Source organism: Mesoplodon mirus (assembly GCF_964341445.2).
Source record: "Mesoplodon mirus genome assembly, chromosome: 2".
Classification (NCBI taxonomy): domain Eukaryota; kingdom Metazoa; phylum Chordata; class Mammalia; order Artiodactyla; family Ziphiidae; genus Mesoplodon; species Mesoplodon mirus.
The window spans coordinates 43382237-43526415 of NC_138977.1; the positions used below are offsets into that span (position 1 = coordinate 43382237).

At 36.7% G+C, this 144179-nt stretch overlaps 1 protein-coding gene across 1 annotated transcript; it reads left to right on the forward strand.

Annotated features, from left to right (window-relative positions):
• Positions 1-120535: 120535 nt before the first annotated feature.
• On the forward strand, positions 120536-122197 carry GK2 (glycerol kinase 2; the record flags this gene model as incomplete). The annotated part of the gene is made up of 1 exon (XM_082641956.1): positions 120536-122197. One exon carries the CDS (start codon positions 120536-120538, stop codon positions 122195-122197), a length of 1662 nt encoding a protein of 553 aa, XP_082498082.1.
• Positions 122198-144179: the final 21982 nt, after the last annotated feature.

Sequence of the window (144179 nt, forward strand, 5' to 3'; positions counted from 1 at the left end):
AGGTCCATCTACCTCACTACAAATAACTCAATTTCATTTCTTTTTATGGCTGAGTAATATTCCATTGTATATACGTGCCACATCTTCTTTATCCATTCATCTGTCAATGGATACTTAGGTTGCTTCCACGTCCTGGTTATTGTAATTAGTGCGGCAATGAACATTGTGCTACATGACTCTATTTTGAATTATGTTTTTTTTCAGTGTATATGCCCAGCAGTGGGATTGCTGGGTCATATAGTAGTTCTATTTTTAGGTTTTTTAGGAAGCTCCATGCTGTTCTCCATACTGGCTGTATCAATTTACATTCCCACCAACAGTGCAAGAGGGTTCCCTTTTCGTCACACTCTCTCCATCATTTATTGTTTGTAGATTTTTTGATGATGGCCATTCTGACCGGTGCGAGGTGATACCTCACTGTGGTTTTGATTTGCATTTCTCTAATGATTAGTGATGTTGAGCATCCTTTCATGTGTTTGTTGGCACTCTATATATCTTCTTTGGAGAAATGTCTATTTAAGTCTTCTGCCCATTTTTCGATTGGGTTGTTTGTGTTTTTGACATTGAGCTGCATGAGTTGCTTTTATATTTTGGAGATTAAACCTTTGTCAGTTGCTTCATATGCAAATCTTTTCTCCCATTCTGAGGGTTGTCTTTTCGTCTTGTTTATGGTTTCCATTGCTGTGCAAAAGCTTTTAAGTTTCATTAGGTCCCATTTGTTTATTTTTCCTTTTATTTCTGTTATTCTAGGAGGTGGGTCAAAACGGACCTTGCTGTGATTTATGTCTTAGAGTGTTCTCCCTGTTTTCTCTCTAAGAGTTTTATAGTGTCTGGCTTACATTTAGGTCTTTAATCCATTTTGAGTTTATTTTTGTGTATGGTGTTAGGAAGTGTTCTAACATGTAGCTGTCCAGTTTTCCCAGTACCATTTATTGAAGAGGCTGCATTTTTTCCATTGTATATTCTTGCCTCTTTTATCAAAGATAAGTTGACCATATGTGCATGGGTTTATCTCTGGGCTTTCTATCTTGTTCCATTGCTCTGTATTTCCAGTTTTCTGTCAGTACCATACTGTCTTGATTTGTAGCTTTGTAGTATAATCTGAAATCAGGGAGCCTGATTCTTCCACCTCCATTTTTCTTTCTCAAGACTGCTTTGGCTGTTTGGGGTCTTCTGTGTTTCCATATAAATTATGAATTTTTTTGTTCTAGTTCTATGAAAAATGCCAGTGGTAGTTTGATAGGGATTGCATTGAATCTGTACATTGCTTTGGGTAGTATAGTCATTTGAACAATGTTGATTCTTCCAATCCAGGAACATGTCTCTCCACCTCTTTAATCAGCTTTAATTTCTTTCATCCGTGTCTTATGTTTTCTGCATACAGGTCTTTTGTCTCCTAAGGTAGGTTTATTCCTAGGTATTTTATTCTTTTTGTTACAATGGTAAATGGGAGTGTTTCCTTAATTTCTCCTTCAGATTTTTCATCATTAGTATATAGGAATGCAAGAGATTTCTGTGCATTAATTTTGTATCCTGCTACTTTACCAAATTCATTGATTAGCTCTAGCAGTTTCCTGGTAGCACCTTTAGGATTCTCTATGTATAGTATCATGTCATCTGCACACAGTGACAGTTTTACTTTTTCTTTTCTGATTTGGATTCATTTTATTTCTTTTTTTTTCTCTGATTGCTGTGGCCAAAACTTCCAAAACTATATTGAATAATAGTGGTGAGAGTGGGCAACATGGTCTTGTTCCTGATTTTAGAGGAAATGATTTCAGTTTTTCACCATTGAAAATGATGTTCGCTGTGGGTTTGTCATATATGGCCTTTATTATGTTGAGGTAGGTTCCTTCTATGCCTACTTTCTGAAGGTTTTTACCATAAATGGGTGTTGAATTTTTTCAAAAGGTTTTTCTGAACCTATTCAGATGATCATATGGTTTTTCTCCGTCAATTTGTTAATATGCTTTATCACATTTATTGATTTGCATATATTGAAGAATCCATGGATTCCTGGGATAAACCCCACTTGATCATGGTGTATGATCCTTTTACTGTGCTGTTGGATCCTCTTTGTTAGCATTTTGTTGAGGATTTTTGCATCTATATTCATCAGTGATATTAGCCTGTAGCTTTCTTTCTCTTTTTTTTTTCTTTTTTTTTTTCAGTACGCAGGACTCTCACTGTTGTGGCCTCTCCCGTTGGGGAGCACAGGCTGCGGAGGTGCAGGCTCAGTGGCCATGGTTCACAGGCCTAGTCACTCCGCGGCATGTGGGATCTTCCCAGACCAGGGCACGAACCCATGTCCCCTGCAACGGCAGGTGGACTCTCAACAACTGCGCCACCAGGGAAGCCCTGTAGTTTTCTTTTATTCTGACATCTTTGTCTGATTTTGGTATCAGGGTGATGGTGATCTCGTAGAATGCATTAGGGAGTGTTCCTCCCTCTGCTATATTTTGGAAGAGTATGAGAAGGATAGGTGTTAGCTCTTCTCTAAATGTTTGATAGAATTCACCTGTGAAGCCATTTGGTCCTGGGCTTTGGTTTTTTAGAAGACTTTTAAACACAGTTTCAATTTCAATGCCTGTGATTTGTCTATTTATATTTTCTATTTCTGTCTGGTTTAGTCTCGGAAGGTTGTGCTTTTCTAAGAATTTGTCCATTTCTTCCAGGTTGCCATTTTATTGGCATAGAGCTGCTTGTAGTAATCTCTCATGATCCTTTGCACTTCTGCAGTGTCAGTTGTTACTTCTACTTTTTCATTTCTAATTCTATTGATTTGAAGTCTCCCATTTTTTGTTGAGTCTGACTAATGGTTTATCAATTTTGTTTATCTTCTCAAAGAACCAGCTTCTATTTTTATTGATCTTTGCTATCATTTCCTTTATTTCATTTTCATTTATTTCTGATCTGATCTTTATGATTTCTTTGCTTCTGTTAACTTTGGGTTTTTTTGTTGTTGTTCTTCTTCTTTCTCTAATTGCTTTAGGTGTAAGGTTAGGTTGTTTATGTGAGATGTTTCTTGTTTCTTGAGGTAGGATCATATTGCTATAAACTTCCCTCTTAGAACTGCTTTTGCTGCATCCCACAGGTTTTGGATCATCATGTTTTCATTGTCATTTGTTTCTAGGTATTTTTTGATTTCCTCTTTGATTTCTTCAGTGATCTCTTGGTTATTTAGTAGTGTATTGTTTAGCCTCCACGTGTTTGTATTTTTTACAGATTTTTTTCTGTAATTGATATCTAGTCTCATAGTGTTGTGGTTGGAAAATACACTTGCTAGGATTTCAATTTTCTTAAATTTACCAAGACTTGATTTGTGACCCAAGATATGATGTATCCTGGAGAATGTTCCATGAATACTTGAGAAGAAAGTATATTCTGTTGTTTTGGGATGGAATGTCTTATAAATATCAACTAAGTCCATCTTGTTTAATGTATCATTTAAAGCTTGTGTTTCCTTATTTATTTTCATTTTGGATTATCTGTCCATTGGTGAAAGTGGGGGTTTAAATTCCCCTACTATGATTTGTTACTGTCAATTTCCTCTTTTATGGCTGTTAGCATTTGCCTTATGCATTGAGGTGATCCTGTGTTGGGTGGATAAATATTTACAATTGTTATATCTTCTTCATGGATTGATCCCTTGATCATTATGTACTGTCCTTCTTTGTCTTCTGTAATAGTTTTTAATTTAAAGTCTATTTTGTCTGATATGAGAATCCTTACTCCAGCTTTCTTCTGATTTCCATTTGCATGGAATATCTTTTTCCACTCTTCACTTTCAGTCTGTATGTATCCCTAGGTCTGAAGTGGGTCTCTTGTAGAGAGCATATATACGGGTCTTGTTTTGGTATCCATTCTGCCAGTGTATGTCTCTTGGTTACACCATTTACAATAAAGGTAGATATCAATATGTATGTTCCTATTATGATTTTATTAATTTGGGGGTGTTGTTATTGTAGGTGTTTTACTTCTCTTGTTTTTCCTCCATAGAGTAGTTCCTTTAGCATTTGTTGCAAAGCTGGTTTGGTGGTGCTGAATTCTCTTAACTTTTGCTTATCTGTAAAGGTTTTAATTTCTCCAACGAATCTGAGTGAGATCCTTGCTGGGTAGAGTAAGCTTATTGTAGGTTTTTCCCTTTCATCACTTTAATTATCTCCTGCCACTCCCTTCTGGCTTGCAGAATTTCTGCTGAAAGACCAGCTGTTAACCTTATGGGGATTCCCTTGTATGTTATTTGTTGCTTTTCCCTTGCTGTTTTTAATATTTTTTCTTTGTAATTAATTTTTGATGGTTTGATTAATATGTGTCTTGGCATGTTTCTCCTTGGATTTATCCTGTATGGGACTCTCTGCATTTCCTGGACTTGACTATTTCCTTTCCCATATTAGTGAAGTTTTCAACTATAATCTCTTCAAGTATTTTCTCAGTCCCTTTCTTTTTCTCTTCTTCTGGGAGCCCTATAATTCGAATGTTGGTGTGTTTAATGTTGTCCCAGAGGTCTCTGAGAGTGTCCTCAATTATTTTCATTCTTTTTGCTTTATTCTGCTCTCCAGTAGTTATTTCCAGTATTTTATCTTCCAGGTCACTTTCCTTTCTTCTGTCTCAGATATTCTGCTACTGATTCCTTCTACAGAATTTTCAATTTCATTTATTGTGTTTTTTATCATTGTTTCCTGTTTAGTTCTTCTAGATCCTTGTTAAACCTTTCTTGTATTTTCTCCATTCTATTTTCAAGATTTTAGATCATCCTTACTATCATTACTCTGACTTCTTTTTCAGGTAGACTGCCTATTTTCTCTCCATTTGTTTCGTCTGGTGGGTTTTTACCTTGCTCCTTCATTGGCTGTGTATTTCTCTGTCTTCTCATTTTGCTTAACTTACTGTGTTTGGGGTCTCCTTTTTGCAGGTTGCAGGTTCGGGGTTCCCATTGTTTTTGGTGTCTGCCTCCATTGGCTAAGGTTGGTTCAGTGTTTTGTGTAGGCTTCCTGGTGGAGGGGACTGGTACCTGTGTTCTGGTGGATGAGGCTGGATCTTGTCTTTCTGGTGGGCAGGGCTGCATCTGGTGGTGTGTTTTTGGGTGTCTGTGACCTTATTATGATGATTTTAGGCAGCCTCTCTGCTAATGGGTGGGGTTGTTTTCCTGTCTTGCTAGTTGTTTGGCATAGGGTGTCCAGCACTGTAGCTTGCTGGTCCTTGAGTGGAGCTGGGTCTTACCATTGAGATGGAGATCTGGGTGAGCTTTTGCTGTTTAATATTAAATGGAGTTCCTGGGTCTCTGTTGGACCAGTGTCCTGAATCGCCTCTCCCACTGCAGAGGCAGAAGCCTGATACCTGGCCAGAGCACCGAAACCCTGTCAGCCACACAGCTCAGAAGAAAAGGGAGAAAAAAGAAAGAAGGAAAGAAAATAAATAAATAAAATAGTTATTAAAGTAAAAAGTAATTATTAAAAATTAAAAAGTAATTGAAAAAAAGAAAGAAAGAAGAGAGCCACCAAACCAAAAAACAAATCCACCAATGATAACAAGTGCTAAAAACTATACTAAAAAAAAAAATAATGGACAGACGGAACCCTAGGACAAATGGTAAAAGCAAAGCTATACAGACAGACTTATACAAAGAAGCATACACATACACACTCACAAAAAGAGAAAAAGGAAAAAAATATATAGATCATTGCTCCCAAAGTCCACCACCTCAATTTGGGATGATTCTTTGTCTACTCAGCTATTCCACAGATGCAGGGAACATCAAGTTGAATGTGGAGATGTAATCCGTAGTTCTTGAGGCTGCTGGGAGAAAGTGTCCTTTCTCTTCTTTGTTCGCACAGCTCCTGGGGTTCAGCTTTGGATTTGGCCCTGCCTCTGCATGTAGGTCACCTGAGGGCGTCTGTTCTTCACTCATACAGGACGGGGTTAAAGGAGCAGCTGATTCGGGGGCTCTGGCTCACTCAGGCCGGGAGGAGGGACTTGTGCGGAATGTGGGGCGAGCCTGTGGCGGCAGAGGTCAGCGTGACATTGCACCAGGCTGAGGTGTGCCATGTGTTCTCCAGTGGAAGTTGTCCCTGGATCATGGGACCCTGGCAGTGGCAGGTTGCACTGGCTCCCGGGAGGGGAGGTGTGGATAGTGACCTGTGCATGCACACAGGTTTCTTGGTGCCTGCAACAGCAGCCTTAGCATTTCATGTCCATCTCTGGTGTCCGCCCTGATTGCCGTGGCTCACACCTTTCTGTAGAGACCATTTAGGTGGTTATCTTAATCCCCTCTTCTCGCGCACCCTGAAATAATGGTCTCTTGCCTCTTAGGCAGCTCCAGACTTTTTCCCAGACTCCCTCCCGGCTAGCTGTGGCACACTAGCTAATGGGTGGTGTTGTGTTCCTGTCTTGCTAGTTGTTTGGCATAGGGTGTCCAGCACTGTAGCTTGCTGGTGGTTGAGTGGAGCTGGGTCTTAGCGTTGAGATGGAGAACCTGGAAGAGCTTGGGCCATTTGATATTACGTGGAGCCAGGAGGTCTCTGGTGGTCCAATGTCCTGAACTGGGCTCTCCCACCTCAGAGCCTCAGTCCTGACACCTGGCTGGAGCACTCAGACCCTGTCAGCCACATGATGCAGAAGTAAAGGGAGAAAAGAAGAGAAAGAAAGAAAGAAAGAGAGTGAGAGAGGAAGGAAGGAAGAAAGAAAAAGAAAGAAAGAAAGAAAGAAAGAAAGAGTAAAATAACATAAAGTTATTAAAATAAAAAATTTTAAAAATTATTAAAAGTAAAAAAAAATTAAAAAGTAATTAAAAAAAAAAAGAAAGAAGAGAGCAACCAAACCAGAAAACAAATGCACCAATCCACACAGGCTAAAAACTATACTAAAAAAAAAACAATGGACAGACAGAACCCTAGGACAAATGGTAAAAGTAAAGCTACACTGACAAAAATCACAAAAAGAAGTATACACATACACACTCACTAAAAGAGAAAAAGGAGAAATATATATATATATATATAAAGGAAGAGAGCAACCAAGTCAATAAACAAATCTACCAATGATAATAAGCTTTAAATACTAAACTAAGATAAACATAAACCCAGGAACAAATCAGATGCAGAAAGCAAATCCTAAGTCTATAGTTGCTCCCAAAGTCCACTGCCTCAATTTTTTTTAACATTTTTTATTGGAGTATAATTGCTTTACAATGGTGTGTTATTTTCTGCTTTATAACAAAGTGAATCAGTAATACATATACATATATCCCCATATCTGTTCCCTCTTGTGTCTCCCTCCCTCCCACCCTCCCTATCCCACCCTTCTAGCTGGTCACAAAGCACCGAGCTGATCTCACTGTGCTATGCGATTGCTTCCCACTAGCTATCTATTTTACATTTGGTAGTGTATATATGTCCATATACACACTACCACTCTCTCACTTTGTCCCATCTTACCCTTCCCCTCCCCGTGTCCTCAAGTCCATTCTCTAGTAGGTCTGCGTCTTTATTCCTGTCTTGTACTGCCTCAATTTTGGGATTATTCATTGTCTACTCAGGTATTCCACAGATGCAGGGTACATCAAGTTGATGTGTAGATTTAATCCACTGCTCCAGAGGCTGCTGGGAGAAATTTCCCTTTCTTTTCTTTGTTCACAAAGCTCCTGAGGTTCAGCTTTGGATTTTGCCCTGCCTCTGTGTGTAGGCTGCTGAAGGCGTCTGTTCCCCACCCAGACAGGACAGGGTTAAAGTAGCAGCTGATTAGGGGCCTCTGGCTCACTCAGGCCAGGAGGAATGAGGGGTACAGAATGCAGGGCAAGCCTGCGGTGGCAGAGGCCAGCGTGACGTTGCAACAGCCTGAGATGCACCATGTGTTTCTCCTGGGGAAGCTGTCCCTGGATCCCGGGACCCTGTCAGTGGCGGGCTGCACCGGCTCCCGGGAGGGGAGGTGTGGATAGTGACCTGTGCTTGCACACAGGCTTCTTGGTGGCTGCAGCAGCAGCCTTAGCATTTCATGTCCATCTCTGTAGTCCACGCTGATAGTCACGGCTCATGCCTGTCTCTGGAGCTCGATTAGCTGGTGCTCTGAATCCCCTCTCCTTTCACATGCCAAAACAACAGTCTCTTGCCTCTTAGGCAGTTCCAGCCATTCTCCCAGACTCCCTCCTGGCTAGCTGTGGTGCACTAGCCCCCTTCAGGCTGTGTTCACACAGCCAACCCCAGTCCTCTCCCTGGGATCCGACCAAAGCTGGAGCCTCAGCTCCCAGCCCCTGCCCACCCCGGTGGGTGAGCAGACAAGCCTCTCGGGCTGGTGAGTACTGGTCGGCACCAATCCTCTATGCGGGAATCTCTCCGCTTTGCCCTCCACACCCCTGTTGCTGTGTTCTCCTCCGTGGCTCTGAAGCTTCCCCCCCCGCCACTCCCCATCTCCAGCAGTGAAGGGGCTTCTAGTGTGTAGAAACCTTTCCTCCTTCACAGCTCCCTCCCACTGGTGTAGGTCCCGTCCCTATACTTTGTCTCTGTTTTTTCGTTTTTCTCTTGCCCTACCCAGGTACGTGGGGAGTTCTTGCCTTTTGGGAAGTCTGAGGTCTTCTGCCAGCATTCAGTAGGTGTTCTGTAGGAATTGTTCCACATGTAGATGTATTTTTGATTTATTTGTAGAGAGGAAGGTTATCTCCATGTCTTACTCCTCTGCCATCTTGAAGGTCCCCAGCTCATTCACTTTTTCACAAACATTTTCCAAGTGCTGATTATGCTAGAGGACATTTATCAAAGTCTTTAGTGGTCAATTTAAACTTATTCTTGCACAATAGACCTATAAACACTTCTTTTACACTCTATTTAAAACTAATGTGATTTCTGAATTTGTTTATGCTATAATTCAGATATTGTTTAGTGAATATCTTTCTGGCAGTGAGTTCTCATTAAAAACTCTGTTACAAAGGAAATTCAGGGAAGAAAGGACAGTCTTTTTGCCAAGTGGTATTGATACAGTTAGACATCCATATGCAAAAGAAAAAAAAAACCTTCAAACTGTACCTCATACCACACACACAAATTAACTAAAAACAAATCACAGACTTAAATGTAAATCTGCAAGTGATAAAACTTTGAGAAGAAAACTTAAGTGAAAAACCTTTGTGCCTTTGGGGTGAGCAAAGTTTTTTCAATATGATGCAGAAAGAATGATCCATAAAAATTAAATTGAGTGCCCTGGTCCGGGAGGATCCCACATGCCATGGAGATGCTGGGCCTGTGAGCCATGGCCGCTGAGCCTGCGTGTCCAGAGCCTGTGCTCCGCCACGGGAGAGGCCACAACAGTGAGAGGCCCGCATACCGGAAAAAAAAAATTGATATATTGGGCTTCACAATTAACAACTTCTGTTCTTCAGAAGATAACTTTAAGAGAACAAAAAGCAAGCCAGAGAATGAAATATTCGCAAAGCATATATCTGATAAAGGATGTGTCCAGAATATATACAGAACTCTGAAAACTCAACAAAAGAAAACAACCCAATTTAAAACTGGGCAACAGATTTAACAGCCATATTACTAAAGAAAATATTAGAATGTCAAATAAGAACATGAAAAGATGTTCAACACGATTAATCGGTAGGAAAATACAAGTTACAGAAACACTGAACTACTACCACACACCAATTAAAATGGCTAAAATTTTAAAAACTAATCATACTAAGTCTTGGAGAAGATATGGAGGAATTAGAATTTCCATACACTGCTGATGGGAATGAAAAATGGTAAAAACCACTTTGGAAAACAGTTTGTCAGTTTCTTAAAAAGTTAAAAGTATAACTATTGTACAATCCAATCATTCCACTTCTATTTTCCCAAGAGAACAGAAAGCACACATCAATAGAAAGAATTGTACATGAATGCTCATAGTAGTTTTATTTTTTAAAGCCCCAAACGGGAAACTACTGAAATATCCATTGACAGATGAATAGATGGACAAACTATAGTATTTCTGTACAATGAAATGTTACTCAGTAAAAAGGAATGAGCAATAATACACACAGCAAAATGGATAAATATCAAAATAATTCTGTTGACTGAGAGAATCCAGACAAGAAAAGAGTGTCCACTGTATGGTACTGTTTATATAAAACTCTAGAAATGACAAACTAATCTATAGTGATAAAGGTTTCCTCAGTGGCTTCCTGGTGAGAGGGAGTGAAAAGAATGGGAAGAAAGGATTTGAAAGAGACACCAGGAGAAATTTTGAGGGTGATGAAATGTTCTTTCTTGATTTTAGTGATTATTTCACAGGTGTAAACATTTGTCAAAACTTTTTAAATTGTACATTTAAAATATGGGCAATTTCATAAAAAGAAACGAAACTGAGCTATTTGTAATGAGGTGGATAGACTTAGAGTCTGTCATACAGAGTGAACTAAGTCAGAAAGAGAAAGACAAATACTGTATGCTAACACATATATATGGAATTTAAGAAGAAAAAAAATGTCATGAAGAAACTAGGGGTAAGACAGGAATAAAGACACAGACCTACTAGAGGATGGACTTGAGGATATGGGGAGGGGGAAGGGTAAGCTGTGACAAAGCAAAAGAGAGGCATGGACATATATACACTACCAAACGTAAGGTAGATAGCTAGTGGGAAGCAGCCGCATAGCACAGGGAGATCAGCTTGGTGCTTTGTGACCACCTAGAGGGGTGGGATAGGGAGGGTGGGAGGGAGACACAAGAGGGCGGGGACATGGGAACATATGTATATGTATAACTGATTCACTTTGTTATAAAGCAGAAACTAACACACCATTGTTAAGCAATTATACTCGAATAAAGATGTAAAAAATAATAAAAAATAAAAATAAATAAACAAAATAAATAAATAAATAAAATAGGGGCAATTTATTGCATGTTAGTCATACGTCAATAAAGCTGTTAAAAAAAAACAACTCTGTCCTGGTCTAGGTTATGTCAAACACATATGAATATTAATGACCTTACTAGTCATAAAACTATTGACAAGGCTAAGCTGAGAAAATCTGGTTGTGACTTGAGTCTGTCTGCAGGGCTGAAAAAAGTATGCCCTGAGAAGGGGATATTGAATGACACAGTTAAAAGAAACCCAAAGATAGAAGATAATAGTGGACTAGAGATGACAGAATAGGTAGGAAGCCCCAAGGAAAAATAAAATCTAGGGCTTCCCTGGTGGCACAGTGGTTGAGAGTCCGCCTGCCGAGGCAGGTGACACGGGCTCATGCCCCAGTCGGGGAAGATCCCACATGCTGCGGAGCGGCTAGGCCCGTGAGCCATGGCCGCTGGGCCTGCGTGTCCGGAGCCTGTGCTCCTCAACAGGAGAGGCCACAACAGTGAGAGGCCCACGTACTGCAAAATAAATAAATAAATAAAATAATAATAATAATAATATCTATCAGAAACACAAAGAGATTGGCTCCTGTCCTGACATTTAAAATTATGCTCTGTGCCCTCTTTGACTGCTGTCTCCTGCCCTGCATTGCTGCTATCGAAATGGTAAATATTGCCATTTCAAGAGAACAGTTGTTCTGGTTTTTTCCCAATGTACAAAGGAATATAGTGGCAATATGAAAATGCCTAGATTTGCAGAAAATGACTTCTTTGTTTTAGAATTTGAAATGGGATTTGGTGAATAAACGTGTAAATGTTCAGGGAACTTTATCCCTGAGATGATTCTAAACACCACATTTGATAGCTCAGCTGTCAGATTGGGTACGTCATGTCTATTTTCCAAACCAGTAAGGTAAACCTATTTGAATGATTTACTGAAACATTGTGGTCAGTGGTTGCCTCCCGAGAGAGTGTTCATTTAACATAGGGCTGTAAAACTTTAAAACCAATCCATGCTTCTTCCTGACATATAGCTTCAACACCTATTTCTCTTTTAGCTAAAGCTCTTTCTTCAATTTAATCCTCCTTCAGACTCTTTTAAACAGTGTTATACCACATTTTGCTGTTAAATCATGAAAAATAATAGAATCTCTACCCTTTTTCAAGAGTCATTGTCAGATTATACCCTCCAATAGGTAATAAACCACTTGAGTCAGTAATTTCAACTATTTGTATGCATTTCAGGTTTGCCAATTACCCTTCCAAGCTGTAAATTGCCTATTTTGAGAGCATAATTTGATTTTGAATGTTTGTCTTAACAGCCTTATTTGTTTTGTATTTTGATTTGTTTCACATTTTAGTAATTAATTTTGAGCTGACAATGTCTCTTCTAAAAGGAAGGTGGGGAATGAAAACCGTTTATAGCTACAGCAGTTTGATACTAATGTAAATTTCTGTCTAGTGCCATAGACCTTAAGCAAAAAATGTCAGGCTCCCTCTTCTTTTCTTTGGAAAGGAGTCATCACTTCTTTTACAGGAGATATGCTAGCTTGAATTTCAAATACACAATGCATAAAACCCAAGTTTAAGCACATATGAATAAGCAAAATTGGCCATAAGAATTATATTCAAAACAGAAGTGATATTTTTCAAATCACCAGTCTAAAACTAAATACCAAAATGTGTCTTGGGGTTACGTAAATGTATTTGGCCTCAGACGTTCTCTGATATTCATTCTCCATCTTTAGCCTACTGGCATAAACTGTATGGAGAAAGCAAATCTCTCATTCTGAGAGACATCTTGTAAAACTTCTCCTTAAAATTACTTGGGAAACAGCACTTCTGACTTAGATCTATGACCTTTAATGCCCTTAGGGGCATTCTGAGTTGTTTCTGTGGGATCCGACAAGTCTTTTCCTTTGACATATTTTTGAGAAAAAAGAATATTAATGAAGATAAATTAAGAAGGGTAAAAGTACAAGAAAGAGAAGGAAATAGTACTTGAGAGGAAAGGGTGAAATAAGGCATACTCAGGAATAGAACTGGAAAGAAAATTGAATAGTAAAACTTTCCATTATTTGTAAAACATGTGAGGGAAATCTCCCCAAATTATTTAATAATTCCCTAATGAAACCAAATTACCAAACTTTGAAAAAGTTGGAATTCTGCTCTAATTTTTTGCTGGAGCATAGAAAAGCTTATATCTTTTAACTGGCAGGCAAAAGAGGATTTGAATTGGTGCTTTTAAAAACATTCATTATCAATTTAGTACATAATACATGTGAGAAAAACATGTAGAATTTCATCCTGTTTACAATACAAAAAATATGCATAAATCACAAAGAGAGAGTGAGGTCTGAATGTAATGGGTGTTCCAGAGGCTGAGCATTTTTAAAATTTCAAGTATTATTTAGAAGTATTGGACAATGTAGATAGAACAGAAGAGCAATGGTTAATGAACAGTCTAGAACACAAATGTTCTCTGAGAACTATTTGTTGGATATTTAACACTTTACTTCAATTTACCAATGCAAACATCTCATAGAAAAAGTGCTTGTGTTTTAGGAGTGGAGAGTGAACTTGAGATCTGTTGGAAACTAGCTTTTTGTTTTAACTAAATTTTTTATTTTGAAATAATTATAGTTTCACATGCAGTTCTAAGAAATAATTTAGAGAAATTGCATTTACCTTTCCCCAGGTTTTCCCAAAGTTAATATCTTGAAAAACTAAAATATCACAACCAGGATATTGACATTGATCCAGTCAAGATACTACAGAAACTTTCATCACCACAGGATTCCTCATGTTGCCCTTTCATACCCACACTCACTTCTCTGCCACCAGACCCCCTCTTTAATCCCTGGTAACCACTAATCTGCTCTATATTTCTCTAACTGTATCATTTCAACAGTATTACATAACTGGTGTCATAAAATAAGTAACATTTTGGAATTGGCTTTCTTTTCACTCATCATAATTCTCTGGAGAGGTGTCAAGGCTGTTGTTGTAATGTCATTGCTGAGTCATATGCCATGGTATGGATATGCCACAGTTTATTTAACCATTCATCCATTGAAGGGTATCTGGGTTATTTCTGGTTTTACGGTATCATGAATCAAGCTGTTATAAACATCAGTGTACAGATTTTTATCTTAGTTTATATTTCTCTGGAATAGATGCCCAAGAGTATAATTGCCAGGTTTCATGGCAATTGCATGTTTAGTTTTTAAGAAACTTTCAAACTGTTTTCCAGAGTGGCTCTACCATTTTACATTTACACAAGTAAATATGAGTGATCTACTTTGTCCACAACTCTGCCAGCATTTAGTGTTGTCACAATTTTTTATTTTAACCATTCTAATTGGTTTGCAGGGATATCTCCTTGTGGTTTTGATTTGCATTTCCCTAACAGCTAATGAAGTTGAATATATTTTCATGTACTTATTTGTCAATAGTATATCCTCTTCAGGGAAATGACTGTTCATGTCTTTTTCCTGTTTTTCTATAAATTACCCATTTTCTGACTTTTGAGTTTTGAGAATTCTTTATATGCTTTAGATGCAACTCCTTTGTGAGATACGTGGCTTTCAAATATTTCTCCTAGTCTATTGTTTGTATTTTTATCCTCTTAACAGGGTCTTTCACAGAGCAAAAGTTCATAATTTTGAGGAAGTTCAATTTATCATTTTTTCCTTTTAGGAATCATGATTTTGGTGTCAATCTAAGGATTTTTTGCCTAGCCCCGGATCTAAAAGATTTTCTCCTTTTCTTTTCTTTTTTTTTAAGCTTTATAGTTTTATATTTTACATTTAAATCCATGATCTATTTTGAGTTAAGTGGCAGTTTAGGTATGAGGTTTAGTTACCAGTAAAGTTTATTTTTTTGTCTTAGGATGTTCAATTGCTGCTGTACTATTTGTTGAGAGTTTATCTTTCTTCCATTGAATTGTGCTATAGAATGAAGGTCTGTGTCCCCCCAAAATTCATTTGTTGAGACGTAATCTTGAATGTGATCATATTTGGAGATGGGTCTTTGGGAGGTGATTAAGTCGTGAGTGCAGAACACTCCTGCATGGCATTAATGCTCTTATAAAAAAGGCCCCAAGGAACTACTTTTCCTCTTCTGCCAAGTGAAGACACAGAAGACACCTGTCTATGAACCAATAAGTTAGTCTCACCAGACACTGAGTCTCCTGGCACCTTGAACTTGAACTTCACAGCCTCCAGAACTGTGAGAAACAAATATTTATTAAGTCACTCAGTCCATGGTATTTTTTTTTTTTTTTTTTTTTTTTTTTTTTTTTTTTTTGCGGTATGCGGGCCTCTCACTGTTGTGGCCTCTCCCGTTGTGGAGCACAGGCTCCGGATGCGCAGGCCCAGCGGCCATGGCTCACGGGCCCAGCCGCTCCGCGGCATATGGGATCCTCCCAGACCGGGGCACGAACCCGTATCCCCTGCATCGGCAGGCGGACTCTCAACGACTGCGCCACCAGGGAGGCCCAGTCCATGGTATTTTTGATATAGCAGCCCAAATGGATGAAGATGGAAATTGGTGGGGTACTGCTGTAACAAATAGCCAAAAATGTGGAAGCAGTTTTGGAACTGGGTAAAGGCTGGAAGAGTTTGGAGGTGCATACCAGAAAAAGCCTACACTCCTGTGGATGGACCTTTAAAAGCGATTCTGGTGAGAGCTCAGAAAGAAAACAGGAGAGTTGTGGAAAGTCTCAGTCTTCTGAAAGAACACCTAAGTAATCATGAGAAGAATACTGGTAGAAATACGAAAGGTAAAGGCCATTCTGATGAGGTCTCAGATGGAAATGAAGAACATATTATTGGAAAATAGAGGAAAGCTGATCCTTTTCATAAAGTGGCAAAGAACTTGACTGAGTTGTGTTCGTGTTTTAGTGTTTTTCAGAAGGTAGAACTTGGGAGCACCGAAATTGGGCATTTAGCTAAAGCTATTTCTAAGCAAAGTGTTGAAGGTACAGCTTGGATCCTCCCGATTCCCTATAGTTAAATGCAAGAAGAGAGAAATGTTTCAAAGATGGAATTGTTTAAAAAAGAAAGCAGGCATGAGGATTTAGAAAATTCTCAGCCTATCCATATCTCAAAAAATGAGAACACCAAGGGTATGGCCAAGTAACTGTTTGATAAGATTAGAATGAATCGGCCATCTCAACAGAAGCCAAGAGTTATTCTCCAAAATGATGGAAGAATGATCCTGAGAGTGATTCAGACATAATCAGAGCTGCCACTGTCATCACAGGCCCAGAGTGCAAGGGCCCAGGGGCCAACAAGTGAGACCTCAGCAGGTGCTGCCTCACATCATGGGCTCTGCTCCTTCACCCCAGTTCCTCAGTTGCCCAGGTGTGGCTCTAGCAGGCCTCACTGCAGAGGAGGTCATGGTGGCCACTCCTGCGAAGAACACAGAGAGCAACCTTTGGCAGCATCCTCAGGGCACTATTTCTACCAGCATATACAGGGCATGGACTTGAGGGGCATAGTTGCCTCCACCTAGGTGGAGGGGTGAGATCCCATCAAAGAGCCACTGCAGGGCTGGGGCACAGGTACAGAGCCACTACGTGGCTACCCTGCAAAGCTATTGGTGTGGCATTGTCACCTGAGTGGGTCTGGAAGGCAGAGCATCAAGCCAAGGAGGACCATTTTCAAGGCTTAAGGCTTAATGTTGCTTGCCCTGTTAGATTTTGAACTTATTTAGGGCCCGTTACCCATTTCTTCTTTCCTATTTTTTTCCTTTTGGGAAATGTCCGTCCAGTGCCTGACCCACACCACTGCATTTTGGAAGCGTGTAACTTGTTTGGTTTTACAGGTGCACAGCTGGAGAGGAATTTGCCTCAGCATGAACACTTTGAATCTTGCATTCTCTTTACCTTAGATAAAATGAGACAGATAATAATAATAACAATAACCAAAACAATAACTGCTACAAAAACAATGGTCTGCCTGCCTTATAAGCTTTGGTTCTCAATTTCTAGTCAGTGGGCCACTTTTAAGAGCACTCCATAGGTAGTTCTCATTTGTTAGATGTTTCTAAAACAGCATCTTGATCCTTAAAAAAAAGTCTCATAAAAGCATTGTCATTAATACATTGTTAATTCATATTCTTGGTTACAACAGTTGGATATCCTGTCTTCAAATAGCTGGATCTCCATTTTTCCTTCCTTGTGCATTCCTACCCTCATTTTCATAAGGTAAACACATTCTTTGTTTCTCAGAATGATCCTTGTGCCTCTTCTCCTTGTAAACAAAGAGCTCTTGGAAGATAATTGCTAGGAATTGAATGTTTGTGCTCCTACCCCCACCAAATTTACATGTTGAAACCTAATCCCCATTGTGATGGTACGTGGAGGTGGGACCTCTGGGAGGTGATTAAGTCATGAGGGTGGAGCCCTCATGAATAGGATTAGTGCCCTTATAAAAGCCACTCCAGAGAAATCTCTCCCTGCTTCCTCCGTGTGAGGTTACAGTGTCTAGGGAGCAGTTCTTCACCAGACACTGAATCTGCCAATGTTATGATCTTGGACTTCCCGTCCTCCAGAACTGTGAGAAATAAATGTTACTTGTGTATAAGCCACCCAGTCTATGGTATTTTGTTATAGCAGCCCAAATGGACTAAGACAATAATAGACACTGGAGAAATGTTTGTTAAATTGAACTAAATCAGGGTCCACAGTAGTATAAGATGGTATTATGAGTATATCAAAATGACTAAGTTAAACACAAAATAAACTACAAAACTTCCCTTATGACTAAATCTATTTTCCTTTTCACTCATCCCTCCTTCTCACAAAAATATTTTGAGAATGAGAAAAATCAGAAATCTAAAACAAATTATTTACCTATTTTTTTTATTTTCCTATCATTATGGAGAAATTAAGTCAAAGCAAATAACTGGCAGCATTTTTTAACTTGCTACCTCCTAAATGCTTTGTTATTTCTGTATGTCTCTATTTAGAAATTTATTAAATTCCTGTATTTTAAGAGAAAAAAGATATGTCATGATTCAACCTAGCAGTGTTGTAGAGGTCAAGATGTCCCCAAACTTAACACTCATTGATTATTCTAAGCATGTCAGTGATTGTATCTATATGGCCTTGTGGACTCACAATACTTGGATTCAATAAAATAACATAAGGATTCAGTCTCGGTGTTTGTTTTTAGCCTGTATTTCCTAAGTATGGGAAGAAAAAATCATCTTTTTTAGCTCTGAGTGAATTCATTTTCTTTCTTTCTTTGACATTTTGTTACAAAAAGGGATTTCAACTCAACAGAGGAAAATTCTTACCACTGATATTATGCCTAGTTAATCATTCCTTTAGAACACAATGAACTGTGTATCCAAGTCTCCTCAAACTTTCAAGCTTATTTCAATGTGTGTCACTATAAGATAAGAGAGCCTGTCAACATTAACTTCTTCCTCCTAAACAGGAACACTAGGATACTCATTTCTGGTTGAAAATTTGGGTTTCTGGGCTGTCTTCCTTCAACCCCCACCCTCCAACACAGAACATGCCTGACATGAGACCTTTACTCCTGAGTCTTTTCCCACCTCATTCACCTGACAGCCTTCTCCACAACAGACATCTTATCAGACGTGACTGATTGCTGTAATCTGTACTCTGGGCAGCCATTAAGCAAATTACCTGAATCATTGCAAGGATTAGTCTCATTAACACATGATTAGCATCAAATTAAAATAATGAGTGTTTAACTTCTGATGTCTTCCAGTTGTTTGAACAGCTTGATCAGCCACACCAGGCTGGCAGGGAGGTGGAGGTGTCAAAGAGCCACAGACAAAAAGGGAGGCTACACTGTACAAGACACAGTACAGCTAGCCATCAGAAGCAAGAAGATCAGACTCAAACTGTTTGGTTGAAAGGTTTCCTCCAAACAGCAAAAATGCTGGGTCCAAAAGGTTTTTTCCCTCTCTTTCTCACTGACACTGCCAGCCATTTATCTGGAGCAAGGCTTTACATACTAATGATGCACTACCTTACCCCTTCCACAACCTGGATATCATTTCTGTAGGGCTTCCCTTTCCCAGAAAGTATAAAATGCAGCTTCTCTTCTTCCTTTCCCAAATTTTATCAGACTTAAAAATAAGACCCCCAAAGTGCTAGAATTACAGTAGACTGAGGATCTGAGCACAGTTCCCACAATTTTTTCCTTGGAAAAAACTAAACAAATATCAGAACAAGAGAAAGCTTGCATCATCTCTGGAAACTATGAAGAGCACCACTCTCATGTAGAGAATTAAAAGCATCTCTGCTAGATCTTATACTCACATGGAAGTTTTGTTGGAAGCCTAGAGAACCAACTCACTGTTTTCCTCCCCATAAAAGATCAGCATTTGAGAAAAGCAGTGGACAGGTTACAGTGGCCCTTCAACTCCAAGACTAATGGCAAATTATCTGTCAGGTACGTAGGCAAGACAACCAGAGAGTCTGCATGGTCATCAGGCTTCCTGCATGAGTAGGTGAATGAAATAAGTAAAGAGCTGCTGTGATAAATTTCTTAACATGAGAAAGACAATATTATGAAAGGCACTGAAGAAATCCAGAATGTTACCCCAAAACATACTTCTTTGACATAAAAATTATTTTAAGTTGAAGGCAATTAAGATATGGCAAATGCAGGAAAAGCTCTCTTTACCCTCCCTTTTTTATTGCCTAAAGACAGGATATAAATTTTCCTTTACTGGGCAGGCCTTGACTGTAAGCGCAGAGATGACACCAGAGAAATCTGCAAACAAATCTTACTCCTTTAGTTTCCTCACATACAGTTACCTTCCCATAACTTGCCACCCTTAGAAGCCTGGAACCACTTTCCGTTGTCCTGTCATTTCTCTACAAATTTATTGTTCTTTGTTGAAGATTCTATATAAGCCAGAATTCTAAGTCACCTCTTTGAGTTACTCATCTCTGTGTACTCTCATGTGTCACAGGCATGATACACATTAATAAACTTGTTTTTCTCTTGTTAATTTGTCTTTGTTACATGGACTGTATGATAAGTAGAGGAAAATTTCTTCCTCCTCTACAGAATAATCTAAGATCAGGAAAAAGTATGAAAATTACTACTGCTAATGTAAACATCTGCAGTTAGGTATACATTTCTCAGTCATATGGCCCCATAACCCCATGAACCATAAAGAGACAAAAAGCAGAATGAATTCAGATTAGGCTTTTTCTTTCCAAAATTAAACGCTAAGAAAATTGCTTACAGTTTTGAGGGGTAAAGACTGAGATTCAAGGCTCATATGCCCATAAAAGTTGTTTTCAGATATGTTAGAATCACAGGCAATGTCACTCAAAATTCTTTGTGGAAAAAAAATTATTTAACTATATACTTAAATCAACTAAGAAATAAACACCAATAAAAAAGTCATTATTTATAATTTAAACATAGTACTATCAAAATAAAATACATAATATTGAATTAATAATTAAAAAACTAGACCTGAAATCTGAGATATATAAGCAAAACCATAATGTGAGGGATAAATAGAAACCAGAAAAGCATGCTAAATGTATCATCTGAGCTGGAGGGGTGTGAATGATAATAGTTACTGTTTTACTCTTTTCACTGATGATAAGAGAAAAATGGATTCAAGTAAGTTTTAAAACACTTAGAATTTAGGAAACTATGCTTTCTGTGCATGCTTCACCAATCCCTATAGAAAAAATAAATTTAAATGCAGTATATACAATAGACAACAGGTGGAAAGGAAATAGAAACAGATTATTTTCTGTCTCTAAGAAATAATAAAACAGATTATTTTCTAGGAAAAATATAAAACAAAATTAATTCAGGGGAACAAAAATATGGAAATCAATAGGTAGAGAAAAAAACTGGAAAACTTATTCAAAAATTCACCAAATACTCAAACTTACTAACAATTAAAGAAGGTCAAGTAAAAGCATGTTATATTATTTTCACCCATAAAATGTCACAGTTTTTTTGTTTTTAATTGTTAATGTCCAGTAATTATGAGCAGCAAATACAGAAAGTGATCCCTACCTTCCTGGAGCATCTTACTGATTTAACAGATGATGAAAATAGATAAATGATAAGTAGACAGATAGATAATAGACACATACAGGGACATACAGATGTGGAGTATATACAGAAGAATATCATCTCCGATGAATTATCTCAGAAATTCTTTCCCAATAACTTTTGATGTCTCCACATTATAACTCCCACATAGAAGCTGAGACAGCTATGGCTTCATTTGAAAGCAAAGACATAGCAGAGAGAAAAAACTCATTGCTAAACCTTGGCTTTCCGAACATGTTTGTAAAAAACATTAGTCCTGAAAACCAGATTTCCAATAGCAAGCACCTCCCGCACCTAAGGAATCAATGGTTTTTATTGTTAGTTCCTCCAATTCTCATTTAATATTGGAATATGAAATAAAGATGTAATGAGCTAAAGCAAAAAAAAACTACAATAAATACGAAGGCAAGTTTTCACCAGAAGTAAAATGATACCAGACAGAAACTGGACTCCTAAGAATGAATGAAGAGCATAAGAATGAGACAGTTAACATACATATGATTCTATTTCCACAAAAAGATGAGAGAGATTGGGGCATGATAATTATTTGAGGGAAAAATGTCCATATATTTTCAAGATTTGGTTATTTAAAAAACAAAAAAACAGCACATATCCAAGAAGCTCAGTGAATTGCAAGTGGGAGAGATGCAAAGAAAACCATACCAAGGAATAGCATAATCAAAGTGATAAGCAAGAATAAGAGAAAAGTATTAAAAGCAATCAGATAAAATATATTACCACAATAATACAAAAAGCATATGGAAATAAGTACAGTTAAAATCTATCATTTAAAAAATATTGGACTTCCAGTCTCCAGTTCCACATGTAAGAAACTTGGAAGTTGCCACTCCATCCTAACAACAAGTAAAAAGCTGAACAGACTGAAAAGTCAACGACTGTTTTTGGATCCATAAGAGAGGTAAGGACACAGTGAAACACTGTGAATACAGAGTCAAGGCTTACAAGAACAGAGATTCATATGTGGAAATTATAAGGGAACTACTGCTACAGCAGGAAAATCTGAACTGTAATTGATGAATTACTGGAGGCTAAGTTTGGACAACTCTGAGAATTAAAAACTCTACGAGGATAAGGTCATAGGAGGTTTCCCACAATTTTCTGAGTTTTACCTCCAGAAGCTCAACAGGTTTTCACAGTAAATATTGGGGGAAAAAAATCCCTTGGGGCTTCTGGCAGGAGGGAGGGGAAGAAAAAGCATTTTGAAATATATCAGAACAGTCTGTTCTTCTTAAAAAGTCCTGCCCTCAGGAGAAACTAGTTAACCAGCCAGAGCCTAACTTGCTGTAGTATTATCAGAGCACAACTGACCTGGGGAAAAGGAAATACCCAACTCTAGTTAGTTCTACTCTTCCACATGGGAGAATGAAAATATTCAACTTCAGCCCATGTGAGACATCCTGTCCCACCTAAAGAGGGCAAAAATCCCCTGAAAAACACTTGTGAAGTTACCAGTTCAGAAGAGACTCACTAAAGGACTAAGACTTAATCATAGGATTATAGAATGCCTCCCCCCCACACACCTCCCATACCCTACCACCACATCACTGTAAGGAGTTTCTTCTACCTGATACATCACATCTGACTATCAGGAAAAAAACTATGATTATATATCAGTAAAATAAATGACAGAAATGATAGAAGGGATAAAAGAGAAGAATTAGGATTATTTCCTCATGATAAGGTACTCATACTACCTATGAAGAGGTTCAGTGTTATGTAAAAGTGGACTTGGGTTAGTTGCAAGTATATATTGCAAACTCCAGGGCAACCACAATCAAAAGTGAGAAAAGAAGTATAATTGATATGCTAAGAAAGGAGAGAAAATGGAATCATATAAAATGCTCAATTAAAACCACAAAAGGCAGAAAAGAATGGAAAACAAAAGAGCAACCAAGAAGAGGGGCAACAACAACAAAAACTGGTAGTAAATATGGTAAACATTAATCCAACTATATCAACAGTCACTATGAATATCAGTGGTCTAAATGCACCAATTAAAAGACAGAGACTGTGAGAGTGAATCAAAATATGACCCAACTATATGTTGTCTCTAAGAAACCCACTTTAAATATAAAGACACATATAGATGAAAAGTAAATGGATGGAGAAAAATGTGTCATGATAACACTATTCAAAAGAAAGAAGGAGTAGCTATGCTAATTTCAGACAAAGGTGACTTCAATGCAAGGAAAGTTATTCCTATTTATCTAATACAATTCTGACATTAATTCCAGTGTGTGTTTTTTTCCACATCACCAAGCAATTCTGTGACACCAGCTGGGAGTCCCACAATTCAAATCAATTCTGACACTATCTACCTGGAATAGCATCAGTTCCACAGTTTAAGGGTTTAGTCCTACATGACTGCCTCCCACCCTAATTCAGACACCAATCACCAGTCCCGGTTGTCACCTGGGCTTCTGACCAACTGGCTATAGATTGGAGGCTCACATGACCTCCTTGGGTTTGATTAATTTGCTAGAGTAGCTCACAGAACTCAGAGAAACATTTTACTTACTAGATTACCAGTTTATTATGAAAGGACAGAACTCAAAAACAACAAAGTATATGGGAAGGGGCATGGAGCATCTATGCTGTCTCTGAGCATACCACTCTCCCATCACCTCCATGTGTTCACTAGCCTGGACGCTCTCCAAACCCTGTCATTTGGGGGTTTTATGGAGGCTTCAGTACAGAGACATGATTGATTAAATCACTGGTCATTGGTGACTAACTCAATCTCCAGCCCCTCTTCTCCTCCTGGAGGTCTGGGGGTGGGACTGAAATATCCAACTCTCTAATCACAAGGTTGGTTCCTCTGGTGAACAGCTCCCATCTTTAGGTGACCCATCTTTTCAAAAGTCACCTCATTAACATAATAAAAGACACCTTTATTTCATCACTTAGAAATGATGGAATTCAAAGGGTGTAAGAACTCTTGTGCCAGGAACAGTGACAAAAACCAAATATATATTTATTATTATAAATTATAATATCACACATAAAATATCCAGAACAGTCAAATCCATAGAGATAGAGAGTAGACAGGGGTTTCCAGGGACTGGGGTGGGAGGAGAATATGAGGAGTGATTTGTAATGGGTAGAGTTTTGGGGGTGATGAAAATGTTCTAAAATTAGATAATGGTGATGTTTGCACAAGATTGTGAACATACTAAAAATCACTGAAGTTATGCAACTTTAGAGGTAGACCGTATGTTATGTAAATTATATCTCAATAAGGCTATTATAATAAATATAAATAAGTAGAGGTATGCATCATAATCATGGGTTAGATGACTATTTTAAAGATGTCAGTGTTCCCAAATTAACTTATAGATTCAATGAAATCAAAATCCAAGACTTTAGTGAGAATGGATGAGCTAATTCTAAAATTTATAAGAAATTGCAAAGTATCAAGAATAGCCTTGACAATCTTAAGATGAATAAAGTGAATGAATTACATTACCAGATATCAAGATTTATTAAGAATTCACAGTAAGTAAGACAGTGTGGCATATAGGTATAAACAAAGAGATCAATAAAATTGAATAGAAAGTCAAGAAACAGACCTACATATGTGTAGTTACTGGATTTATGGCAAATGTAAAACTGCAGTGCAGTAGGGAAATAATAATGTTTTGTCAATAAATGGGTCAATCAGATATTTATATAAACAAATTTTGACCCTACTTTACATATACATAAAATCTATTCCATATGGACTCTACATCTAACTTTGAAAGTATGACAATTTTAAAATCTATGGGAAAAAACACAGAATAATTTCTTGATCTTAGGGTATGCAAAGTTTCCCTAAACTGGGAACTAAGCACAAAAGGAAACAGAAAAATAACATTAATCACAAGTGAAAAAAAAGTTTCCATTGGGATGCATTGAAACTAAGAACTTTTGCTCATCAAAAGACAACAGAACAAAAATACCAGCCACAGAATGAAAGAGTATTTTTAATAAATCTGACAACAAGTATGCATAAGAATGTATAAACATTTCTATGGATCAGTGATGCAGGCAACCTAACAGAAAACAATAAATGGCAAAGGACTTGAACAGGCACTTTACAAAATAGGACATAAAAATGGCAAATAAACATATGAAAATGTACTTAATTTCATTAGTCATGAGGAAAATGCAAATTAAAACTACCATGAGAAATTTTCACTTCTGGTATGGAAAAATGAGAATCTAATAAGCTGATCCTTCTACAAATATTATCAACAAACTTCTGGACAATATAAAAAAGATAAAACACTAACTGAAGGCCCTGGAGACTAAACACAAGCAATCAGATTTTAGAAATTATAACTGAGAGTAAGTGTCCAGCATAGAGTCAGTTAAAATTTATTGTAACTTTTCCCTGAGAGAAGCTGAAGTTGAAGTGGGGCATACAGGAAGGCCAAAATGGCCATAAAAAGCCTGTAGTCTTTCTGGCTAGAATAAGGTACCTTCCCTGGCAATCAGAGCCACCAACAGGTGAGAGGGAGCCATGGGGAAGAAAAAAATATCAGAGAAAAGGAACTCCAAGATATGTGTTTAAACTCAGCCCCAGTCTCTGGCTGATCTCTAAACTATGTATGCATAGGGTAAACAAAAAGCAGCTTGCAGTTAAGACCCAAAGAACTGAACTGTGAGAGCTGAACTGCTGCCCCCACAGTCATTACACTGTATAGTTAATTAGTACTAAAACAAAAATGTCAACAGTCTTTAGAGCAATACAACAAAACCCAGAGTCTTCACAGTATAATATTCAAAATGCTCAGGATACAATCCAAAATTACTCAACATAGTACGAGCAGGAAAATATGTCCCCGTCTCAAAGGAAACAACTGTCAATAGACAGAAAGTCTACTGTACAAATGTTGGAATTATCAGACAAAATCTTTGAAGAAACTATATAATTATGCTCAGTGAGGTAGGAGAAAATATCATAAATTAAAACAGAAGAAAACTCAGAAATAGAACATATAAACATAGAGAACTGAATGAAAATTTCAGATCTGAAAAATATAAAATCTCAAGGGCTGAAAAATACACCAGATTGGCTTAAGAGTAAATTGGACATGACAGGTGAAAGTTAGTAAACTTGAAGCAAAATCAACAGAAATTAGACTTTTAAAAATAGGATAATTTCAAAGATAAAATATACAGTCAAGTGTATCCCAAAAGGAGAGGAGTGGGAAAATGACCCATAATATTTTTTTGAGGAAATACTAGTAGACTCCCCAAATTTGGTGAAAGATATGAATGAACAGAATCAAGAAGCTCAAAAAATACCCCTCAAAAAATGCCAATCAGAATATAGTGTTAAGAAATTTATTCCTAGATGCAAAATAAACCTAATTTGTAAAATCCGAAGAAAGAGAAAATCTGGAAAGTATATAGGGGAAAAAAAGGATACACTATATGCAAGGGAACAACAATTGAAAAATTGTAGACTTACCATCATAAAAAATAGAACAACACCTTCAAGTTTTTGATACTAAACAAAACAAAACAAAAATACAATGCCAACCTAGAATTTTATATGCAACAAAATATAAATGAAATAAAGATGTAATGAGCTAAAGCAAAAAAAAAAAAAAAAAAAAAAAACACTACAATAAATACGAAGGCAAGTTTTCACCAGAAGTAAAATGATACCAGACAGAAACTGGACTCCTAAGAATGAATGAAGAACATAAGAATATATGAATATGGGCATAAAGGATAGTGAGGCATGTGTGGGGTTAAGGGCCAATATAGTTGATATGTTTCTAAATTTTATATAAAGTGGTACAAAATCTAATTTAACATGACTGTAAAAACATAGGCATTTATATTGTAATCCCTAAAGCAATCAATAAAAATATAATGCAAAAAAATAGCTAAAAAAACAAATTTAAATGGAATTCTGAAAAATATTTAAATAACCAAAAGCAAGCAGGAAATGTATAAGGAAAAAAAACCAAAAGAGAGAAATAGAAAAATAACAATAATGAAATTATAAACCAAAACTCATATCAATAATTACATTAAGTTTAATGGACTAAATATTTTAGTCAAGAGATGGAGAATGTCAAAATGGATAAAACAGCAAAACCAGCTATATGCAATAAAAAGATGACTTTTAAAATTAAGATAAGGATATAAAGAGTGCAAATGGATGGGAAAAAATGTTATGTGGTAAGCACAGGAAGGACGCCCACATTAATATGGTGCAAAATGTCCCAGTTCAGTTTCACCCCACCCAGACCAGCAAAGCTGAGATGTATAGACACAGCTAGGAACAAAGAAGAAAAGCTGGAGCTATTAATAGCAGACACAGAGCAGGAGCGATCAAGGTCCACAGAGATCTGCTCTGAAGGTAAACTCAGCAGATTTTGCCACTAAAGAAGGAACCAAGGGCCAGCACAGCCACCGTGGACCCCTACATACTTCACCAGCTTTCGCCCCATGGGTATTCATATTAGTGGACACCTGAGTCTCTCTGTTCCCTCCCCTTCCACTCCTGCCAGAGCGTTGGAATCACACCAGCAGCCATCTCAGGCCTCTGTGTTTGCATGAATGCAGGACACCAACCTAGACAACTCCAGCTGACACTCACTGCTGTGCACAGGCTCCGGGTTAGCCACTCCCGCTGTACACCTGCATGCCACCAGTGTGATGCCTGTCATCAGCTCCCACTGCAGGGCACCCTGTCAGGAGATAAGTGAGCCACCACAGGAAAGCACGCTGATAGCCAGAGCCTCTGCAGCTGCCAGTGAGCCTGTAGTTGGCCCTGGCCCTTGATGTCTGCCCTGGATGCCTAAGTGTGTTTCTGCAACCATCACTTGCCATTACATAGGCCCATGCAGTGGTCCCCACATCTGAATGTGTGCACACCACCAGCTCTGCCCACCACTGAGGCCTGCCCTTGTCCCTTGTTACTGGAGCCAGAGGCACTGCTGAAGACCCTAACAGCCCTTGCAGTCACCGTGGACCACCTGCAGTTCTCACCAAGGACCTCACAGTTGTCCAGTGGCCTGAGCAGACAAGATATCATGTCCCCTTGGAACCAGTACTGTCGCATGTCGCCATATTTGGCACCCTGCACTGGTAGACCCAGGGTTACAGCATGCTCAGCATGCCCCTCATCTGTGTTGAAAGTCTTCCCTTACAGAAGTTGGTCTATAAAGTCTGGAAGAGATAACTGCTTCTTCCAGTGTGCAGACACCTACATAAGGCAATAGGGAAAAAAAAGAATCAGGGGAAACATGACTCTATCAAAGGGATAAAGTAAACCTGCTGTCACTGTCCCCAAAGAAATGGAGATCCAGAAATTACAAGACCAAGAATTCAAAATAAGTGTTCTAATGATGCCCAGAGAGCTACAAGAGAACACAGATAAACAATTTAATGGTATCAGGAAAACAATACAATAAAATGAGGAGTTAAACAAAGATATAGAAAACATAGAGAAGAAACAAACAGAAATTTTGGAGCTGAAAAAAAAAATGATAGAACTAAAGAATTCAGTAGAGACATCCAATATCAGGCTTGACCACACAGAAGAAAAGAAAGCAGTGCACTAGAAGACAGACCAATACAACTATTCAATCAGAGGAGCAAAAAGAAAAAATAATGAAAGGAATGAAAAAAGCCTACAGTGGAATTTTAAGGAAAGAAATCTTGTCACATGTTACCACATGGATGAACACTGAGGTCATCAAGAGAAATAATGCATGATCATTGGAGTCCCAGAAGAAGAGAAGAGAAGGGTTAGAAAGCTTATCTAAATAATGGCTGAGACCTTCCTGAACCTGGCGGGGCGGGGGGTGGGGGGGACTGGACATAAAGTTCATGAAGCTAATACTTACTACTAAATAGTGCACTTAAAAATGATTACGATGGTTGATTTTATGTTACGTGTTTTTTACCACAATAAAAAAAATGCAAAAAAACAATCTGTGGTAATTAATCACATGCGTTTGCTTTGGGAATTAGGAATGCCTGTGAGGAGGGCCCCACGGGTGCTGACATTGTTGTATATCTTCATGGAGGTGTTGGTTACACAAAGAACACATTAACATTTTAATTTCTTATTTGTGCACTTTTCTGTGTATATTAAAATTCAGTAAAATTCAATAGAAAACTAAAAGACAAAAGTTTGCTTAAAATAAAATATGTAAGAAATGGACTTATTTGAACCAGTGCATCATATTAATAGATTTGCCTGTTTTCCATTTTTCCCTCTATGACAAAAGACAACATGAAGCTATACAATTACCCACTGGTTAAAACATCACTGAATAACAAAAGTTTCATTTTTATTTAAACGAATGCCTCATATCCCTCATGCCTAGATCCTTTCTGATTCAGTTTCTCCAGAAAACATATCATCTGTGTCCACAGAGGTGGGTGAAGGTTAACTGCCTGACTACTTGGCTGGGGAGAGAAGGAAGGAGTAAGGAGCAAAAACCTAGATATCTTATTACTTCTTAGATGGACTTTCAAGTAGTATCTTTAATTTTATCTCTTTTCTCCACTCTTGCCTCCCCTGGTATCACGTTCTTCCAATATCTGAGCTTATTCTGGCCTAATTCTGGGAAAATTACTTGCATTTTGGCAAGTGCCTCACAGGTGACAGGCACTGAGGATGGATGTTCCCCAGTTCTGCTCAGTTATCACTCTTCCAATCTTCTTGGGTTACAAATGCCCCTCATTTCTGTATATTGTTTTCCTTGTGGTTTTAGACAAGTTTCAAGAGAAGAGGATATAAAATTACTTTCAAAATGGAAGTTTCCTATTATATCATTTAAAAAATGAATCTCTAAAGCATTGAAACAGAGATTCGGTTTATCAAAACTCAATTTAAAAACAGTTTTCAGAACATATATGATATCTTTCCTGGAAGTGATCAAGATGGCAATGTTTCAGGAATACTTGTGGTTCAGATTTTTAAGAATTTTTTTTTCTTAATACCAACAGGGGGTGGAAATCAAAGCATAGTATTAGACGTCTCCAAAATCATATGATTTGGGGCGCTGTTAGCTGTGAATAAAGGTGACAGCTATACATAGGCTGGTTACTAATTCATAGTCTAAATGGCTTTTTACAATTTAGCCATTATCTGTTATAGATCATAATTTGTTTTGTCTTCATGAGAATCAAAAAAAAAAAAAGCCTGAGTAAATAATACACAGGTGTTTTGTAAAACCCCTTCATCCTAAAACATATTTAAGTTAGCCAAGCAAATTATTCTAAATCTCTTGTCCATAAATTGTGTTAAGATAAAGATTCCATTTTGCTGAAAGGAGAAAGTGGTGGGGCCAATATGATGACAGTAAATTGCTTATCATGTTAATTTTTTCTGATTTCTCTCACTTTCCTCTTTCTTTGGGAGTACTGATATCCAGTTGGTCAGATTTTTAAAACTATAAGTTTCTGCTAGGCTAACATTCATTGTCATTCTACTTTTCTATTCAAAAGCAAGTCTAATCAGACCATTTGAGATGAACAGAAATTGTGTGAATAATTTGATGATTTGGGTATTCCCTAAAATTGGAAAAATAGCAAAGTTCTCTTTCAAATATGGACAAAGATAGTCATAGCCAAAATGTTTTATGAACAGAATTGTAGTCACGTGGGCACGTGTAGGCAAATCATTTAAATCACCATAACATACCAGTCACATTAAATAATGACCAGAAACAATCTCCAAATCATAGGTAAAATATTTTTAAGTAATAGAGATTGCTGTTCTATTAAATTTTCATTGGCATGAACACAAAAATATTTTAATGTAAGAACATATAAAAGTAACTGAAAACAAACTAACAGTGAACACTCTCTCTCCATCTCAAAAAGATACAGTGGTTCATTGGTCCTTAAACATATTCAAATTCAATGAATATTTATTGAGTTGGTTTTATGTGCCAGGCATAGTGCTAAACACTAGATATCCAAAGATTAGGAACCTAAACTTGATCTAGAGAATTATGTAAACTGTAGGATAAAGTATTAAGCCTTGGGAATGCTTTGCTCAGTCATGGGGAGCCAGAAAACTTCCTGGATAAAATGATCCAAATCATTCAAACTTCTTAAGGATGAGTGTTAGCCAAATAAAGAAATAATGAAAAGAAATTCAAGAAAAAAGAAATTATGAACAAAACTATAAAAGCATATAGCAATGAGAAGTGTGTGGAACAAGGGTATTTGATAATATTACCTATTGTATTTTTTTCATTGAACTAGTACATTTATTTGCTTACTGTGTGCCAGATCCTGTACTAGGCAGTGAGAATCTGACAGTGAATAGGATAAACATCTTCCTACCCTCATGGGGCTTCCTATCTACCTAACTTAGGACATCTTATTTTAAGTAATTTTCGTTTCTTGATTACTTTAACATTCACAAGTCCACTCTTTCAGGTATAAGTTGACATTTGTTTAATAAGTTAACATATTGAGGAGAGGATATAATTATCATCACATAAAATTGGAAATATGATTTAATTAGAGTTGTCACTTCAATTTTTAAAAATTGATCTAATGAAAGGGTTGGCCCTGAGTAGAGAAGAATCAGGAAACTTTGGAAGAATTGTTTTGTTTTCAATGAAATATCACATTTTCTCAGCTCTAACTCCAAAACAAATCAACATAAGGTATTTAGTATTATTTATAATTAATTAATATAAATAACTCTCTATTAGGACTGAAGAAATTCCTATATTGGACAATCTCCTTAATTATGATTGTGTCTTATTACCACATTTAATTCTGTTATAACCAATTTGGCAAAACAATGTGATTATGAATAGTTGAAATCAAATGGTAATTAAAATTGTAGTCACTGCTTTTGAGACAAACAGAAAAATTGACAAGGTTGACAGACATTTTATTAATGCATATTTACAAATCACATATTGATATGCACGAATCAGTACAGAGCTTGTCACTTTACATTTGTGAGTTTTAATTTCAAAACGTTTCTGTGGAGCAAATGTATATAGCTTTTATTTACAACAACTATACCAAACATCCTTAGGAGTTTTGTTTGACTAAGCCAAATCTGGTCTCTAGAATCAGGTTTAAATGCTATATGGTAGAGATGAGAGAAATGATTGTATGAATTGTAACATACTTATGTTAATATAGATACCTTAGGTAAAAGAAGTATATCAGATTAGAAAGAGATCGCTATTAAAAGTTAAACTGATTTCAGATTTAAATTGAGTTAGTAAAAGGGAACAACAAATTTTAAAAGTCAAAAAATGTTCTTATAAAAGTAAAAAGTTACTCCTCATCTCAGCCTAATTAAAAGCAGCATTTATTGAGGCACATAGATGCTTTAAGCCACAAAACAGTAAGCCTCATAACAGAAAAATGTATGAACGTTTAACTATGATGGCATGTACAGCAAATGATTGCAATAAGCAGGGAGAAGTGTTCTGTGTGATGCTACTGTGATAAATATTCACGGAATGGAAGATACTAAAACCACAGCAGTAAACTCTCTTGTCACCACTTGAGTTTTGATCTGTCTCCATTGTCTAGAAATGTACATGCTGCAAAATTCAGGGAACTGTGTTTAAAAAAGAAATGTGGTTCTGTCATCTGTCCACCCTCTGTCTTCCCCATTACAGCATATATTACCACATCATTTGCTTATCAGTTCTTCTCATCTTCTCTTCATTATTTCTTTTGAATACAAATGTCATATATTATGTGCCTATATTAAATTTCAACCTGAAAAAAATTTCAGTGTTTATCAGACTGCAGGTAAATGAGACTTCTGTGCTTTAGTTAAAGAAGGGATGTGATGTCATTACATAAATTGCAATCTGAAGTTACTTATGGACGGCGCTTTTTTTACTATTATTATTGTTCCTGATTTACTGACTCTGTAAAACATACTAACATATTTATCACCCAGAGGAAAGTGCCCTTGCTGATTAGAAAACTGCAGAAACACTGTATAAAAAAAATCAATCCCTCAGATAACAGAAAGTACATTTAAAATTTTGTTTTGCTCTCAAGAGTTCTGTAAAGAGTTTTGAGAAGAGACTGATATGAGTCAACATAAAACTTGCTCAAAAGGGCTCAAGAACCTTTGGTTAATCGTGATGCCAAAATGTGGTATAACTAGTTAACCATCACTAAGACAGATGAGCAATCTCAAAGATCCAACACGGATGCATTTCTCTACTGTGCAAAGTCACTTAATGTCCCCTAATATAAGATAAATATTATCTTTATCTATACAGTTGTGAAACAGATGTTCCCTTCACCAAGAATCACTTCCAACTAGGGATTAGTAACAGAGGTTGAGAAAATAAATCTAAAAATCCTGTTAAGAATACACCCATTTTATAGATGGAGAAACTGAGGTTAAACAGAACTATAAAATTTAAGAGATAAGAGGGAGTTTAGGGATAAGTTAGTGCAAGCTCCTCATTTAACTAAATGAAAATAATATTTTCATTTAGTTATGACCAGGGAAGTTAAGCATTTCGTCCAAACACATGTGCTAACTAAACTGAAATTAATCAGAAGAGGACTAATAAAAGCCTTTGGCAACTTAGTATATTAATAAATTCCACATAATTATAGGCATACCTTGGAGACATTGTGGATTTGGTTCCAGACCATTGCAATAAAGCAAGTCAAAAATTGTTTTTGGTTTCCCAGGGCATATAAAAGTAATGTTTACACCATACTGCAGTCTTCAGTATGCAATAGCATTATGTCTAAGATTACGTCTTATTTTAAAAATACTTTATTGGTAAAAAATGCTAACCATCTTCTGAACCTTTAGTGAGTTAGAATAGTAATACCAAAGGTCACTGATCACAGGTCACCATAATAAATATAATAATAATTAAAAAGTTGAAATATTGTGAGAATTACCAAAATGTGACACAAAGACGTGAAGTGAGCAAATGCTGTTGGAAAAATGATGCTAAAACACTTGTTCAACACAGGGTTGCCACAAGCCTTGAATCTGTAAAAAACGCAGTATCTTGCTAAGGACAATAAAGTGAAGCACAATAAAGTGAAGTGCAAAAAAACAACGTATGCCTGTATCTAGTTTTCCTGAATATTTCGACCTATGTATGAGATCCTTTACTAGCTTAGGACCATTTTCTCAAATACTAAAAATATGGTTAAATCAACTATTAGGTGGTGAGGTCACAAATCAAACAGGCAAGTTAAGAGTTTAATTCCAGAATCAAGGCTCCATCCAGCTCAGTAGGACACATGGATCTACTGAAAACATTTGACACCCTGAACACACTTTCTGTGCTTCATTTCATTTAGTCTAGAACTTTCCTCCTTCTGGCTCTGATTAGAGAAAGCATGTAGAGGGGCATCTGGAGAGTTCAGTTCAGAAATGAAAAACATAATTCTCATTCTCCACTAATTTCATTTTTAATGTTAGATCAAATTAAGTTTCAATTGTGAGTACAAGGAGGATTCAGTAAATAACTACACTACAGATTTTTTATTCTTTTTTGACACAAATTTCTCTATTATCATAGAAGAAAACAAGTAATGCCTAACGAAGCATGGTCTTCTCCCTTTGTTTCATATCTCAATTTTATTTGTCAACCTTGACAAGTTGTGGTAGTGATTCCAGAAGCTACTTAAAAGGCACCAAATCATTTCACAAAAGAATGGAACCCCTTGTGTGTTTTGCCTTCTTGTTCCTTTCTTCACTAAAAGACAGAGAATTGCTTCATTCAGATTTCCATGCCCTATTTTCTTGGGATTTCCTCTTTCTCCACCACTCACTTCCAACTGTTCCCCAAGTCTTGAGTACATCATAACCTGACCAAAAGCTATGTCAATCTTCAGAGATGTATTTCTATCCACTGGGAAGTAAAGGGTTTTTGTTCTGACCCAAAAATTCATTTATGAAAATTTTACTTTAAACATCTCATTGTACAAACACATGTGCTATATTCATGCCCCACACGTTAAGGTTAGGCCCTGAGAAGAGCAAGAAACTTGCTGAATGGAACCTTACAAAGACGATTAGAAAAAAAATCTTTAAAAATAATTTTAAGGGGAATAAAGAGAATTAGGAAAGCTCAGTCAGTTTCTGGCATTGATCTTTTTATATAATTTGTACATGATGGAGCCCAGATGTTAAGTTACAACAGTCTAAGTGCTAAGTGCTAATATCACTTGGGCTGTTCAAATACTCGATTTGCATTTTAAAAAAATCTCTGAAACTAAATCTGGTGCTTATTGGTGATATTATCTAAAATCCATTTGAATAACTTAAACTTATTCCTACCAAACCTGTACAATTCTGTATGTTTTATTAACTAGAGTACTAATTCTTTTAAAAATAGAGTGTGTTTAGTATGGCAATGCTCTTACCCCAACATTATTTAGAATAGCCAAACTTTGGATACAACCCAAATCCCGTTGATGGATGAATAGATAAACAAAATGTGGTATACACATACAATGGAAATTATTTTCTTAAAGAAATGAAATTCTGATCCATGCTACAGTATGGATAGACCTTGAAGACATTGTGCCAAGTGAAATAAGCCAGAAACCAAAGGACAAATACGGTTTGATTCCACTTAAATGAGGTATCTAGAGTGGTCAAACTCATAGAGACTAAAAGTAGAATGGTGGTTGCTGGGGATAGGGGAGGGAGAAATGAGAAGTTACTGTTTAATGGGGACAGAGTTCCAGTTCAGAAAGATGGAAAAGTTCTAGAAATGGATGTGGTGATGGTTGCACAACAATGTGAATAAATTTAATGCCACTGGACTGGACACTTAAAAATTGTTAAAATGGTAAATTTTATGTTATGTATACTTTGCCACCATTTTTAAAAGTGTGTTTAATTATTAATAGAGCTTTGTATTTTAAAACTCACTGATTCTAATAATGACAGCTGTAGTTACATGTCACCCTTGAGCAAGGTAGATAGTATAAGTTATCTTATCTTCACAGATTGGGGAAATGAGATGCAGGATAATAAGATCCATAAAACCTCAGAGGTCATTAGAGTCTAGATTAGAACACAGTTCTCTGATCCCTTTTTTCTTCCCAGCATAAGAAATTATGTTCATAACCCAAAATATGACTCATTTTTTGTGAAATTGAAGTTCTTTCTTGACTCTTCCCTCTGGGCTACAGCCCTACCTCTAATGACTAATCCCTTATAATTCATGCATTACCTCAAAGACAGGGCCCATTCCAACTTCTTCCCCATGCTCAGCCCAGTGTCCTGAAAATTCATCCACACCCTCTCCAACACTAGGGTGAACCATGGATCACTCCTGATCTCTCACTCAATACTGGCCATACTCTTCAAGCCAAATTAGCCTGGCTTTCTTCTGCCTAGATTAACCTAATAAATTAAACTGGGTTCAATTATGAATGAATGACATGACAATACAGTGATTCCTTCCAGAAAATGTATTTATTATTTTTCTAGGTTTCTCAATTCTTTGATCAAAGAGTCAGTTAATTTGGGGATCCCCACATTGAGTCAATCCTTTGTAGGTATAACTTTTTGTGCATAAACAGCATTTGGCATCACCTTTCAATTCCACTAAACCTTAGGCTCAAAGTCCAGTTTACACACTGATCTCTTACTCTTTAATGATCTCTTGTAGTTCATTCAGTATCATTATTGAGGACCCATAAAGATAAAGGGGGGCCCATGCTGGGTAATGTGGAAGCTTCTCTGACTCCTAGAATCCTACAACTGTAAGAGACAGGACACGTGCATTAGAAATGAGAACTATCAGAAGAAGGATGCAGATAGAGTGTAAACAGAAAGGAGGGTAGTTTTATATTATAAATCCAGAAAGAATTTATGAAGTAGGTGACTCTAAGATACCCTGTAGTCTCAAAATGACTTTGTGTTTTATATGTACTAAGGTAATTGTCTTAGTCCATTTGGGCTGATATAAAAAAAATACCATAAACTGGATTATAAACAACAAATGTTTATTTCTCATAGTTCTGGAGGCTAGGAAGTTCAAGATCAAAGCAGCAGTAGATTCAGTGTCTGGTAAGAATCTGTTTCGTGGTTCATAGATGACTATCTGTTCCCTGTGTCCTCACATGGCAGAAGAGGCAAGGGAGCTTTCTGGGGTCTCTTTTATAAGGGCACTAATCCCATTCCTGAGGGCTTCATCCTCATGACCTAATCACCTCCTCAAAGCCCCAGCTCCTAATACCAACACATTGAGGATTAGATTTCAACATAACTTTGGGGGGATATGAAAGTCAGCCTAACAGCAGTACTTTATGTCAAGAAAACTTTTGCAAAATGAAATAACATTTTTTTCTTCTTTTTAAATATATTCATTGCTTAAAGATACACAGTTGACACTTGATATTTAAAATGGCATCTCCCTAATAGTTTATTGTGCATTTCTTTAGTCACAAGTAACACAGAGCATCTTTTTATAATTGATAAGCCATTTGTACTTCCTTTTTTTTGTGAACTATCCAATCAAGTCCTTTTCTAAGTTTTTTTTTAAGAGAAAAGAGAATCTAGAAGCTGCAGGAAACTCATCAAAAATCTAATTGACATCTGTTTAGTGAATGTCCCAGCTTGATGATACATATCTAAGAAATAATTCATCTTTAAGAAATTCCAAAACAAAAATCTGTAGAATTTTGCATCTACTTATTCATCCATTTGGAGATGAGAATTCTTGTTATGAAGCAGGGCTCTGAGAGGAAGGAATGAGTCTTTGGGGAAGAAGAAGGAAAGGGTAATAGAGAAGGGGATCAGAGAAGTGAAGAAGGAGTGAGGAAAATATGAAAGAGAAGGAAGAGGATGGGATAAAAAGAAGAGGAGGATGGGGAGAAAGGACAGGTTCATGGAGAAGACAAGGGAAGGAAGAAAAGTATACCTCTGTCTGAACTAATTTCTGCCCCACCAGAGTAGTGATGTTAATAATGTATAAAATTATTTTATGTATAGTTTTCCTGAATTTTGCTTTTCAGGCTATAGGTAGAAATATCGGGAGTTTTAGTATATACTCAAAACATGTATATCCTTTCTTCTAAGGTTAATATCTACAAGCTTATAGTTTTCTGGGATGTTTAATTATTATCTCTTTCTTATTTGCATAGAATCATGAATAAGCAAATACAATTTAGATCTCCTAAGGTAAGTAATTTTAATGCTCTTCACCAGATTCCTTCTGTGTTCTTGTACTCAAATCCTTATGGATGGGGTTAAAGGACAACTCATATTGCGCTCTGGCCAAGAACAAAGAATGTGCTAAAAAAAAGTCCAGTGCATTATTATCATTAGTGTGAGCATACTTTGAATTAAAGCAGGAATTTAGTCATTTTTATATAACTCACAAAGCTTACTAAGTTTTATAAACTTCTGATAATTTTAATTATTCATCTTTATTTGATGGGTTTTTTTTCTAATTGCTGTATTTAGTGTTTCTCTTTAAGTGCAGTGACAGAAGCAGCAGCAGCATGAGGTCCACACTTTATCCACCTGTGCTTTGCAAAAACCCATGACTATTCCAAGAACAATCCATTTCTGAAAGAACAAGATTAACCGGTTATTAGGCTGTAACTGCAAAAGAGAAGATAATTAGAGTCCTTGAGAAAGAAAAGTTCATAAATTAAGAAGAAAAATATTAATTGGCAAAAATAAAAGTATTTAAGGGTTTTGAAATAATTATTTTTAGAGAAAACACCCAAGGAATTAAATTATCAACCTGTACAAAACAGAGGCAAGGAAATGTAACAATTTTTGTGTGTGATAAATAAATGTTGGTAAGATTTATGAAAGTATGAAGTGACTTAGAAGCCTCATTGAAAGAACTGAGAAATCATGATCATATTAAAGATGACAAAGGCAGGTGATCTGTGCAGTTACGTATTTTATTTTTCAGATATCATTTTAATATTTTGTAAGTAGAGTATTGTATTGATGCACAAAGACTGTTGGTGGTAAGTTCACACATCAGTGTTTTAGTTGACTGTTCTGCCTTGATGAAATATAAAGGTTTTTTTGTTTTACCTGGAAATGAAAAGCTAAATGATTTTCCTTGCCTTCTTTTCTAATGAACACCCACTGGCCTACCTCCAGCATTCTGTGTACTATAGAAAGGTCATATGGAACTGCTCCAGCCTACAAACCTGTCAATATGTGTCAAACACTTGTTCCTGCAAATGAGATGATTGAGACGGCATTGCTCTTCGAGCAGATGTTTGTATTTAAGAATATAATAGAACTGTATTATTACAGATTCAGTTGAAAGGGGAAAAGCACAAAAAAGAGAAGTATTTTAAAGGCATTTTATTATTTATATATTTATGGCACCTTAATTTCCTTTAACTTTTTAGAAAAGCCTTACGTATATATTATTTAAACCAAGTCTTTCATGACTCATCTCATAAAAATAAATCATCTCCTTAAAAAATAATTCATCTCGTTTTTTCGTGAAAAGCTGCTTATTTAAGCTCTATTTTATGACAAAAAATAATTTGAAATGAGCATGGTAGATGTGTCATCTAAAAGGAAACGCATGACTTGATACTGACTTCTGAATTTCAAAGAGATTTAACCCAAACAACTAATTTAGATTAGTATACATTTATCAAAAGATATTGTTTATTAGAATGTTTGTTTGAGAGATCAATTCTTAGTGTGGAAGAGCAAGATAGCAGGGATGAAACTCAAACTTTGTTGTTATGCATTTTGTAGCTGTCACTAAGTAGATACGTGGCCCTGTGAAGATCATTTTGCCTTCCAGGGCTTTAGTTACTTCATCTGTAAACTACAGTAATTGAACAAATATTGTTTTCCAAATGAGTTCCATGCAGGGCTCTGTGGATGAATGTTTGATAAAGTAGCCCTCTTTATGATATACAATATATGGTAACATTAATGATTCAGAAAAATCATTCAGAAAAGTGACATGCAGAACTTTGCTTAACAATAAAATTCTCTTCAAGAAAAGGCTACAAGCATCCTAAAAAATATGTTTTGATAAAAACACAGAGAAAGGTAACTTCCAGTATTTTTTACCTCTAAAATTTATAATTTAGTAGTTACACAACTGAAATATCAAATTCCTGATGTGTAAATTACTGTGTGTAAAGTCCAAATAAGTTATATCAAAATTAACTCTAATTATACATCCCCAGTTTTGATAATTCAAACTTGGAGGGTTTTGACATAATGTGTTCCTAGAATTGCTCAGTAATGACCTGAGCTAGACATTAACACACATCTACTTAAAACGAGTAATTTTTGAATGATCAAGTGCATTTTATTGTTCTGCTTTTCAAAGCAACAAAATGAAGACATTTTTCATGTAGTCCCAAAGTCAGACATTACATTTTATATAATAATAATAAAAGAGATTTTCTTAAAGAAAAACTCACTAGATATTCAAAATCTCAAATCCTTTCTTAAATGCTGATAACTTGCCCTTTGTGATTGTGTTGTTGGTACATGAATCAAAAATCTCTATTAGACATTTATACTACTGGATCTTAATTACAGAGCACAAATTCCACTGAGAAGAGATCTCTGGGTGCTAAAAGCTAATCAGATAATCTCAGAAAGTCCCTCTGACTGCCATTTAACGCTTAATCATGCGTTAACCATAAATTAAGCATTCAATCTCTGGCAGCCTTAGGGAAGTTTGGAGGTGCAGGCTTGCTATTTACAATTTTGACCTGCCATCAAGCAGTCCAGCCCACTTACAGAAAATGAAAGCTTAAACGGTTGATACTTAAATGTAGGCTAATGCAAATTTAAATTAGTCTTGCAGATACCTATGGATTGTAAATTTCTCTATATTTTCACTTAGCATCTTTCAAGGATCCTAACCTTCTTCCTAATCTATTAAAAATCAAAATGACCCTACTCATGTTCCATTCTTATTGTGTCCTGGACTAGGCTAGAACATTCAACCACGCTTAAGTGATAATGGGCAAAGGGGTTTCATAATGAGTTGAACTCTTAGTTCACAGGTGTCATGGCAGGCTGGTTGGCCCTCTTAGAGCATCATTCAGGAAATATTCAATTTTCCCCTTACCCTGAGACAGTCTCACATTTAAGGACATTCGGGTAACCTGATTTTTATGATACCTGCACATTCCAAAAAAAATCCCTTACTTATTGGTGAATGAACATTCTCTTGAATTGCAGTTTGTGTGTACTTTTTGCTTTATTAGAGTAACAGTTGATTGAGGTAGCAGAATAAGACAGCTGAAGGATGTCAGGATCTCTAAAATCAACAGTTACTTGTTTAGAGACATAAAGCTCAGCTTTTAGGCACTGACTACTTATCATTCCAATCTATCAACATATACCTCCTCCTTCTCATCCTCATACTATTCTCATGATCATCTATCTCATTCCAGTGTTATAATGACATTTTTTGTTTAACCATCCCTTTCTTAACCCTCCCATCTGGGTTTGGAAACTTACTGCTTCCTGCCTGAATTACAGCCACAGGTGCCTCAGCATTCTTCATAAGGCCATGGTCTCCCATCTCTAACTCAACTATTTACAGCATGGCCAAGTTATTCTTTAAGTGGTTTTTTCATCATGCCATTCTCATAATCAAAAAGGTTAAAGGCTTATTGACTATTACACATTACAGATAGCTTATACATAGGAAACATACTCAGATGTAATTAGGTACCACCTTCAGTTATTCCTACCTTCTCCCATCCAGCTCACCTGCTATTCTTTTTTGTTATTATTTATGTTGGGGGCTGCTTTGGGTCTTCGTTGCAGGTGGGTTTTCTCTAGTTGTGGTGAGCGGGGGCTACTCTTCATTGCAGTGCACGGGCTTATTGCAGTGGCTTCTCTTGTTGCAGAGCACGGGCTCTAGGTGCACGGGTTTCAGTAGTTGCAGCACATGGGCTCAGTAGTTGCAGTGTGCGGGTCAGTAGTTGTGGCTCACAAGCTTAGTTGCTCCGTGGCATGTGGGATCTTCCCAGACCAGGGATCAAACCCATGTCCCCTGCATTGGTAGACGGATTCTTAACCACTGGAGCACCAGGGAAGCCCTCAGCTGCTATTCTTAACTGTTATGCTCCTCAACTCTATGCTTGCCTCTGAGCCTTAGACCAAAACAGATTATTTCTCACCTCTCTTCCCACCTCAGCAGGAAACTTGAAGTTACCAGGTGTGAGTTAGGTCAAAGTTCTCCCCTTACAAACTTACCTACATTGACTACAATTATTTTCCTGTTTTCTATCATTGAAGAAAAGATGCTCTTCTACCTGTTTATTGCTAACCCTTCTCTTTTTCTGAGCTGTGAGTCATATCCTGCACTCTCTCTCAAGTCATGTGCTCTCTCAGTTATCCCCTCAATCGTCTCTTGTTTCTTCTCCTCCTCTTTCTAATGGTTCCTTCTCCTCACCTAATAGACCCATTCAATTCTCTTTCATCCTTAGAAAGCCTTTCCTTGTTCCAATCTCCTGACTTTCTCCCTGCTTTCTCAGTCAGGCTTCTTAAGACAGGTGTCTCACAAAACTCCACTTGACATTTGTTTCTCAACCATTGGGATCTGGTTTCTGCCTCTAGTATTCCACTGAAACTCTTCTAAACACTGTCCTGGAAAAGGTCACCAACTGTGGTAAACAGATTTGTAAGATGCCCCACCCCCAGTGATCCCCACCTCTGGTAATCATGCCCTTGTGTGATCTCCTCCCCCATGGGTGACATTGTTCTACCCAATAGGTTACTGCAAAGGTAATAGGATGTCACTTCCAAAATTAAGATTCAAAAAACTGTGCCTTCTGTCTTGCTAGCAAACTCTCTGTATTGCTTTTTTGGCTTCCATGATTTGATGAAACAAGCAGCAATGCAGCGAGGAACTGAGAGCAGTTTCTGGCTAACAGTCAAAAACGAACTGGGGTCCTCATTCCAATAACCCATGAGGAGCTAAATCCTGCCAACAACCATGTGCAGTTGGAAGTAAATTCTTCCCCAGTTGAGCTTTCATATGAAGCCCCGTCCTGGCTGACACCTTGACAGCAACCGTGTTAGCCCCTATGAAGAAGATCCAGATAAGCCAAGCTCATATTCCTGAACCACAAAAACTGTGAGAAAATAATTGGGCTATTTTGAGTTGATTTTTCACTGTCATTCTTTATGCTTCTCTTTCTTCATCTCCAAACATCCTCAACTTCCTCCACTAGATTCCCTTCTGTATACACAATAAATTGAGACAACATTTAGTTAAGAGTTTGTCTTCTGCTCTCTTTTCCTCTTCTCTATGTCTTCTCTACTTAGAATCTCAGACTCTTATTATTTGAACTGACATTTTCATTCTGAATACAAAACTCGGGTATCTAATTGCTTACTAGACATCTCTGCTTCAAACTCAACATGTGCAAAATGAAATGCATTATCCCTGACAATTTCTCTTCTTTAAGAACCATAACTGACTAGTCATCAAAGCCTTGACAATTCTGTCTCTTGGATCCAAACTCTGTCCATCATTCTATTGTCTCTGTCCTAGTTATAGCCCACATTACCTCTTGCCTGAATTATTTCAATACCTCCTGACCAAATTCCTACTTCCATAATTACCCTCCTAATGTCATTCTTCAGGAAAGTGAATTATCCAAAAGACAAATCTGATCATGTTACAGCACTGCCTAAAAGTTTTCAATGACTCCTAGCACTTATAGGTTTAAAAAAAAATAGCCTTCTTAAAAGAAAGACACTCCTTGTATACTCTCCAGTTTTGTCTCTTCCAATTATCTTCCTCCCTCTACTCCTGCCCCATGCCCTTGACACTATCAAATTATTTATGGTGGCCTGAACACAGTTTGTTATTTCAGGACCAACAGTTCTCTCTGCTATAAGTTCCATTCTCCCCAAACCCAACTGAAAAGCTCCTTGACTATCCATTTTGCTACCATTTCTATTCAGTTTAGTAAATATGTGTGGATCAATTTCCTTAGGCCAGGCACGGAACTTTGTCCTGGAGGAATTAATAATCTAATGGAGTATTGTAAATCCAAAAATTCCGTGGCAGCACCATTACCAGAATTCTGCGAGAAGGGCCATTAGCCCAGATAAAGGATTCAAGGAAGATGTTCTGGAAGCGGTTTGTCAAAAGTAATACATGAATGAGTGAGATGATTTACATACCATAAGAAGTTTAAATCTTTTCTCCCTACATGTCTCTCTCTTCAATCTTCCAAAAATTACTTGAACACTTGTTATATACCACATCCTCCTCCTTTAACACGCTTCCATTGTTGCATTTTGTACTGCCAAGTGGTTACCTTTCATATGAATTACTATATTCTTTATTTGATGGTGAGTTTTTGAAAATTGGGACTAAATCCGAGTCATCACTCTAGCTCCAGTGACCAGCATGATTTTGATCATTTTATAGATGCTCAATTGCTTCTTCTCTTATTTAAAGTCAGGTTATTGAGGTATAATTTATATATAGTAAAATGAAATTTGCATACAGTAAAATGCATGTAAATTAACTGTACAATTCAATGAGTTTAATAGTTGCTCCTTGATTAAATTAATTTTGTAAGCTTTTGTCATCTATGATTTTATAGATAATATTCTATGCATCAAAGAGTAAGTCCAAATCACTCATATAGTTTTTTATACATTGTAGGGGTTCAATACATAGTTTTTAAATAAATAAATAAGCCCACAAAAATCTTTCCATGCTGTCACTTCATTGTTAACAAAAGAAGAGAAATAATAAAACTTCTTTACATCTGAAGTAAAAATTGCAGCATTGTTACAGTATACTGGAAACACCTTAAATACTCAAAAATAGTTTTCCTATGTCCCAGATCAAAAATATTTTAAAATTAAAATTAAACTCATTGGCATTTTAATTTTATGTAGTAATTCGTAAGCTGCTTCAGAATCAAAATATTACTTACCTTCTGCTAACCACAATTTTAAAAATTATTCACAAGTAGACAATTACCTGTGCCAAAAATCACCTACAAAAACTTGGGCTGGGTTTTTGCCAATCAGTATGCCAATTAATTACCCCACAAAGACTGGCTGGCCCTGGATCAAGTAAAGCCTCATTGATATGCAAGGCCACTCCTATCAGAGAGAAGACAGGAAATAAAACAATAAGACACTTAGATCAAAGAAAGCTGGTGGGAAAAGAAAATCTACTTCTTTAATGTTTCTTAGAATCTTAAAAATGTCTGAAGAGTCTAGTCCCACCTGAATAATCAGAATTGGCACACAGACTCATCTTGCAGATGGATCAGGCTAACATCATCTGAAAGGAAACCAGAGACCGTAGCTGTCACACAGGTGTTTGGTACTGGGTTTGCCCTCAAACAGAAGGTAGTCTTGGGTGATGGTAGTAGAAGGAAAAAAATGAACTAGGGGCATAAATCATAATTTTTCAAAGTGATATATGTGTCAATTTCCCATTCAAGATAAACGAATACTGGGAACTGTTATACTCTGGGGTTGATCACTCTTTGATTTTGCAATTCATTTTTGTTACAATGGAAGTTTTGAGAAAAAATGGTGCAGCATTTTGATTTTATGTAGTGTGTTTTTTGGGGAAAAAATCTAAGTGGTTCATTTTGCCTGTTTCTCTTGCTGTATCAAGTTCTCTCATTCTTGGAGAGCAGTATTGTTGACTTGCACTGTTCATGTTTATGACCCATTTTTACCAGAGCCTCAACATCTAAGCATTCCCTTGGTATTTTGTAAAGGCATTTCATTTTAATATAGTCATTGGAAACCAGAAATAATTCAGCAACCCTGGCCTTTAAATCCAAGTTATTCCAGGATAAGAACTAGAAAGAATATTTAAATGGGTACAATTATATAGATAACTATTATATCCTACCCATTATAATTACATAGAAATCAATATAAGGAGGATTTTTTATGCATGGCATAACTTATTTTTAAGAAACAAGAATATGTAATTTTCTAATATCAGCTACTGATTCTAAAAAAGTAGCTTTTAGGAATGTTATAGACTCCTCCACTAGACTGAAAGCTTCTCAAAAGAAGAGAAATTGTGTCCCCAGTAATTTCACCATGGCTGTCACATAATACATGCTAAAAAATGTGAAAGAATGAATGCTCTATAAGTGAGTATTAAAACAAAAAGCAGTTTGTGCTTCATTGTACATGAGAAGGTGAAACTGATAATATGCCACATGAATCAAAGACAAATTGAACAAAGTTCAATATTTTTTCTGAAAAGTATATTTTATCACCTGAAGATGTTCTCTGCTTTATATTTGCATGACTAAATGTCCTGTACAGGTGCTTTTCTCAAAACGCACAGACATACACACACACGCACACACACACACACACACTGCCCCCAAATTATATTCAAGTCACCTATCTCTCACAACACAGACACTTGTTTGAAAGTTAGGAAAAAATACATTTCTTAGCTTCTACTATTAACATAAAGGTTTCAAAGATTTGGGAGCCAGAGTTCATCAAGGTGCCAGCTCAAATTTCCATAGGTTTCCTTATATCTTTTTCTTCTGCTTGAAGGAAACTTCTCCCAAACATATGACCCAAGAATAGGAATTCCACCCTGAGATGGTGACTGCAGTCTATATCCATTTCACATCTTGCTCTAGGGATAATCTGCCTTTTCACTTTTTATATTAGTTTTTAGAGTACACAAAATTGTGTAGAATACACAAAATATTATATACTCTAAAGGAGGCATGTAGTAAAAACTTAGGTGAGAATTTATGAAAACATATCCATAAAGCACAGTGATATATGAATTAGTCAGTGTCATATAAAGACAGAATTATCAGGCAATTAGAGAAGGAAGAACACTCAGGATTAATTCTTTCACACAGCTCAGGAGAACAAGAGCCAAAATCAAGCCACCTGTTATTAGGAGTTTGAGATTAACAGATACACACCACAACATATAAAATAGATAAACAACAAAGGCCTATAGCACAGGGAACTATATTCAATATCTTGTAATAACCTATAATGGAAAAGAATCTGAAAAATATATATATGTATGTATAACTGAATCACTTTGCTGTACAACTGAAACTAACACAACATTGTAAATCAACTACATGTCGATAAAAAAATAAAATAAAATAATAAGAAAAAAACTAAGTGGGCAAGTCAGTCCAAAGACATGCAAGAGTGAGGATGAGAGAAATCAGAAGCTCATAAAGTAAGGCACACACACAACAACCAAAATGCTCTTAATATCATGTGGCAGAGCAATGAGGGAAATCACAGATTCAAGTAATATCAGAGCAGGGAAAAGCAAGAACCCAGATTAAGGCACTGGTAAGAAAATTCAGTCCAAGAGTCTTTATTTACTTCTGTAAGGAAAGTAGCTAGCTTGAATCACAAATGTAAGTGGAAGACCACAGCTAGCATGAGAATGAGCCAGTGACTACAGAGACAATGTAAAAGAAGCAGGATGGCACAGGGAGATCAGCTCGGTGTTTTGTGACCACCTAGAGGGGTGGGATAGGGAGGGTGGGAGGGAGGGAGATGCAAGAGGGAAGAGATATGGGAACATATGTATATGTATAACTGATTCACTTTGTTGTAAAGCAGAAACTAACACACCATTGTAAAGCAATTATACTTCCAATAAAGATGTTAAAAAAAAAAAACTGATCTTCAAAAAAAAAAGAAGAAGCAGGAACTGACAGGCTGGAGCAGAAAACACTAACTCTGTTAACCAGGGAAGAAAAGGTGGCATAGGCTCAGAAAAACACCCTGCCCAAGGTGACACAAGAGCTGAGAGGAGATTTTTCAGCATTCTGTCCAGAGATCACACCATCTTATTTGAATAATCCTTTCCCAATAAAGACTCTTCTTTTTTTTTTTTTAATTTTAGGAAAAGTTGAAAGTCAGATTTCAATGAGAATTTCTTCATGACTAAGGACAACTGCCCTCCTTTGTCATAAATAGAAATGTGCATTTAGCTGAAATGGGACTGAGAATTTATTTGATGGCAGTTTTAAGCACCATTTCTTGAAATTGTTATTATCTTCTGATGTAGTCTGAGAAAGATATATTGAAGCTATAAGCTCTGACACTTGGGTGATTAGCAGCCATTACAGGCTGTTTTGGAGCATTCATAGGGGATCTTATTTCACACAAAACAATCTGCAAACAAAATCACTAATAAGGATGATCTATTACTGAATATCTGACAAAAAATAGCCTCATGCTGACATTTCCATTCAATGATTTATTTTAAAAGTTTCAAGAGCCTTTAAAACCTATTTCTTTTATATTTTAAAACATGAAATACCACTGGAAGGAATAGACTCCATAAAAAAAAAGTCTGACTTTGAAATTAAATAATTTTATTTGGAATTTCCACTCTGCAGCAAAATAAACTCAGTAAAATTTAGTAACAAATGAACAAACCTCACCCCTATGTGTTTCTTGTATAGTCTGACCGAGTAAGCAATAGTGCTATTGAAAATAATATTATTCCAGTCCTGTAAAGTGAGGTGGATGAACCTAGAGTCTGTCATACAGAGTGAAGTAAGTAAGAAAGAGAAAAACAAATACCATATGCTAACATATATATATATATATATATATATATATATATATATATATATATATATATATATGGAATCTAAAAAAGAAAATGGTTCTGAAGAACTTAGGGACAGGGCAGAATGAAGACACAGACGTAGAGAATGGACTTACGGACACGGGGAGGGGGAAGGGTAAGCTGGGACGAGGTAAAAGAGTGGCACTGACATATATACACTACCAAATATAAAATAGATAGCTAATGGGAAGCAGCCGCATAGCACAGGGAGATCAGCTCGGTGCTTTGTGACCACCTAGAAGGGAGGGATAGGGAGGGTGAAAGGGAGATGCCAGAGGGAGGGGATATGGGGATATATGTTATGTAAAGCTGATTCACTTTGTTATTCAGCAGAAACTAACACACAGTTGTAAAGCAATTATACTCCAATAAAGATGTTTTAAAAAATGATAAAAAAGAGAAAATAATATTATTCCAGTCCTGTAAGGTAAATGGAAGGGATTGGGGTGTGACAATTTTTAAATAATTTAATTTTAAAATATTTTATTTAAAAGTAAAAATGAACATATTATTTTTTTTTATTTCTAGATTGCACTCTTGGTAACATTAAGGTGCCTCCCAAATGAGGCCATTTCCCCCAGCTCTCTCTCATCTTTTCTTTTTTTTATCTATAAGGGCCATCAAATATCTACATCTATAAAGTATACATATCGATAAAGTCTGGCAAATATCATCAGCAACCCACCCTCAGGTTTTCTGTCTGAGGGTACTCTGCTGTCTTCTAAGAAACAATATCTGCATCTGCAATTCTAAATGCTTTTTCCCAGAATGATAGAAAGCCTCGATGCCCATGTGCATAGCAGATTGAAAGTGTCAAGGAATTAACACTCCAACCAGCAACCTTCAACTAAAGACTCTTGGGAGTTGGTATGAAACTACCACAACTCCCTTGTCCATGGGTGGACTAATTTTGAGGCATGGGTTTTATAGTTTTCCAAAGGCTGCCTGTGGGATTAAGCTTCAAATGCTGACTGTGTTAGTTGGCTTAATAATGCATCTTTTATTTTATACATTTCCTTCTCTACTGGTGTAACACGTACTTCCTAAATAGGATCTGAGCACTCAGTGCTAGTCTCAGGGTCTGCTTCTGGGAAAATCCAAACTTTAAGGCAATCAGTTTGGGGGACATAGTGATTATAAGGAATATGTGTGTGGGCTACTGCTTTTGCTGACACTGAATGTCTTGTTAAAAAAAAAAAAAAACAACTATATAAAACAGTTAACCATCAGTAAGGCACATTGGAAAAGCCTAAGGGCATCTATGGTAGCTTGTCTTTTTCAGGCTGGAGTTGATAGGGATGATACCATGGAACTGGGCTCCCTAATATCTAAACTCTTACTTATTATAACACTAATAAATACACACAGTGCTCAGTGGGCTTCTTTGACTTTTAATGGTAGCATAAATCACACATGGGAAAACTGATCCAATTTATTTACTGGATAACTTGAAAGGCTCCCAGTTTCAAATGGGTCCAGAGAAAGAGGGGGCTTTTTACTTTGTACAAGTTTTATTGTAAGCTTCCCTGTTGTTCAGACCATGTGATCTAGCATATCCAACATACTAGAGGAATCTATGATGACTAGGAAGTAAGCTAAAATCTGGCAAACCCCAATAGGAAAAGTGCAGCACAGACATAAAGAGCTCTAGAGGAAGGCCATGCCTTCTATGGCAGAAAATTCTACATTTCAAAAATAGTTTGCTAATGGCTTGCTAATGAATTTAAATAGAACCTGAGGCCCTGAAAATGGGATACCAAAAACTATGAAAATATAGCTGCCCATCATGACTGGATGTTATCAGATTCACCTAGTCATAGCAGAAATTCATTATATAATGGAACTGATACACTCAGTTTTTAATCTAGGCACTTCCAGATAGCATAAGCAATTCATATAATTAGGTGCAATACAATGCCCATTCTCCTACCTCTATTATTCCAGCACCTCTTCTTCAACTGATATCTTTGTTTTCATTAAATGTTTCTGTGATAGAGGAGAGCCTGATTCATAGTTAGGCAATATATATTTGCACTAGCCACAAATAAACCACTATTTCATTGAAATCTCACACAGAGATGATCCAAAGGCCAAGGTAAAAGGAAATTTTCCCATTCTCCCATTCATCAGAGTCATGAGCAGTGCATTTAATTGTTCATTTTATATGAAGGGAGAATTGGCTGGAAGTATACTCAGTTATTACTAAAAACCCAACCTTCCATCACAGAGACCACTACTAAGTCTTACTTACATGGGACCATTCCTTGGGGACACAAGCCAACCACCTGTCAGGTCAATTATATAAGACCTCTCGCACCTAGTAAGGGGTAACAACTTGTCTTCACTGGAGTCAGTAAACTCAGAGGTGAGTTTGCCTTTCCTGTCCATAGTGTCTCATCCATAACTGCCATCTGAAGGCCTATAAAATACCTGATCAATTGACATCATATCTCACACAATAATCCCCTGGACCAAGGGACTGATGGACTAAGGGATATGAGATCATGGTATCCACTGTCCTAGAATTGTCCATCATCTAGAAGATGCCAGTATGATATGATGGTGAAATAGCCTATTAAAGGCTCAGCTAAGGTACTGGTTCAGGGGCAACACATGGCCAGTTAGGGCGCTGACCTCTAGGATTTGGTTTATGTATTTTTTTAGTGAACAATATATACTAAACACTAAAATATATAAGAAACAAGAATCTGAAGTATGATTAGTCCCATGTCCTTATTACTCCCATTGTCCTCCTTGTAGAATTTGTGTTTCTTGCCCCCAAAGCTTAAGTACTGTCTGCTTGGAGATCTTGGTTCCTGGGAATATTCCTTCTGCTAGGAGTCACACACAGGAAGGGTTCCACTGAAATGGAAGCTTCAAATTATTTTGGCCATTCTGGGCTCTATTTGCTGGTAGTGGACTGGCAGGCAAAGAAAGGAATTATTGTGCTGGTGGGGATAACCTACTCTGGTTATCGTAACAGCCTGTTTGCTGCTACACAATGGAGGCAAGGAGGAGCATGGCCAAAACTTAAGTGGTTTTAAAACGTTTTGCTGTTTCGCTGCCCAGTGATCAAGAGTAAATGAGTAACTGTAGCAACCAAAGCTAGACAAGGATAGTATAACAAAAAGGTTAGACTTCTGAGAATAAAAATTTGGGTTTATTCCCCCAGACAAGTAACACTGGCTCACTGAAGTGCTGGCCTGGGGTAAGAAAACCTTTGATGGGCAATCTAAGAGGGAGGTAATAATACCAATTATGTATTCAGGGTCAGAAGCACCAGTGGAAATAACAACTTGGTTTGCTAGCTCTTTCTAAATATTTTGAGGAATCAGGAAATGACTACCTTCTTGAAGGATTGGATTATACTTCAGGAGCTGGACTAGAAGGACTGGACTTCAATGATGGAAAAAGGGAGGTCATCCTGATTCTAGACATGATTCAGATATCATTAGAGGACAAGCAGACCTGAGTAGCTTAGGAAACAGACTGTACCAGACTGAGTCAACTTAACACTGGCCTTGTATTCTGGTTAGGGCAATCCTAAGAACAGCTCACGCTATTCCCAGTCTTGGAGTGAGATGGTTGGTGCCCTCTGACACAATTATAAACTAAGGGACATTCCATGGAGGCTTATCTATGTCTCTTAGCTGGGTTGTAGACACACAGTTGTCTCTTACTCAGAACACAACAATATGCACTTCCATGTGTAAGTGTGTGGATAATGTAAATTTTGGTTTATTTGTTTCATTTTACTCTGGGTTTCAGTTTACAAAAGTCTGAAATCCATTCATCTGTTGTGCACCAGTTCTCAACCAAGAGAGGAGTATCAGAACCATGGGGGGCCATTTCAAGCTACACTTTTCCCATGTACCTCTTGTCTCCTACTTCACTCATCTGTTAAAATTCTTCCTATAGGTCTGGAGGAAGATGGCAGAAGAGTAAGATGCGGAGATCACCTTCCTCCCACAGATACATCAGAAATAACATCTACACGTGGAACTGCTCCTACAGAACACCCACTGAACGCTGGCAGAAGACCTCAGACCCCCCCAAAGGCAAGAAACTCCCCACGTACCTGGGTAGGGCAAAAGAAAAAAGAATAAACAGAGACAAAAAAATAGGGACGGGACCTGCACCAGTGGGAGGGAGCCGTGAAGGAGGAAAGATTTCCACACACTAGGAAGCCCCTTCGTGGGCGGAGACTGTGGGTGGCAGAGCGGGGGGGAGCGTCGGGGCTGCAGAGGAGAGCACAGCAACAGGGGTGCGGAGGGGAAAGCTGAGAGATTCCCGCACAGAGGATCGGTGCCGACCAGCACTCACCAGCCCGAGAGGCTTGTCTGCTCGGCAGCCGGGGCGGGCGGGGCTGGGAGCTGAGGCTTGGGTTTCGGTCGGAGCGCAGGGAGAGGACTGGGGTTGGCGGCATGAACACAGCCTTAAGGGGGCTAGTGCGCCACGGCTAGCTTGGAGGGAGTCCGGGAAAAAGTCTGGACCTGCCGAAGAAGCAAGAGACTTTTTCTTGCCTCTTTATTTCCTGATGCACGAGGAGAGGGGATTAAGAGCACCACTTAAAGGAGCTCCAGAGACAGGCGCGAGCCATGGCTGAAAGCGCAGACCCCAGAGACGGGCATGAGTTGCTAAGGCTGCTGCTGCCGCCACCAAGAAACCTGTGTGCGAGTGCAGTTCACTGTCCACACCTCCCCTCCCGGGAGCCTGTGCAGCCCGCTACTGCCAGGGTCCCGTGATCCAGGGACAACTTCCCCGGGAGAACACAAGGAACACCTCAGGCTGGTGCGATGTCACACCATCCTCTGCCACCGCAGGCTTGCCCCGCATCTGTATCCCTCCCTACCCCCGGCCTGAGTGAGCCAGAGGTGCCGAATCAGCAGCTACTTTAACCCCGTCCTGTATGAGCGAAGAACAGACACCCTCTGGTGACCTACACACAAAGGAGGGTACAAATCCAAAGCTGGACTCCGGGAGCTGTGCGAACAAAGAAGAGAAACGGAAATTTCTCCCAGCAGCCACAGGAGCAGTGGATTAAATCTCCACAATCAACTTGATGTACCCTGCATGTGCAGAATACCTGAATAGACAACAAATCATCCCAAAATGAGGAGGTGGACTTTGAGAGCAAGATTTATTATTTTTTCCCCCTTTCCCCTTTTTGTCAGTGTGTATGTGTATGCTTCTGAGTGAGATTTTGTCTGTATAGCTTTGCTTCACCATTTGTCCTAGGGTTCTGTCCATCTGTTCTTTGGTTTTTTTACTTAAGAAAAATTTTTTTCTTAATAATTACTTTTAATTTTAATAACTTTATTTTAGTTCATTTTATTTTATCTCTTTCTTTCTTGCTTGCTTGCTTTCTAATTTTTCTCCCTTTTATTCTGAGCCGTGTGGATGAAAGGCTCTTTGTGCTCCAGCCAGGAGTCAGTACTGTGGCTGAGGTGGGAGAGCCAACTTCAGGACACTGGTCCACAAGAGACCTCCCAGCTCCACGTAATATTAAATGGCGAAAATCTCCCAGAGATCTACATCTCAACACCAACACCCAGCTTAACTCAACGACCAGCAAGCTACAGTGCTGGACACCCTATGCCAAACAACTAGCAAGAGAGAAACACAACACCACCCATTAGCAGAGAGACTGCCTAAAATCATAATAAAGCCACAGACACACGAAAACACACCACCAGATGTGGACCTGCCCACCAGAAAGAAAAGATCCAGCCTCATCCACCAAAACACAGGCACAAGTTCCCTCCACCAGGACGCCTACACAACAAACTGAATCAACTTTAGCCACTGGGGACAGACACCAAAATCAACGGGAACTACGAATGTGCTGCCTGTGAAAAGGAGACTCCAAACACAGTAAGATAAGCAAAATGAGAAGACAGAAAAACACAGAGCAGATGAAGGAGCAAGGTAAATACCCACCAGACCTAATAAATGAAGAGGAAATAGGCAGTCTACCTGAAAAAGAATTCAGAATAATTATAGTAAAAATGATCCAAAATCTTGGAAATAGAATAGTGAAAATGAAAGAAACATTTAACAAGGATCTAAAAGAACTAAAGATAAAACAAGCAGCGATGAACAACAATTAAATGAAATTAAAAATACTCCAGAAGGGATCACTAGCAGAATAACTGAGGCAGAAGAACAGATAAGTGACCTGGAAGATGAAATAGTGGAAATATCTACTGCAGAGCAGAATAAAGAAAAAAGAATGAAAAGAACATAGGACAGTCTCAGAGACCTCTGGGACAACATTAAATGCACCAACATTCTAATTGTAGGTGTCCCAGAAGATGAAGAGAAAAAGAAAGGGACTGAGAAAATATTTGAAGAGATTATAGTTGAAAACTTCCCTAATATGGGAAAGGAAATACTTAATCAAGACCATAGAGCACAGAGAGTCCCATACAGGAAAACTCCAAGGAGAAACATGCCAAGACACATATTAATCAAAATATCAAAAATAAAATACAAAGAACACATTAAAAGCAGCAAGGGAGAAACAACAAATAACACACAAGGTAATCCAATAAGGTTAACAGCTGATCTTTCAGCAGAAACTCTGCAAGCCAGAAGGGAGTGGCAGGACATATTTAAAGTGATGAAGAAGAAAACCCTAAAACCAAGATTACTCTACACGGCAAGGATCTCATTCAGATTTGATGGAGAAATTAAAACCTTTACAGACAAGCAAAAGCTGAGAGAGTTCAGCACCACAAAACCAGCTTTACAACAAATGCTAAAGGAACTTCTCTAGGCAAGAAACACAAGAAGAGGAAAAGACCTACAATAACAAACCCAAAACAATTAAGAAAATGGGAATAGGAACATACATATTGATAATTACCTTAAATGTAAATGGATTAAATGCTCCCACCAAAAGACACACACTGGCTGAATGGATACAAAAACAAGACCCATATATATGCTGTCTACAAGAGACCAACTTCAAACCTAGGGACACATACAGACTGAAGGTGAGGGGATGGAAAAAGATATTTCATGCAAATAGAAATCAAAAGAAAGCTGCAGTAGCAATACTCATACAAACAAAATAGACTTTAAAATAAAGACTATTACAAGAGACAATGAAGGACACTACATAATGATCAAGGGATAGATCCAAGAAGAAGATATAACAATTGTAAATATGTATGCACCCAACATAGGAGAACCTCAATACATAAGAAATATACTAACAGCCATAAAAGGGGAAATCGACAGTAACACAACCATAGTAGGGGATTTTAACACCTCAGTTTCACCAATGGACAGATTATCCAAAATGGAAATAAATAAGGAAACAAAAGCTTTAAATGATACATTAAACAAGATGGACTTAATTGATATTTATAGGACATTCCATCCAAAAACAACAGAATACACATTTTTCTCAAGTGCTCAAGGAACATTCTCCAGGATAGATCATATCTTGGGTCACAAATCAAGCTTTGGTAAATTTAAAAAAAACTAAAATCATATCAAGTATCTTTTCCAACCACAACGCTATGAGACTAGATATCAATTACAGGAAAAGATCTGTAAAACATACAAACACATGGAAGCTAAACAATACACTACATAATAATGATGTGATCACTGAAGAAATGAAAGAGGAAATAAAAAAATACCTAGAAACAAATGACAATGGAGACACAATGACCCAAAACCTATGGGATGCAGCAAAAGCAGTTCCAAGAGGGATGTTTATAGCAATATAATCCTACCTTAAGAAACAGGAAACATCTCGAATAAACAACCTAACCTTGCACCTAAAGCAATTAGAGAAAGAAGAACAAAAAAAAACACTCCAAAGTTAGCATAAGGAAACAAATCATAAAGATCAGATCAGAAATAAATGAAAAAGAAATGAAGGAAACGATAGCAAAGATGAATAAAACTAAAAGATGGTTCTTTGAGAAGATAAACAAAATTAATAAACCATCAGCCAGACTCATCAAGAAAAAAAGGGAGAAGACTCAAATCAATAGAATTAGAAATGAAAAAGGAGAAGTAACAAATGACACTGCAGAAATACAAAGGATCATGAGAGATTACTACTAACAACTCTATGCCAATAAAATGGACAACCTGGAAGAAATGGACAAATTCTTACAAATGCACAACCTGCCGAGACTGAACCAGGAAGAAATAGAAAATGTGAACAGACCAATCACAAGCACTGAAATTGAAACTGTGATTAAAAATCTTCCAACAGGGCTTCCCTGGTGGTGCAGTGGTTGAGAGTCCGCCTGCCGATGCAGGGGACACGGGTTCGTGCCCCACTCCGGGAAGATCCCACATGCCACAGAGTGGCTGTGCCCGTGAGCCATGGCCGCTGAGCCTGCACATCTGGAGCCTGTGCTCCGCAATGGGAGAGGCCACAGCAGTGAGAGGCCCACGTACCGCAAAAAAAAAAAAAAAAAAAAAAAAAAAATCTTCCAGCAAACAAAAGCCCAGGACCAGATGGCTTCTCAGGTGAATTCTATCAAACATTTAGAGAAGAGCTAACACCTATCCTTCTCAAACTCTTCCAAAACATAGCAGAGGGAGGAACACTCCCAAACTCATTCTACGAGGCCACCATCACCCTGATACCAAAACCAGACAAAGATGCCACAAAGAAAGAAAACTACAGGCCAATATCACTGATCAACATAGATGCAAAAATCCTCAACAAAATACTAGCAAACAGAATCCAACAGGACATTAAAAGGATCATACCCCATGATCAAGTGGGGTTTATTCCAGGAATGCATGGATTCTTCAATATACACAAATCAATCAATGTGATATAGCATATTAACAAATTGAAGGAGAAAAACCATATGATCATCTCAATAGATGCAGAGAAAGCTTTTGACGAAGTTCAACACCCATTTATGATAAAAAAAAAAAACCCTGCAGAAAGTAGACATAGAGGGAACTCTCCCCAACATAATAAAGGCCACATATGACAAACCCACAGCCAACATCATCCTCAATGGTGAAAAACTGAAACCATTTCCACTAAGATCAGGAAAAAGACAAGGTTGCCCACTCTCACAAATATTACTCAACATATTTTTGAAAGTCTTAGCCACAGCAATCAGAGAAGAAAAAGAAATAAAACGAGTCCAAATCGTAAAAAAAGAAGTAAAGCTGTCACTGTTTGCAGATGACATGATACTATACATAGAGAATCCTAAAGAAGCCACCAGAAAACTACTAGAGCTAATCAATGAAGTTGGTAAAGTAGCAGGATACAGAATTAATGCACAGAAATCTCTGGCATTCTTTTCACTAAGGATGAAAAATCTGAAAGTGAAATTAAGAAAACACTCCCATTTACCATTGCAACAAAAATAATAAAATATGTAGGAATAAACCTACCTAAGGAGACAAAAGACCTGTATGCAGAAATTTATAAGACACTGAAGAAAGAAATTAAAGATGATACAAATAGATGGAGAGATATACCATGTTCTTGGATTGGAAGAATCAACATTATGAAAATGACTCTACTACCCAAAGCAATCTACAGGTTCAGTGCAATCCCTATCAAACTACCACTGGCATTTTTCACAGAACTAGAACAAAAAATTGCACAATTTGTATGGAAACACAAAAGACCCCGAATAGCCAAAGCAATCTTGAGAATGAAAAATGGAGCTGGAGGAATCAGGCTCCCCGGCTTCAGATTATACTACAAAGCTACAGTAATCAAGACAGTATGATACTGGCACAAAAACAGAAATATAGATCAATGGAACAGGATAGAAAGCCCAGAGATAAATTCATGCACATATGGTCACCTTATCTTTGATAAAGGAGGCAAGAATATACAGTGGAGAAAAGTCAACCTCTTCATTAAGTGCTGTTGGGAAAACTGGACAGGTACATGTAAAAGTATGAGATTAGAACACTGTAACACCATATACAAAAAGAAGCTCAAAATGGATTAAAGACCAATGTAAGGCCAGAAACTATCAAAATCTTAGAGGAAAACATAGACAGAACACTCTATGACATGAAGCACAGCAAGATCCTTTTTGACCCACCTCCTAGAGAAATGGAAATAAAAACAAAAATAAACAATGGGACCTAATGAAACTTAAAAGCTTTTGCACAGCAAAGGAAACCATAAACAAGACCAAAAGCCAACCCTCAGAATGGAAGAAAATATTTGCAGATGAAGCAACTGATAAAGGATTAATCTCCAAAATTTACAAGTAGCTCATGCAGCTCAATAAGAAAAAAACAAACAACCCAATCCAAAAATGTGCAGAAGACCTAAATAGACATTTCTCCAAAGAAATATACAGATTGCCAACAAACACAGGAAAGAATGCTCAACATCATTAATCATTAGATAAATGCAAATCAAAACTACAATGAGATATCATCTAACACCGGTCAGAATGGCCATCATCAAAAAATCGAGAAACAATAAATGCTGGAGAGGGTGTGGAGAAAAGGGAACACTCTTTCACTGCTGGTGGGAATGTAAATTGATACAGCCACTATGTAGAACAGTAGGGAGGTTCCTTAAAAACTACAAATAGAACTACCATACGACCCAGCAATCCCACTACTGGGCATATACCCTGAGAAAACCATAATTCAAAAAGAGTCATGTACCAAAATGTTCACTACAGCTCTATTTACAATAGCCAGGACATGGAAACAACCCAAGTGTCCATCATCGGATGAATGGATAAAGAAGATGTGGCACATATATACAATGGAATTTTACTCAGCCATAAAAAGAAATGAAATTGAGTTATTTGTAGTGAGGTGGATGGACCTAGAGTCTGTCATATAGAGTGAAATCAGAAAGAGAAAAGCAAATACCACATGCTAACACATATATATGGAATGTAAGAAGAAGAAAAAAAAAAAGCGTCATGAAGAACCTAGTGGTAAGACGGGAATAAAGACACAGACCTACTAGAGAATGGACATGAGGATATGGGGAGGGGGAAGGGTAAACTGTGACAAAGTGAGAGAGTGACATGGACATATATACACTACCAAATGTAAAATAGATAGCTAGTGGAAGCAGCCACATAGCACAGGGAGATCAGCTCGGTGCTTTGTGACCACCTAGAGGGGTGGGATAGGGAGGGTGGGAGGGAAGGAGATGCAAGAAGGAAGAGATATGGGAACATATGTATATGTACAGCTGATTCACTTTGTTGTAAAGCAGAAACTAACACACCATTGTAAAGCAATTATACTCCAATAAAGGTGTTAAAAAAAATTCTTGCTATAGCACTTGGTAATTGCAGATTGTGATAATGCAGGCTGAAGTATTTCTGTTCAGATATATAAATGAAAATAATTGTGCTAGAGCTTATTTTAATTTTTCTTCAAAATGTTCTTCAAGGTGGTTTTCATATTGCTTCTATAATAGCCATAGGAACAAAAACAATTAAAGTGATAAACAGTGCTGAAAGAGAAGACATAAGGACAGTATGGTACACATGTTATAAGTCAAAAGTTGCGGTTGCTTTATGGAATTGAAGCAATGACCCCAAAACATAACTCCCAGTGGGGACAGGTTCAGGGAGAAATGAGCCAGGAAAGGCACTGCTCTGTCAATTCTGCCTCCTCTACCCCAGATTCTTATGACTTCTGCTCCACAACTTCCTCCCTGTAATCTTCCTTTCTACAAATGAGGACAGTTCAGATGCCTCACAAAAAACAGAAAGGTGAGTAGAAGGTTGGGGTTTTCTACTCAGCACTGCCAGCAGTATGTGCTACTTCTGCAATTTGTAAGCTAGAGTCATAATTACAGCTGTGGCACAACGAGGTCATATAGAGCAGAAACGCAAATGTTTCCAAACTATCAAGTTGTACAAAGGTCCATAAAAGCATTGGCCCTAATTGTAAAGACTTTGTAGTCTAGAGAAAAGAGTATTGTGCCAGATATCATGAATATGTTTGACTCTGAGAAAGCAATTTGATTCTCTAGCTTCACTTACCTGCTCTGCTAATTCCAGGGTTATAAAGAATATTAAAAGAGATACTGAAGAGACTCTGAGTAAAATAATGAAATGTAAAGTTTTATTATCACTATAGATCCACACTTTCTACAATGAAGAAAGGCCTCAGATACCATTAGATCCTGTAATAGATCTGATTTCCTTATGCATTTATTATTGACCTTTACTTTTATCCCTCCCATCCTCCCTTACTCTCTTCCTTTCTTCTCTCCCTCCTAGTTCTTCCCATTGAATGAAAACAAAAAAAGCATATTTACCACTGACTTACTAGTACCTAATTTATTTCCAATATGTTTTCTCCATCGGTAATATTTATTCTTAAAGGGAGAAGGAGAAGGACAGAGACAAAACAAAAGATTCAAAAGCAAACACAGAACAGACCTCATCCCTGTCACTTCCTTTTTGGGAATGCTGGGGAGCAAAGACTATTTCCTTTTCAAGGTCACTCAATGTTTGTTATCATTGGTTTGAAGCATGATAGCCTCCTGCTCCCTGATGCTTTTTTAAGTTTAAATTAGTTTCCAATAAAGATGCTCTTGCACCTAGCAAGAGGAAAGCATTGTTTTTAATACACTGGTAACTAATGCTTCCGGTCCTTGGGGAGTTTCAAAGGACTTCAAAGGCGATAGTTCTCTACCCGGGAGCAAAGAAGACATTACAGCTAGTACTGGAAGATTTAATAGGTGTCATAATTTATCATGTAAACTGAAAAGTGTTTCTTAATTAAGTGCGTACGTTAATGAATTTTTTAATTTGATCCCTGTAAGTACCTTGCTATACTAATTGCAATATTCTACACATTAGTCATCCGCTGTTGCCCTTGGCTATTTTCTACTCTGAGAGGAAGAGAAAGAGAGCTTTTCAGTTAAAGTTCATTTAACTCTTTCCACCCAACAAATTAGATTTAGTCTTACACAGGAGTGACAGCTGTGGTTCAATTTCACTGAGCTTTCAGAGTTCTTGTACGTAGGAACCAGCTTAAATTCTGTTATTTTTCAAATAATAGGAAGCTGGGATAACTGCTCAGTAACTGAGGCCCTGCACTTTCCCAAGGGGGCACTCTCTTTGGTTCTCCCAAGATTGAAGAGGTTTACATGAGCTAAGGTGAAGAGAGAGGCCACATTTTCTTCTGTTTTGCTGTGAGTCCTCTACAGTGTGATTAATGCAAGGCTGGAATTTGTACAATACTTCCAACACTCAGAAAAATTGAGCGGAAAAATAAAACTTGGGCATATCTACTCAACTGGATATTAATTGATGATGAATGAAGCATTATTTGTAATAATAAGAAAAGTGCTTATGATATAATGTGAAGTCCAAAAGCACAACATAACATTATGGTACAATATTATTACAACTATGAAAAACACACAAAAAATGTTCACAGGGAAAACTATTTGGCAAATAATATGCTCAGTCATTACAGTTATTGTCTTCTGGTCATATAGTTATGGCTAATTAACTTTTTTCTTTTTCTACGTTTCTGTACTTTCCAAATGTAACACTCATGTGTTATCTAATATGGAAAATCCCTTTATTTTCAAAGGACTGGTATAATAGTATTCTGTGAGAGGACTTTAGGCTTCAGACTTTATTTTAATGAAAATAACTCTTTATTTAAATAGATATTATATAGATTTAAATCTTTTTTTAATGTTCAAATTTATCCACAATTGAGTTAACAGAAAACCTCCAGTTGCAAGGTGTTATTAAAGGAAGATTAAAAACAACAAACCTGGGCTTCCCTGGTGGCGCGGTGGTTCAGAGTCCACCTGCCGATGCAGGGGACACGGGTTCATGCGCCGGTCCGGGAAGATCTCACATGCCGCGGAGCGGCTGGGCCCGTGAGCCATGGCTGCTGGGCCTGCGGGTCCAGAGCCTGTGCTCCGCAACGGGAGAGGCCACAGCAGTGAGAGGACCGTGTACCGCAAAAAGAAAAAACAAACAAACAAACAAACAAAAAACTCCAGTACTTGGCATTTCTCTTTAAATTAAACTATTGGATTATTCAAGAGGAAGGAACCATACTGTAAGAAATTTTATTTGGTTTTCTTGAATTTAAAGACACACTTTTCTCTTTTATGTGCTATCTACAATAGCTGATTTATAATATTGGGCTGCATAAGACTATCAACAAATTAAGAACATGAAGAAAATGTCATTTAATCGACACAGGTATCAGTGCTTTACTTTTTATACATTTATAGTTGACAAAGAACTCTTGTACTCAGGAGACCTCAGCTTGAATCCTAGCTCTTATATGTTTAGTGATGGACTTTTTATAAAAGGCATTTAGGGACTTCCCTGGAGGTCCAGTGGTTAAGACTTCACCTTCCAATGCAGGGGGTGCAGGTTCAATCCCTGGCTGGAGAGCTAATTTCCCACATGCCTCGTGACCAAAAAACCAAAACATAAGCAATATTGTAACAAATTCAATAAAAACTTTAAAAATGGTCCACGTCAAAAAAGAAAAAGGAATTTAAACTGGAACTCTGCTAATATGTCAAATGAACAAAGCTGCCAAATGAAATGCAGGATGCTGAGTTAAATTTGAATTTCAGATAAATGGCAAATATTTTTTTAATGTACTTATGTTGTATTATTTGCCGAATCTGGCAACCCTTACAAATGAAGGAACTAGAATCAACTAGACAATTTTTGTTTGTTTAATACCCATGTTCCTAATCCAGAATTTTATTATTCTGGGGTTCGGGCCCAGTTATCTAAAAATAAAAAGTCCTTACTCCAAGTGATTGCCCATAAGGACTGCAAAATCTAGGATTTGGAAATTACTGTCTCACACTTTAATGTGTCTAAAAATCAGTCACCTTAGGATCTTGTTCCAGTGTAAATTCTCATTTGAAAGGGAGGGTTGGGAATTGAGGTTCTACTTTCTTCCAAGCTCCAGGGTGATGCTGATGCTGCTAGTCCTTGGACCAAATTTCAATTAGCAAGAGAGTTTAGATGATTTCTGATGTTTCTGTTAGGTTTCAAATTTGTTGATTCTACAATTCTTTTTTTACATGTATTACATTATTTTATTAAAATTTCATTTTCAAAAAAATGACAAATTTTAATGTAGTGTAATTCTTACTTAGTAGATTGGAACTCAGACAATTCAGTATGGTATCATAATGTCAGATTTGCATTGTTATTCTTGTCTTGACCAGAATGGTCAGTTTGTAACAATATAAGTCCATCAGGAACTTCAGAACTATATATCATTTTCACTTAAGAGAGTTGTTTCTTATCCATTTATTCATTTTATGAGTATTTATTGAAACCCTACTATGTGCCAGCACTGTTGTTCAACAAGGAAAATTCATCAGAGAAGTCTATGAGTTTAAGGTGGGAATTTGTCTATGTTTCTGACCTTGTAATCCCATCACTCTTTCCTAGAATTTTGATGGTCATCTTGGTCTCTCCTCAGAGCCTTTGTGTTGGAGCTTCCTTTTCCTCTGGATTTTTTATGGTTGGCTCCTTCTCATCACTGAAATCTCAGGTCACAATGTTAGCTTTTTAGAGAGGGTTTCTCTGAACTTTTTTAAAAAGTCAATCCCATACCCCTCACTTTTTTATGATATTACCATGTTTTATGATCTGAAATTCTCCTATTTACTTATTTGTGCATGTGTATATTTATGTATCCATGTATGTATGCATGTATTATTTCCTGTACCCCACCCTGCTAGCATGTGACGCCTGTGAATAGCAACTTTGTATGCTTTGTACATGTGATACTCCACAAGTACTTGTGGATTAAATGAGTTCCTTTTCTTTAAACCCCAAATTAACTGAAATTTACATTTATGTAAATAGAAATAAAACCTTCAATAACAATAAGGCAATTTTTGTGAGAGTTTTGTTTCTTTACTCAAATCCATCTGGAACATCCAATGAGCATCTAATTCATTGCCTCACATGGGGAATTTGGATATATATTATTATTAGGGCCATATACAAATAGAATTTATATTACATTGGCCTTCTATATTCCTAATGCCATTCCAATTATTTTCTGATATTTTTATAAATATTTCTAGAAATAGTGAGGAAATTTCAATGTAAGCCAACATAGACGTAAATTTTTTTTCTTTATACAAAAACGACTATAATTAGATGTGGTAGAACAGAGAAATGGAGAGAGAAAGAGCAAGAGAGCAACAGAGAGAGATAAAGATAGCAGTCCAACATCATTGACAGCTCTCATTTTTAAATGGCAAAAATGAAAAAGTAAAAAAAGCAGTCTCAGTAAGTGCAGTAAAGCAATGCATAGCCTAATTTTCCTTTGGGAGTTTGCTCAACAGTTACATATATGTTTTACAGAGTGTAAAACGTCACCTTACACTTTCTATGTCATGCATTTGGACATTAATGAGTATCTCTGGAATTAAGGCTATGGGTTTTGTAATTAACTGGCTAGACTAGAAGATCCCCTCATTATAATTTAGGCTATAATATATGGCAGTCAGATTCCTAATTCACTCCCACTGTCACTTAATCAGAATCTCAAATCCTGACCAGCAAGCTCCAGAATCTATTGGCCTAATTATTGACCAGGCCAGGCCACCAAGACTCACAAGTGAATCAGCCAGCATACTCTGGACAGCTGAAACCTCCATTATCAGTGTCTTCCAACTGTGCTCTGAATACATTATTGATTCTTTTCGCTGGAAGCTCTCCTAACAAGCTTATGTGTGCAATTAAGTGGATTACATGGAATGTGTTAAACAGCCTAAGAACTTCTTAGGCTGGAAAGTCTTTGAGCATCAACACTGATTCACTCACTCAACTCACCCACTCACAGTCAGGACAAAGGAAATTAACAGCAACCCATACAAAATCCTGTACTTCGTCAGAGAGAAGCACTTCATGTGGGTGGCTATCTCTTGCTTTGAAAATAATTCAAACAGTTTTGCTTATAACCCTCTGTTGTAATAGATGAAAAATAACCTGACACCATTGTCTATTGTGGTGTCACAATAGAAATGCACCAAATAAATCTTTACTATTTTTGTTTCCATTTTAAAAGTTTATACGATCCAGGTATTTGATGTTCAGCATGGTGCCTGCTCAAAAAACTTTCTTCTCTTTGCTTTCTAAATATTTTAATAAATACTTTCACCCATTTCTGTAGGTAATCACACAGTATATATCAGTAGACTTAATTAGGCAGTATCAACATTAGAATTACATGAAGAAAGCCTCACTGACACACATATGTAAGTCTTTAACAGGATCCATATAAAGTATAAGATTTTCAGCATTTTCAGGAACAATAACAATGCCTAGGAAAACAGAACTTTGACGCATACCCTAAGCTGCTGTTGTTATTAAATGTAATTATGACAGAAAAGAAGCCACTGAGAATATAATGAAGTAGTTATTAGTGCTATGTTAACGCACTGTTACTCTTTTTATGAGCTTTGCTGAAAGAGTAAGAAGCATAGTAACTGTAGCTGACTTGAAGCTCCTTAGAAAAAAAGAAGCCCTGAGAAAAATCTTGTAACTTCTTTTTAGTTTACTTTTAGTTATAAGTGAAATGGCATGATACATGATGAAAAACCAAGAAGATATTAGAATGATAAATAATAACAGTGTCAACCATATTCCAGTCCAATATCTAAGATCTACTACTTGAGCATTAGTTGCTATTGGAAAACACAGGACTGAGAGACAAACCCAACTATAGTCTTATGATTTAATGTTGTAACTAGGGGGTAGCCCTTTCTCTTACTACCAGACCAAATAAAGACTGACTATGCTATTGGTGACTAATAGCTTCCCTTCCCTGGTTCTCTGAACAATCAAGTAGAAAGACAATAAAAGAATCAGATTCTTCCCTCACCTATTCAGAAAACTCTTATTTGGTATTCCTTTAGTTATCTTCAGTATCTGGTGTAAATATGTCCTGTTTAGAAAACCAGGATTAAGGATAAAAATTAATATCAAATAGGCTTTTCTTGATAATCACCTTTGTATAAAAGTCTAATAGAATAACTGGTCTTGGTATCAATTTTTTAAATTAATTCTCAATTTTATTTTATTTTTGGTTTAAAAGAAGATGACTTCCAGAAGAGAAAGACAAATACCATATGATATCACTTATATGTGGAATCTAAAATATAACACAAATGAACTTATCTAAAATAAAAAAAAAAAAAAGACTCACAGACATAGAGAAGAGGCTTGTGGTTGCCAAGGGTTGCAGGGGAGGGTTGGATTGGAAGATTGGGACTAGCAGATGCAAACTATTATATAGAGAATGGATAAACAGCAAGGCTCTATTGTTTAGCACAGGGAACTATATTCAATATCTTGTAATAAACCAAAATGGAAAGAATATGAAAAAGTATATACATACATATTATATATATATATAACTGAATCACTTTGCTGTATGCCACAACTAACACAATATTGTAAATCAACTATCTTTCAATTAAAAAAAATAAAAGAAGATGACTTCTACTTGAAATAAAAAACAAGAAGTAGGAACTGGAAGAAGTTTAAGCCTACCTTGCTCCACCACTGTACTGCAATCTTTGTTAGGGCAGGAACTAGGTCTATCTTATTCCCCACTATATCCCTTAAGGGAAGATTTTGATACTAGATGAGATTTAAGCAAATAATTTTTTGATAGTATCCTATTATATAGATACAAGTGAAATAAGTCACAGAGATCAGCATTTATAAATATTTCTTTTATTAGCTATGGTTTCCCATTAAATGAAACTCCTGGGAAAATTTTGACACAATAATTCTAAATTCTGTGCACTTTTCTGAAAATATATCCAAGTCATCAAATCAGTTAAAAGCAGTACTTTTAGGGGGGAGCTACAAGATGGTGGAAGAGTAAGACATGGAGATCACCTCCCTCCCCGCAAATACATCAGAAATTCATCTACACGTGGAACAACTCCTACAGAACACCTACTGAATGCTGACAGAAGACCTCAGACCCCCCAAAAGGTAAGAAACTCCCCACATACCTGGGTAGGGCAAAAGAAACAAGAATAAACAGAGACAAAAGAATAGGGATGCGACCTGCACCAGTGGGAGGGAGCTGTGAAGGAGGAAAGGTTTCCACACACTAGGAAGCCCCTTCGCGGGCGGAGACTGCGGTTGGTGGAGGGGGAAAGCTTTGGAACCGGGGAGCAGAGCACAGCCACAGGGGTGTGGAGGGCAAAGCGCAGAGATTCCCGCACAGAGGATCGGTGCCGACCAGCACTCACCAGCCTGAGAGGCTTGTCTGCTCACCCGCCGGGGCGGGCGGGGGCTGGGAGCTGAGGCTCGGGCTTCTGAGGTCGGATCCCAGGGAGAGGACTGTGGTTGGCTGGGTGATCACAGCCTGAAGGGGGCTAGTGTGCCACAGCTAGCAGGAAGGGAGTCCGGGAAAAGGTCCAGAGCTGCCGAAGAGGCAAGAGACCATTGTTTTGGGGTGTGCAAGGAGAGGGGATTCAGAGCACCACCTAAACGAGCTCCAGAGATGGGCGAGCCACCCGGACCCCAGAGATGGGCATGAAATACTAAGGCTGCTGCTGCAGCCACCAAGAAGCCTGTGTGCAAGCACAGGTCACTATCCACAAACCACTTCTGGGGAGCCTGTGTAGCCCACCGTCAGGGTCCCGGGATCCAGGGACAACTTCCCCGGGAGAACACACGACGTGCCTCGGGCTGCTGCAACGTCATGCCGGATCTGCCACCGCAGGCTTGCCCCGCACTCCATACCCCTCCCTCCCCCTGGCCTGAGTGAGCGAGAGCCCCCGAATCAGCTGTTCCTTAACCCCGTCCTGTCTGAGCGAAGAACAGACGCCCTCAGGTGACCTACACGCAGAGGCGGGTCCAAATCCAAAGCTAAACTCCGGGAGCTGTGCGAACAAAGAAGAGAAACGGAAATCTCTCTCAGCAGCCTCAGGAGAAGTGGATTAAATCTCCACAATCAACTTGATGTACCCTGAATCTGTGGAATACCTGAAGAGACACTGAATCATCCCAAATTGAGGAGGTGGACTTTGAGAGCAACGATATATATATTTTTTGCCCTTTTTCTCTTTTTGTGAGTGTGTATGTGTATGCTTCTGTGTGTGATTTTGTCTGTATAGCTTTGCTTTTACCATTTGTCCTAGGGGTCCTGTCTGTCAGTTTTTTTTTTAAGTATAGTTTTTAGCACTTGTTATCATTGGTGGATTTGTTTTTTGGTTTGGTTGTTCTTTCTTTCTTTCTTTCTTTTATTACTTTACAAATTTTTTAATAATTATTTTTTATTTTAATAACTTTATTTTATTTATTATACTTTATTTTATCTTCTTTCTTTATTTCTTTCTTTCCTCCCTTTTATTCTGAGCTGTGTGGATGACAGGCTCTTAGTGCTCCACTCAGGTGTCAGGGCTGTGCCTCTGAGGTGGAATAGACAAGTTCAGGACACTGGTCCACAAGAGACCTCCCAACTCCATGTAATATCAAATGGCAAAAATCTCCCAGAGATCTACATCTCAACACCAAGACCCAACTCCACTCAACGACCAGCAAACTACAGTGCTGGACAACCTATGCCAAAAAACTAGCAAGACAGGAACAAAACCCCATCCATTAGCATAGAGGATGCCTAAGCCCATAATAAGGCCACAGACAACCCAAAACACACCAAAAGACATGGACCTGCCCATGAGAAACACAAGATCCAGCCTCATCCACTAGAACACACGCACTAGTCCCCTCCACCAGGAAGCCTACACAACCCACTAAATCACCCTTAGCCACTGGGGCAGACAACAAAAACAATGTGAACTACAAAATTGCAGCCTGCAAAAAGGAGACCCTAAACACAGTAAGTTAAGCAAAATGAGAAGACAGAGAAACACACAGCAGATGAGGCAGCAAGTCAAAACCCCACCAGACCTAATAAATTAAGAGGCAAAAGGCAGCATACATGAAAAAGAATTCAGAATAATGATAGTAAAGATGATCCAAAATCTTGGAAATAGAATGGAGAAAATACAAGAAACTTTTAGCAAGGACCTAGAAGAACTAAAGAGCAAACAAACAATGATGAACAACACAATAAATGCAATTAAAAATTCTCTAGAAGGGATCAATAGCAGAATAACTGAGGCAGAAGAATGGATAAGTGACTTGGAAGACAAAATAGTGGAAATAACTACTGCAGAGCAGAATAAAGAAAAAAGAATGAAAAGAATTGAGGAGAGTCTCAGAGACTTCTGGGACAACATTAAACTCACCAACATTCAAATTATAGGGGTTCCAGAAGAAGAAGAGAAAAAGAAAGGGACTGAGAAAATACTTGAAGAGATTATAATTGAAAACTTCTGTAATATGGGAAAGGAAATAGTTAATCAATTCCAGGAAGCACAGAGAGTCCCATACAGGATAAATCCAAGGAGAAACACGCCAAGACACATATTAATCAAAATATCAAAAATTAAATAGAAACAAAAAATAGTAAAAGCACCAAGGGAAAAACAACAAATAACACATAAGGGAATCCCTATTAGGTTACTAGTTGATCTTTCAGCAGAAAATCTGCAAGCCAGAAGGGAGTGGGAGGACATACTTAAAGTGATGAAGGAGAAAAACCTATGACCAAGAATATTCTACCCAGCAAGGATCTCATTCAGATTTGGCAGAGAAACTAAAACCTTAACAGACAAGCAAAAGCTAAGAGAATTCAGCACCACCAAACCAGGTTTACAACAAATGCTAAAGGAACTTCTTTAGGAAGGAAACACAAGAGAAGGAAAAGACCTACAACAACAAACCCAAAACAATTAAGAAAATGGTAATAGGAACATATATATCATTAATTACCTTAAGTGTAAATGGATTAAATGCTCCAACCAAAAGACATAGACTGGCTGAATGGATGCAAAAACAAGACCCATATATATGCTGTCTCTAAGAGACCCACCTGAGACCTAGGGAAACAAAGAGTCTGAAAGTGAGAGGATGGAAAAATATATTCCATGCAAATGGAAATCAAAAGAAACCTGGAGTAGCAATTCTTATATCAGACAAAATAGACTTTAAAACAAAGACTATTACAAGAGACAAAGAAAGGCACTACATAATGATCAAGGGATCAATCCAAGAAGAAGATATAACAATTGTAAATATTTATGCACCCAATATAGGAGCACTGCAATACATAAGGTAAATACTAACAGCCATAAAAGGGGAAATCGACAGTAACATAACCATAGTAGGGGACTTTAACACCCCACTTTCACCAATGGACAGATCATCCAAAATGAAAATAAATAAGGAAACACAAGCTTTAAATGATACATTAAACAAGATGGACTTAATTGATATTTATAGGACATTCCATCCAAAAACAACAGAATACACTTTCTTCTGAAGGCTCGTGGAATATTCTCCAGGATAGATCATATCTAGAGTCACAAATCAAGCTTGGTAAATTTAAGAAAATTGAAATCTTATCAAGCATCTTTTCTGACCACACGCTATAAGACTAGATATCAATTACAGGAAAAAATCTGTAAAAAATACAAACACATGGAGGCTAAACAACACACTACTTCATAACCAAGAGATCACTGAAGATATCAAAGAGGAAATCAAAAAATACCTAGAAACAAATGATAATAAAAACATGATAACCAAAAACCTATTGGATGCAGCAAAAGCAGTTCTAGGAGGGAAGTTTACAGCAATACAATCATACCTTAAGAGACAAGAAACACTCAAATAAACAACCTAACCTTACACCTAAAGCAATTAAAGAAGAACAAAAAAAAAACCCAAAGTTAGCAGAAGGAAAGAAATCATAAAGATCAGATCAGAAATAAATGAAAAAGAAATTAAGGAAACAGTAGCAAAGATCAATAAAACTAAAAGATGGTTCTTTGAGAAGATAAACAAAATTAATAAACCATTAGCCAGACTCATCAAGAAAAAAAGGAGAAGACTCAAATCAATAGAATTAGAAATGAAAAAGGAGAAGTAACAACTGACACTCCAGAAATACAAAGGAGCATGAGAGATTACTACAAGCAACTCTATGCCAATAAAATGGACAACCTGGAAGAAATGGAAAACTTCTTAAAAATGCACAACCTTTTGAGACTGAACCAGGAAGAAACAGAAAATGTGAACAGACCAATCACAAGCACTGAAATTGAAACTGTTATTAAAAATCTTCCAACAAACAAAAGCCCAGGACCAGATGGTTTCACAGGCGAATTCTATCAAACATTTAGAGAAGAGCTAACACCTATCCTTCTCAAACTCTTCCAAAATATAGCAGAGGGAGGAACACTCCCAAACTCATTCTACGAGGCCACCATCACCTTGACACCAAAACCAGACAAAGATGCCATAAAGAAATAAAACTACAGGCCAATATCACTGATCAATATAGATGCAAAAATCCTCAACAAAATACTAGCAATCAGAATCCAAAAGCACATTAAAAGGATCATGCACCGTGATCAAGTGGGGTTTATCCCAGGAATGCAAGGATTCTTCAATATATCCAAATCAATCAATGTGATACAGCATATTAACAAATTGAAGGAGAAAAACCATATGATCATCTCAGTACATGCAGAGAAAGCTTTTGACAAAATTCAACACCCAGTTATGATAAAAATCCTCCAGAAAGTAGACATAGAGGGAACATTCCTCAACATAATAAAGGCCATATATGACAAACCCACAGCCAACATCATCTTCAATGGTGAAAAACTGAAATCATTTCCACTAAGATCAGGAACAAGACAAGGTTGCCCACTCTCACCACTCTTATTCACCATAGTTTTGGAAGTGTTAGCCATGGCAATCAGGGAAGAAAAATAAATAAAAGGAATCCAAATCAGAAAAGAAGACGTAAAGCTGTCACTGTTTGCAGATGACATAATATTATACATAGAGAATACTAAAGATGCTACGAGAAAACTATTAGAGCTAATCAATGAATTTGGTAAAGTGGAAGAATATAAAATTAGTGCACAGGAATCTCTTGCATTCCTACAGATTAATGATGAAAAATCTGGAAGTGAAATTAAGAAATCACTCCCATTTACCATTGCAACAAAAAGAATAAAATATCTAGGAATAAAACTACCTAAGGTGACAAAAGACCTGTATGCAGAAATTTATAAGACACTGATGAAAGAAATTAAAGATGATACAAATAGATGGAGAAATATGCCATATTCTTGGATTGGAAGAATCAATATTGTGAAAATGACTCTACTGCGTAAAACAATCTACAGATTCAATGCAATCCCTATCAAACTACCACTGGCATTTCTCACAGAAATAGAACCAAAAAATTCACAACTTGTATGGAAACACAAAAGACCCCAAATAGCCAAAGCAATCTTGAGAAAGAAAAACAGAGCTGGAGGAATCAGGCTCCCAGACTTCACACTATACTACAAAGCTAAAGTAATCAAGACTGTATGGTACTGGCCCAAAAACAGAAATATAGATCAATAGAACAGGATAGAAAGCCCAGAGATAAACGCATACACATATGGCCACCTTAACTTTGATAATGGAGGCAAGAATATACAGTGGAGAAGACAGCCTCTTCAATAAGTGGTGCTGGGAAAACTGGACAGCTACATGTAAAAGAATGAAATTAGAACCCTCCCTAACACCATACACAAAAATAAACTCCAAATGGATTAAAGAACTAAATGTAAGTCCAGACACTATCAAACTCTTAGAGGAAAACGTAGGCAGAATACTCTATGGCATAAATCACAGCAAGATCCTTTATGACCCACCTCCTAGAGAAATGGAAATAAAAACAAAAATAAACAAATGGGACCTAATGAAACTTAAAACCTTTTGCAAATCAAAGGAAACCATGAACAAGACGAGAAGACAACCCTAAGAATTAGAGAAAATATTTGTAAATGAAGCAACTGACAAAGGATTAATCTCCAAAATTTACAAGCAGCTCAATATCAAAAAAACAAACAACCCAATCCAAAAATGGGCAGAAGACCTAAATACACATTTCTCCAAAGAAGATATACAGATTGCCAACAAACACATGAAAGAATACTCAACATCATTAATCATTAGAGAAATGCAAATCAAAACGACAATGAGATATCATCTCCTACCACTCAGAATGGCCACCATCAAAAAATCTACAAACAATAATTGCTGGAGAGGGTGTGGAGAAAAGGGAACACTCGTGAACTGTTGGTGGGAATGTACAATTGACACAGCTACTATGGAGAACAGTACGGAGGTTCCTTAAAAATCTAATAATAGAACTACCATATGACCCAGCAATCCCACTACTGGGCATATACCCTGAGAAAACCATAATTCAAAAAGAGTCATGTACCAAAATGTTCATTGCAACTCTATTTACAATAGCCAGGACATGGAAGCAACCTAAGTGTCCATCAACAGATGAATGGATAAAGAAGATATGGCACATATATACAATGGAATATTACTCAGCCATAAAAAGAAACGAAATTGAGTTATTTGTAGTGAGGTGGATGGACCTCAAGTCTGTCATACAGAGTGAAGTAAGTCAGAAAGAGAAAAACAAATACCGTGTGCTAACACATATATATGGAATCTAAAAAAAAAAAAAAATCGTCATTAAGAACCTAGGGGCAAGATGGGAATAAAGACACAGACCGCCTAGAAAATGGCCTTGAGGATACAGGGAGGGGGAAGGGTAAGCTGGGACAAAGTGAGAGAGTGGCATGGACATATATACAGTACCAAATGTAAAATAGATAGCTAGTGGGAAGCAGCCACATAGCACAGGGAGATCAGCTCAGTGCTCTGTTACCACCTAGAGGGGTGGGATAGGGAGGGTGGGAGGGAGGGAGATGCAAGAGGAAAGAGATATGGGGACATATGTATATATATAACTGATTCACTTTGTTATAAAGCAGAAACGAATACACCATTGTAAAGCAATTATACTCCAATAAAGATGGTTTTTTTTAAAAAAAGCAGTACTTTTAACTGTACTTTTAACTTTTAGCAATATTGATATAAAAAGTGAACAAAATATTGGAAATGAGAGCTTATTGTTAGAGCTAAGTTATTAAAGTAGCTACTTCCACTTACCAGCTAAAATGAAAACCAGGGTTTAGTGGCTTTATTGAATCCCGAGTTTGGAAGGAAATGTATTCAGAGAGTCCTTCTCCCTTTGATTCATGTAAGAATCCACCTAAGTCACACCAGGGATGTACATTTATTTAAAGTCTTCTGGAAACATTAGCCAGTATTCCTCAGCACCCGCTGTAGGGTCTTTCAAACTATTTTCATAAACCCACAGAGTTTACAGAGTTTTGTTGCAATGTCCATAGATCTACATTAGATGCAAAAAGTAGGCTTTTCACGGGCTGAGTTAACAGTTGCAATAAAAATAGATAAAAAGTGTATATTCATGTTTCATACAAAATACATCTGGTCACACATTCTGGTGAAAAGTCCAAAATCAACTTTCACTCTTCACTCATTACCTGTGGGACTCAAAGGAAGTCACAACCTCTGGGAATATTATTCTCCTCATCTGCAAAATGGTGATAGTCGTATACCCAACTAATGGATCAGTATGAGGATAAAATGAGGTAATATATGAAAAGAATTTAGCACACGGCCTGGCATGAGGTCATATCTCAATATAAATTGGTAATAATTATTTTATTTATAATTTATGATTATCTTATGACTAACTGCTAAAATTTGTATTTGATAGATTTCTCAGAAGTTATTTCTCTGTATATTTCAAGTCAACTTTTATTTGTTCCATATTACATAGGGATTATGAGAATTGAAAAATGAAAACTTTCATGATCTTGAGGCTGTTTTGGAGAAAATAAATTACATTTATGGTTGTTGATACTGTGATACATCAGCACTGATACAAAAAATGGCCTTAATTTTCCCTTGGCTTAACTAAAGTCCAGACTGGTTTCTTCCTGACTACAGGTCCCTGGCCTCTTTTCTTAGAGCATTTATTTACAACTTGTCATTGTAAATTCTTTTTCTTGGCCTTTGAGGTGCAGATCTTCTCCCAGCCTCTGGCCAGTTTTCCAATCCAAGAACATCTGTCTCAAGAACTTGTGGCCATCCCTTTGAAATGCAATCATAAAGAAAGATAGGGCTCCTATCTGTCAGTCTCTGGGAGAGCAGGGACTCATAAGCACTAATTAGCAAACATGGATGGCCTAACCACTTTGACTAACCTCCCCCTAATATCCTCCTGGACTTTTCCATTAGCTTACCCCATGCTTACAAACGTTTTTGCCTTTTGTTTCAAAGGAGTTGAGTTCAATTTCTCTCTTTTTAAGATATTTTCTACCCCTATTGCAATTGTCTTCAATAAAGTCTTCCTTGCCTGTTTAACTCCATGCAGTGTCATTTTTCTTTAAAAGTGCCCTGAAGAACATCTTTCAAACTATATTTTGCAGAAGGGTGATAAAATCAGATTTTAAGGCTCTGAGTAAAGTTGGTTTGACTTTATTATTGTAAAATATATGTCATAAAATTAGAACAAAATATTTCACCCCTGAAAGATATTTCCATTATATAAAATTTAAAAAATCAGGATAGTGCAACCAAAAAATGTAGTTGAGAGCAAGTTGTCCTAAGAAAATTTGGCATTATGGGAATTTATCCCACATTCTTTGCATAAATTTTCACTAACGAATCTGATTTTCTGCAAAGCTACAACAAAGGATACCTGCTAAACTTTATTCATTTTACTAGTAAGGATTTTATTTACCAAAATATATCTTCAATATAGGTAAATATCTTATCTAAAAATCATTTTCTCTCCTTTACTTCTCATTAACCAAAAAAACTCAGTACTTTCATTTTGTGCCTATGCTATTTTGCTTTTGTTTTATTTTCCCTTTAAATTGTAGCACTATAAGCAAAATCCTTTAAATATACCAATACCACATGGATAACACAGCCACTTCTAGCATTTTACCCCAAATACATTTATTCCCAATTTTCTTAGTGGAGATTATATATAATCTCCAAAATTTGTGGTACAATTAAAAAATCCTCACATTTAGTTCTCATATGCAAAACTTCCTGGACTTCTCTGGGACTTTGAGATGAAATTAACAATTGAGTCATATTTGCTGTAGTGTCAACAAAAGCCCAAGTTAGAAATTGCTATCAATAGAAGAATTCCACTACATTCCAAATAGTTGGCAATCATTGTTTTCCCATGTAGAAGTGAACGTTTCCCTTTGCTTACTATAAATCAAGGATCCAAGTTTATTTTAGACATTAGTGGGTATTCATGGTCCTTCTTCATGCTTCTCAACTTCATTGTTTCAATTTTTAGCCAGAGGAAGCCCCTACTGCTTTCTTCCACTGTCAAGAATTGAGAGATTGATCAAGTCTCAACTCTCCTCTAGCAAACATTTTCAGAATGCATACGTTTCCTCTTTCTCCTACGTTTTATGAGACTATTAGGGAGCAAGGCAGGGTTATCTGTTCTGCTTCCATTACCTTTTGAATCCCCGAAGTTTTCCATCGTGGAGACCTGATAAACTGTACCTATCTCTGATACAGATCGAGTCACATTCCTGCTGTGAAGCCACAAACAAATGGACCTACACATCACACACACACACACACACATACACACACACCCCTCAAGACATCCTTTCTTTCTCTATTGTGAAACTGATCACTGCTCTGCTAATGGAAGAGAAAGAAGAGGGAAGCTATAAACAGACATTAGGAAAGTAACTAGCCAGGTTGGGTGAAGCTATACTTTTTGTGTCTTTGTTTGTTTGTTTTTAATTAAAAGAAAGGGACCAAGGTATTAACTATACAAAGACCAAAGGGATCTCAATATACCCTAAATCTATAAATATTTAAGCAGATTTCCTCCTCCCTGACTCGTCAACAACTTATGCCAGTGTCTGCTCCAGCTCATACAAGCGGATTCCCTCCTGGGGTTTCAAAGCACCCGAAGTCTCTGTGTGGTGATTAGTAGACTCCGTGCAGTCCCAGGCCTGACTCCAGTCACTTTCTCCTTGAAAACTGCTGAACCTTGATGCGGTAGCACAGCACAGAGCAGGCCTTGTCACTGGGGCTTGGTCCTCATTACAGCCCAGAGACTTAAGGAGATTGTTTGTGTGGCAGGTACCTTTTCCTTGCAGGTGGCTAATTAGTGTTTCCCCAGGGCTTCTGCTCTGTGAATACTTAAGGGTAATCATCCCCAGCTAACTGCATGGGGAGTGTATCTAAGCAATTTTACCAAGTCAACTGACAACAGCTTGAAGTAATATTAGCCCTGTTACATGAAGACAAGCACTCTCCAACCTACGAAGACAGAGACTGGCATGACTCAATAAATCACTTCAGCATCCTTGAAAGCTTAGCATCAGTTCTAAGCCATTAATTTCAGCAAGGTCTTTTGACAGGATACTTTGAGAGCATGAGAGCATGCATTGAAAGCATGCCCTTTCTTGAGCTAAATTATAAAGAGCAAATTCTCCTAGTTACCAACCTGGCAACCCATTTAGGTACTAGGGTAATCAAATAAATCTTTTGACATTTTTTCATCAAAGAGTTTTATAACTCAGGATATGGAGAATAATTTTCTTTTAAATAAAAATACAGTATAAATATCTATCTATGTAGCTACTACCTTCATAGAATTATTAAAGTTTCAGAAACTGGTATCTGAACACTTGGATAAGACTAGATATACATGAAAGTTCCCTCTGTTGGCCAAACACCAGATAATGTTACTAAAATTGCCACTTGATGACAAAATAAGTTCATCCAGAAAACTGAAAGAGAAATGTAGGAGAATAAACTTATAGAAATTATATTAAGAATGTGGTTAAGAATGAGAGTGGCATTACAAGGGCAATGACCAATCAGAAATTTGCATTTGAGTGGTACATTTTGTTCCACAAACAATGAATGTCTTCTGTCAACAGGTACTCTTATAGGTACTGGGATATAAAACTTTTCAGGTGTTATTGTAGTAGAGATATCATTCCAGGAGCTCCCATTACAAACTTCTTTATAAAGAGCCAGTTTCTCATCTTACAAAACTTTTGAAGAGAGTGACCACTCTCCATACCATGAAATCGTTGATACTTTTTGGTGGAGAATGAGAGATTTGTAAAGAAATCAGAAAAGAACTACCATATGATCCAGCAATCCCACTCCTGGGCATATATTCAGAGAAAACCATAATTTGAAAAGATACATGTACCCCAATGTTTGTTGCAACTATTTAAAATAGCTGAGACATGGAAGCAACTTAATGTCCATCGATAGAGGAATGGATAAAGAAGATGTGGTATATACATACAATGGAATATTACTCAGCCATAAAAGAGAATGAAATAATGCCATTTGCAGCAACAGGGATGGACTTAGAGATTATTATACTAAGTGAAATAAGTCACACAGAGAAAGACAAATATAATATGATATCACTCATATGTGGAATCTAATAAAAAATGATACAAATGAACTTATTTACAAAAAGAAACAAGACTCACAGATCTCGAAATCAAACTTATGGTTACCAAAGGGGAAACGTGGGACGGTGATTAATTGGGAGACTTGGATTGGCATATGCACACTATTGTGTATAAAATAGATAACTAATAAGGACCTACTGTATAGCACAGGGAACTCTACTCAATACTCTGTAATGACCTGTGTGGGAGGAGAGTCTGGGAGGAAAGGATATACATATTTATATGATTCACTTTGCTGTATACCTGAAACTAACACATCATTGTAAGTCAACTAGTCTCCAATAAAATTTTTTTAACATAAAATAAATCAGAGAAACAAAACCCAAATCAATCAATCTATCCATTTTAAAAAAGGGTGAGAGATGATACTTTTAGAGATTTAAAAAGCACTAAGTACATATCAAAATAATTTATATATATTTTCATTTCAGGAAAGGTATGATGGGTCTGTAATTATTTTTTTAAATGATTGAGGATAATCTAATTAATGGAAAAAAGGATTTAAAACATAAAACTTTTCTTTGAAATAATAGGTTCTGAAATTAAACAAAAATGCTATCAGTTTCAAAGTCCAAACAAAAATAACAGATGTTAGGGCTTCCCTGGTGGCGCAGTGGTTGAGAGCCTGCCTGCCAATGCAGGGGACACGGGTTCGTGCCCCGGTCCTGGAGGATCCCACATGCCATGGAGTGGCTGGGCCCGTGAGCCATGGCCACTGAGCCTGCGCGTCCAGAGCCTGTGCTCCGCAATGGAAGAGGCCACAACAGTGAGAGGCCCATGTAGCGTAAAAAAAAAAACAAACCCAAAACAGATGTTAGCATTCTAAGGAGTCTAAGAGCAGAAGAAACCTTGACTTTAGCCCAAATATAGTACAAATGCAATGAAGCAGGGCTGGAACAAAGGTGAGGTGAGTGATTAGCCAAATCTAAGCAATATATAATAACTTAGGGGTGAAAGGAGTATGACTTTGAAAGCAATGTAGTATGAACACAGTACTGAGATGATTAAGTAGCTTTGATGAACTTAAGATACTCATAAGTAAGATAAAATTAAGTTTATAGGACTGTATTAAGTCATTTTAAAACTAAAATTCTTGGATACATACTTACCCAAAAATCATTTTTCCCAATTAAATGGTGGTTCCAAAATACACTGCATATAAATTAAATTAGTAGAATAAATTTTAGATATAAGAACAGTCTTGTTATTCTAATAAAATGGATTTAAAATTACTCTTTAATCTGTTATTTATTTTTCAGAATTCTTCTTTTCAGAAGGAAAAACAGTTTTGAAGTTGTCATTTCTTCTTCCAGATGCCAAGCAAGAAAATTGTTTTTCAGATTTCCAAGCAAGACACTTTTGAACACAAAGGACAAGCATATTACTTTACTTAAATATTTTTTCAAAGATTTCCTATAACAGTTTCTTTACTATAAAGAAATTTTAAACTGAGATAAATTAAAATTTGGAAATCAGTACCCACACACCCCTTGATTCCCTGGCCATCTGAGTGTACAAGGAGCTTTCAATACAACTGCTCAACTCTGGGATCTCCTCCATCTCCACCAATAATGCATAATTGATACAATGTCTTTTAGACAAGTGAAGACTCCTGAAGTTAATGCTTTTGCTCTACCTACATATTTTGTAAACCTGAGCATTCTTCCAGAAATACTTGACTAGTGACTTATATAACAATGGTTTCAGTCAGACTTCTTTCATTACAAATCTTTATCACTACTAAATTCAAAAGATGTAAATGACTAAGTATATATAATTATCACTCATTTTCCTTCTTAATTTTTGCTTTAATTCCATTAAATTTTCCACTGATTTGGTGGTGTCATTGTAAGCTAAATCCTTCATTTTAGGCAGATGAATTTATGCAGATATATTTGCTGAAGATGCATCTTATAACTGTATAAGGTGGATTGAGATATGTGATAACAAGTCAATAAAACTAAAAAATATCAATTTAATTGACAGTTTTATGTGACAACTATTATTTTATTGCAGGATCAGTTGCTTGTTTCATTACATATTACCAAATAAGCTGAGGACACACTGATCTCATTAAAAACTTTTGTCTTAAAAGATTTCCTTCTTTATTATTCCAAATATTTAATTTAGAAATTGAATACTTTTCAGGAATAAACTATGAATTCATAAGTAGAAATATTTATTATCTTTTCTTTTTGCTCTGATTTCCAGAAACTCCAGAAATTTGCTTTTAATCACAGATGAAAGACTTGGCTTTTAATAGAAATTGTTGTCTTACAAGAAATAAAGTATTTTCAACTGCGAATTTCACATAAATTTAATTTTTCACTTTATTTTGAGAGAACAGATGATAATTTAGTAGATTTTTGCCCAAAAAGCAACAATTTTAAGTATATTTCACCTCTTTCAAGCTTTTAAAATTTTCCAGAATTTTTATTCCAATTATAAATTCCTTATGCTTTTATTTATTTTTCTCCACAATTAAATTTTTGTCTGAAGCAAAATAATGTCTTATCCTTTAGATGGCCATATGTTTCCATTTTCCTGGGACAGTCCCAGATTATATATATTGCCCAGGCACCCATCTAGGTTAGTATTTTTTCCTGAATTTTATATTTTTTAAAATAAGTATTGTTATCAATAGATGCATAAAATGAAGCAAGACGGCTTATACCTCTACCTAATTCTAGCTCTTGCTATGACAGTTTGTGAGAGGCATGTGCAGCAACACTGTGGTTAAATCTAAAAGGTGATCAACAGTAACCAGAATCTCCAATATTTTCTACATGCAATACAGCAAACAGTTCCCTTTCAAGGACAACATATTGAGCACTCACAGAAAAGGAGTTTAAGTTGAAACTCTAAAAGCCAGGGACAGCTAATGCCTTGGTCTTGGATGGTAGTGGGGAAAGTATTTGACATGGCTGTACCAGATGTTCACTTAGAGTTCTATCCAGTTGTTCTGTGGCCCACATCACAGCATGGAAGAAGCATGAAGTTATCAGGTCAACAGTAGGTGAAGTGAGAGGAAAGGTACGGGTTAGCTGTGCATACAACTAGCCTGTAACTATAAGGTTTGTAGGAAATAAAGGCTGAGTAAGCCTGCTGTTGAGAGTATAGAGTTGTGCTGTCCAGTAGGTATTCATTAGACATGATTAAACTTAAATTAATTAAAATTAAATTAAGAATTCAGTTTCTCAACCACACTAGCCCCATCCCATGTGCCACATTTGGCTAGCAATCTACAGTATTGGACAGTGTGGATATAGAACATTTCCATCACTGCCCAAATTTCTATTAAACAACATGGATATAGTGTGTACTCCTTTGCTACAGTAGTTTTATAACTATTGTATGTTTAAGTCTACAAATATTCTTTTTATTTTTTTGGTAAGCATTTGTATTCCATATTAAACTCTTCAGCAGTAATGGACTTAATAAAACCAGAATTCATTGTAATGAAAAATCAAGAACTACATTTCTAAGTAAGGTTGATAAGGAACATGTAATTTTCACACAAAAAAAATGTTGACATTTGTCATTCACCTTGGGAGCCACGGCAATATCACTGACCTCTGAAAACCATAAGAAACAAATCTTGGGAAAAGTATTGTTAGTAGTTATTTTTAAAATAATGTATCTGAAGACTAATATATGTAACTGCAAAAGTTGCATTTCATGTAACTTTATTCAGCATGACTTTTCATTTAGGTTAAACAGCTGTGTGTCTAAACTAATGTAGCTCATTTTCAATTTTAAGTTTTCTTTTATATGTACTAAAAGTGAAGAGTGGTTGCCATTAATACATTAGTTCCAATTTCAGAAGAACTTCACAAACAGGTAAATAATGTCAGGGCCTGATTAGTCTCTTTGATGCATGTATCAGCATTATTTATTTTTACTGCTAAGTAAAATCTGTATACCACAATTTGTTTATCCATTTGACTATTGATGAACATCTGTGTTGTTTCCCAATTTTGGACTTTATGAATAAGAATATTCTTATCTAAATCTTTTGTAGACATATATTTTTATATTTCTTAAATAAGTACCTAAGAGTGGAGTTGTGACGCTATAGGGCAAATGTGTTGTACAATTTGACACTCTCACTGTCAATGTATGAAAGTCCCGGGCCACCCATATCTGTAACAACATTTATTGGTATTCTAGAGGATGTGAAGTGGTATCTCATTGTGAATTTGCATTTATTTTGTGAATAATGATGTTAAGCACTTTTTCATGCATTTATTGGCTATTTGTATATCTTCCCTGTCAGGTCTTTTGCTCTTTTTTAATTGGATTATTTGAATTTTTATTGCTGACTTAGAGAAGTTCTTTATATATTCTGAATATGAGACATTTTATATTCATTCTCTTACTGGTATATTTGAATAAACAGAAAATTTTAATTGTGATAAACCTCAATTTAACTTTTTTTTTCTTTCATGGTTTGTGCTTTTTGTGTCTTCTCCAAGAAATTTTTGCCAATGTTGGGGTTATAAATATATTACATTATGTTTTCTTCTAGAAGCTTTATGATCCTGGATTTTACACTTAAGTCTATGATCCATTTCAAATGATATTTTTGGTGTGTAAGTAGTGACATAGGAGTTTTTCATATAGATGTCTAATTGTTCCAGCAGCATTTGTTAAAAAGATCTTTCTTTCTTGATTGAAATTCCCTTTGCATTTTTTTCGAAATCGATTAATCCTATATATGTGCATCTATTTTGAAACCTTCTATTTTGTTCCATTTACTTATTTATCTGTCTGTATTCCAAAACCACACTGTATTCTTCCAGCTTTATATTAATTCTTGAAATCAGGTGGTGGAAGTCTATAATTTTTAAAACTGGGCATTCTGCATACTTTCCATCTCCATATAAATTTTAGAAATAGCTGTCTATTTCTTCAAAATAATCTACAGGAATCTATATATAAATTTAGGGAAAATAATGATATTGAGCCATCTAATCTATGAATAGGATACATCTCTCCATTTATTGGAAACAACAGTGGCTGCTGTACAATTTACATTGCTATATATACACTGCCTTCAGCCTTTTCTCTGGGAGATATAAACCCTTGAGGGCAATAACCCATAACTACAGGACAATGAATAGTTCACAGTTAGCATTTAAATAGCACAAACTCCTGGGTTAAACTGCAAACTTTGCCTCTGGTTAGCTGTATCTATTTGGGCAAATTACTTAAACATTCTGTGTTCTGGTTTTCATATCTGTAAAATGGGTATAATGAAAGCCTCATAAATGTGTTTTGAGGATTAAATGAGTAATCCACATGAAGCTCTTAGAATACTGTCTGACATAGAACAAGCCCACAGCAAATGATAGCTGTTATTCTTGCTAGTATTTTTATTATAAGACTAATAATTACTAAATAATCAATCCTTCTTTCATTTTATAGGTGTGGCAACATTTTAACCATTCTAGAGATATTTATCTCAGAATCTTAAAAATCTCCAAAAAAGGTATTCCTTAACACTGAAGTGATGACAGCTTTAGAACTGTTTTCATTATGTCTTATTTTCTTAAAAGTGACAAAGTAACTCTTTTCAAAAGCTCTCTCAGTACCTCATTTTGAAAAAGATGAAGATTATCATTTAATATCACAACTCACACTTTCCTGCTTTTCAGTCATTGCTAAAATAAAATCCTTCTTTGATGTATTAAATTCAGTGAATCCAGGCTAGGACCTTGCATCAGATCCAGCTGAATAAGAAATATTTCCTCTTTTAAGCCACATGGCCTCAACGAGGCCCATTCAGCTTGAGATAAAATAACGTCTATGCTAATAAAGAGTAATAGATGCAAAAACATTGGGAAGAAATGACGAACATCTGAAAAGTTGCCAAAACCAAGAATCCTGCCTCGAGTAAAGAGAAACCAGTGAATTTGTAAACACAGAAGTTGTCAACATTACTCCATACTGCTTTGTAAATTGTAAAACGCCTGTGAGGAAGTTGAGCCAAAAGCAAGCATTTCGAAGTAACAGTTTACATTGTGTCTCTCCATGCATTGCCTGTATTTACTCTCTCATGCAAGTAAGTATCCCAGAAATACCAGTGGGTTAGATTCTCCCAGCTGTACATCTCCCTATGCGAAATAGCTTATATTTTTTTCTTGTCAGGGTACTTCAAAGAGAGCATTATGAAAAATGACCATCCAAGTGAGTTGAATGACAGCACATCTACTAATAGATGCATGATGGAACTGAAGAATTTTCCAAAAGGTTCATCACGTTTTCAGAAAAAAAAGGAAGTTAGAATATTGCTTTAAAAAAAAAGAGCTCTAAACACTTATTTGTTTTGTATACGTGTTACAATTCCTTTTATCAGATTTGTTTAATGTAGGCAATTCCACATATGTCTAATGTACATTTCCCTATGGGTTTTAATCTCTTAATGTCTAATCTTTAATGTGCTTAGTGAAAAGAAGACTCACATAGGATGTCTGAAGTCTTAACCTCAGTGCTAGTCTGCACTGAACTTGAACAAGTCACCAGAACTTCTCTGAGCTTCTGTTAATTTATTTTTGTGATAAGAATAATAAGGCTTCCCTTAGCATCTTCACAGGGTAATCATGAGTTTTGGCTAAGAAGTCCAAGTATGTGAAAAGTAAGAAATGCAGATGCAGAAAGCATTCCATGCCTTGCACCTGGAAGCATGAGCCACACTTAGACAAAGTAGCCACTCAATAAATATTTGCCAATAAATAATTTACTACTAAGATTTGAGAAAACATGAGGTGAAATTACTTCTATGTTGTGCTGTTTGATGATATTTTGGAAAAGTCAACAAACCAGGGAAAATTATTTAAATGATGCAGGCTTGAAAGTGAGCTCTCAACCAAAAAAGGAGTCTTCTGTCTTTGGATCAAGTTTTCTGCATAGATTTAATTTGTAATAATTTGACAAGCCAGTTACTTTTTCAATAACTGTAAGATCAATATAACTGAAACTCAGACAACAAGAAATTTGGTCCAATAAAACAAGGCCAGCAATAATCTCTCCCAGTAGATTATAGAATCAGTTAACAAACAAGAGTATCAACAAAGAAGCAAGGCTGGGATCAGTCATACTCGTGTTGAGCAGATGAAAATAACAAGAAGAAAGGAGAACTAGGAGGCTAGTTCAGAGACAGAGGGGCAAAAGGCAATTGGTTGAATGCTTTTAGCAAAAATTCTAAAACACAGTAAAAACTAGGTAGAATATTTCCCAAGCAGGGTAGGAAGCTGATGGTGACTTAATTATAGGTTCTCCTAGCTGTGATCACCCAAGCAAACAGCAGCAGTTAACTGAAAATGAAAAGTTGTAACCAGATGTTCTGACCAGGAAATTCAATTCCTGTAAGATCTGGGGACAACATGGGAGCCAAGAATGAAGAAATGAGGGTATGCAGCAAGTAAGCCTCGAAATGAGGCCCAAGACAAAAATCCACCCTAGGAAAATGGGAAAAAAATTCACTATTGAACTGACTCAAGGTTGGCCAATGCATCACTGCCAAGACCACCTTATTATACCCTTTCAATGTAGGGCCTTGAACCAAGGAGAAGCAAGGACCACAGAGGAGAGTTAGTCAGCTCACGTACTAAGAAGAGCAGGCCACAGGCCATTACATAGTCTTTTCCAAATGATTTCTAAAAAAGAGAACTTGTACAAAAGCCTGGCTACTATCATGATAGAATGATGAGGCCAGAACAGGAAAATAAGCATGAGTTTTCTCTCAAATATAGGAGGAAAAATCAAGAATAAATATCTTCTAATAGGTAAATTTAAAAATTACTCATTCTAAACTTCATTCTGAAGAATAAAAACAAATCTACTAGAATCTAGTAATGACATCTATATGTTCAAATACCCCAACGCATATTAATCAATAATATGTTAACTGACTACTTATATCGCAGAAATGTATTTTGAATTCATTTATCCATATATTTATTCAAAATGTATTTTGAATTCATTTATTCATTAAGTAAATACCTTTGGAGAGTCACTTTAATTAGATGACTAATTACATGGGCTCTGGAATCAGATTGCCTAGGTTCTAATATAAGCTCCACTTACCAACTATGTGACCCTGAACAAGTTCTATAACCTCTCTGTGTCTCGGTTTCTTCACCTGTAAAATGGGGATAATAATAGTACTTGCCTCAATAATAGTACTTACCTCAAAATTATAACAATATAATAATATATTATATATTTTATAATATATTTACATTAATATATGTTGTTATTATACAATATTGTTATTTATGTATAATACACATAAGATACTTAGAATAGTGCCTGGCACATAGTAAGCATTTTATATGTTGATTAGCATTGTTGTTATGTGTCTACCATATACTCAAGAAATATTTATTGAGTCTCCAATAGGCTAGATGTCACAGGCAGGATTTTTAAGGACATATGCTGAGACAGTGTTTGGTGTGTCAGATATTTACTAAGACTCAACACAGTTGGAAAGAAGGAGGAAACAGAAATGGGAAGAAAGAGAAGCTGAACTTCAGCGCAGGTCCAACAAAGCCTTGGCCAACATAACAGGAAGCTCTAAAATGTACACAGCCCATGAAAATTGTTTCACCATGAGCTGAAATGGTCAGACCTTAATGCCTCAACTGTGACCAGTTAACAGATGAGGAAACAAGGCCTTAATTAAAGAAAAATCTTGGTAGTGCATCTCCATGCCCACTACACTATGTCATGAAGAAATCAAAATGGAACATTTGACCTCAAATGGCTCATAGCTAATGGAACATACAGTATGAAACTTTAATAGAAATATGTATAAAAATACATAATACATATAAGGGCAAACTTCTTAATTTTCTTTGCCTCTGTATAATAAGACATAAAAATTATATCACTTTCATATATACTAGTAATAGGTACTATACAAAAGAATTCCAAATATTAATCTTTCATCTTTTATCAGATACAAGATAAATGTTTATTATCCCTCTGATGTAAAATAATGTACTATGGGGGGTTATGAAAGATAAAAAGCTGTACGTGAAATTGTTCCTTCAGACAGGGAGATGAAGATCTACTAAGAAAAATAAAACATCCAAATATCTGCAATACAAGGTTGATTATAAGTGCTGTCTAAATGGTACAATGGCTGATTATTGATTGAGTAGGGTGGTGTTTCCCAAACCAGACTTGCCTGAGCATAAAATTGTCCTGGAGCCTTCATTAAATTCTTGGGCGCTAACCCAAACCACTGATTGGGAATCATTGAAGGAGAAACAGGAACCTACATTTTAGCCAGCTTCTAGCACCCTAATGATTCTTATGATCAGTCAAGTTTGGGAAACACTGGTGCCATAGAAACATCACATTAAAACATGAAACACCTGGATAGAGTCTTGGTCTATCCCTGGTGACTTGTTGACTTGGGGCATAGGCCAGTCTCTAAGATTATGGGAGCAAAGGCAAAAGAACAAATGGAGGCCTCATACCATATATCTAAATATTTAAAATTATAAATCAAATTAATGAAATGTTAAATAAAATATGATCTACTCTATTCCACCTTGACAATAAATATTAAAACAACCTAGAAGGTTCAAATTTAGAATTCTCAGATTCCTCAGATTTTCCTCTAAAGAATGGAGGCATGGGGAAAATTGACCTCTTGATCCCAGACCACAGCCCCTCTGTTTCCATCCCTAGCTCCTGTCCAAAATGTGAAGGCCTTCAGGTCACACGTGTGGATTCCTGGTCCATGTCCAAGATCAGTTCACCTTCCTTGAAATAGCTCTCCTTTGGCCACAGCTGGCTTAGGGTTGCAAATAACAGCTGTCCTGTCTGCCCTGAGGAGGATAGAGGTAGGAAAGAAGACCCCAGCAGGCCTTGAGAATGGGCTCAGGGATATACATGTAAAGAATTCAAGAGTCCCTGGAACAGAAAGGCAGGGGGCACAGGCTCCTCTTGGCCCATTAGAGTCCTCACCCTTTGGGAGGAACATAGCCAGATGAAAGCCAGACTGGAGTCTTAGAGTGTAGGGGCCATGGAAGGTGAATCTTTTGTTCACGTCCAAGGAGGTGCTGTTGTGGCCAACAGGACTATCAGTTTCACCTTCAAGTTCTTCACCAAAAAGCGGATCTTATACTGCCTCTTCACAAGATATCCTGTGAGTCTAAAACAGGGTGGTGTTTTTAATAGCACCATCAAAATTTATAGTATTTATAATATTCAAATGTTAGTTATTGCTGTTACGGTGTAGATATAGAAGAAAGAGTAAACATTTCCAGTTAGAGATCAGTAAAGTCCCTCTATAGGGATTGGCATGTAATTCAGATTTCAAAAATGGAAAAGATACTGCATCTAAAATGTGAACTGTGCCTGGGATAGTTGGAATTTCAGGCCAAAGGAATGGCAGGAACTAAGGCATGGAGATGACAGATTACTGTGTGTTCCTAAAACAGGGAGTAGTCCAGACTGCCGGGCATGGAGAGTTTTTTTTCCTAACATCTTTATTGGAGTATAATTGCTTTAAAATGGAGTATTAGTTTCTGCTGTATAACAGAGTGAATCAGCTATACATATACATATATCACCATATCTCCTCCCTCTTGCGTCTCTCTCCCACCCTCCCTATCCCACCCCTCTAGGTGGTCACAAACCACCAAGCTGATCTCCCCGTGCTATGCAGCTGCTTCCCACTAGCTATCCATTTTACATTTGGTAGTGTATATATGTCCATGCCATTCTCTCATGTTGTCCCAGCTTCCCCTTCCCCTTCCCCGTGTCCTCAAGTCCATTCTCTATGTCTGCGTCTTTATTCCTGTCCTGCCCCTAGGTTCTTCAGAAACATTTTTTTTTAGATTCCATATACATGTGTTAACATATGGTATTTGTTATTCTCTTTCTGACTTACTTCACTCTGTATGACAGACTCTAGGTCTATCCACCTCATTACAAATAACTCAATTTCATTTCTTTTTATGACTGAGTAATATTCCATTGTATATATGTGCCACATCTTCTTTATCCATTCATCTGTCGATGGACACTTAGGTTGTTTCCATGTCCTGGCTATTGTAAATAGAGCTGCAATGAACATTGTGGTACATGACTCTTTATGAATTATGGTTTTCTAAGGGTATATGCCCAGTAGTGGGATTGCTGGGTCGTATAGTGGTTCTATTTTTAGTTTCTTAAGGAACCTCCATACTGTTCTCCATAGTGGCTGTATCAATTTACATTCCCACCAACAGTGCAAGAGGGTTCCCTTTTCTCCACACCCTCTCCAGCATTTATTGTTTGTAGACTTTTGATGATGGCCATTCTGACTGGTGTGAGGTGATACCTCATTGTAGTTTTGATTTGCATTTCTCTCATGACTAGTGATGTTGAGCATCTTTTCATGTGTTTGTTGGCAATCTGTATATCTTCTTTGGAGAAATGTCTATTTAGGTTTTCTGCCCATTTTTGGATTGTGTTGTTTGTTTTTCTGATATGAGCTGCATGAGCTGCTAGTATATTTTGGAGATTAATCCTTTGTCAGTTGCTTTGTTTGCAAATATTTTCTCCCATTCTGAGGGTTGTCTTTTTATTTTGCTTATGGTTTCCTTTGCTGTGTAAAAGCTTTTAAGTTTCATTGGATCCTGTTTCTTTATTTTTATTTCCATTTCTCTAGAAGGTGGGTCAAAGAGGATCTTGCTGTGATTTATGTCATAGAGTGTTCTGCCTATATTTTCCCCTAAGAGTTTTATACTGTCTGGCCTTACATTTAGGTCTTTAATCCACTTTGAATTTATTTTTGTGTATGGTGTTAGGGAGTGTACTAACATGTAGCTGTCCAGTTTTCCCAGCACCACTAATGAAGAGGCTGTCTTTTCTCCATTGCATATTCTTGCCTATTTTATCAAAGATAAGTTGACTATATGTGTGTGGGCTTATCTCTGGGCTTTCTGTCCTGTTCCATTGACCTATATTTATGTTTTTGTGCCAGTACCATACTGTATTGATTACTGTAGTTTTGTAGTATAGTCTGAAGTCTGGGAGGCTCATTCCTCCAGTTCCGATTTTCTTTCTCAAGATTGCTTTGGCTATTCAGGGTCTTTTGTGTTTCCATACAAATTATAATTTTTTTCTAGTTCTGTGAAAAAGGCCATTGGTAGCTTGATAGGGATTGCATTGAATCTGTAGATTGCTGTGGGTAGTATAGTCATTTCAACAATGTTGATTCTTCCAATGCAAGAACATGGTATCTCTACATCTGTTTGTATCATCTTTAATTTCCTTCATCAGTGTCTTATGTGTTCTGCATACAGTTCTTTTATGTCCTTAGGTAGATTTATTCCTAGGTATTTTATTCTTTTGTTGCAATGGTAAATGGGAGTGTTTCCTTAATTTCTCTTTCAGATTTTTCATCATCAGTGTATAGAAATGCAAGGGATTTCTGTGCATTAATTTTGTATACTGCTACTCTATCAAATTCATTGATTAGCTCTGGTAGTTTTCTGGTAGCATCTTTAGGATTCTCTATGTATAGTATCATGTCATCTGCAAACAGTGACAGCTTTACTTCTTCTTTTATGCTTTAGATTCCTTTTATTTCTTTTTCTTCTCCAATTACTGTGGCTAAAACGTCCAAAACTATGCTGAATAATAGTGGTGAGAGTGGGCAACCTTGTCTTGTTCCTGACCTTAGTGGAAATGGTTTCAGGTTTTCACCACTGAGAACAATGTTGGCTGTGTGTTTGTCATATGTGGCCTTTATTACGTTGAGGCAGGTTCCCTCTATGCATACTTTCTGGAAAATTTTTATCATAAATGGGTGTTGAATTTTGTCACAAGCGTTTTCTTCATCTGTTGAGATTATCATATGTTTTTTCTGCTTCAATTTGTTATTATGGTGTGTCAGATTGATTGACTTGCATATATTGAAGAAACCTTGCATTCCTGAGATACACCCCTCTTGATCATGGTGTATGATCCTTTTAATGTGCTGTTGGATTCTGTTTGTTAGTGTTTTGTTTAGGATTTTTGCATCTATGTTCATCAGTGATATTGGCCTGTAGTTTTCTTTTTTGTGGCATCTTTGTCTGGTTTTGTTATCAGGGTGATGGTGGTCTCATGGAATGATTTTGGGAATGTTCCTTCCTCTGCAATTTTTTGGCAGAGTTTCAGAAGGATGGGTGTTAGCTCTTCTCTAAATGTTTAATAGAATTCGCCTCTGAAGCTACCTGATCCTGGGCTTTTGTTTGTTGGAAGATTTTTAATAACAGTTTCAATATCTTGTGATTGGTCTGTTTATATTTTCTATTTCTGTCTGGTTCAGTCTCAGAATGTTGTGCTTTTCTAAGAATTTGTCCATTTCTTCCAGATTGTCCATTTTATTGGCATATAGTTGCTTGTAGTAATCTCTCATGATCCTTTGTATTTCTGAAGTGTCAGTTTTTACGTCTCCTTTTTCACTTCTAATTCTATTGATTTGAGTCTTCTCCCTTTGTTTCTTGATGAGTCTGGCTAATGGTTTATTGATTTTGTTTATCTTCTCAAAGAACCAGCTTTTAGTTTTATTGATGCTTGCTACCATTTCCTTGATTTCTTTTTCATTTATTTCTGATGTGATCTTTATGATTTCTTTCCTTCTGCTAATTTTGAGGTTTTTTTGTTCTTCTTTCTCTAATTGCTTTAGGTGTAAGATTAGGTTGTTTATCTGAGATGTTTTTGTTTCTTGAGGTAGGATTTTATTGCTATAAACTTCCCTCTTAGAGCTGCTTTTGCTGCATCCCATAGGTTTTGGGTTGTTGTGTTTTCATTGTCATTTGTTCTCGGTATTTTTTGATTTCCTCTTTGATTTCTTCAGTGATCTCTTGGTTATTTAGTAGTGTTGTGTTTAGCCTCCATGTGTTTGTATGTTTTACAGATTTTTTCTTGTAATGGATATTTAGTCTCATAGCATTGTGGTCAGAAATGATACTTGATACGATTTCAATTTTCTTAAACTTACCAAGGCTTGATTTGTGACCTGAGATGTGATCTATCCTGGAGAATGTTCCATGAGCACTTGAGAAGAAAGTGTATTCTGTTGGTTTTGGATGGAATGTCCTATAAATATCAGTTAAGTCCATCTTGTTTAATGTATGATTTAAAGCTTGTGTTTCCTTATTTATTTTCATTTTGGATGATCTGTCCATTGGTGAAAGTGGGGTGTTAAAGTCCCCTACTATTATTGTGTTACTGTCGATTTCCCATTTTACGGTTGTTAGCATTTGCCTCATGTATTGAGGTGCTCCTATGTTGGGTGCATAAATATTTACAATTGTTATATCTTCTTCTTTGATTGATCCCTTGATCATTATGTAGTGCCTTTCTTCATCTCTTGTAATAGTCTTTATTTTAAAGTCTATTTTGTCTTTGGAGAGCTTTTGTAGTGTGATTACAATGGGAAAGTTGGGTGGGCCTAGATAAGGGTTGGGTGAGAGTGGGGGACTGTGTGGAGGGAAGAGTGGCTGATATCAATCTCAGAAATATTACCAAGATACACCCAAATTAGCACAGCCTTTATATTTTCAGTTTCTAATTTTATATGCCCACATACATCAAACATAAAATTAATTATTTTAAACACCGCTGTAAACTTTCTCGACATTTTGCAGAAGAAGGACTTCTCATGACTACTGACAGTGACAAGTTTTTTTGTCATATTTTGTTTTCTCTTCATCCTTTTCTTTTCTTGCTTTGTGGCTCTATGTTCAGCTCTGAAGATACTAGATGTGTAAACTTAGGTAATCTATTTCTCAACTCTGAGCCTCAATATCCTTATCCATAAAATGGAGATAATCATACCTACCTTAGATATTTCATGGAGCTGTATTATTATTGCTCTTTTTAAAATTTATTTGGGCACCTTTTCTACTGCCAGTCATCCTGATTTTTCTCATTCTGTCATTTTCCTACCTCCTTGTGGAAAATGGCATTTATGTTTTTGTTTTCTTATCGTTTTTCTCAAATTCTTGGAGAAAAATGTAAAGATGAAGAAATATTTTTTTAAAGATTTGTAAATGAAAAATGGGCAAGGGGTTGTGGAATAGAAAGAAACTCATGATGTCAAAGAAATTGGCATCAGTGACACACTGGTCAAACAACAGGTGTGAGGCGGTGCAACATGAGCTGTATTTGCCCTGAACTTTTAGTAGCAGTGTGATCACAGATCATAACTCTTCAACTGAACTGGTATAATGTCAAAATATTTGGGTTAGTGCTCTGAATATCTGGCAAAACATGCCATATGGAATTAATCTCTTTCTCACATGAACTCTTTCAATACTTAATCTTCACTACTGTTCTGTACTTACCACTTTCTACCTTGTTCTATCTTGTAAATTAGTTAACTCTCTGTTTGTCACATTGCTCCCACTTCACCATCTGCCCCTAAAAGGAAGATTTATCTCTTATTTACCCTTGTACATCCCAGCACTTAGGCCTTTACCTTGTAAGTAACACTTAAATAAAATTAGGTCTTGAATAAACCCTTGCATGATTCTTTCCACAAAAAAACCCAACAATTTTTAAGAGATATGAAATGCCAATTCATTTCCAAACACTATGTAATAGAATTATATACAACATAAAATGCAATGTCTAAAACAGAAGGAATTATTAAAAAGAGCCAAAGCTATACTGGAGAGACCTACCGGGGGAGAGCGCCTTAGCTGACTCTAACTGATGTAGAAGCACTTGGTTATGTGGAGGAAAGATGGTGGAAGGATGTTATAGAAGACAGCAAGAGCAAAGCCCAGAGAGGAAAAAAGAGCTTGATGATCCTTACTTCTGAACCCTCAGTTTAGTGTTGCAAAAATATAAAATATGATTTTAGAACAGCAAGACCTGAGGCTAGAAAGGAAGACAGTTTCCCCAATTCAGAGGATTTATATGGCACGTGAAAAAGCTTAGAGTTTAACACACACTCACCGAGGAGTCTTTGAGGGGTTTATGTAGGAGGTCAGCATGAGCAGATATACATAGAGGCAGATCTGGCTGTTGTGTGGAATTTGAATTTGACAGAGGCAAAATTGAAGGTAGAGAGGTTTTCAGTTAGAGGCTGTTACTGTGGCATAGTTTGGAGATGATGAAGGTTAAAGAGAAGAGCCATAGTGTAAGTCCTCACACTAGAAAATAGCATGAGATGTTTATGAGTAAAAATTGGCTAGACTTTGAGATTCGGTGAATTTGGAGTGTATGGGAAAAAGAAGAGTCAAGAATGACTCAGAGTTCTCAGACTGAGTGATTATAGCCATGACCGTGTCAAAAAATGAAGAAAGAGAAGCAGGTTTAGAAAGAACATGAGTCTTTGGATATACTCAAGTTAAAAGTAGATCATACTGATATGAATGTACAAAAGGTAGGCAGTTATATAATGCTTAAACTTGGGAAAGATCTGGGTTGTAGTTTTGTATGCATATGAATATAAATTTGAAATCTTGGGACTGGAGAAAATCACCCAGTAAGTACATGATATGGCATGAGTAGTGAGGACAGATAAAACCTCAAGCATGGATACATGAAGAAACACCCAAGAAAGAGAACAAAAAACAGCTGAGAAATCAGAAAACTGTAATGTGTTGGAAGCCAGGGATAGGAAATTTTCAAAAGGAGTGAGCAATTAACAAGATTGAATGCTGCAGAGAGATAAAATGATATAAAGACTGGGGAGTATGAGTGGATTTGTGAATTAGGACATCACTGTTGACCTTTTCAAGAGCATTTTCAGAAGATCAGTTAAAGGAGAAAATCCAATTGTAATGCATTAAAGAATAAAATGAAAGGAGAGTAAAATAGTGAGATAATAAGACTACTTTGTGGAGGGGGGAGAGGGTTTGAATGAAAAGACAAGGTTTAAAACAGTAGTAACCAAAGGTGGCACAGGATTGAAGGGTCTGCTTTTTTTCTCTTTAGGTTGAGAGACGATTGAATATTTTTAGAGGTTGAAGTGCTGGTGGTAAAAATTTAGTGATACTTTGAAAATACCTAAACTATATTAAACACACTACATGCTAGGCACCACACTAAGTGTTTACATGTAGGATTTTATCTAATGCTTACAAAAATTCTATGAACAATTATTTTTAGAGAGAAGGGTGCTAAGGGTAATAAAGATGAAAAGAAACTGCTAATGGTTATGTAATTAGTAAGTAGTGAAGATAGAATCAGAGCCTAGCTGGCCAAATTTAAAAGTTCCTGACTATTACTTGGTAATGTCTTTAGAAGGGAGACAGAGATTGATGATATGAGTTGGACTGATGGTGAAGGAAAAGGTGGGATGGGCTGAGGTCAAGAGGAGAGGTGAAAGAGATACCTGAGATACCTCATTCTCCAGAACGGGAAGGAAAAGAAAGGCAGACTTTAGAAATATATATGTTTGTAGCTTTCAAGCAGGAAATAAGAGAAGTCACTTTCTTTTTATACCAATTTTATCACTGAAGTGATAGAACATAGTCCATGGCTTGGAGTAAAGGGATGAGTGTTGAGTAGAGACTTGAAGATCTGTTAAAGATGCTGAGAACTGACCAAGTTCAAGTATAAGAAAAACTGATGGCCTTAAAAGTGAATATTGAATTGGAACCAAGATGGCAGAGTACAAGGACGTGCTCTCACTCCCCCTTGTGAGAACACCAGAATGACAAATAGCTGCTGCACAATCATTGACAGGAAGATACTGGAACTCACCAAAAAAGATACCCACAACTGAAGACAAAGTAGAAGCCACAGTGAGACTGTAGGAGGGGTGCAATCACAGTAAAATCAAATCCCATAAATGCTGGGTGGGTGACTCACAGACTGGAAAACACTTATACCACAGAAGTCCACCCACTGGAGTGAAGGTTCTGAGCCCCACATCAGGCTTCCCAACCTGGGGGTCCATAAACGGAAGGAGGAATTCCTAGAGAATCAGACTTTGAAGGCTACTGGGATTTGATTGCAGGACTTCAACAGGGCTGTGGGAAATAGAGACTCCACTCTTGGAGGGCACACACAAAGTAGTGTGTGCAACAGCACCCAGGGGAAGGAGCAGTGACCCCAGGGAGACTGAACCAGACCTAACTGCTAGTGTTGGAGTGCCTCCTGCAGAGGCAGGGGCCAGCTGTGGCTCACCAAGGGACAAGGACACTGGCAGCAGAAGTTCTGGGAAGTACTCCTTGGTGTGAGCCCTCCCAGAATCTGCCACTAGACCCACCAAAGAGCCCAGGTAGGCTCCAGTGTTGGGTTGCCTCAGGCCAAACAACCAACAGGGAGGGAACCCAGCCCCACCCATCAGCAGTCAAGCAGATTAAAGTTTTACTGAGTTCTGCCCACCAGAGCAACAGTCAGCTCTACCCACCACCAGTCCCTCCCATCAGGAAACTTGCATAAGCCTCTTAGATAGCCTCATTCACCAGAGGGCAGACAGCAGAAGCAAGAAGAACTACAATCCTGCAGCCCCTGGGGAAAAAAACACATTCACAGAAAGAGACACAAGATGAAAATGCAGAGGGCTATGTACCAGATGAAGGAACATGATAAAACTCCAGAAAAACAACTAAATGAAGTGGAGATAGGCAAACTTCCAGAAAAAGAATTCAGAATAATGATAGTGAAGATGATCCAGGACCTTGGAAAAAGAATGGAGGCAAAGATGGAGAAGATGCAAGAAATGTTTAACAAAGATCTAGAAGAATTAAAGAACAAACAGAGATGAACAATACAATAACTGAAATGAAAACTACACTAGAAGGAATCAATAGCAGAATAACTGAGGCAGAAGAACGGATAAGTGACCTGGAAGACAGAATGGTGGAATTCGCTGCTGCAGAACAGAATAAAGAAAAAAGAATGAAAAGAAATGAAGACAGCCTAAGAGAACACTGGGACAACATTAAATGCAACAACATTTGATTACAGGGGTGCCAGAAGGAAAAAAGAGAGAGGAAGGACCCGAGAAAATATTTGAACAGATTATAGTTGAAAACTTCCCTAACATGGGAAAGGAAATAGCCACCCAAGTCCAGGAAGCACAGAGAGTCCCATAAAGGATAAACCCAAGGAGAAACACGCCGAGACACATAGTAATCAAAGTGACAAAAGTTAAAGACAAAGAAAAATTATTGAAAGCAGCAAGGGGAAAAAGACAAATAATATACAAGGGAACTCCCATAAGGTTAACAGCTGATTTCTCAGCAGAAACTCTACAAGCCAGAAGGGAGTGGCATGATATACTTGAAGTGATGAAAGGGAAGGACCAACAACCAAGATTACTCTACCCTGCAAGGATCTCTTTCAGATTCAATGGAGAACCAAAAGCTTTACAGACAAGCAAAAGATAAGGGAATTCAGCACCACCAAACTAGCTCTACAACAAATACTAAAGGAACTTCTCTAAATGGGAAATACAAGAGAAGAAAAAGACCTACAAAAAAACCCAAAACAATTAAGAAAATGGTCATAGGAACATAAATATCAATAATTACCTTAAACGTGAATGGATTAAATGCTCCAACCAAAAGGCACAGGCTTGCTGAATGGAAACAAACACAAGACCCATATATATGCTGTCTACAAGAGACCCACTTCAGACCTAGGGACACATACAGACTGAAAGTGAGGGGATGGAAAAAGATATTCCATGCAAATGGAAATCAAAAGAAAGCTGGAGTAGCAATACTCATATCAGATAAAGTAGAGTTAAAAATAAAGAATGTTGGGCTTCCCTGGTGGCGCAGTGGTTGAGAGTCTGCCTGCCGATGCAGGGGACACGGGTTTGTGCCCCGGTCTGGGAAGATCCCACATGCCGTGGAGTGGCTAGGCCCGTGAGCCAAGGCCACTGAGCCTGCACGTCCGGAGCTTGTGCTCCGCAATGGGAGAGGCCACAACAGTGAGAGGCCCACAAACTGCAAAAATAAATAAATAAATAAATAAAAATAAAGAATGTTACAAGAGACAAGGAAGGACACTACATAGTGATCAAGGGATCAATCCAAGAACAAGATATAACAATTATAAATATATATGCACCCAACATAGGAGCACCTCAATACATAAGGCAACTGCTAACAGCTATAAAAGAGGAAATCAACAAGTAACACAATAATAGTGGGGGACTTTAACACCTCACTTATGAAAATGGACAGATCATCCAAACAGAAAATGAATAAGGAAGGACAAGCTTTAAATGACACAATAGACCAGATAGATTTAATTGATATTTATAGGACATTCCATCCAAGAAGAGCAGAATACACTTTCTTCTCAAGTGTGCACAGAACACTCTCCAGTACAGATCACATCTTGGGTGACAAATCAAGCCTTGGTAAATTTAATAAAATTGAAATCATATCAAGCATCTTTTCTGACCACAACGTTATGAGATTAACAATCAACTACAGGGAAAAAAACATAAAAAACACAAACACATGGAGGCTAAACAATACATGACTAAATAACCAAGAGATCACTGAAGAAATCAAAGAGGAAATCAAAAAATACCTAGAGACAAATGACAATGAAAACACGACGACCCAAAACCTATGGGAGGCAGCAAAAGCAGTTCTAAGAGGGAAGTTTATACCTATACAAGACTACCTCAGGAAACAAGAAAAATCGCAAATAAACAATCTAACCTTAAACCTAAAAGAACTGGTGAAAGAAGAGCAAACAAAACCCAAAGTTACCAGTAGGAAAGAAATCAAAGAGATCAGAGCAGAAATAAATGAAATAGAAACAAAGAAAACAATAGCAAAGATCAATAAAACTAGAGCTGGTTCTTTGAGAAGATAAACAAAATTGATAAACCATTAGCCAGACTCATCAAGAAAAAGAGGGAGAGGACTCAAATCAATAAAATTAGAAATGAAAAAGGAGAGGTTACAACAGACACTGCAGAAATACAAAGCATCATAAGAGACTACAGCAAGCAACTCTATGCCAAAACAATGGACAACCTGGAAGAAACAGACAAATTCTTAGAAAGGTATAACCTTCCAAGACTGAACCAGGAAAAAATAGAAAATATGAACAGACCAATCACAAGGAATGAAATGGAAACTGTGATTAAAAATCTTCCAACAAACAAAAGTCCAGGACCAGATGGCTTCACAGGTGAATTCTACCAAACATTTAGAGAAGAGCTAACATCCATCCTTCTGAAACTCTTCCAAAAAATTTCAGAGGAAGGAACCCTCCCAGACTCATTCTATGAGGGCACCATCACCCTGATACCAAAACAAAAGATACAACAAAAAAAGAAAATTATAGACCAATATAACTGATGAATATAGAAGCAAAAATCCTCAACAAAATACTAGCAAACAGAATCCAACAACACGTTAAAAGGATCATACACCGTGATCAAGTGGGATTTATCCCAGGGATGCAAAGATTCTTCAATATACACAAATCAATCAATGTGATACACCGAATTAACAAATTGAAGAATAAAAACCATATGATCTCAATAGATGCAGGAAAAGCTTTTGACAAAATTCAACACCCATTTATGATAAAAACTCTCCAGAAAGTGGGCATAGAGGGAACCCACCTCAACATAATAAAGGCCATATACGACAAACCCACAGCAAACATCATTCTCAATGGTGAAAAACAGAAAGCATTTCCTCGAAGATCAGGAAGAAGACAAGGATGTCCACTCTCACCACTATTATTCAACATAGTTTTGGAAGTCCTAGCCATGGCAATCAGAGAAGAAAAAGAAATAAAATAATACAAATTGGAAAGGAAGAAGTAAAACTGTCACTGTTTGCAGATGACATGATACTATACATAGAGAATCCTAAAGATGCCACCAGAAAACTACTAGGGCTATCAATGAATTTGGTAAAGTTGCAGGATACAAAATTAATGCACAGAAATCTCTTGCATTCCTATACACTAATGATGAAAAATCTGAAAGAGAAATTAAGGAAGCACTTCCATTTACCACTGCAACAAAAAGAATAAAATACCTAGGAATAAACTTACCTAGGGAGACAAAAGAGCTGTATGCAGAAAACTATAAGACACTGATGAAAGAAATTAAAGATGATACCAACAGATGGAGAGATATACCATGTTCTTGGATTGGAAGAATCAATATTTTGAAAATGCCTATACTACCCAAAGCAATCTACAGATTCAATGCAATCCCTATCAAATTACCAATAGCATTTTTTTACAGAACTAGAACAAAAAAAACTTAAAATTTTTATGGAGACACAAAAGACCCTGAATAGCCAAAGCAGTCTTGAGGGAAATACATGGAGCTGGAGGAATCTGACGCCCTGACTTCAGACTATACTATAAAGCTACAGTAATCAAGACAATATGGTATTGGCACAAAAACAGAAACATAGATCAATGCAACAAGATAGAAAGCCGAGAGATAAACCATGCACCTCTGGTCAACTAATCTGTGACAAAGGAGGCAAGGATATACAATGGAGAAAAGACAGTCTCTTCAATAAGGGGTGCTGGGAAAACTAGACAGCTACATGTAAAAGAATGAAATTAGAACACTCCCTAACACCATACACAAAAATAAACTCAAAATGGATTAGAGATGTAAATGTAAGACCAGACACTATAAAACTCTTAGAGGAAAACATAGGAAGAACACTCTATGACATAAATCACAGCAAGATCTTTTTTGATCCACCTCCTAGGGTAATGGAAATAAAAAGAAAAATAAACACATGGGACCTAATGAAACTTCAAAGCTTTTGCACAGCAAAGGAAACCATAAACAAGACGAAAAGACAGCCCTCAGAATGGGAGAAAATATTTGCAAATGAATCAACAGATAAAGGATTAATCTCCAAAATATATAAACAGCTCATGCAGCTCAATATTAAAAAGAAAAAAAACAGCCCAATCCAAAAATGGACAGAAGACCTAAATAGACATTTTGCCAAAGAAGACATACAGATGGCCCAGAAGCACATGAAAAGCTGCTCAACATCACTAATTATTAGAGAAATGCAAATCAAAACTACAATGAGGTATCACCTCACACCAGTTAGAATGGACATCATCAGAAAATCTACAAACAACAAATGCTGGAGAGGGTGTGGAGAAAAGGAACCCTCTTGCACTGTTGGTGGGAATGTAAATTGATACAGCCACTATGGAGAACAGTATGGAGGTTCCTTAAAAAACTAAAAATAGAAATACCATATGATCCAGCAATCCCACTACTGGGCATATACCCAGAGAAAACCATAATTCAAAAAGACACATGCACCCCAATGTTCATTGCAGTACTATTTACAATGGCCAGGTCATGGAAGCAACCTAAATGCCCATCGACAGATGAATGGATAAAGAAGATGTGGTACATATATACAATGCAATATTACTCAGCCATAAAAGGGAACGAAATTGGGTCATTTGTTGAGACGTGGATGGATCTAGAGACTGTCATACAGCGTGAAGTAAGTCAGAAAGAGGAAAACAAATATCATATATTAATGCATATATGTGGAACCTAGAAAAATGGTACAGATGAACCGGTTTGCCAGGCAGAAATTCAGACACAGATGTAGAGAACAAATGTATGGACACCAAGAGGAGAAAGCAGCGGGGGGTAGGGGTGGTGGTGTGCTGAATTGGGCAATTGGGATTGACATGTATACACTGATGTGTATAAAATGGATGACTAATAAGAACCTGCTGTATAAAAAAATAAATAAAATTAATTTTTTTAAAAAAATGAATATTAATCAGCATGGCTGTATGATTTCTACCAGTATGATTTCTCTCTGGGTGTAAAGCAGAGTTGGGCAAACTTTTTCTATGATTAGTCAAATAGTAAATATCAGAGACTGTGTGGTCTGTCTGGTCTGTATTACAACTACTCAACTCTGCTTTTGTAATGTGGGAGCAGCCATAGACAACTCTTAAATTTAAAATCATGGCTCTGTTCCAGTAAAGCTTTATATATGAACACTTATCTAAGAATTCCAGATTCCTTATTCACAGCTCTGCCTATGACTCAATGGACCTTTCTTACTAATCAGTTATATTCTAAAGGCTTGTCTTGCCATACCCTGTTCATTCACTCAATAAATATTGTGTACCTGTAAACGATAACGATGATGATAATAACAATAGCTGTGGTTTTCCTTTTTCTAACTAGATTCAATGATAGATACACCAGGGCTATTTAACCCCTGTTTCTCTGCTTGACTGGTCTTTCTGAAAACAGTTATATCTCCTCCAACTGTCTTTGTGCATACTATCCCTTACTGATACCACTGCCCACCAGGCAGCCCTCACCATAGTTCTAGCGCCCTTCAGTAAGCCTCCACCTCTGGACTATGGGAGTGCTACCTTTTCAAGCTTTCTCTTCAGCCCTGGGGCTGGTAACAACTTCCTATTTTTGCTAATGTTTGAATTTTCTCACCATCCCGTTAGGTTTTCAGTTCATCCATCACATGTCATTAATTATTTATATTAAATTCAACATGTTTTAAACATATAGTGTGGCTCTGTTTTCTTAACTGAAACCAGACTGACACAGCCAGTGAAAGTATGGTTCAGACGATCAGTCATGAGATTCAGGCTGGATAGGAAAGAGAGAGACAAGAAGGGGTCTGTTTGACTTTGAGAACATACAGAAATCACAGAAATTACAATCTGTCAAATAATGGTGCCTTTGGAATAAAGAATAAGTAAGCTGTTGACAATAGAAGGTTTCAGTAAGAAAGTGAGATAGTTGAGGATTTGTTTTAGAATGATGAAATATAATTTAACATGTTTTCTATCAAACTTATTTAAGGAAATTTTAGTCTGAAGTGAGGAAACCAACTCAAGCAGTTAGATCAAACAGAAATAAAATTGCTTCTTTGCAAAGTCAATTTTAAAGGAACATTAAAATTGTTATTTTCCAGCTTTATCATACTGCCATTTAAAATATATTGAAAAGGAAACTGCTGCTACCTGCTCTTACCAGTGTTCTGCAAATATTCAGCATTGCTTGCTATGTATTAAGTCACTATGCAAAAACAGCAGTGGATCTCAAACATATTTCTCTTGCCAATAGTTTTTAACTGAAAACAAATTTTGCCTATCAAGATTACTAAGACTATTTTTAATTGCCTTTCTTAAGGTTTAACAATTTTCCATTTTCTTTTAAAACTCATTATAGTGTATTACTAGATACTGCTAATAAACTAAAATCAGAAGTATAGATCTTCTGATTTTTCTCATTCTTTAATGGAAAAGTCTAATAGCAATTTTGCATTGATTGATACTGTGTTATTGTCACACAGTAACACTAGCTATTTTGTTAAGAGAATTCCATTTCTGAGTTTACTGAAGTGTTTACCAAACTGCATTTTATTTATTTATCTTTACTGTCTTTTCCACAGTATTAGACAAAGTAGATGACCTGCTTTTCACTGCACTTCCAGAATAGCACGCTCTCATGGTTTTTCCCCTAACTTTCTAAATCTACTTCCTTGTTCCTTCTCTTTTCCCAAATCTATTCCTATTGAAGGTCCCAAGGTTCAGTCTTTGGATCCTTTCTCTCCCCCATCTACATTTATTCTCTGGAAGGTCTCATTTAGCTCCAGACTTTACCTACTGTCTCTGTACCTCTCACCAGGTCAAAGCACATTTTCATCCCATGCCTACCTTCTGAACATTGCACTCATAAACCCAGCTGCCTACTTTCATGTCTAACTATTATCACACCTGAAATGGAACGTTTCTAGAATGGAGCTCCCACAACTGCTTACCTGCTGTCTACCCTCCCTCTCTTGATGACAACACCTTCCATACAGTTCCTCAGCCCAAAAATCTGAGTCATCCTTGACTCCTCTCTTTTCCTCATATTTCACACCTAATCCATCAACATATCCTACCAGCTCTACCTTCAACATATATCTAAAGGTTGACCACATCCTACCACCTTGACCAAGGTGAGTCCCCAACAGGAACGCAAAGTCCATTCGAAAGTAACTGCAGTTATTTAAGAATGAAAAAAATATATATATATTACTTATCTATAATGTATGTATATTAGTTTTCTAAATGACTATTAAATTTTGACGAAGTCACTTATTAAGTTGTCTGTGACAAACTACTTAATGAATAGAACTGTTAGGTATTTCTTTTGGTCTAGAGACACTGTGGAAAAAAAATTAGACACTGTGAGCTCCATGAAATTAAAAAGCTTGGGAATGTCTGTTCTAGGCATTTTACCACCGTAGGGCCTTTATAGCCTATTCTCTTTGCCTGGAAAGCTCTTTTTCCAGATACCAGTATTGCCAACTTTATCACTTCCTTTAAGTCTCTGCTCAAATGTCACCTTTACTGACTCTCACCATCCTATTTAAATGGCAATCAGCTAACTACCTCCATCCTGACACTTCTGATCTTACTAACCTCAAACTAATTCTAGTTTTTCCCTCATATTACACATCGCCTTCAGTGAACTTACAATTTACTTTTTATGTTTATTGTTATTTTTGCTAGAATACAAGGGAAAAATAGTCTGTTTTGTTTCCTGACGTATTTTAAAAGCCTAGAGCATGCCTGGCTCATAGTCAATAAATGTCAGTGGAAGGAAGAGATTTATTTCAAGATCTACAAAAGTGATCATGCAAAAAAGGGGGGAAAATAATAGAAAAGACCTATTAACTTAGAATACACTTTCAAAATTTCATGTGCCTTTTGATATTTAGATGGGACAAGAGGGTAATTTCTCTGAATCCCATGTTAAGGATTCTTATCTACATAACCATAAAATGAAATATATCTTCCCTCAAAAAGGAATCAAAAAGAAAAAAAATGTGTGTGTGTTCTATTAGCTTTGTTATCCAGAATGCTAAAGATGATGGAAAAAATTGTAGGAAAGATAATAAGATTAAAAATACTAAGTGGGAATAAAGTCAATATTATAAGAGTTTTCTTAAGTACAATTATTCATTAGATATATTTATTGATCTTTAATAATATGCAAGCTGCAGTATTAAAAAAACTATGCAAACTATAGACTCCAGGCCCTGATCTTAAATACTACATATTGGGTATATAAATAGTTGCTCATATAGATGGGAAAGTTCTCAGTGCCCTGAGACCAATATAGACAGAGTGAATGGGATTAAGAAGAGAAGAAAAGAAGAATTTGCAAAACTTCAAGGAGAATTAAAGCAAGGTTTTACACAATGTTTAGAATTTAGAAATGCACAGATTGTGGGGTGGGAGGGGGAATGGATCTTCCAGGCAAAGAAGGAAAGAAATATTTTTAAAGAAATTGCAAGAATAAAATAAAGTGAGTCTTGTTTGGGCACTTGTGGGTAGATTTATATAACAGTCACTAACCATAAATATAAATATGTAAATCTGCCTTCATTAATTTGAAGGACCATTTCGAATCACTGTATAATGTTCTATTTTTTAGCACTTGTGCCAGTCTTTGGCTTGTTTGGCCTCAGATTCACTCCTTGCCTTCCTGTTACTTTGTCTGTAATGCAGGACAGACCCCGGCAGGCTGTAATTGCCAGGCTTCTGTCCAGGGTTGGCTATTAAAGGGCCCTGGCAGAAAAATGGAGAGTAAGAAGCAAGGGAGAAAACAGAGTATTCTTCCCTCTCTCTCTGCCTTGAGCATTATTTCTGGCAGCACCTGTGTTTCTTTTGGGGCTTCAGTGTTTCCAGGCCCTGTGTGGTTCTAGCTTCTACCAGGTAATCCCATCCTTGTCTCTGCCAGTACTATTTCTTCCCTTTGTCTCTCTATTCTAGGCTTACAAAAAGTCTCCTGGGACCTCCCTGGCAATCCAGTGGTTAGGACTCCACACTCCCAGTGCAGGGGGCACAGGTTCAATCCCTGATCAGGAAACTAAGATATGACAGGCTGCACAGTGTGACCAAAAAGAAAAAAAAAAAAAAAGGAAAGAGTTACCCACTTTTTTTTTTTTTCATTTTTGAAGAAATGTATAAATTTATTTTTTTAATTTTATCGACATATAGTTGATGTACAATATTATATGATACAGGTGTACAATATAGTCATTCACAACTTTTAAAGGTTATATTCCATTTACAGCTATTATAAAATATTGGCTAATTTCTGTGTTGTACAATATATCCTTGTAGCTTATTTTATACCTAATACTTTATACCTCAATCTCCTACCCCTATATTGTCCCTCCCCCCCTCCCTCTCCCCATTGGTAACTACCAGTTTGTTTTCTATATCTGTGAGTCTGCTTAATTTTTGTTTTATTCACTAGTTTGCTGTATCTTTTAGATTCCACATATAAGTGATATCATACAGTATTTGTCTTTCTCTGTCTGACTTACTTTACTTAGCATAATGCCCTCCAAGTCCATCCATGTTGCTGCAAATGGCAAAATTTCATTCTTTTTTATGGCTGAATAGTATTCCATTGTATATACATACCACATCTTTTTTTATACATTCATCTGTTGATGGACGCTTAATTGTTCCCATATCTCAGCTGCTGTAAATAATGTTGCTATAACGTTGGGATGCATGTATCTTTTTGAATACGTGTTTTTGGATTTTTGGATATATACCCAGGAGTGGAACTGCTGGGTCATATGGTAGTTCTATTTTTAGCTCTTTGAGAAATTTCCATACTGTTTCCACAGTGGCTGCACCAATTTACATTCCTACCAGCAGTGTACAAGGGTCCCCACTTTTCCACATCCTTGCCAGTGGTTGTTATTTGTGGTCTTTTTGATGATAGCCATTCTGACAGGTGTGAGGTGATGTCTCATTGTGGGTTTGATTTTCATTTCTCTAATTATCAGCAATATTGAACATCTTTTCATGTGCCTGTTGGCCATATGCATTTTCTCTTTGGAAAAATGTCTATTCAATTCTTCTGCCCATTTTTAAATTGGGTTGTTTGCTTTTTTGATGTTGAGTTGTATGAGCTATTTATACATGTTGAATATTAACCTTTTATTGGTCATATCATTTGTAAATAGTTTCTCCCATTCAGTAGGTTGTCTTTTTGTTTTATGGATGGTTTCGTTTGCTGTGCAAAAGCTTTTAAGTCTAATCAGGTCCCATTTCTTTATTTTTGTTTTATTTCCTTTGTTTTTAGGACATGGATGCAAAAAAAATATTGCTACGATTTATGTTAAAGAGTGTTCTGCCAATGTTTTCCTCTAGGAATGTTATGGTATCCGGTCTTACATTTAGGTCTTTAATCCATGTTTAGTTTATTTTTGTATATGGTGTTAGAGAATGTTCTAATTTCATTATTTTAGAGAATAGTTAACACCGATACTTCTCAAACTATTCAAAAAAATTGCAGAGAGAGGAACACTCCTGAACTCATTCTATGAGGCCAGCATTATCCTGATACCAAAACCAGGCATAGATATCAAACACACACACAAAATTACAGGACAATATCACTGATGAACATAGATGTAAAAATCCTCAACAAAATATTAGCAAACCACATCCAACAATACATTAAAAGGACCATACACCATGATCGACTGGAATTTATCCCAGGCACGCAAGGATTTTTCAATATCTGCAAATCAATCAATGTGATACCCCACATTAACAAATTGAGAACAAAAACCATACAATCTTTTCAGTACTTGCAGAAAAGGCTTTTGACAAAATTCAGTGTCCATTTATGATAAAAAAAAGAAACTCTCAAAAAAGTGGGCATAGAGGGAACATACCTCAACATAAAGGCCATATATGACAAGCCCACAACTAACAAAATACTCAAGGATAAAAAGCTGAAATCATTCCCTCTAGACCAGGAACAAGACAAGGGTGCCCACTCTCGCCACTTTTATTCAACATAGTTTTGGAAGTTCTAGCCACAGCAATCAGAGAAGAAATAAAAGGAATCCAAATTGAAAAGGAAGAAGTAAAACTGTCACTGGTTGCAGATGACATGATACTATATACAGAAAGTCCTAAAGATGCCACCAGAAAGCTACTAGAGCTCATCAGTGAATTCGATACAGTTGCAGGATACAAAACTAATATGCAGAAATCTGTTGCATTTATATACACTAACAATGAAATATCAAAAAGAGAAATTAAGGAAACAATCTCATTTACCATTGCACCAAAAAGAAAATACCTAGGAATAAACCTACCTAAGGAGGTAAAAGACCTGTATGTGGAAAACTATAAGGCACTGAGGAAAGAAACTGAAGACAACACAAAAAGATGGAAAGATATACCATTTTCTTGGATTGGAAGAAATAATATTGTTAAAATGACCATACCACCCAAGGCAATCTACAGATTCAATGCAATCCCTATCAAAATACCAAGGGCATTTTTCACAGAACTAGAACAAATAATCCTAAAATTTGTATGGAACCACAAAAGACCCCTCAAATGGCCAAAACAATCTTAAGAAAGAAGAACAAAGCTGGAGGCATCATATTCCCTCACTTCAGACTAAGCTACAAAGCTACAGTAATCAAAACAGTATGGTATGGGCCCCAAAACAGACACATAGATCAATGGAACAGAACAGAGAGCCCAGAAATAAACCCACACACCCATGGTCAATTAATCTATGACAAAGGAAGCAAGAATATACAAAGGAATTTCTTATTTTTTAATCCTTGAGTTGCCTCACTATCTCGTTTGGATTTGCAACCTTTCTACCACCTATGAAATCAATTTCTTGCTTGAAATTCCCTCTGTTGCAAATAATTGAAGTGGTTTTCATTTTCCTGGTTAGACCCTGGCCCTGACTTACTCAGTAATTGTTATTTTAGTAGCTGATATGGGTTTGTGTCCCCCCAAATTCATATGTTGAAGTCCTAACCCGCAGTACATCAGAATGTGACTGTATTTGTAGATAGGGCCTTTAAAGATGTAGTTAAGGTAAAATGAAGTCATATGGGTGGGTCTTAATCCAATCTGACTGGTGTCCTCAGAAGAGAAGATTAGGATGCAGACACACAGAGGTAAGTCCATGTGAAGACAAAGAGGGGAACACAGTCATCTATAAGCCAAGAAGAGAGACCTCAGAGGAAACAACCCTGCCAACACCTTAACCTCAGGCTTATAATTGTGAGAATATAAGTTTCTGTTGTCTAAGCCACCCAGTCTGTGGTACTTTTTTAGAGACAGCCCTAGTGAACTAACATAGTACCTCTTTCTAAGCTTCTAAGTTCTTCATCTCTCTTAGTTTTTGAAGTTCAATTTGTAAACATAGCTCCCTCGAGGGTCTACCTTTTGCAGAATATTAAGGCAGATTACTTGATGGATTTACTGATATTTATGTACATTCAAGAATCATGTTCCCTCAGTTAGCCATAAACCCATATGCCATATTTGATTTCTTATCACTTCTATAAGGTAACATATTAATTGTTTTCAGCTTAATTTACATAGTAAGCCTGTGTATCTGTTTATTTCCACTGTAAAGCTATATATTAAGACATGTAAGAGGGTGCTTAATGGCATGTATAACTAGTCTTGAACTAGGATAATCAATTAAGGAATAATAATAATTTTCTCCCAGAGTCCATCATTCTTCCCTTCTGTATATACTCGTCATAAACCTTCTATGGGCTTCATAAGCATGGCTCTTGGCTTGTAAAAACTATATGCCAATGGGGATATTAATAAGAAGAGTACTGTTCTGAAAACATGTCTAACTTTTCAGTGTTAGCAAAGCATTTCTTCTGTATTCTAATTTAATCAGAATTATTCTGTACATAGTATCTGTTGTATGTGTGGTACTTGGTAAGGCATACTGCATCTGGTCACTGAAAAGCCATGACCTCTCCTTACTTGTAGGCAATCTGCTTATACACATCCAGGAGAGGTGTAGTGGAAAAAGAAAATAATAACAGTGGTTAGCCTTTCATAGTTCTTATTCTGTAGACATACACCCACCTGAAAGAAGAGATTAGGAGTATTTGATTTGGAAGAGGGGACAGCTAAGATAAAAATGGGAAAAACAAATAGCAAGAAAAACAGAAAATCCAGTCACCTCTCCCACCTCCAGTTATACTCAGTTTTAGTCATTTATTCCCTTTTAACATTTATTACAATTTGCAATTTGTTTACCTTCATTTACTCACTTTTTGCCTGTTTCACCACTATAACCTCACAAGGACAAGGACCGTGTCTGTCTAGTTCACGATTTTATCCCAAAGGCTATTCTAGCAATTATTTAATAGTTGATACTTGGTAAATATTTCTTGAATTAATGAAGGAAGAAAAAAGGAGAAGCGCAGAAGTATAGACTATTATTCTTATGTGCAAGGCGTTACTAAGACTGTAGAATGAGTCAAGCAATCTTGTCCCCCTAGGTAGCTTACACCGTAATCAGAGAAAAAGGGTTACCAGATATTAAAAAGGAATTAATAGTGCTGAATCAAGAGTCACTGCATGCCTCAGAAGTTCAGAGGAAGAAGAGCAAAGGGTACTTATTGACAGATGGAATTACTAAGGATATGTGGTAACAGCCAACAGAAACAGAAAAGAAACAAATACCAGATGACAAATCCTGCATGATTCCACCAGTATGAGTTATCACATACAATCAAACTTACAGAAGCAAAGAACAGAATGGTGGTTGCCAGGGACTGAGGAGAGAGGGAAATGCAGAGCTGCTAATCAGCATGTATAAAAATTCAGTTATGCAAGATGAATAAGTTCTAGAGATCTAGGATATAACATTGTGCCTTAAGATAACAATACTGCATTATACACTTAAAAATATGTTAAGAGGGGAGATCTTATGTTAAGCATTCTTACCATAATAAAGAGAGAGGGAGAAAAGAAAAACACAAGAATTCTTCATCAGCATCAACCTCTGAATGTTTTCCATTCTTGCAAAACCATCAGAGTTTTTCTAATATGCTATTTCATGTCGAAGCCTGGCTGTCACAGTGGAAGAGCTATACTTTCAACACTCTCTGTGAAACCAGGGGTCGGCCAGGAAGTCTACCAGGCACTTCAATGATGACCACCTGCAAGACCCTCTAGGATATGACTGAATTCCTGGCCTCCGTGGGTCTATTAGCCCGTCTGATGAAAAGAAGGAATCTCATGGCACCCGGTGCTCTGAAGTGTGTTATTCCTGTCCCCTCAGGCTGACTGGAGTGCCCATCTGCCTTGGTTTTCAACAACTGCAAAAAAGCCCAGCATGCAGGGAATGAAATATCTACCGGGTAAGGGGGACTGTCAATTCTGAAAATGCTTGTCAGTTTGTACGACTGCCTCTAAGGGTCTGAGGTAATTTTTATGCATTGTGGCAAAATATTCCCAACCTAAGTCTAAACACTTGGCAACTTTCTAGAGAGTATAATTATCATTCACTATGATGATTTCCTAGTTTTATCTACCTTTTTAGATGATTACCACAGATATTTTCATTCCTGGTGGCTGCTTTTTACTAGATTTTCACTTAATTAAACAATAGAGCAATAATTACGTCTCCTACTATGGGGATTATTTATTACTAATAAACATGTTTCAGTAAATATGTATTAAATAATAAATATAAAATGAGTTAAGCACATATTTTCCATGTAACATATGTGACTCTATTTATATAACAGTTCTGACAATACTTTGGGGAGAACACCAGTAACTCATTTTATCATTTCAAATCATACTTAATTTGATGGCAAATTCATTTCTTTCTAAACATTATAGCAAGGTAACACATGAAGAGATATATAGTTCCTACTTGATATTATAAAACATATTCCTTTGCCAGTTTTCATCTCCATAAAATTAAACTTACATGTTTCCCCCAGGCTGAGTAAAATTTAATTCAATGATGGATTCCAGTCTACTGAAGAAGAGTTTGTCCATGTAAGACTTAAATGCTTTGGTAGATTCAGACTCTTGGATCAGCCCTAGGACCAGCTGAGGATTTATTAAGTACATTGTTCAACTTTTTGATAATATATTTTCAGGCTATTATAAAAATGAATCCAAGAGCCTTGGAAGAGCCATGAACTATTTTGATATCCATGCTAGGATATCCCTTAGACATTCTAATTGCTCCAGAAGAACCCTAAAATGGTGTCTAGTTCTATCTGTGCCTCCGTAGGAATGATAACCCCTGGAATAGTACCCTAAAGTTCATCAGAGACTTTCAGGATAAATGTAGAATAATGCCAATGCCAAAGACCCATTATATTTTCCCTGAAACCTGATAAAACCTGACAGTTGGTTTGAGTAACCACCTATCAATCAATAAAATGATACTTATTAAATGCTTTATATGCCTGGCATTATTGGTGACCATGGCAAAGAGACAGGGGGCTGCCTTCATGAGGGTTATAGTCCCTCAGAGATGGTATACACCAAACAATTAATTCAAGTGCAATGATGGTTAGAAAAAGGGAGGTATAAGGTACAATGGGATTAAAAGGGGTCAGGAAAGGTTTCCACGAAGAAGAAAAATGAGCTGACATTTTGGTACATGGTATAAGAGAGAAGGAAGGACATCCAGGAAGGTGAACCAGCATATGATCCAAGACCAGTGGAGAAAATTAAGTGGATTCTGCTTCCAGATAATCTAACTGAAATAACAGAAACTGTATTATTTTTAAGAAACGTTCTAAAGAATAAAAAAGTCTCTATTCATGAGGCACACTGATGACTTGAGTGAGGTGGCAGAGTCTGCACCGAAGTCAGGAATATATGATAATATTTAACCTTAGTGACAGAATGTCACACATGTAACAGAGAAGAGTCCACCACCACCTCGCTCCCAACAAAACAGATCTCTCTCAAAATGCCATCACAACCTGATGAATGAAAGGTAGCAATGCAAACTCACATATTACCTTCCAGGGTCATTCAGGTTTTACGAGTAAACATGTATGACCAAAAATGACTGCTCATTGCACACCATTTTCCCTCTATTAACTTAAGATAAATATCAAGTTTCACTGGACAACATTTTCTAAAATCTTTACATTTTAGAAGGGGCAAGTTCCTTTAGAGAGTACCTAAATTTTACCCCTAAGAAAAACGGGTCTGGGAGATAACTGGACTTGCTAAATATCATAAAGCTAGTTAGTCAGAGCTGGAACTAAAATCCTGATTTTTATTCTAATGCTCTTTACACAATTACATACACATATTCTTGAAGTTATCTATATATTGCCACTTTCTAGCAAATGTGATAATGACTGGATATAGATCAACAGCCATAACTGGGGAATAACGCTTGGTCAGGTTATTTATTAGAATTCTATTGTATGACAACTTTAATTTTGTAAATAGTGAGACTGAGATTTTGACATTAATAATACTACTAATGATCTGGATTTGAGTCACAGATTTGTAGTGATAGTGAACAATGACTGCAAGAAACCAGATAGCGCACTGTTACAGCAAAAGGTGTGTAAACGTGGCTCTAACAATGACTCAGCAACAATAACCCCAATTTTCCCAAGTTTAGTTTGATCTCCAGCCTCTGTAGCTTCTTTATTTTATTGACATATGTAAACAACACATGCACCAAAAAAAAGTGCAAGAAAACTTTCCCATTCTGATGCTTTAACACGTTTGTTCTCTTGTAAAGTATGTGCAGGCATCACACACAAAATCCACTATGACAGTACACATCAGAACAGTTTACTGACTAAAGGCAGAGTGAGATGCCCATTAGACATCCAAGAAAAGGTCACAGCCTCTGATTCTCCTCTCGGGCAGCACTCTGACACCTCTGAGCCTGTCACAGAAGGGTTTGAAAGCTCTGGGTCTTATGCAAGGGACATCATCAAAACAACCTTTTTATTGCCTACATCTCTTTTTTTCTATCCAGGTAACAAGCTATAGAGGAACATGATAGATAATAAGTGGCAGAATCAAATAAGTTATTCATTCCATCTGCATGAGAGATTCTTTTGCTCACTTAGTCAGCAATAATGAACAATAGCTAGGCTTTCAAATGAAACACTTTCCTCCCAACTCCACCACACACACACACACACACACACACACACACACACCAAGATGTAATGTCTATTTTTTTCCAAAAAGTAAAGAAAAAAAGATGGGGTGGGCAAGACAGAGCATTTTCACATTCTGCATTTTCAGAGTAAGTATCCAACACGACTTGCCATGATAACTAAATTTATTATTAACTGTGTATTTCATGATGTTAGTGACAATATGTTAATGTGATTTTTCACGTCCTCCTGCAGTGAACAGATGGCTCCTTTTACTTTACTTTCCACATCAAGTGTGATTATTTCTTGGTGCCAAAAGCCACCTGCCGCTCCTCGGTCTCCAGTCTAATTTTTTATGTTGGTAAAACACAGCAGGACTTGTTATCAGTTGGATGGCATCTTAATAAAAGGAGACATGCCAACATATTGACATCATGTTCAAGGGGAAATTTCAGCCCTTCAAACCCTTAAACCTCTTCCTCTACCCCACTTCAAAAAGTGAGGGAGAAAAAGGGAAAAAATCGATGCAGAGGTCCCACCAGTTTCAAGATGTTCGATTACAATTGTTGGGCCTAGAGACAGGATGCTGAATAGGCCTCCCTTTGTCCCTAAACCCAAGCACCTCACTCAGGGTTCTGCTCTTTTATTCTGTGTAATGATAATTAGCCATAACATATTCCAAAGTCAAATGTAAGCAGGAATACATTAACATTGAGATCAATGTCAGGGCAATTTTCACTGGGAAAATGACAAAGAACACACACACACACAGTCAAAAACTTCAAGATTCAAACATTCATACAATCACTTTCATAGCTGTGAATATGAAACTCATTGGCCTGTCTGTTATGAGTGCTTACCCAGAATGCCAAGGCCTCCTGATGTGAATGCAGTGACTCCCACAGCCCGTGCTTAACAGGGAAAACGTGAGTAATAAACCACAGTAGCTCGCTTTAATTTTTTCCTTCTTTATTAGAACAAAGAGGGATAGTATGTTAGGTGATTTGTGGTCCAAGAAGAGGTCTTCCAGGCAATTGGAGGTCATGGCTCTCAACAGCTGGTCCAGCACATTGGGGAACAGCATGTAGAAAAATGCATCAGCGTTTTGAAGATTACCAACTGTGATGATGCATTGGTTATGACACAATCTAAAAAAAGTTAAGTTTCCTAGCCACAAACTATATAATTCAGTGCCCTTACCATCAGGGTGCACACTCTCAAATTCAAGACAAGGTATGTGCAAATTTGGTGAAATCGAAACTTTCAAAATTGATTCCCACTCATTACAGACTGAAAAGAGTAGCAGCCTTCCTGAATGCCTCATATTTCTTGTTAAAAGCCAAACAAAGGGTTAAACCTGCAGCTGGCTTCCTAAGATTTATAAGGTTTATAAAAAGCAGAAGAAAATTCCTACAATGAAAGTGCAAATACCTTAACAAAAATGATTCACAATTAATGGTTTTCTTGGGATGAACAACTATGAGTAGATTATGCCACAAAAGAATTTCTCAAATTTACATAAACTTGGCACTGACTCTTTTATTCCTTTCAACTATTCCTCCAAACAAACAAAAGAACCTGTATGAGATAGATCTCTATTAACCATTTTGCAGCTTTCTTTCTGCATTACATTTTCCCAATATTTTGTTATAAAAGTTTGCAAACATAGAAAAGTTGAAAGAACAGCACCATTTTATCTACCACACAGATTCTACAATTAATATTTTACTATACTAATTTTACTATATATCTTTTCATTTATCCGTCTTTTTATCTATTCATCAATCTACCTTATTATATTAGATTGTAAAATGAATAACCAATAGCCCATCCAGCAATCAAAATTAAAATTAACTTGACTTTATGATAATTAGTTAAAATGAGAACCATATATAGTGGCGCTCATTAACTCATTCAATAAATATTTCTTGAGTTTTTGCTTAGGGTCAGGCACTGTTCTAAATGCTGAAGATGCAAGGTTGAATAAAACAGCCAAAATACCTGCCCTCATTGAACTTATAACTTAGTGGGCTTGACAGGGGAAAAATAATAATTAAATGAATGGCTCTCTAAAACAAGATGCGCAAGGGAAGATATGCCAATATAGACAAGTAGTTGGGTTTGTTCTTAACTTAGATGTTATAATAAGTGCAGGAAGAATGTTTCATGCATCGCTATATTACTGTCTAAAATAGAGCCTATATATAGCAACCTCTCAAAGCATATCTGTCAAATTACTGAATGGACAATTAAATTTTGAACTTTACAGTGTGGACCTCATTTAAAAGATTTTATATTAAGAAGTAACTGCACTGTAGAAGAGTGACCTTAAAGGTAAATAAGTAATAATAGAAAGTCAATTCATTTAACAACTCTAATTTTAGCAATCTTCTAGTAAAAGACTTTTTGAAGAAATATCTGATTTGGGGAACTATTCTGAATAGTATGATCATCGTTAAAGGATCTGCATTTGTATGGAATATGACACAAATGAAATAATTTCCTTGTAAAGTATAATGTCTTCAAAAATAAGGTAGTACCAATGATTATTTCAGAGGTGCTTAAATTAAAATATAGGGAGGCTATTAGAGACCAACAATCAAAAGTGTTAATGTTTTTAATTTCTATAATGTAAAAATAGTAGAGTTAGTTTAAGCTTCTTAGTTTAAACAAACAAACAAACAAAAAAAGTATTGCTAGTCAGTGTTGGTTAAATCCATCAATAGTTTGTAATTACTCTAAGAAAGTTAAATCAATCTGGTCAACTTTCCTTTCTAAACTAAATTGAGACAATTATTATCTGATTGTTTATTGGCTACAACTTACTCACAGTGGAACTAGTATGTAAACGAGTTCTTTATAGACAGAACTGATGACTTTATGTATGTTACTTGTATTAAAAACAAAATGCTTAAAGTATCCCTAGGCTCAAAAACTAATATGATTGGGACATTTGTGTGTGTATACTGGGGTGGCAGGGGAGAGGGAAAGTAGAAAACAAACTTTAGGTCAAATCGTTTTATTGAATAATCTGTACATAGAATGTTTACTACTGCTAAATACTTGGGAAGAAAAAAACTTTTTTAATTTTTTTAATGTTTCATGAGAATTAAAACATAGTATGGTAAACAGGCATACTGGTAAGTTGCCTCTAAATGTTTGCTTCGAAAAGCTCTGGTTGAATTTTAAAACTTAACAAAGATGTCAGGAAAATCTGTACCATCTTCTGATGATTTCAGTCCCCTACTATTCAAATTAAATCTGGTTGCTAATTTTGTTTTTCTGACTTCCTGTAAAAACTTTACTTAAAAGGAAAATATGATCCAGTTAAAATAGTAAAATAACAATATTGTTGATTTTTATGGTACTTTCTATCTTGTTCTGTTGGTTTCACTAAGAATAAATGAGCTGCATCCTTGAGCTAACTTAGAAGTATAGCCTATGGCCTAATGCAGAAAATTGCCATTCACTGATTGGACATTTCATGAATTAAAATTAATGAGTAGATAACTATTTATTCACTAACTTCACAATCAATCTGAAAATTTAAGCTTCTATTCAGTGGACTTCCACTCTTACAATGATGGAGTAACAGAGACTAGATTTATCTTCATTTATCATTTGAAACAATTAAAAAATGGACAAAATATATGAGACATTTCACATAAGTCAAAAATTACATAACAGCAGTTTATAAGATGCTGAATATCAGTCCATGAGGGACAGTGATCTCTAAGAGGCAAGAAACAAATAGCATGAATATTATGACTTCCCTAGCCCATTGCCTTAAGAGAGTACTGAGGCCACAGCACTAGGAAGGGAAACCCAGGTGGAGTCCAGTGGAAACCCCGTAGTGAGGAGATAAAGCTGAGCATCCAAAGAGACAAAGGCAGCTAGACCGCACAGGATATGGTACTGGAAAGAAAAGAGTTGTACAGGAAGAGAACTCTGGAGACTTTCAGAGTATCCCCTTTGAGTATTCAGTTCAGTATTGATCAGTGCATGTGTGTGAGGAAACTACATGAGACTGGGGAGAGATGCATATGAAAAGACTAATGATGACAGTACCCAGTATTTACCCACAACTGGGAACAGGGACTATTTCCACCAGCCATGAAAAGCTCATTTTTCATGGGCCTTGGATAAAGTACACTGAAGGATCTCATCACAGGTAAGGGGAATAATTAGCCCCACATTAAACACTGTCCTGTTCCACCTAACAAATCTTAAAGGCAAGACCCAAAAGAATCAAATTGTTTCCATGTAACTTAACTGCATCCCAAGACAAAGCTCAAGGTCTTTAGGAACACAAAAATAACCAGCAATCCAACCAGGTAAAGTTTACAATGTTTGGCACCTTATCAAAAATTATCAAGCAGGCAAAGAAGCAGAGAAATACAAGCCATAATGAGGAGAAAAATTAATCAGTCAAAATTGAACCAGAACTGACATAGATGCTAGAATTAGCATAAGATGAAATCAAGTTATTCTAACTGCATCCCATGTGTTCAAAAAGCTAAGTTTATATTTTTAAAAATCCAATTGAACTTCTAGGGATGAAAACTACAATATGTGATGTGAAAAATACAATAGCTGAATTAATAGATTAACAATGGAGAAGAAAAGATTAGTAAAGTTGAAGACATAGCAATAGAAACTATCTAAAATGAACCACAGAAAGAGAAGATAATTATAATAATGAGTAGAGCAGCAGTGAATGTCAATATATGTAATTGGAGTCCCTAGAGCAGAGAAGAGAGGAAAAATAAAACATATTTATAGAAATAATGGCCCAAAGTTTTCCAAATTTGATGAAATCCATAAACCCACAGACCCAAGTAGCTCAATGAGCCCCAAGCACAGAAAATAAGAAAACTACACCAAGTAATATCATCATAAAACTGACCAAAACCATTGATAAAGAGAAAAAAATCTTAAAGACAGTGAGAGAAAAACAGACATTTAAAAAATAAGTTTGACAGTGAAGTTCACACCTGAAACAACACGAGAGAAGAGGGCGGAGCAACAGTTTCAAGGCACTGAAATTTAAGGGGAAAAAAGTTAGTTTCAAGGCACTGAAATTTAAGGAAAAAAAAGTTAATAAGAATTCTATATCCAGAGAAAATATCTTTAAATAGTAGATGAAATACTTTTCAGATGTTCAAAAGTTGTAAAAATTCATTTCCAACAGACCACACTACAAGAAATATTAGGGGAAATCTTACAGGCAGAAAGAGCACGATAACTGAAATGTGGATCCACACAACACAATGAAGAGCACAAGTAACAATAATTACGTTGGTAAATATATGATTTTTTTTTAAGCTTAAATCACCTTAAAAGATAATTGAGTGGTTGGGGGTGGAGCGCGAGTCAAAGGAGTGGGGTGAAAAGATGCAGCGCTGGTTAGAGGACAAAGCATGTCCCAGCGAGTTCAAGTTCAGCCTAGGCAGTTACTGAGCCTGCACGCATTATGATCCTGATGCATTATGATCCTGACGCCCCACCCCCACCAACACCTCCATCACCGGGGAAACGGCACCAGAGCTGCTAAGCACCAGAGCAGCTGAGCTGAGAACCGGAGCAGCTGAGCCCAACGACAGGTTTCATGGCAGCTCCGAAGACGGCAGTTGTGGAGCCATTGGTGGGGGCAGTGGTCCAGGGTACTGACTCCACTCATTTTATGGTTTTCGATTCAAAAACAGCGGAACTACTTAGTCACCATCAAGTGGAATTAACCCAAGACTTCCCAAAAGAAGGATGGGTAGAACAAGACCCTACGGAAATTCTTCTTTCCGTTTATGAATGTATAGCGAAAACATGTGAGAAACTTCAAGAACTCAGTATTGATATATCCAACATAAAAGCTATTGGTGTCAGCAATCAGAGGGAAACCACTGTTATCTGGGACAAATTAACTGGAGAGCCGCTCTACAATGCTGTGGTGTGGCTTGATCTAAGAACCCAGTCTACTGTTGAGACTCTCAGCAAAAAAATTCCAGGAAATAATAACTTCGTCAAGTCCAAGACAGGCCTTCCACTTAGCACTTACTTCAGTGCAGTAAAACTTCGTTGGATTCTTGACAATGTGAGAGAAGTTCAAAAGGCTGTTGAAGAAGGTAGAGCTCTTTTTGGTACCATTGATTCATGGCTTATCTGGAGTCTGACAGGAGGAGTTAATGGAGGTATCCATTGTACAGATGTAACAAATGCAAGTAGGACAATGCTCTTCAATATCCATTCTTTAGAATGGGATAAAGAGCTGTGTAACTTTTTTGAAATTCCAATGGACATTCTTCCAAATGTCTGGAGTTCTTCTGAGATCTATGGCCGAATGAAAACTGGGGCCTTGGAAGGTGTGCCAATATCTGGATGTTTGGGGGACCAGTCTGCTGCATTAGTAGGACAAATGTGCTTCCAGGAAGGACAAGCCAAAAACACGTATGGAACAGGCTGTTTCTTACTATGTAATACAGGTCATAAGTGTGTATTTTCTGAACACGGCCTCCTGACCACAGTGGCTTACAAGCTAGGCAAAGACAAGCCAGTATGTTATGCATTGGAAGGTTCTGTTGCTACAGCCGGTGCTGTTATTTGCTGGCTGAGAGACAATCTTGGAATTATAAAGACCTCAGAAGAAAGTGAAAAACTTGCTAAGGAAGTAGGTACTTCTTATGGCTGCTACTTCATCCCAGCCTTTTCAGGGTTATACACACCTTATTGGGAGCCCACTGCAAGAGGGATAATCTGTGGTCTCACTCAGTTCACCAATAAAAGTCATATTGCTTTTGCTGCATTAGAAGCTATTTGTTTCCAAACCCGAGAGATTTTGGATGCCATGACCCATGACTGTGGAATTCCACTCAGTGATTTGCAGGTGGATGGAGAAATGACCAACAACAAAGTTCTTATGCAACTGCAAGCAGACATTCTGCATATTCCAGTAATAAAAGCCTCCATCCCTGAAACAACTGCCCTGGGAGCTGCCATGGCAGCAGGAGCTGCAGAAGGTGTAGATGTTTGGAGTCTTAAACCCGAAGATTTGTCAATGGTCATGATGGAACGGTTTGAACCACAGATAAAAGCCACAGAAAGTGAAATTCGTTATTCTACATGGAAGAAAGCTGTGATGAAGTCAATGGGTTGGGTTACAACACAGCCTCCTGAAAGTAGTGAACCTACTATGTTCTCTAGTCTGCCCTTGGGTTTTTTTATAATGACTAGCATGATAATGTTAATTGGAGCAAGATACATCTCAGGTGCACCATAATAATATCAAACATGGATTCTCAAGATGTGAGCTTTTCACAGAATGAAAAAAATCCAGCAATTCTGTCTCTTAATGTAATGACACTATAACAGACTGACTTTATTTATAAACCACTTACTGCATGGCTTATGAGAACCCTACAAGTAAACCTATGGCTAGAAATAAATAAATTACAGCAGAAAACACTGCAGAAACATTTGGTGTGTTTTTTAACATCAGCAGTTAAGGTCAGGCCAACCACTGGGAGTCAACCCCCTCCACTGTCATGAAATCCTGTCCACTCCCTCTAAAATATAGCATATTCAGATTCTGTCTATGGAATTTTTCATCAAACATTTTCTAACACTTATGGACCAGGATTTGGTTCTCTGTGCTACATGCACTTGATTAAGAGGTGTAACTAACCTGCTAAAACTGAGGGACATCTTATTGTAGTTGTTGTATTGAATGGATCCCAAAGTCCTCTTTTGCACATATTAGGGAGACCACAATACCTTCACTGAATGTTTAATGGAAACATAAGTTTTTATAATAGAAATTTAGTATTCTCATAGCTATTTTCCTAGAAGATATTCATCAAAATTCTTCAGACATTTTACATGTCCTCACTAATTACACTAATTTTCTGTGTAAATCCTATAGGAAGAAGGACATGTTTTCCTTTGTTTTCTCATATTTCTATTTTATGTAGTTTACTTGGTATGTATAACATATATGCTTATATACATCATATAGAGAGACCATCAGTGAAGCTTAGAAGAAGGGTAGTCTTAAGTGGACCAGTACTTACATAAATATTTTAGGGTAAACATTATATATATATATATATATATATATATATATATATATATATATATATATATATATATATATATATATATATAGGGAGAGAGAGAGAAATGAGCATGCATACTATTTATCAGGATAAACATTTTTTTAAACAGGTGGTATTTAAAATTTATATGCTTTATACTGATACAAAACAAAGTGTATTATGATTTTAACTGTATTTTACACCTTACTTTTTAATTTAATTGCCTTAGCTGGATATATGCTGGAAGAAAAAGGAAAAAAAACCATGGAATACTACAGTAAGCATTATTTTCAAGCAGAAAAAAGAGAAGTGATTGCTCAAATGAAACTAATTATATAGTATGTAGTTTAAGCATATGCAGAAGAAAACAAAAATAGCAAGAAGGTTGGAAGTAGATAAATGGAAGTGTAATAAATACTCTAAGATTCATATACTATATGGGAAGTGGTATAATATCATTTGAAGTTACACTGTTAATTAAGTACTCTAAATCCTAAAATAACAAAACAAAAAGTTAGAATTAATAAGCAAATTTAGTACATAAGCCAGAACTATAAAAATATTCATTTGATCCAAAACAAGACAGAAAAGAGATGAAAAAGGAAAAAAAGAATAGATAAGAAAATAGAAAACAATAGTAGGAAAATACATTTAAACCTAACCATGCCAATAAGCACATTAAATATAAGTGGTCTAAATACCTCAATTAAAAAGCAAGATCATCATATTAGATAAAAAAGAAAGACTCAAATATTTACTGTCCCCAAGAAACATATTTCAAAAAAAGAGAAAAAAATAGTCAAAAAGAAAAAGGATTTTAAAAAGATATACCATACTCATATTAATGGAAAGAAAGCCGAAGTGGCTATATTAATATCAGAAGGTAAATTTCAAAGCACCAGTGATGGACAAGGTCATTTTGCAATGATAAAAGGGTCAATTCATTAAAGAGATATAACAATCCTAAACATATATATACTTAATAACAGAGCTTCAAAATACATAAAGCAAAATCTGATAGAACTGAAAGAAAAAGGAGGTAAATCTACACTTATAGTAAGAGATTTCAATATCTCTTCCTCAACATTTGATAGAACAAGTAGACAAATTAATGATATAGATTTGAACAATACTATCAAATAACTTAGTTGACATTCATATAACATTCCACCCTACAGTAGGAGAATACATGCTCTTTTGAAGTGCATATAAAATATTTACCAAGACAGACCTCATTTAGGCTATCAACCAAGCCTCAATAAATTTAAAAGGATTTCATATAAGGTATGCCATCTGAGTACATTGGAATTAAAAATCAATAAAAGGTTTTTGGAAATCTCCAAATATTTGGAAACTAAATTTAAAACTTTTAAATAATCCATGAGTTGAAGAGATAAAGAAGGAAAATAGAAAATATTTGGAACATAATGAAAATGAAAACACAACATATCAAAATTTATGAGATATTACTAAAGCAGTACTTAGAAATTTCTAGGACTAAAGGCCTATGTTAGAAGAGAGACAAGGTTTCAATCAGTGACCTCAGCTTCAATCTTAAGAAACTGGAAATAGGATAACAAATTAAATGCAAAGTAATAGAAGAAAAGATAAAATAAAGAGGAGTGCAATAATCAATGGTATAGAAAATAGAAAAACAATAGCAAAAATCAATATAACCAAAATTTGTTCTTTTAGAATATCAATAAATTGATAACCTTTACGCCTAGACTGGACTAATAAAAAAAGATGACAAAAATTATCAATATCAGGAATGAGAGTGATATCACTATAGATCCTAAGGATATTAAAATGATAATACAGGAATATTATGAAAACTTTATCCCAGTAAATTGACAACTCAGATGAAATGAACAAATTCCTTTGAAAACACAAGCTAACAAACTCAAGGAAAAAACAGATAACTTGAATAGCCCTATATCTATTAAATAGGTTGAATTCCTAGTTTAAAACCTCCTCGCAGAGAAAACACCAAGCCCAAATGGGAGTTATTTCTTCAATGATAAAGAAATAATACCCATTCTACACAAACTCTTCCAGAAAACTGAAAAGGAAGAAACACTTCCAAACTCATTCTATGAGGCCAAGATTACAGCATTAATCTGATTCCAACATCAGACAAAGGCATTACAAAAAACAAAACAAAACAAAAAATGGCTAATCAATATCCTTTATAAACACTGATGCAAAAATTCTAAACAAAGTTTAGCAAAATTAATCTAACAATGCATAAAAAGGATAAGACATCATGACCAACTGGGGGGAAGCTAGGATAATGAATCAGCGTAACTAGAAAAGTCAATCAATATACTTCACCATCTTAACAACCAAGAAAGAAAAACTGCATGAGATATAACTACACACTGACTTGAGTGCCTAAAGTTAAAAAGAAAACCATATCAAGTTTGGTAAAGATGTAGAGGGACTGAATCTCCCATATGATTCTACTGAAAATGGAGAATGATTACAAACAATTTAGAAAACAGTTAAATGGTTTCTCAAAAAACTAAATATACATCTATCACATTATCCTAGATATTTACCCAAGAGAACTGAAAACATATGTCTATACAAAGATTTTCCCGTAGCACTTTACTTGTTATAGCCAAAAACTGGACACAACTCAAATGTCCACCAGCAGGTGAATGGATAAACAAACCACGGTATATCCATAAAATGAAAAGCTATCCAGCAACTACTGATACACACTACAACAGAGATGAATTTCAAAATAATTAAGCTGAGTGAAATAAGCCAGACAAAAAAGAGTAGTATATATGTAGTGTGTGATTCTATTCATATATAGTTGTAGGAAATGCAAACTATTACATAATGGCAAAAAGCATATCAGTGGCTGCCTGGGAACTGGGGGGTGGGGACAGGTGGGGGGATGGGAATGAGGAGTGGGCAGCAAGGGGTAGGAGGCATGATTACAAAGGGGCACAAAGAAAAATTGGGAGGAATGAATATGCTCATTATATTAATTATGGTGATGTGTCAAGGGTGAATATTTATGTCAAAATTAATCAAACTGAACACTTTAAATATGTGCAGTTTATTATATATCAATTATACCTCAATAAAACTGTTTTAAGAAAGAGAAAAAGCTTACCTCAAACTCTGAAGGAATATAACCAAAGTTTGCTCAAGTAGGTTAATTCTTTGCTCTTCTCTATTATGCATACTGATATATCCTCTGCTTCTACAGTCTGCTAGCATGGGGTGTGCCAGTCCCCATCTCTAGAAGGTCTATGAGCTTTATTTGAAGTCATTTGTGTGATGAGACCGGCAAAATACATGATAATGTCTAGTATCATTGAAAACAAATTAATTTCCCATTTCATTTATCTGTTCATAATTCCCAGTCTGGGACCCACTGCAACTGACTTTATGAAGAGTCACAAACAAAGATGTCATAAGAAAATTAGACTAAAAGTCCTCAAACTCAGTATCTCATTCGTTCTCACTTCTTCAATATTATACTCCTGTGATTATATCTTTTCCTTTTTATATCTTTGCCTTTATAAGTCTCACTTTCATAATTTAACTTACATTATATTGGTAAATTACAGTACTTTGCCCCAAGGCTATAAAGGAGCTTCTGTATATTCTATTATAAAATTAGCTAATTAATAATTTCTCTATATTGCCACTAAGCAGAACTACACAGTTAAATTATGACGATGGCCTCTCATCACATGCACGTTATAAAACAGCAGTCATCATTTAATGTCAGGCATACATGTGAGTGAGAGAGCATGAGCTCAAACACTAACCAGGAGAATGAAAAGCATCTAATTCTGATACTGTTTTCCAAAGATACAATTTGTGAATTAAAACAAGACATGGCTGAGAAGGGTCAGTAAGGAGGAGGAGAGAGAAGAAACAAAGAAGGCCATGAAGGGAAAGGGATGTTAAAGGTATCCAAAGAGAAACAAGCTGTACTATTAAATCTAATTAGAGACACCCTTTATGGTATCCATGTAGAAGCAGCTTTAGGAGTGGCAGGCATAGACATCAAACTTAGCGGGATAAGCTTCTTCCCCTCCTCACCTGGTAGAGAATCCTAAATTATTATGTGTTTGTGCCTGATTTCTGGGGCTTATATTATTATTTTGATATTCATACTCATAAGCTCACAGGGAAGCTATTGATTCACTCACCAGTAAGCCCTTTTCCCAATACATCAGTATAAACGTTACATTAAACAATCCGCATTTAGGTGGAACATTATAAACCTACTCTCTGACAGTTAGATATGGAAAATTTGTTTCCATGCTGTTTTCTTTTTAATGAGAACAAATAAGATCCCCTAGAGTAATCTTCCAGCAAAGTCTAGAGTAAATACAGTACCATCTCAGACAGTCACCTACTTTAGGCTCCCATGGAAATGACAGCACTATAGTCCATTCTGATTGTTTCAATCAAAACAAAATGAGTAAACTTAATATTTAAATATTCCCCCATAGTTTCCATCCACAACCTTTATAGCCAGGTTTATTTGAGCGTCAGAGAAATTTCATGTGATCCTTGTCCTCTATGTGTTTAGCGTACGTTACAGTTCATTATCATATCAGCCCTCAACAAACTGATTTATTTTACAAAAAGAAAAGAAAAGAAGGCCTTGACCTTTGGTGGGAAAAAAGTAGAGGGTGATAAGACTGTTAATAATCTTATATTCAACTAACTATGAAATTCAGTTCATTGTAAATAATCCACAAATCTTTCTCCTATTCAGTTATTAAAGGATGTTTTTCAAGTGTCATAGGAAATCCAAGCTTGAAAAACATTTGCAAACCCAAAACAGTGAGGAGACATTATATGTCTATACTAGCTTCAAAAGAGAACTAGGCAAAAACCAAGATATAAATGTTCTAATGATTGCAAATGCGGATAACTCTGATCTGTCTAGCTTTTACTCTAAACTGAAGTAGGCAACCTGCTTAACTGCATGTCCCTGTTTCCACAGTTGTATGACTTAGCAAAGTGACCAGAGCAGGGGATGAGTAGACACCTTGCAGCAGGAAGCTTTGATTAAGATTCTCTCTCTCTCTCTCTCTCTCTCTCTCTCTCTCTCTCTCTCTCTCTCTCTCTCTCTCTCTCATTGTAAGATAAAGTTTGTCTGGCCTGAAGTATATTTTACCAAATAAACTGACCACTTCTTCTCAGCTCTTTTTTAAATAGGCCACAGATATCTACCATTAGCTCAGCTTCACAGTTGAGAACAATGAGGAAAAAAACAAGAAAATCACCTTCCCAATCCAAAAAGGGTATAGCTTTAGAACTGAGGAGATGATTCATCAGGAGAATATGATTACTTGCCTAGAATTTAGTATTTTCAAAAACAATTCTCTCAATGAAAACTGCAAGACTACTTTCATGATGTAAGAAGAGCCTGCAGGTGGATGGGGCCTGAGAAAGCTTCTAGCTCAACATCTTTTAATGCAAAAGAAGTGAAAAGTTTAAATAACTTACTAGATGTCATTAAAAACATGCTGGGAGTAAGATTAAATCTAAGTTTTTATATTATAATGTTCCTTTAGCTTCACCCAGCTGGTAGGGATTTTCTTGGGCTTTGTCTACCTCAAACAGCTGTGTTATGACTTTTTACAAGATGAAAGAAAAGGTAATAATAACTTATGAATTTCTTATAAAAGAGAGTTATGTCTTGCTCAACAAATAATTTGGTGCATACTTACATACTCATACACACATACAATTTTTATGGCCTCTTAAGAGAGGCACATACTGGAAGATTCTGAACTATAATAAAATCATTTTCTATTCTCCAGTGATTTTCTATTCCTGAAAAAAATGTTTACAGACTCTTTGGGGAGCCATTTCCTTAGTCATTAAACATGGCAGAAAATTGGGAGAGCGCTGGTAGAGGTACCATTCCCTTCTAGATACAAAGCTTGCTACTCATCTCCAAAAAACGGATATACTTTCAGACTTACCTAGTTCATCTTTTCATTTCAGGGAGAGATGCAAGTTTCTTCTTCTTCCACCTTCTCTTCCTTCTTTGCCCTCCTCTTTGTCTTTTTCTTTTTCCTGAAACAAATCCATTGAGTCATATCATATGGTATTTACTACTCATATTCACAAACATCAAAAGGACGGCAATCTGTTTAATATCCTGCAGATGAACATGCGCTAAAAATTGGCACTGGCAATCAGGCACACACTGCCCACTGGGCACCAAGCAGCAATGTGCTAAAGATCTGGCCTGTTGTTCCATAGAGAAGAATGACTTTCATGACAATTGTATCAAAAACAAATTATGTACCAAATGTTTGTCTAGATGAGTACTTGGAAGATCATTTATCTTTCATTCATCCCCTCACAGCTTCTACACTTCAGCTCTATTGCTGTCAATGCATTCTTTGCCTGTTTACATGTATGTTCCTCTCCTATTTGTTTCTATAAGTTCACTATAGTTTCACCTTCTTATACCAGCTCCAGTGTATATTATGAGAATCATACAATGTCTACAAATAAAAAGAACATTAACAAAAAGGATATAAATCTTTACAAAACAGTTTCTAAAGCATCTCCTCATGTCTCATTTTGTCATGTCATTGGAGAATGGAAACATTTACTTTGCATTTTCCACATGTTAGAGACTGCAAAAGAAGATAACCTAAGAGAGATGAAACTTTAACTTTAAAACAGGTCCCTAATGAATTTTAGCTAGAAATTGGGAATCTTATACCTCAGGCTCCTTATTTTAAATATTTAGAAACTGGGGTCCAGAAGTGCTGATGGTCCAAGGTGTTAGGGCTGTTTTGTGCCTGGAAGTGCTGGGATTAGAACCTAGCCGAACTTTCTTGTATACGTATGCCAAATTTTCTTCGAAGATTTCAATTTTAAAAACAAAAACTGCTGGTTTTCTCTAAGATCACATTTAGAAATACTTAGAAATGCAGTGGTAATTGCATAGCATTTTCCCCTCAACATTCAGAACTGTTTTAAGTCCCAGGGAACCACTTTAGGGGAACTGACTTTAAAAGTCTCTTCTCTCTGTTTCTTCCCTTTTGTTCACACTCTTTTAGTTCAGGCATCACAATTAATGGTACCAGATATACTACAGTAACCTAACTTTTCCTGTCCCGTCTCTCAAATCTAACCTCTACATTTCCACCATGGTTCTCCCTCCCTTCCTGTTCCCTTCCCACCTCTGTCTCTGATTTTACATAATTTATTGTTTCTTTTCCAGCACCCCAGACCTGCTGGAAATCCCCCCACACCAACTCCCAAAGGGAGCCCCCTGGCCCTCTTACCTCCGGGCAGAGCCTTCTAGGTCTCCCAGCTGCAGGAGCTGTTCAGAGGCACCGAGGGGAAAGTGGAGCAGATCTCCAGCTATTCGTTCTTTCAGAGCCCCTCTGATTGTTCTTATGAGCATTCTTTGAGCTTCTTCTTCCTCTAGTCGTTGTATTAATGCAAGTTCCTGTGCCCGACGCACAGTGAGGCCAAACAAACTGAAACGTCGGAGTTTGGAGTAGAGAAAGGTTTATTGCAAGGCCCTGCAAGGAGACGAGGTGGCTCATACCCTCAAAAGCCCCGAGCTGGGGCTTCCCTGGTGGAGCAGTGGTTGAGAGTCCGCCTGCTGATGCAGGGGACACGGGTTTGTGCGCCGGTCCTGGAAGATCCCACATGCCGCAGAGCGGCTGGGCCCGTGAGCCATGGCCGCTGAGCCTGCGCGTCCGGAGCCCGTGCTCCGCAACGGGAGAGGCCCCAACAGTGAGAGGCCCGCGTACCGAAGAAAAAAAAAAAGAGGCTTGGGGCTATGTGCTCCTGGTTGTCAAGCATCTTCCTTTTGTTGGAGAGGGGGGTTTTTACATCTGCAAAACGATTCAGGAAATACTATTATCTAGTTACTTCAGAGAGGAGCTAGAGAAGAGGATATGGGGGAAGGCCTGTCCTCGGAAGGCCCCATGTGGTCCTGCTTGGTTACAGTTGCTCAACATCAGAGAATGTTTACGTGCTCTGACCTTTCGATCTTGCTACACAGGTTCTTAATAACTGTGAATCTGGACCGTGGAGGCAACAATTCGAGCCTCCAGGATGCTGGTGTCTTCAAGTTCTGCCGCGACCTTGTTCTCCAGCTGTTAATGCCTAATTTTCTGCTATGCATTCCTTTTCACATCTCCAAAGATCAGAGTCTATTCGACATGTCGACACTCTCATTTCAGAGTTGCTCTGGGGTCGTGGAAAGGGGCGGAAGGAGGAGAGTCATCTTCCCGCTGGCTGTGTGACAGACCTGACTCTGGGCCAGTGTCTGAGACGGACTAGGAGTCAGAGCCCGCCGCTTGGTGCCCTACGGTGGCCAGCAAGGGCCACGTGGCCTCTCTTCGCTATGTCTGCGCTTTGAGGCGCCGCCCTGTGGGCGGGGGATCCCATAACCACACTTCTCCTGAAAACAGAAATCTGTTCATTTTACCGTACCGCTTTCAATGTGCTAATTGCAACCATTTCACAGGTAAGCTAAGCAGCCTGGCATTTAACATCCGAATACCTATATTCTGTCTTCCACCTGTTCTAGGTGCACTTCACCTGTGATTTTTTCACTTACCATGTCTCTTCCTGGAAGCTGTCATATTAAAGAGAATCTCTGCACTTTTTCTAGGCAGACAAAATTAGAGATGTAAAATAAGAGTTTGTTTATGGTGTTTTCCCTTTCACAGGATGAATATCACTCTTTCATCTTAAAAAGTAGATGTTATCCTCATTATTTAGGGGTGAAAAATGGATTCTTGGTGAGATGTAAAGGTCTGAGAAGAATGATCATTAACCTGTCTTAGAAATCAGTTATTGCATTATAACTTTTCAAAAATCGTCTAAATACCTAGTTACTTCCATTTTTAATAGTACTCATTCTGTGTATTGCTTTTTATTAATTCATTTAAGTTAACCCTACTGCATTATTCCAGAAATAACTCTACCTCAGTCAAATTTATCAAATTTCCTTGTTTTATTTATTTTTTATCTTTTTAAAAAAATTTTTATTGGAGGATAGTTGATTTACAATGTTGTGTTAGTTTCAGGTGTACAGCAAAGTGAATCCGTTAAACATATACATATATACACTCTTTTTTAGATTCTTTTCCCATATAGGTCATTACAGAGTATGGAGTAGAGTTCCCTGTGCTATACAGTAGGTCCTTGTTAGTTATCTATTTTAAATATAGTAGTGTGTATATGTCAATCCTAATCTCCCAATTTATCCCTCCCTCCCAAATTTCCTTATTTAAAAAAAAAAGTCCTTATATCCAGTCCACAATGCCCACCATTTATTACAAAATCAAGATTTCATTATCCTGTCTTTTTCTTTCCTGATTAGTTTGATGCTTAGTTTAGCATACAGTAGTTAATTCATATGTGAGTTTTCTAATCCTTAGTTTCTCATTGATCATGACAGAAGTTTATGAACAAAGAGGGATTATCCTCATAGTAGTAATCTCTCATAAAAATCAGAATGCCAATCTTAGTTTGGTCATATAACTCAGCTTATCAATGAATCAATCCATAATATTTATTAAGTTCCCCCTCTGCTAGGTACCATGGGAAATATAAAAGTGGGAACTACATGATGCCTGCCTTCCAAGATTTTATAATCTAGTAGTGGCAATAAGTCATATACAGAAATGGCCATGAAGTAAGGCAGTATTTGAAAAGTACTATTTGGTGAATGAATGAATGAATGAATGTGCAAATGAATGGATTGCATATGCAGTAGGGAGGGAAAGGACACTTGTATCTGGAATTAGAAGGAAAATATAATGGCGGAACCAGCCTTCTAAGATATGAACCAGACTTCTAAGATGGATAGGATAACAATAGATAAGGATGGAGAGATGAAAATAAATTTACTTGTGGGAAATAATACGAGCAACAGCATCAGAGACAAGTTCCACAGTTTTTAAGCTTATCAGTTTAAACAGAGCAAGATAATGTTGGAAAGCAGTGGGTAGTAAAAGTTGGAGCCAGATTTTGAAGAACTTTGAATATCAATCTAAGAACATGTCTTTTTTTTTTTTTTTTTTTTTTTCCTGTAGGGACTAGAGCTCCACAAAAAGTTTATGTTGAGGTAAGTACCATGATAAAAATCTCATGTCTATCTCTCCTTGACTGCTAGCTTTCATTATTGAGAGAATGCATGGAGTAGCAGTGGGGCATGGACTACTGGGTTTAGAGCTGGGCTCTACCGCTTACTGTGTGACCTTTGCCAAGTTACTTAACCTTTCTGTGCTTCAGTTTCTTCAACTCTAAAATGAAAATGAAGATGAGGATGGTGATGATGATAATGATAATGATAGTCTTACGGGATAAATGAATTATTTGAGGAGCAAATTAGTTAATGTATGTAAAGAGCTTAGATCTGGTAGTGGGTAAGCCCCACATAAGAGTTTGCTATTAGTACTGTCAGTATAACTATTGCCAAATAGGATATAAAGAGAAGAGTTGGGTGATTCTTTGGTTTCTATATCTTTAAAATTGAATTTCAAAAAAGTTCCTAAAAAAAGGAAATACTAATCATAGAAAAAGTACAGGCTTAATTATGTGTATTATAAGCATAGGCTTAAAAACTAAGGCATTATTTGGCAACCGAGATGTCCTTTGTGTGGTTAAGAAGATGTGAAAAGTATAACTAAAGAGTGGAAAGAAATGCTATGTAATCAAGATTTCTAGGCTATGAAAATACAGTTTTAAAAAATTCTTACATTAGACTTGGCAATGATTTCTTGGATATAACACCAAAAGCACCGGCAAAAAAAGAAAAAATAAATTAATTGGGACTTACCAAAATTAAAAACTTCTTTGTATCAAAAGGCACTATCAAGAGAATAAAAAGACAACACATAGAATGAAAGAAAATATTTGCAAATAATATATCTGATAAGGGATTAATATCCAGAATATATAAAGAAATGCTACCATTCAATAAAAACATAAGCAAAAAGAACCTAACCCATGTAAAAGTTGGGCTTAATAGATAATTCTCCAAGGAAGATATACAAATGGCCAATGAGCACATGAAAAGATGCTCAACATGGTTAGTCATTCGGGAAATGAAAATGAAAACCACAAAAAGGTGCCATTTCACACCCATTAGGATGGCTATCATCAAAAAAAAAAAAAAAGTATAGGCAAGGATGTAGAGAAATTGGGACTTTTGTGCACTGCTGGTTGGAAGGTAAAATGGTGCAGATGTTGTGGAAGACAGTATTATGGTTCCTCAAAAAATTAAACATAGAATTACCATATGATCCAGCAATGCCATTTCTAGGTATATACCCAAAAGAATTGAAATCAGAGACTTGAACAGACATGTGTACACCAATGTTCATAGCAGCATATTCACAACAGCCGAAAGGTGGAAGCAACCCAAATGTACACTAAGAGATGAAGGGATAAACAAAATTCATTATGTACATATAGTGGAATATTATTCAGCCCTAAAAAAGGGATGAAATTCTGATACACGCTGCAGCATAGGTGAACCTTGAAAACATTATGCTAAGTGAAAGAAGTTAGACACAAAAGTAAAAATATTGCATGGTTCTACTTATATGGGAATAATTTGAGAGTCAAAATTTATAGACAGAAAGCAGAAAATAATGGTTACTAAAGGCAGGGGAAAGGGAGTAATGAAGAGTTTTTGTTTCATGGGTACAGAGTTTCAGTTTAGGATGAAGAAAAAGTTCTGGAGGTATAAGGTAGCGACAGTTGTACAACAATGTGAATGTACTTAATGCCACTGAATTGTATACTTAAAAACAGTTAAAATGGAAAATTTAATATTATGTATACTTTACCACAATAAAAAAAAATCTTTGCTTTTCTGTGGTTATCAACTGCCCAGAGCTGATTTAAGTAACTTCCAATACCACACCCTGGATCACACTTCTTATGTAACATAAAACTTACAAATGATCATTATGACAATTTCTAAATAGATTATTTGCCCTTCTCCAAATCCATATATACCCTCCGGTTATTGCTGTTTTTATTAAAATGTCCTATTCCCAAAATAACAATATTCAGACGCATTTTGTTTTCAATAGGCAATTGGAGAAGAACACTTCCCTAGAAACACGGTAAAGTTTGCTGCCATGAAAACTTTTTTTCCCCTTGTTTTTAGCATTTATTTGTCCACATTCTCCTAGGTTCGATTTGCCAAACACTTTTTTTTATTGAAGTATAGTTGATTTACAATGCTGTGTTAGTTTCTGGTGTGCAGCAAAGTGATTCAGTTATGTGTGTGTGCGTGTGTGTGTATGAACACATATGTATAATTTTTTTCAGATTCTTTTCCATTATAGTTCATTACTAGATATTGAATGAAGTTCCCTGTGCTATAGAGCAGGAGTCCCCACCCCCACCCACCGCCTGTTAAGAACCTGGCCGCACAGTAGGAGGTGAATGGCGGTGGAGAGAGCGAAGCTTCATCTGCCGCCCCCTCATCCCTCACACCGCCTGCACCATCCTCCCCGCCCTGTCCGTGGAAAAATTGTCTTCTACGAAACTGGTCCCTGGTGCCAAAAAGGTCGGGGACTGCTGCTATAGAGTAGGATCTTGTTGTTTATCCATTTTATGTATAGTAGTTTGTATCTGCTAATCCCAAACTCCTAATTTATCCCTCCCCCCCCCCCCCAGTTTTCCCCTTTGGTAATCATAAGTTTGTTTTCTATGTCTGTGAGTCTGTTTATGTTTTATAAATAAGTTCATTTATATCATTTTTTTTAGATTCCACATAAATATCATAGGATATTTGTCTTTCTCTGCCTGACTTACTTCACTTAGTATGATAATCTTCTGGTCCATCCATGTTGCTGCAAATGGCAATATTTCATTCTTCTTTACATCTGAGTAATATTCTATTGTATATATATATATATATATATATATATATATATATATATATATATATATACCACATCTTCTTTATCTATTTATCTGTCGGTGGACACTTAGGTTGCTTCCATGTCTTGGCTATTGTAAATAGTGCTGCTATGAACATTCCCTAATGTTCATGCATCTTATCCAATTAGAATTTTCTCTGGATATATGCCCAGGAGTGGGATTGCTAGATCATATGGTAACTATAGTTTTAGTTTTTTGAAAACCTCCATACTGTTCTCCATAGTGGCTATAGCTGCCTTGAAAACTTTTGAAACCAGTAAACTGTAGACCAAGTAAAATTCTCTCACCACTCCTATGTCATATTGGCATACACATTTAGTTGCATTGATATGAAAGTATGGCTGATTATGAACAAACAGAGAACAAAGGAGAACAGCGAAGGGGAGAGATTGAATGATCCATGGTAGGATTATCATTAGGATGTCCCCAAAGAAATCTTAGGACATAGGGTTCATTGTGCTGGTCCAATTATTCTTGTCTTCTTTTCTAGGAAAACATATCCTAATAATGAAGAACTTGCATTTTATGTACGGAAATATACTCTCTAAAGCTAGTTAGTTTATATGCCTTTAAATGTGGCATATATTATCCATAAAACAATGGTTCAAAATTTCAATATTCTTTGCATAATAAACCTGAATAATATGCATTTTAGTTTCCAGAAACTTTAGGACTCTGAGGGGAGATTTTTCACCAGAGAGAGATTTAAGTCCTTCTCCCTGACCCTTGTCTCTACCCTTTCTCACAGATCCTGAAAAAATGAGCATGACTCCAAGTGTGGCTCTGAAACTGTCGCTTTGTAAAGAAAGATATCCATCTGTTCCTTTCATTGTCTTCCTAGTCATATCTGACAGGGTTTGGGATGTCCAAATCCATTTCTGTTACTGTCAACACTACAGAGCCAAGAACTCTTTGGACAAGTAACTGCATTACAAGCTATTGCCTTATGTGTCCTCAAAAGAATTGCCCTTGTCTGGATCCAGAACCTTTATTACAAGAGAAAGTGCAGAATACTCAGCAAGAAAAAAATGCATTTGATATAGATCTGCTATCAAAATGGACATTTTTAAAGATGAATACCAGCCAACAGAAAACAAAGCATGTCAAATGTCCAACAAATGTGGCATTTTAAACCTGACCTTTCCTAATGTGCTGGTATTTCAGAGGTTATTATTTTTCATGAATGTTCTTAACAGAATATATAAACTATATGAAAAGACACTATTCCTGTTTATTCTCCTCTAGAATGTAATCACAGGGCCAGTTTTTAAAAACACAACAGAAAAATTTGTTGAGCTGGAGGTTTTTTGGTTTGCTTCTTTAAATGAATAAACAGAGACATGAATTTTATTGTTTTTATTCCCAGAGATTTTCTGGTCAATCTTGCATTATAACCTGCTTCTGAGTTGCTACCTCTTAAAGCAGAAATATTATAGAAGTACAGTTTTTGATAAGTACTTCTATTTTCACAAATTGAAAGTTCTATGTTTTCCAACAAATTCAAATAACTTCAGGATAGAGAACTTGAGATAGTGCTATGACTTCACTAGATTCATTAATCCAGTTGTCATTTATTGAGTGTCCTGTATGTGCCAGGTATTTTGTCCTCTAGGCAGTGGCAATACAAAGATGAATAAGATACTTTACCTTTGAAGAATGTATTGTTGTGTGGCATAAGCAAATAAATATAAAAATGTGATAGCTACTTCCCCTGGGGCTACATCAGGCTGGGGGTAAAACCAAAGGTAAAATAATAATAAATGTTATTTCTTGAAGTTATTTCATGAAATGCCATCTCCCCAAGTCCTTAGCCTCTGGTCAGTGCAGGGCTGCTCCAGCCTTCACGCTGAGGTCACTGCCTTAGATCAAAAACGATGAGGAGTGTTGATTCACGAGACTGCCATTTGCTCTGCCCACTGTTCTTTACAAAATCTCACTTGTACCCTTTCCTGTGTAGGTAAGCAGTCTCTTCACCATCTGGGTCTAGAAAAACCACACAGTTTCTTTTCCTTTCCACATCCAAACACTTAAAAATATCCATGCTAGAGCCCCATCACCAGAAATTCTGACTTAATTCATTGACTTTTTTTTTAAATTATGAAAGTGATATTAAACTGCAGTCAGGTTTGAGAACTGTTAGCCTAAGTGACTGCCCACTATAATAAACTCCTTGACTCGACCAACTAAACTAGTGTACAAACAACACAGCCACATGAGCCTCAACTCATTGAAAGGACTTCTGGTTCTTGGCCTTTCCATCCCTTGCTTCTGGACTCCGAAATTCCTTCTCAACAGGGCAAGAAAGAGACTGAGATGAGACACTTGCCCATCCCTGAAGTCTACTAAAATGGAAGACGTTATCCCATCTCCATCTCTCCACAATTTCCAGTATTTGACAGGAGTACTCCATCCCAAGTAGATGCAAAGGCAATTGCTCAGTTATATGAGAAAATAAATCCAGGTTTGGCTAAGCCTGAGTTGGAATTCTATCACATGCCAATGAAAAGACTCCTGGCTAATAGATGCTCCTTCCCAGGCTGAATTTTGGGCTACCTCTTTGGAGTTCTCATAAAATGTTGTTGCCTCTAGGAGCAATTAATAAATTATATCTTAATTATGTGTTTGATTGCCTCTTTTGTCTACTAGACTACAAGCTTCTTTAAAGTAGGAGCTATCTCTCTGTTTCCTTTTTGTTCCCTTGTAGTAGAGTTCGGCAGAGAATAGGTGTTCAATTTTTTTTAAAATGATGGATGAGTAAAAGATGAATATTTTCCTCATATTTAAAGTTTTTGAATTTCTTTCTTCAGAATTTCTTTCTTCAACAGAGATAATATACAGAACTCTAAAATGGCTCCTAGAAACTCTTGCAATTCAAATTTTAAAAATGTTAATATTGCTCAGCATATCAACAATGAATCTGAAATACCACTTAGCTGTCCCACATGTATGCCCTGTATATTCTAGAACTGAATGCTGTCAGAAAACTGGCAGTATTTTAAGTCAGATATGAGACACACACACACACACAAAATCTAAGCCTAGAATCCTGAAGGCACGAACTTTTAACCAGTGTAAACATTGCATGTTTTGAAGAATTATACCTATCACTGAATAAGATTTCTGTTAGTCTTTCTCGATTTATAGCTAAAGGATCAATGAAATTACTTAAACTCTGGTCAGCTGTAGAACAGAAGAAAGTTGATTATATGATTTGTTTGTTTCATCTGTATTTATTTTTGTCTGAATTTCCTTCATTCAAGACACAGCACATTTCCTTAATGGCACACTTTGTGATTACATTAAAGAACTATTGTGTATAAAATGTCATATTTGGAAAAGTCAGTATTACCTAATAAAACTGGAGCTCTTGAACAGTGGAACATTAGCAGGGGTCCTGTCTGCAATTTAAAATCCCAAAGGGTAAATTCTCTCACATTACATAACCTAGAAAAATCTTTGTGCTTCCCACTATGTCATCACTCTCCTGAAACATGACAACCTCTCAGAATGCCAGCTGCAGTCATATATCATATGAACAATACATTTGAATAAATAGAGAAGCTCTGAAGATAACTCAAGGTAGTGCCTCTTTCCTCCAATTGATTAGAAAATTCTAATATAATGATTTTTAGCCAATTTTAAGGTTAACTAGAATTTTTTCTAACTTTTAGCAATTACATCTTAAATTTATCCTGGATTTACACTTCAGACTCCTTTCAAAAAGTTAGATTGAAAACAAATATACCCTCATAGGGACTTAAATCTCAAGTAAAGTAAAATATTCATATACTATCTAGTCAATATGTTTTACCATTGTTTTATTAAAATTGATAGAACAATAAATAATTTTTTTGGTCTTTTTCTATAGTTCTTTCCTTTTTTAAAAAAATAGCCTGGATTATTTTTATAATAGGGAAAAAATCTAGCAAAAACTGTTAGAAGCAATAAAGTACTACAAACTTTGGGTATGGGAGAAAGATTGATGAAAAGATTAGACCCAATCCAACAGCTTTACTCCCTAGCATGATCCTTTTGTAATGTTTTCCATCACAGTTGGTGGTGTCACAATGCAGTCTTGGAATCCAGAAATCTTGTTTAACATCTCTCCCTCAACCTACCACAAATCTCACTGCTGTCTAGACCATATCCCTATCTTCACAAAATCTTTCCAATCTTAGATCATAAATATTTCTTAAATCCATTCACATTTTCCCAGCTCTGCTACCAATAACTTACTTCAAACTACCACTGTTTCTCACCAGCTATTTACTTTAGTTTTTTAAAATCCCTCCTCGTTTGTTGATCCCCCCCTTTTTTAGATACTTATGATATTAACTTTAACAGCATCCTAACTATGGTCCTCTTATCCTTCTGGTCTTCTCCACTTTAGAACCAGAGTGATATGCATGTTAAAATTCAAATTTTATCATGTCTCCACTTCTTTTTCACTATTCTTAGGATAAATACTAAAAAACTTTCACCATGACCTTCAGGGCTTAACATGGTCTGGTCCTGCTTCATCTCCCACCTAGAGCCCCTCATTCTCTGTGTTCTAGACACATGATCTTCCTTTAATTTCTTGAACATGGCATTTGTCTACAGTGTTTAATTGTTTGTTTGAACCTATGTCTAGTACAGCATGAGGCACAGAGTAGTAGGCAATAAATATCTTGGTGAATGTGCAGGATGTGTGAATGAATGTGTGAATGAATGAATGATGATGTTGAAGGACACTGTCATACTGGGCAGATATGTAGTACTAGAATTCTTGCTTTGCCATGCAAAATACACATTTTAAGTTGTTTTCTTCATAAATTAGCCACTAGTCAGCACTGCATACTATGGAAAGAACTCAGGTTACAACTCAAAGCAATAGTTCTTTGATTTCCATGACAAGAGATATTTATCTGCACTATGATTAGGAATACAAAGGTTGCTTTTTAAATTATATGCATTTATTAAAATATTGTTCATTCATAGGTTTAATCCATAGAAAATATCTCTATATGAAGATGTTAAATAATAAATTTGTACATGTGGAAAGACTCGCATTTTGACTGAGAAAGGCACAGATGCATTTGAGAGTAAAAATAACTTCAATAGAAATTTCTTTGAAAGAATACAATTTTAAAATAAATGTGTAGTTCATGCTGTTTTCTGAATGGGATTGCTGAATTGATTCTGAACTGGGAGTTGTAATTTAACCTGGTAAATCTATCCTATGATCCAGTGAAGAGGAAGCTAGAAGATTAATATCTACTATGAACTACACAATGTACTAAGGATTAAACATATGTTATCTCTCTTAATCCTTACCACAGCTTGGAGGGTTACCTGCCATTATCTCCAGTTTACTATTAGAAAATGTAAAGGGGCAGATGCATTATTTCTCTGACTCTAAAGGCATCTCTTGATTTCCTGTGATTAATTGCAGAGCTCCCCTTCTCATTATTTCTCCTTCTCAGTAACCATCATAGATCCTTCTTATCTACAGAGATTTCCAAGCTGCTGAACTCTTGTTAAGCCAACAGTCGCTCATGTTACTCCAAGTTACTCCTAACTTTACTTATGGAATTGACTTTAGTGTTGTCTTGATGGCTTCATTATCTTCGTTTCTACCATTCTTTGAATGAGATGATTCATTGAAGATGAATCATTGGCTTAAAACTCTTTCACTTTCAGAATTTATTGTCATTTATCTGAATAGAAAATATTGAAATTTGAGGATTCTGGTTTCATCAAAGTTATCTGTTTTAAAGTATACCTGTACACATTCAGTGACCTGTCTTTTAATTATATGTTTAATATTACCTCTTTCTAAAGACTGTATGTTAAAGGCTCTCTTCTGAGCTACTCACCCAGTTCTCTGTATTTAAACTTGACCTCTCCCAATATATTATAAATTCTAAAGGAAATCATTTTAAATCCAAAAGTTTATATAATAACAAATATTTGGACAAAGAGTAAAACATCCTGATGTCTTCTATACAGTGTAGATTATTAGACTCACAGATTTGGGTTTAATGTTATTAAACCAAAGTCAGTCATAGAGAAGATTGGCTGAATTTTTAATTTTCATATGAATAGTGTCTAATTTTAAAGTCAACCCTGTTTGAATTAGCCAATTAAGATGTAGCCTCCAGTTTTACATTGCCAGTAACTTGCTAAGCATTTCACCACCAGCTGTCTTTCTTTCTGTCTTTTGTGCAAGAGAAAAAAAAATATTTGTTTTTTCATGAAGGTTTTAGTACAAAAAAATAACTTTTATGTTTTTTTGTAAAAATGACACGTCATCAATGAAAATGAAACAAAACAAAAAAATCTCCCAAATAATCAACTTTTATTGCTCATTAATCCTGCATGGATTAATAGAAAGGTGATAGAACAAATTTTATTTAAACATGAAATCATACTATATCACCATAAAATATTGTCAAATAAACACAAATCTGGATTTGGATAATGAATAGCTTAATTTAGAAGAAAGACTATTGAAATAGTTTCCAATCTCAGAAATCTTCAAGCATCTCAACATCAAACAGAAAAAGTCTTTTCTTTTGTAAGGTAAGGAGAAGTGTTATGAGTTGAATTGTGTCTCCCCAAAAGATACATTGAAATCCTAATCCCCACTACCTCAGAATGTGACCTTATTTGAAAATAGAGTCATTGCACAGAGTTAAGATGAACTCATACTGGAGGAGGGTGGGCCCTTAATCCAGTATGACTATACGAAGACCATGTGAAAGTAGGAGGGAAGACTGCCATGTGAAGGTAGATGCAGATGTCGGAGTGATGTGGCTATAAACCAAGGAATGCCAATGATTAACGGCCACCCCCAGAAGCTAGAAAGAGGCAGGGAAGGATTGTACCCAGAGTCTCAGGGGGAACATGGCCTTGCTGACACCTTGAAGACCTTTTGGACTTCCAGCCTCCACAACTGTAAGAGAATAAATTTCTGTTGTTTTAAGCCACCCAGTTTAGGATAATTTGTGATGGCAGGCCTAAGAAATAAATTCAAAGAGTAAGGAAAGATTAGCAGGAACTTTTAAGAGGAAGTTGGGCAAGCAAGAGGAAATGACCAGGGAGTCTGATAGGAAAAGTACCCTGCTGTGGTCAGCCAGTTATTGGAATAAGCTGATAAAGGGAGCTTGTCCTGGTTTTTAGTGTTTGCTCAGGCTTGGAGATGAGCAGAATTGACAGCAAGGAGAGAGGCCTGACTAAAAAGCAGAGGGTGAAGCCAAATCCAGCCTCTGTACCCCGACATCAAATTAAATCTCCGACATAGGGTTTTGGGTGAAGTATAAAGAATAGCTTTATTGCTTTGCCAGGTGAAGGGGGCCACAGCGGGCTAATGACCTCAAAATTGTGTGTCCCCAAATTGGAGTGGGTAGTGAGAAGCTTTATAGTAATGGCTCAAAGAGGGTGCGATCAGCTACTGGAAGTTCTTCTGATTGGTTGGTGGTGAGGTAAGTAGGAGTCAGCATCATCAACCTTCAGGTTCCAACTGATCTGGGGTCTACGTGTAGCATACCACCATTAACCATTAATTTCTTCCACCTAGTGAGGGTTTCAGTGTCTGCAAAACAGCTCAAATATATTGTTCTATGTACCCCTTGATGGGGAACCAGGACCTTGCCCCAAGGCTGCACTATTGTTTCTCTTTTGTCTCACATCCTCTCCCTTCCCTAATTAACAAACTGCTTGAGTCTGCCTGTTGGAACTCAGGGAGGTTCACGGTGGCTGAATGAAGCCTATTTCCTGTAATCAGAGAAATGGGGGACACAGAAAAGCTTTTGTGCACAGGAGCCCCATAGGGCCCTGCTCAGTATCAAGGGTAAGAACTGGGCAGTTGTGAGCACTTGGTCAGTATGAAATTCATTTTATTTGAATTGCAATGGAAAAATAATTAAGTGAAACTATAGAGATTGATGAAATTCAGATGCTTCTATTTTTCAGACTTTTATTTTTTTATTTTGTTTTGTCTGTGTGCGTGTATGTATGTGGTTTATCTTTTTATTTGTAACTGTAGTTTCTAGTGGAGTTTGACTAAAAAAACTGAGAAAAATGTCTTACTGTATAATTTTTTAAAGACTTTTTTTTAAACGTAAAAAATATACTGGCTTATCAAAGCTGGTATACTTGTAAGGTCTATATATCTGGTCCTTTGAGTAGGTACTTGAGTTTGCAATTCCTGGTCTAAGGTTGAGGTTGGTTGAGAAAAGAAGG